This window comes from Phyllobates terribilis, unplaced genomic scaffold (assembly GCF_046119375.1).
Source record: "Phyllobates terribilis strain yellow unplaced genomic scaffold, ASM4611937v1 Scaffold_5__5_contigs__length_657084704, whole genome shotgun sequence".
Classification (NCBI taxonomy): Eukaryota; Metazoa; Chordata; class Amphibia; order Anura; family Dendrobatidae; genus Phyllobates; species Phyllobates terribilis.
This window is the reverse complement of record NW_027362765.1, coordinates 364106462-364250640: the sequence shown is the minus strand read 5'-3', so window position 1 is coordinate 364250640 and position 144179 is coordinate 364106462. Positions and strand designations below refer to the sequence as shown.

At 51.2% G+C, this 144179-nt stretch overlaps 1 protein-coding gene across 6 annotated transcripts; it reads left to right on the top strand.

Annotated features, from left to right (window-relative positions):
* The first annotated feature begins 46478 nt into the window (after positions 1 to 46478).
* On the top strand, positions 46479 to 113753 carry ADD3 (adducin 3). 6 transcript variants are annotated; one of them, XM_073684747.1, is made up of 18 exons: positions 46509 to 46580; positions 50245 to 50304; positions 76596 to 76643; positions 95067 to 95282; positions 102106 to 102244; positions 102443 to 102487; positions 103121 to 103272; positions 103634 to 103714; positions 103807 to 103956; positions 104446 to 104589; positions 105376 to 105474; positions 105914 to 106096; positions 107116 to 107376; positions 107586 to 107705; positions 107940 to 108026; positions 108111 to 108207; positions 109233 to 109316; positions 110685 to 113753. In XM_073684747.1, exons 4-18 carry the CDS (start codon positions 95088 to 95090, stop codon positions 110960 to 110962), a joined length of 2115 nt encoding a protein of 704 aa, XP_073540848.1. In that variant the 5' UTR covers positions 46509 to 46580; positions 50245 to 50304; positions 76596 to 76643; positions 95067 to 95087; the 3' UTR covers positions 110963 to 113753. The 6 variants fall into 6 exon arrangements, with proteins under 6 accessions (XP_073540847.1, XP_073540849.1, XP_073540850.1 ...); XM_073684746.1 differs by lacking the exon at positions 50245 to 50304 and having other exon boundaries at positions 46479 to 46580; XM_073684748.1 differs by lacking the exons at positions 50245 to 50304; positions 102443 to 102487 and having other exon boundaries at positions 46479 to 46580.
* Positions 113754 to 144179: the final 30426 nt, after the last annotated feature.

The window sequence follows — 144179 nt, the reverse complement described above, 5'->3', positions numbered from 1 at the left end:
GGAGAAAAGTATGTGCCCCCCAAATCCACCTCCGGGGGCTTCTCTGTCCTCATCTACATCCATAGATATTAATATGGAGGAAAGTATGTGCCCCCCACATCCACCTCCAGGGGCTTCTCTGTCCTCATCTACATCCACAGACATTAATATGGAGAAAGTATGTGCCCCCAACATCCACCTCCGGGGGCTTCTCTGCTCTCATCTACATCCATAGACATTAATATGGAGAAAAGTATGTGCCCCCCACATCCACCTCCGGGGGCTTCTCTGTCCTCCATCTACATCCATAGACATTAATATGGAGAAAAGTATGTGCCCCCCACATCCACCTCCAGGGGCTTCTCTGTCCTCATCTACATCCATAGACATTAATATGGAGAAAAGTATGTGCCCCCCACATCCACCTCCGGGGGCTTCTCTGTCCTCCATCTACATCCATAGACATTAATATGGAGAAAAGTATGTGCCCCCCACATCCACCTCCGGGGGCTTCTCTGTCCTCCATCTACATCCATAGACATTAATATGGAGAAAAGTATGTGCCCCCCACATCCACCTCCGGGGGCTTCTCTGTCCTCATCTACATCCATGGACATTAATATGGGGAAAAGTATGTGCCCCCCACATCCACCTCCGAGGGCTTCTCTGTCCTCATCTACATCCATAGACATTAATATGGAGAAAAGTATGTGCCCCCCACATCCACCTCCGGGGGCTTCTCTGTCCTCCATCTACATCCATAGACATTAATATGGGGAAAAGTATGTGCCCCCCACATCCACCTCCGGGGGCTTCTCTGTCCTCCATCTACATCCATAGACATTAATATGGGGAAAAGTATGTGCCCCCCACATCCACCTCTGGGGGCTTCTCTGTCCTCATCTACATCCATAGACATTAATATGGGGAAAAGTATGTGCCCCCCACATCCACCTCCGGTGGGCTTCTCTGTTCTCTTCTACATCCATAGACATTAATATGGAGAAAAGTATGTGCCCCCCACATCCACCTCCAGGGGCTTCTCTGTTGTCATCTACATCCATAGACATTAATATGGAGAAAAGTATGTGCCCCCCAAATCCACCTCCGGGGGCTTCTCTGTCCTCATCTACATCCATAGACATTAATATGGAGGAAAGTATGTGCCCCCCACATCCACCTCCAGGGGCTTCTCTGTCCTCATCTACATCCATAGACATTAATATGGGAAAAAGTATGTGCCCCCCACATCCACCTCCGGGGGCTTCTCTGTCCTCATCTACATCCATAGACATTAATATAGAGAAAAGTATGTGCCCCCCACATCCACCTCCAAGGGCGTCTCTGTCCTCATCTACATCCACAGACATTAATATGGAGAAAGTATGTGCCCCCCATATCCACCTCCGGGTGCTTCTCTGTCCTCATCTACATCCATAGACATTAATATGGAGAAAAGTATGTGCCCCCCACATCCACCTCCGGGGGCTTCTCTGTCCTCATCTACATCCATAGACATTAATATGGGAAAAAGTATGTGCCCCCCACATCCACCTCCGGGGGCTTCTCTGTCCTCATCTACATCCATAGACATTAATATAGAGAAAAGTATGTGCCCCCCACATCCACCTCCAAGGGCTTCTCTGTCCTCATCTACATCCATAGACATTAATATGGAGAAAAGTATGTGCCCCCCCCCCCCCTCCCACATCCACCTCCAGGGGCTTCTCTGTCCTCATCTACATCCAGAGACATTAATATGGAGAAAAGTATGTGCCCCCCACATCCACCTCCAAGGGCTTCTCTGTCCTCATCTACATCCAGAGACATTAATATGGAGAAAAGTATGTGCCCCCCACATCCACCTCCGGGGGCTTCTCTGTCCTCATCTACATCCATAGACATTAATATGGAGAAAAGTATGTGCCTCCCACATCCACCTCCGGGGGCTTCTCTGTCCTTATCTACAGCCATAGACATTAATATGGAGGAAAGTATGTGCCCCCCACATCCACCTCCGGGGGCTTCTCTGTCCTCATCTACAGCCATAGACATTAATATGGAGTCGCCCCTCTGCAGATATAACAGCTCTCGCTCTTCTGGGTTTTTTATAAGATTTTGGAGGCGTCTGTGGGAATTTTTGCCTCTTCATCCAGAAGATCATTTGTGGCGTCAGACCGTGATGTTAGGGGGTCCGGGCTCACAATCTCCGTTGTTGGATGGGGTGGAGGTCCGGGCTCTGTGCGGCCGCTCATGTTCTCCCTCCATGTCTGTATGGAGCTTGTGCACTGGGCGCAGTCATGGGGGACAGATAAGGGCAAACCCCAAACTGTTCCCACAAAGCTGAAGCTACAATTGTCCACAATGTCTTGTGCTGAAGATTAGGATTTCCCATCACTGGAACTGAGGGTCCCCGGCCGCCCCCTGATAACAGCCCATAGCATTATCCTCCTCCATCATCTGTACAGCCGCACAATGCAGTCGGGGGTAACGTCCTCCTGGAATCACCAGATAACTCCATCAGATAGAGAAGTGCGATCCGTCACTGCACAGAACACGTCTCCTCCAGAGTCCAGTGATGGCGGCTTTACATCACTTCATCCGACGCTCAGCATTGTGCTTGGTGATGTACGGCTGCAGCAGCGGCTCGACTACGAAGCTCCCGGCGGGGGCGCAGTATTTATACTAGAGGAGGTCTGGACTCTGCAGTTATGAGGTCAACAGAGTGTTGGTGACTTTTCTGTCCTCTGCTCCACCGCACTCGGCCCCCCGCTCTGTAACATTACGGGGTCTCCATTCCGAGGCTGAGTTGCTGCAGTTCCTTTCACCTCAGTAATATCACTCACAGGTGATGGGGAAGATTCAGGAGGGAGAAATGTCATGAACGGACTTGTTACCCCGGTGGCTCCTAGTGCAGAGCCAACTCATCCAAGAGGTCACAAATGACCAACAACAACATCTAAAAACTGCAGGTCTCACTTGCCTCAGTTTTGGTGGAGTCATGAACACTGACCTTAACAAAGAGACTCGGCAAAAATGGCATGCATGGCAGAGTTCCAAGACGAAAACCACTGCTGAGCTAAAAGAACATAAAGGCTCGTCTCAGTTTTGCCAAGAATTTTGAGAGTATACGCTGTGAACTGATGAGACAAAAGTTGAACTTTTTGGAAGGTGTATGTCCCATTGCATCTATCGTAGAAGTATCACAGCATTTCAGAAAACGAACATCATACCAACAGTAAAATATGGTGGTGGTAGTGTGATAGTCTGGGGTTGTTTTGCTGCTTCAGGACTTGGAAGACTTTCTGCGGTAAATGGAAGCATGAATTCTGCTGTTTACCAAAAAATCCTGAAGGAGAATGTCCGGCCATCTGTTTGTGACCTCAAGCTGAAGCGCATTTGGGTTATTCAGCAGGACAATGATCCAAAACACACCAACAAGTCCACCTCTGAATGGCTTAAGGAAAACAAAACTAAGATGTTTGAGTGGCCTTGTCAGAGCCCTGACCTTAGTCCTGAGACGCTGTGGCCGGACCTTAAAAAGGCGGTTCATGCTCGGAAACCCTTCAATGTGGCTGAATTACAACAATTTTGCAAAGATTAGCGGCCAAAATTCCTCCAGAGCATTGTAAAGACTCATCGCCAGTTATCACAAATGCTGGATTGCAGTTGTTGCTACTAAGCACTAACCAGTTATTAGGTTTAGGGGACAGTCACTTTTTCACGCAGGGCCCTATAGGTTTGGATTTCTTTTTCCCTTCATAAAGACCTTCATTTAAAAACTGCGTTTTGTGGTTACTTGTGTTATCTTTATCTAATATTTACATTTGTTTTGTGATCTGAAACATTTAAGTGACAAACATGCAAAAAATAAGAAATCAGGAGAGGGGCCAACACTTTTTTTTTACCACTATATATATATATATATATATATATATATATATATATATATATATGCCCACACACTATGTATAGAAGTCGTATGATGTATTTATGTAGGACGGTCTGTAAATCTCCCAGTTTCCATGGTGAGAATGATTTGCAGCTGTAGAGATGGAAGAATGAGCCAAGAACAACAGTCGATCATCAGCAACAGCGCGAAATTAACACAAATTACATGTCAGACTTCAAAGAGCCGCAACCATCTGCAGCGAAGGCGACTGCGCCCCGACGTGACTGCGCTCCAGACCGGAGCAACCTTCAGTCATCATCTTGTGTGTATCTAATCCCATCATAAGTGATACTGTCTGCTGAGAACGTATCTAATCCCATCATATGTGATACTGTCTGCTTAGCTGTGTATCTAACTCTATAATTTACACTGACCTAATGTATCTAATCTTATCATGTGTGATACTGTCTGATAAGCTGTGTATCTAAGCTAACGATACGTGATACTGAACTGGGTATCTAAGTATATTACTTGTTATTGGGTGGATCTCATGTCCGTCTTGCAGGCAGTAGAGGGTTAAATAGCCCTGTATTAAACGTAGTGGGGGAATCTGTGGCGATCCAGGGGGGTTTCTCCAAGATTGAAGCCAGATTGAGGTGACCACAGGGGATCGGCGGCCTCTCTGTGCTCCTCTCCGTGGTTTGGCCGGTGATGTGCCGAGGTTTCCAGGGCATTTCGGAGAGTGAGCTCAGTATTACCCCCTGTACAAAATCTACAAAATCCAGAATACTGTGTACAGGACACTGCGGAGGAGCGCGGCGCTGTCCCCTTAATAGAGGGGGTCCAGAGTGGGAGACCCTCCTAAATAAAGTGCTTTGGCACATGGACAAGGGTTGTACTCATGAATTACTCACACACAGCGCAGCGCTGATCACCCTAAAAAGGAAAGTGACCCCAAACCCCTCAGTCTGTGAACCCAGGTCTTGTTTTCACCCCATCATCGTATAAAGAATATAGGGGCAAAAAGTCCATGGTGGGGACACCAGCCCTGAGTTACCTCCCAAATCCTGCAGCTTCCTTCTATAAAACCCAGGAGATACATTGTATGGCCACGGCCCCACTATCAGTATTTGGTCAGTATTCGGTCAGTATATTTTCTCAGGAGTGGGTGATAAATGCAGAATTGGTGACTTGTTTCTATTATTCCTTTCTTCTGATTGTTCTTCACCTGGTTTTGGCTCCCAATCCTGACCGAATACTGATAGTGGGGCCGTGGCCTAACCTGTAGGTTCTACACCGAGCAGCATTCACCTGATCCTGCACTGACCGGACTGACCACTAGGTGGCGCTGCTCCATACTCTCATGTCACCTGATCGCCTCCTCTCATTCAGCAATGTGACTTTGTGCTGTGCAGTAAATCAGCATTTATGAGCTCCACTGCCCGGTTTCATGGCGCCTTTATTGGCGTTTGTTTGGCTAAATCCTATTTTACAAGTCACCTTGACAATCCTGCCGCAAACCGAAATGTTCTGATCAGGACTGGCTGCGAGCGAGATCCTCAACGTCAATGCTAACCAGACACCAGATATGGCGGTATTCTACATACTTCATTGCATGACATCACGGATACTACTATGTGCTCTGGTCAGTGGAGTCAGAGGTCTCTGTTGGCCTCATAGCTACATGAGGCTACATTATCATTAGCCTCCCATTCCCAATAGACCCCACAAATCTACATATTTACCAGTGTGACAGTAGAGGAAAGCAAAGTGGAGCAGGGACAGATCAGTATCTATGCTACAGTACAGCCACCACTAGGGGGAGCTCCCTGTATACAGAGATACATGATAAGATCCTGTCTGTAGTCACCACTAGGGGGAGCTCCCTGTATAAAGAGATACATGATAAGATTCTGTCTGCAGTCACCACTAGGGGGAGCTCCCTGTATACAGATATACATGATAAGATTCTGTCTGCAGCCACCACTAGAGGGAGCTCCCTGTATACAGAGATACATGATAATATCCTGTCTGCAGTCACCACTAGGGGGAGCTCCCTGTATAAAGAGATACATGATAAGATTCTGTCTGCAGTCACCACTAGGGGGAGCTCCCTGTATACAGAGATACATGATAAGATTCTATCTGCAGCCACCACTAGGGGGAGGAGGGCCGGCGTCAGCACCCAGCGCACCCAGGCAAGTGCCGGGGCCCTGAGCAGGCGGGTGGGCCCACTTGCGGTCGGGCACCCCACCGGGCTATGGGTGGAGGAGAGCAGTGCCAGAGTCCGCCCTTCTCCCCCGCTTGCTCAGGGCCCCGGCAGCCGGATACTTACCTCTCCCCGTGCCTCCGCAGATCCGCTGTCTTGACGTCTCAGGTCAGAGGGTGCGGTGACGTCTTTCAACCGCGCCCTCCCCTGAGCCATCACAGGCAGCGCAGAGCGTGAAGACACCGGCAACGCTGGAGTGCGGACCTGAGCAGCGGCAGCAGGTGAGGAGGAGTGAGGTATTTGATTTTTTTTTCTTTTTAATGAATGGAGGCATGGGGCATTATATAGGGGGGGTGACATCCTGCATGGGGCATTATATAGGGGGGGTGACATCCTGCATGGGGCATTATATAGGGGGGTGACATCCTGCATGGGGCATTATATAGGGGGGTGACATCCTGCATGGGGCATTATATAGGGGGGGTGACATACTGCATGGGGCATTATATAGGGGGGTGACATCCTGCATGGGGCATTATATGGAGCGTTGACATCCTGCATGGGGCATTATATGGGGGGGTGACATCCTGCATGGGGCATTATATGGGGGGGTGACATCCTTCATGGTGCATTATATGGGGGGTTGACATCCTGCATGGGGTATTATATGGGGAGGTGACATCCTTCATGGTGCATTATATGGGGGGTTGACATCCTGCATGGGGTGTTATATGGGGGGGTGACATCCTTCATGGGGCATTATATGGGGGGTCACATCCTGCATGGGGCATTATATGGGGGGATGACATCCTGCATGGGCCATTATATGGGGGGGTGACATCCTGCATGGGGCATTATATGGGGGGGTGACATCCTGCATTGGGCATTATATGGGGGGTGACATCCTGCATGGGGCATTATAAGGGGTGACATCCTGCATGGGGCATTATATGGGGGGGTGACATCCTGCATGGGGCGTTATAGAGGGGGGGTGACATCCTGCATGGGGCATTATATGGGGCGTTCACATCCTGCATGGGGTATTATATGGGGGTTGACATCCTGCATGGGGCATTATATGGGTGGGATGACATCCTGCATGGGGCATTATATGGGGGGGTGACATCCTTCATGGGGCATTATATGGGGGGTTGACATCCTGCATGGGGTATTATATGGGGGGGTGACATACTTCATGGGGCATTATATGAGGGGTCACATCCTTCATGGGGCATTATATGGGGGCGGTCACATCCTTCATGGGGAATTATATGGGGGGATGACATCCTGCATGGGGTTTATATGGGGGGGTGACATCCTGCTTGGGGCATTATATGGGGGGGTGACATCTTGCATGGGGCATTATATGGGGGGGTGACATCCTGCATTGGGCATTATATGGGGGGGTGACATCCTGCATTGGGCATTATATGGGGGGGTGACATCCTGCTTGGGGCATTATATGGGGGGTGACATCTTGCATGGGGCATTATATGGGTAGTGACATCCCGCATGGGGCATTATATGGGGGGGTGACATCCTGCATTGGGCATTATATGGGGGGGTGACATCCTGCATGGGGCATTATATGGGGGGTGACATCCTGCATGGGGCATTATATGGGGAGTGACATCCTGCATAGGGGATTTTAAAGAGAGGGGGGTGACATCCTGCATGGGGCATTTTAAAGAGAGGGGAGTGATATCCTGCATGGGGCATTATATGGGAGGTGATATCCTGCATGGGGCATTATAAGGGGGGAACAGCCAGCATAGGGCATTATGTGGGTCGAACAGCCTACATGGAGCATTATATGGGGGCCAGTATCCTGTATGGAGTGTTATATGGGGGCCAGTATCCTGTATGGAGTGTTATATGGGGGCCAGTATCCTGTATGGAGCATTTTATGGGGGCCAGTATTCTGTATGGAGCATTTTTGGGGGGCCAGTATTCTGTATGGAGCATTTTATGGGGGCCAGTATTCTGTATGGAGCATTTTATGGGGGCCAGTATACTGTGTGGAGCGATTCGCCGGCTTCTGAGCTATTGTGGAATTTACAATAGATATCTCTCATGTAATGTAAGAAGTGAAATCTTCGGCATTGTACTATATACAGTACAGACCAAAAGTTTGGACACACCTCATTTAAAGATTTTTCTGTATTTTCATGACTATGAAAATTGTACATTCACACTGAAGGCATCAAAACTATGAATTACCACATGTGGAATTATATACTTAACAAAAAAGTGTGAAACAACTGAAAATATGTCTTATATTCTAGGTTCTTCAAAGTAGCCACCTTTTGCTTTGATGACGGCTTTGCACTCTTGGCATTCTCTTGATGAGCTTCAAGATGTAGTCACCGGAAATGGTTTTCACTTCACAGGTGTGCCCTGTCAGGTTTAATAAGTGGGATTTCTTGCTTTATAAATGGGGTTGGGACCATCAGTTGTGTTGTGTCATGAAAATGCAGAAAAATCTTTAAATGAGAAGGTGTGTCCAAACTTTTGGTCTGTACTGTATATATATATTTCTCTGCGGTATCTCTGCATCATGAATCGTGGTTTGTGTTAAAGAGGCCCACTGAAACTCTTTTGCCCGGGGCCCAGAAAAACCTGGAGCCGGCCCTGAGAGGGAGCAACCTGTATACAGTAATACATGATAAGATCCTGTCTGTATCCACCACTAGGGGGAGCTCCCTGTATACAGGGATACATGATAAGATTCTGTCTGCTGTCACCACTAGGGGGAGCTCCCTGTATACAGAGATACATTTATTTCTTTTATTTATCTTACTCACTTATATTGCGCCATTAATTCCACAGCGCTTTACAGTTATTATCATCACTGTCCCCATTGGAGCTCACAATCTAAATTCACTATAAATATGTATTTGGAATGTGGGAGGAAACCGGAGAACCTGGAGGAAACCCACGCAAACATGGGAAGAACATTCAAACTCCTTGCAGATGTTGATAAGCTTTTCTGTCTGCAGCCACCACTAGGGGGAGCTCCCTGTATACAGAGATACATGATAAGATTCTTTGTGCAGCCACCACTAGGGGGAGCTCCCTGTATACAGAGATACATAATAAGATTCTGTCTGCAGCCACCACTAGGGGGAGCTCCCTGTATACAGAGATACATGATAAGATCCTGTCGCAGCCACCACTAGGGGGAGCTCCCTCTATACAGAGATGCATGATAAGATTCTTTGTGCAGCCACCACTAGGGGGAGCTCCCTGTATACAGAGATACATAATAAGATTCTGTCTGCAGCCACCACTAGGGGGAGCTCCCTGTATACAGAGATACATGATAAGATCCTGTCTGCTGTCACCACTATGGGGAGCTCCCTGTATACAGAGATACATGATAAGATTCTGTCTGCAGCCACCACTAGGGGGAGCTCCCTGTATACAGAGATACATGATAAGATTCTGTCTGCAGCCACCACTAGGGGGAGCTCCCTGTAAACAGAGATACATGATAAGACTCTGTCTGCAGCCACCACTAGGGGGAGCTCCCTGTATACAGAGATACATGATAAGATTCTGCCTGCAGCCATCACTAGGGGGAGCTCCCTGTATACAGAGATACATGATAAGATTCTGTCTGCAGCCACCACTAGGGGGAGCTCCCTGCATACAGAGATACATGATAAGATCCTGTCTGCAGCCACCACTAGGGGGAGCTCCCTGTATACAGACATACATGATAAGATTCTGTCTGCTGTCACCACTATGGGGAGCTCCCTGTATACAGAGATACATGATAAGATTCTGTCTGCAGCCACCACTAGGGGGAGCTCCCTGTATACAGAGATACATGATAAGATTCTGTCTGCAGCCACCACTAGGGGGAGCTCCCTGTAAACAGAGATACATGATAAGACTCTGTCTGCAGCCACCACTAGGGGGAGCTCCCTGTATACAGAGATACATGATAAGATTCTGCCTGCAGCCATCACTAGGGGGAGCTCCCTGTATACAGAGATACATGATAAGATTCTGTCTGCAGCCACCACTAGGGGGAGCTCCCTGTATACAGAGATACATGATAAGATCCTGTCTGCAGCCACCACTAGGGGGAGCTCCCTGTATACAGAGATACATGATAAGATTCTGTCTGTAGCCACCACTAGGGGGAGCTCCCTGTATATAGAGATACATGATAAGATTCTGTCTGCAGCCACCACTAGAGGGAGCTCCCTGTATACAGAGAAACATGATAAGATCCTGTCTGCAGCCACCACTAGGGGGAGCTCCCTGTATACAGAGATACATGATAAGATCCTGCCTGCAGCCACCACTAGAGGGAGCTCCCTGTATACAGAGAAACATGATAAGATCCTGTCTGCAGCCACCACTAGGGGGAGCTCCCTGTATACAGAGATACATGATAAGATTCTGTCTGCAGTCACCACTAGGGGGAGCTCCCTGTATACAGAGATACATGATAAGATTGTGTCTGCAGCCACCACTAGGGGGAGCTTCCTGTATACAGAGATACATGATAAGATTCTGTCTGCAGCCACCACTAGGGGGAGCTCCCTGTATACAGAGATACATGATAAGATCCTGTCTGCAGCCACCACTTAGGGAATACTTTATTCACATGAAAATGAGTTCTAACCCCAATAAAGATTAAATTAACCAGCACAGACGTTTGGACCTACTGTATTTAGATATATAATGTATAGGGAGTGGGACATTTTGACCTTCGATTGGCCAAAAACACAGATGAAAATGTCATTAGATTGCAGCCTGAAAAACACTGACATCATTGCTTTAGTGATGATGTCATGGTCTCGGGGGAGTCTCTGGCACAGCAGCAGAGACATCTGTTTAGCATCAAACCAGCACAATTAGTGATGTAATTAGAGTGTAGAAAGTTGCGAGGGACGTAATCACAGAGAAGTATTATTATTGGGTCGTCAGATGAGTTTTTTTCCCAGGGAGTTTTATTCATTGCATTTTAATGTGACAAAAGTCAAAGGGATCTGAGAGTAAACTGTAAAAGACGTAATACTAAGCCGTCCTGTGCAAACATAGCTGAAGCGGGTGAGAGACATAATAACAAACATTACAAATGTCATTCCATTGCTCTGCAACTTTTAGATCTTCAGTTGTTGAACAACTACAACTCTCAGCATGTCCTGATATAGATTAAGGCGTAATCACTGTAAACATAAAAAAGTTGTACAACTTTTGATAAACTTTTTGCATTTTTTTCTAAGTGACTTTTCTGTTTCGTGGTTTGTGTCACTGTATTTTGTGCCAAGTTCTTCAAAATGTCACTTGGGGGGTTGATGAATTTTGCAAACAATCACATCAAGATCTCTGCTTGCTGTCAATAAATATAAACTGCTGTATTTACACCTAAAGGCTGAAAACCCATCCTGACCCAATACTTAGGTGAGGATCTGACACAATGGCCTAGACCACGCCTGGGCGAAGTGGGGACCGGGCAGCCAAAGGGCGGGATACACAGGCGTCCAGCACCATGTGGCGGCCACTTGTCCGGCGTGTCTGTATCTTCAGGATGGAGGACGGCGCTCCGGGCTCCTTGTTCCACCATTAACCCTGTGTATTTGAGTCTCAGCACAGCAGGTCGATGACTTTACGAGACTTTAGGTATTTCTTACAGTTTTCGGTCAGTACTTGTGTGGGTAAATGTAGGGTCCATAATGCTGTGTGAGTAACTGGGTCCATTGTATTGTGTGTGGGGGTCTGTGGGGTCCATTATACTGTGAGGGGGTCTGTAAGGGAATTATACTCTACATGGAGGCTGTGGGGTCTGCTCTACTGTTTGTGGGGAGCTGTGGGGGCATTATACTGTGTGTGCAGGGGTTCACTAAGCTGGATGTGGTGGGCTATGGGGTCTCCATTATACCGTGTGTGTGGTGAGGAGTCTATTATATTGAACTTGGGGGCATTATATTGCGTGTCAAGGGCTGTGAGGCCCATTAAACTGTGTGTGTGGGGGGGAGCTATGGGGGCATTATACTGGATGTGGTGTTTCATTATACTGGATGTGGGGGGCTGTGGGGTCCATTATACTGTATATGTGTGTGGTGAGTTTTGGGGGTATTATACTATGTATGGGGGGTTATGGGGGCATTATATGGTGTGTTGGGGTTGTGAGGTCCATTATACAGTGTGTGGAGGTATTATACTGTGAGGGGGGCTGTAAGGGAATTATACTCCATGTGGAGACTGTGGGGTCTGCTATGCTGTTTGTGGGGAGCTGTGGGGGCATTATACTGTGTGGGGGGGGCATTATACTGTGAGTGGGGGGCTGTGGGGGTCTCCATTATACTGTGGGCTGGGGCGGCTATAAATTCTATAATTCTTTGTGGGGGAAGCTGTTGATCACGGTACATCTATCCTTATTAAATACAGGAGCAGTATGATTTATAAACTTTATAAAAAAGCGGTAAATTCTATGGTTATGATTCCCTGCTACAGGTAGGAATAATGGTTACTATAAACCTTATTATCACAGGTATTAGCAGCAAGTCATAGGACTTAATTCTGCCCAATATTAATTGATAAAAAATAATATATAATAATAAGCAGAATTCAGTTTGGCCTCCACAATAGTCATGGTCTCTTATGTAGCCCCTTGGGAAAATTAATTGCCCACCGCGGTCTAGCCAATCCTCTGTAAACTGTACAGCCTGGACTCCCAACTGATATATTTTAGCTGCACTGATACATTGTAGCAAACAATCAAGCAGGAGAGATTCACACTTGCTTTATTCTGTGCTGGTCACATTTGTGCTGCCGATGTTTTTATCTGTCTGCAGTTTTTACACCCCAAACTAATATCATCTATGGAAAGTCGCTGGAATGTTGATTAATTCCAAACCTTTGTTTTAGAAATCCTTGTTTCCTTTGTTTTAGAAATCCTTGTTTCCTTTTTTTTTTTATAAATCCATTGAAGCCCTTAAAAAGGTATCAACCACTGAGGACTCTCAAATCTAAATATTTTTCTATCTACTGGCTAACACGGTACAAGAATATATATTTTCCCTAAATCCATTGACAAATTTACTTTCAAATGAGCCACAAGCTCAGGGGGGGTGAACCCAGCACTTACAGCTCTCCGGCCTCTCGCCCTACTTCCTCGCCCGCCGCCAATGACTGACGGGTCACTCTTGTCTTCTCCCCCGGAGATTTCATGTAGGCGCCGTCATGATGTATATAATCGAGAGATAATGTATATTATCTAGTAGTTCTGCACATGGAACAATAGAACTCTTCCCGTGCAGATCTATATGGGATCATTTAATCCCTGTGCCATTATTTTTTCCCGAAATCTCTGCCGCCTGTGTCCTGGAAGCGGCTTATCTGGAGGTAATGACATCATGCCATTTATCAGTACATTGGGGGGAGAGGAGAAATAGGAGGCAGATTTCAATAGGAAACATATGTTGTTGCAGTTTGTTTCCATGACGACCAGATGTAGCAACACAGTAAAAGCAGAAGGATACAATGTAACCAGATTAGAGCCCCACCCCAAAGCTGCGCTCCCCCAAACTGTGGCTGTAGTAGAACTACAGCTCCGAACACGATAGAGATCTACTGGGAAACTGGATCGGATCGTTTTCCTTTTTGTAATTTAGTATCATTTTCTTCACGGTATCCAAAACAATCCAGGGATTGAGAAATCGAAACAACTGGACCAAATTCTAACAACTTCCATCATGTAGACGTCAGAGCAACAGTTTTCTGATACATAGTTACACATCTCCTGCATAGTCATGGGGGCATTTTTTTCGTTGGATTTGCCCCCCCAATTTTTTTCTTAGAAATTGCAGCTTTTCCCTGTTGTAAGTGCCTAAGCTAAATGTATCAATTTTTACACCATTTTAGTACCTACACCACTTTAGACAGATCACAGCTGACTTAGAAAAAACGCGGATCCAATATATTTATATTGCAACCATTTTTAATGTAATTTGAGCAAAAACATATTATTAATTATTATTATTAATTATAGCGCCATTTATTCCATGGCGCTTTACATGTGAAAAAGAGGGTATACATAGCAAAAACACTAATAATCTTAACAAAATGAGTCAGTGATTGGTACAGGAGGAGAGAGGACCCCGCCCGCGAGGGCTCACAATCTACATATGACATTTGACACATTGATCTCCCGCTCTTATCTCACAATTGGACGTTCTACCGAGCTTGAAAAGTTATACTGGTGAAATTTCCACTAAATTTATCATTAATACAAGTGTTGGAGTTGTAGTGAGTAAACTAAAGATGGCCCCAAATTACACCAGAGATTCCTAATAAATTTCTTCCAAACTGAATCCACCACTAGGGGGAGCTTAGGAGACTTCTATATCCAATCTATATAGGGGGAGATTTAGGTAATATTCACCTCCTCTTCTTCAGTCCTTTTCTGTCACTTCCCAGGTACCCGCCGGTCTCTCTCTTTTTTTTTTTTTTTTTGCTGTCTGGATTGATACGTGACAGCTGCAGCCAATCACTGGCTGCAGGGGTGACCAATGCATTACTGTTACACACAGTGAGTGGTTACAGTGATGTATGCAATCATAAAAAGCAAAAAAAAAAGTTTTGAATACATAGAAATATTCAAGCTCGCCATAAAGAGCCAACCAGGATGCAAATCAGCAAAGATCTGTGCAGGTGCTGAGCCAGCAGGAGATGCAGGGGGATCTGAGCTCAGGCAACCGCAATATTATGGCTGCAGCTCTGCGTGTATCTGGAGCAGGGACGTAACTACAATAGGTGCAGGGGTTGCTATCGTACCGGGCCCTGGAGCCTAAGGGGCCCAAAAAGTCCCTTTGGTCCATATGAAAAGACCAATTCTATTGAAGACTTGCAATAATTGGGGGGCCCATTGGAGATTTTGCATCGAGGCCCATGAGAGTCACTGATCGGGAGCCATTGTGAAAGAATCCAGAATACAACCAGAGGAGGTAAAAGCTTGAATATTTCTATGTATACAAAACTTTTTTTTTGCTTTTCAGACTTGTTCATGTTTCATTTCAGAAGTTTCCGGTGAAAAGTTCAACAGAAACTTTAGACACTTTTTTGCATATTTTGAGGAGTGACTGGTTCTTGAAGCTGTGTTATTCCTACAAGTACAATGGTGGAGCCGTCATACATGATCTAACCCAGAAATAGATATTTTAGCTGAGATTTAAAGGCATACTAACCCTGATATCATCAGCAGGGGTATTAGTGGAGCAGCGGATATTAAACATATGCATAGAAATGTGGGGTCAGGAGAGAATATTCTGGACTTTATGGCATTCATCCTACTGAAGGACACTATCATCAGCCTGAAATAACTGATAACAGAAAACAATAGAGTCCATCCAGCTGCAAAGCGAATGGAGATAACAAAGGTATTAAAGACACTGTCCCTTTAAATTGAACTGCCTGATATTATCATTGAACACATTTAGTTGAGTAACATTTATAGTTGCTCTGGAGCCAGAGGATATCAGTAGACTACCCGCTTATTTAAAGGGATATGTCAGGTTAACCCCTTTAAGCCTACTGTGCTTTCTTAAGGTCTGGCCTGAATAACATCAATCTGGATGGATCTAGATAGAGAGGAGCCGCTATAGGTGTTACTTTTATGGAAGGGGTATAGCGGCGCCATGAGCTCATGGTGCCGCTTATCTTATGAAACAATAGAATTAGTTTGGGGTCTAATAAAGACGCTCGGCTCCGCTCCGCACACTCAGTGTAATAATCCAGCACAGAGCTGATACATCGATTCCCGGGCACAGAGCTGATACATTGGTGTCACGCAAGGTGTGGGAAAGACTTAGGGCAACACAAAGGGAAGAGGGAAAGGGGAGTCCAGACACTAGGGAAAGGGGGAAGTGGAGACCTCCTAGGATGATATAGTGTCACCCTGTCTCCCCTAAAGTCCCTATATTGGCTCTTCACCAATCGCCGCACGCGTACCTCGCCCTGTCTTTCCCTGACGTTTGACTCAGGATAGGAAAGGGAGGAGATGAGCACTAGTCGATCTCCACTAAACTCTATAGACAACAAGGATGGACAAACAGGGGGAAATAGCTTAGCTTTAGACTACTCCAGACAAATGCGCACACATAGTCAAGCTCCAGAGAGGACAAAGTACTGCTCTTGCTAAAGCCTTCTCAGGCAGTAATGAATATCGCCGGCACCTCCCTCCAGAACACACCAGGTATTTATACACCCAGGCCAAGGAGTTAATTAGCCAGAGGGAGGTAGCCGCTGGATCCTAGAGACAGTCTCTAAGAAGATGTCTGTAATGCCAAACGTAGAGATCTCCTGCAAACACCTGCAGGGCGACTGTCTGTCACTCCTGACACACCCGTGACAATTGGTTCCCCGGGCATAGAGCTGATACATTGGTTCCCTGGTCAGGTTCACTGTGTATTTTCCTGGTGTTCTGATAACTTTGCAGCTGCGCTGAGAACAATGTGGACTTCATGACTCAAGGTGACCTCACAGAGCCTGGCATTCAGCTGTGCCAATGTCTGCCCCGGAGAACCGCACTGTGAGGCTCACAAATCAGTTACTTTATATTTTCCATTCCCCTCGGCTTAAAAAAGGGACAAGGAGGTCGTCAACGTCTAGCAATGACTCCGAAATCATATGACATTATGCTGCAACTGGTCCAAAAAGTCAGTCAGTAGAATGCAGGGGGCGAGCACCATCCGCTGGCACCCAAATAAACCTACCAGGGTCCCTGGGCAAGAACAATACATGGGCCCTTTGCAGTCCAATAACTCATTATAATGCACAATTCCCGCTACGTTGGGGGTAGTAGTGGCCCCCTGACCTCTCGGGCCTCTGTGCGGCTGCAGAGGTTGCCCAATGATCTGTCCGCCCCGGCTCCAAACATACTCCTATATAACGTAGAGGCAGCTCCCCATGTAGCAGAGGTCCCACCGTACATATCCTTACAGCAGTCACAGTTCCCTGATACAGAGCTCCAAATCCTCAGCTTAATCATAGTGCGGTGACAAAATCTGGCATTTTTTAATTTCCGAAATTTGACATTTATTGACGTCACCATTGTAAAGAGCTCTGAATGCTATCAGTGATTGGAAACTTTCTTGTTGACATCTATAGACTATAAATCTCCTCTGACCTTATACTTGTCACAGCTGAGAGTTTGCTGCAGTTGTATCCAATCTAGACCATGTAAACACATCAGCAGCACAAATCTCCTTATTGTCCTGATAGTTTGTTACAATGTATCAGTCTGCAGTGTGGAATGTTTAGTCCAGGTCAGACTGAGGAGATTGGATACATTTGTAACACAGGCTCAGTTGTGGGTATTTAGGATGAGGCTTTAGGGCCCAGTACAGGTTAGACGGGTTCATCCAACAGTCTCATATACATGGACCGGCCGACGGACTGTCAGGAGAGGTGTCAGTCGCGCATGTCCGATTTTGGGCGGCCAATCGCATTGTTCTCTTGGAGATAATCCGCCAGCCGTTGTGTCAGCCGGTGGCTTTCATAGAGGACACAGGAGCCCTCGGCCGAGCCGGCACTCGTGTATGGGAGAGATGGCCGAGACGGCTAATGGGAGAGCGAACGGCCAACAGCCATCAAGTGTATATGGGCAGCCATAGTCTATGGATGGAAACTGTTAAATAGTTCTATATTCCCTTTGGGGCAAATGTAAAAGAAACGGACCCAAACTGATAATCCCTAATTATAAAAGGAAGCGACTGATCCTAAACGTCTGTTGGGTCCGAAGAACGTAACCGGATTATACAGGTCCTGCAGATGTAACCCTGGTGGGATTCGTACCGTGGACCCCCATGTAGTGCGGGCTCTGCTGCGCTCAGCACATCTATGGCTCCAGTTTAGTTTCTCCAGTCTGAACATTGTATTTTTCCAGCACTAATTAACCTTCATTTGTTTATGTCACATGACCGCGCCGCTCATGCAGAAATTAATAACACTCATCAGGCGACGGCGCTAAATGCAGGTAATTGGCAGAACGGAGCATGTGTTCGTAATTTGGGGTCGAGCTGCCTTCACTCAGCCCTTCCCTGCTTAACTCGCACTTTCCAAGGTCACAACGGGGTCAGGAATTGTTTTCACTGAGTTGAGGTGCAGCCCGAAAAATAATCCAGATTACATTTCAGTTCCGTATTCTCAGCTCTGCAAAATACCGAGAAAAATCTCCGAAGATTCAGATCCTTCCTGGATCCATAGATCGGAAATAAAAGTGCAGACACGGAGGGGTCTTTTGTTTTTTTAATCTTTGCAGCAGTATTTATAGATTTTGAGCAGCACGGTGGCTCAGTGGTTAGCACCGTATGGTGGCTCAGTGGTTAACACTGTATGGTGGTTCAGTGGTTAGCAATGTATGGTGGTTCAGTGGTTAACACTGTATGGTGGCTCAGTGGTTAGCACTGTATGGTGGCTCAGTGGTTAACACCGGATGGTGGCTCAGTGGTTAGCACCGGATGGTGGCTCAGTGGTTAGCACTGTATGGTGGCTCAGTGGTTAGCACCGTATGGTGGCTCAGTGGTTAACACCAGATGGTGGCTCAGTGGTTAGCACCAGATGGTGGCTCAGTGGTTAGCACCGTATGGTGGCTCAGTGGTTAGCACTGTATGGTGGCTCAGTGGTTAGCACTGAAGCCTTGCAGCGCTGGGGTCTTGGGTTCAAATCCCAGAACCCCAACATTCAAGGAGTTTGTATGTTCTCCCCGTGTTTGCGTGGGTTTCCTCCGGGTTCTCCAGTTTCTGCCAACACTCCAAAGACTGATAGGGAATGTAGATTGTGAGCCCCAATGGGGACAGTGATGATAATGTCTGCAAATTGTCTGAATTGTAAAGCGCTGCAGAATATGTTGGCGCTATATAAATAAAAAGATTATTATTATTATATCTGATCACAGAGAAAGTGTTACTATGAGGCAACACCCAGCACTTACTCCTAACCACAGGGGGCAGTATTATAGTAGTTATATTCTTGTACATAGGGGCAGTATTATAGTAGTTATATTCTTGTACATAGGAGCAGTATTATAGTAGTTATATTCTTGTACATAGGGGGCAGTATTATAGTAGTTATATTCTTGTACATAGGGGTAGTATTATAGTAGTTATATTCTTGTACATAGGGGGCAGTATTATAGTAGTTATATTCTTGTACATAGGGAGCAGTATTATAGTAGTTATATTCTTGTACATAGGGAGCAGTATTATAGTAGTTATATTCTTGTACATAGGGAGCAGTATTATAGTAGTTATATTCTTGTACATAGGGAGCAGTATTATAGTAGTTATATTCTTGTACATAGGGGGCAGTATTATAGTAGTTATATTCTTGTACATAGGAGCAGTATTATAGTAGTTATATTCTTGTACATAGGGGTAGTATTATAGTAGTTATATTCTTGTACATAGGGGGCAGTATTATAGTAGTTATATTCTTGTACATAGGGAGCAGTATTATAGTAGTTATATTCTTGTACATAGGGGGCAGTATTATAGTAGTTATATTCTTGTACATAGGGGGCATTATTATAGTAGTTATATTCTTGTACATAGCAGCAGTATTATAGTAGTTATATTCTTGTACATAGGGGGCAGTATTATAGTAGTTATATTCTTGTACATAGGGGGCATTATTATAGTAGTTATATTCTTGTACATAGGAGCAGTATTATAGTAGTTATATTCCTGTACATAGGAGCAGTATTATAGTAGTTATATTCTTGTACATAGGAAGCAGTATTATAGCAGTTATATTCTTGTACATAGGAGCAGTATTATAGTAGTTATATTCTTGTACATAGGAGCAGTATTATAGTAGTTATATTCTTGTACATAGGGGACAGTATTATAGTAGTTATATTCTTGTACATAGGAGCAGTATTATAGTAGTTATATTCTTGTACATAGGGGACAGTATTATAGTAGTTATATTCTTGTACATAGGAGCAGTATTATAGTAGTTATATTCTTGTACATAGGGGGCAGTATTATAGTTGTTATATTCTTGTACATAGGAGCAGTATTATAGTAGTTATATTCTTGTACATAGGAGCAGTATTATAGTAGTTATATTCTTGTACATAGGAGCAGTATTATAGTAGTTATATTTTTGTACATAGGGGCAGTATTATAGTAGTTATATTCTTGTACATAGGGGGCAGTATTATAGTAGTTATATTCTTGTGCATAGGGGCAGTATTATAGTAGTTATATTCTTGTACATAGGGGCAGTATTATAGGAGTTATATTCTTATACATAGGGGCAGTATTATAGTAGTTATATTTTTGTACATAGGGGCTGTATTATAGTAGTTATATTCTTGTGCATAGGGTCAGTATTATAGTAGTTATATTCTTGTGCATAGGGGTCAGTATTATAGTAGTTATATTCTTGTACATAGGAGCAGTATTATAGTAGTTATATTCTTGTACATAGGAGCAGTATTATAGTAGTTATATTCTTGTACATAGGAGCAGTATTATAGTAGTTATATTCTTGTACATAGGAGCAGTATTATAGTAGTTATATTTTTGTACATAGGGGCAGTATTATAGTAGTTATATTCTTGTACATAGGGGGCAGTATTATAGTAGTTATATTCTTGTGCATAGGGGCAGTATTATAGTAGTTATATTCTTGTACATAGGGGCAGTATTATAGTAGTTATATTCTTGTACATAGGGGGCAGTATTATAGTAGTTATATTCTTGTGCATAGGGGCAGTATTATAGTAGTTATATTCTTGTACATAGGGGCAGTATTATAGGAGTTATATTCTTATACATAGGGGCAGTATTATAGTAGTTATATTTTTGTACATAGGGGCTGTATTATAGTAGTTATATTCTTGTGCATAGGGTCAGTATTATAGTAGTTATATTCTTGTGCATAGGGGGCAGTATTATAGTAGTTATATTCTTGTACATAGGGGGCAGTATTATAGTGGTTATATTCTTGTACATAGGGGCAGTATTATAGTAGTTATATTCTTGTACATAGGGGCAGTATTATAGTAGTTATATTCTTGTACATAGGAGCAGTATTATAGTAGTTATATTCTTGTACATAGGAGCAGTATTATAGTAGTTATATTCTTGTACATAGGAGCAGTATTATAGTAGTTATATTCTTGTACATAGGAGCAGTATTATAGTAGTTATATTCTTGTATATAGGAGCAGTATTATAGTAGTTATATTCTTGTACATAGGGGTAGTATTATAGTAGTTATATTCTTGTACATAGGGGGCTGTATTATAGTTGATATATTCTTGTACATAGGAGCAGTATTATAGTAGTTATATTCTTGTACATAGGAGCAGTATTATAGTAGTTATATTCTTGCACATAGGGGGCAGTATTATAGTAGTTATATTCTTGTACATAGGAGCAGTATTATAGTAGTTATATTCTTGCACATAGGGGGCAGTATTATAGTAGTTATATTCTTGTACATAGGGGGCAGTATTATAGTAGGTATATTCTTGTACATAGGAGCAGTATTATAGTAGTTATATTCTTGTACATAGGGGGCAGTATTATAGTAGTTATATTCTTGTACATAGATGCAGTATTATAGTAGTTATATTCTTGTACATAGGGGCAGTATTATAGTTTGTCTGACAAATGGTCCCGATTGGTTGCTATAACTATTGTGAGACATATGGAAGTTCATATCAGTACCATACATTTTTGTTTTTTTTCTTGCTTTTTAGGAAGAGATAAGACCTGGGGGTGGGCGGCTTTCTTTTCGGTCAGTCCTGTATGTAGTACGACCTTCTATTTGTGTCACATTTTTGGCAATGATGAAATATTGCGTCCAGCTGAACTTTTCACCCGTTTATAACCCGATGACACGCGACTTTCCGTCTATAGATACGTCTCTTTCTGGGGTGTATCCAATCCTCTTATAATCCAATCCTGAACAAATATTCAGAAAAACATCATACAGCCTGGATATTTCGCTTGTGATTTACAGCTCGGAGGCGTTTGCTCGGTTTTATCTCCGCAGGATAATATTTGGACAAGTTAAGCTGCATTTACTCAGCTGCCGGGGCTGCGTACGTCGTCCTAGGCCGCGGCGCAGTGAACCTGCCCAGGTTATAAAGTCATTAGGCAGGTGACACCTGTCACGACTTCGTTAGGAGAAGTCGGGAATTATTGACCTTGTGTTTACAGATATTTAACACATTGTATCAAGATGAACAATAACGGCTCTTAAAGGGCACTCGTCACCTTTACCCAGCTCAATTTAAAGGGCTCATACCGAATTATTGTATTATGAAAAGTTTTGTAACTTTTAATGCACTTTGTGCTTGTGATTCGTCTCTATTTTCCATAACTTTATGTGCTGTAATGTGCCCGCCCTTGTCAGGTAAACACCATGGACTTCACTGATACATTGTAACAAACTTTAATGCCATCTGCTGCTGATGTGTTTAGATAAAAGACTGTTGTCTAGACTGGATAGGATTGTAACAAACACTCAGCTGTGAGCAGGTCAGGACTCAGGATGGATCATCAAAGATCCATCCTGAGTCGGAAAGACTCAAAAGCGACTCAGAAAGAGAATAGGAGGGATCCAATGGCTGGATGTCCTTAAGGACAAAAATGTCCAGGAAGGATGGGAAATTTTTAAAAATGAGATTCTCAAAGCACAATCGTTAACAATCTCGAAAAGTAGGAAGAATGGGAAGCATTTAAGGAAACCAGGATGGATGAACACAGAACTTAAACACATGCTAAAAAGAAAGAAAAACATGTTTATCAAATGGAAAGAGGGAGGCATATCTAAAGAAGATTATAATGCAGTCTGCAGATCCTGTAGGGCACGTATCAGTTTAGCTAAAGCTGACAATAAATTAAGGCTTGCAAGAGATGTCAAAAGCAATAAAAAAGGATTTTGGGGGTATGTCAAAAGTAAAAGAAAAGTCAAAGATGCTATAGGATTTTTACAGGATGAAAATGGTGAAATGGTAAGAAAGGATGTTGAGAAGGCCGAACTTTTTAATTCCTATTTTCCATCTGTTTTCTCTCAGAAAGAAAATGTAACATCAACTGATCTTCACTGTCCTATTAAAGGAATAGAAGAATCCAGGTTATCTGTAAACAGAGAGATTGTGAGGGAATGTTTAGCTAACATAAATGAGTTCAAGTCTCCAGATCCAGATGAATTACACCCCAGAGTACTGAAGGAGATCGTAGAAGAAATTTTAGAACCACTCTCCATAATCTCCATAATCTTTGAAAATTCTTGGAGAACAGGAGAAGTCCCAGAAGACTCGAGAAGAGCAAATGTTGTTCCTATCTTCAAAAAGGGGAAGAAGGTGGACCCAGGGAACTATAGGCCGGTGAGTCTGACTTCTATACCAGGAAAGATCTTTGAACAAATTATTAAACAACATGTATGTAAGTACATGGATAAGAATGAAGTGATTAACCAGAGTCAGCATGGGTTCGTAACTAACAAGTCATGTCAGACTAACTTAATTTCCTTCTATGACAGAATCACTGACTGGGTGGATCAGGGAAATGCTGTAGATATAGTATATCTTGACTTCAGCAAAGCATTTGACAAAGCATCTCACACCATCCTTATTGAAAAAATTACCAAGTATGGAATGGACAAGGCAACTGTTGGGTGGATTCATAACTGGCTTAGTGATCGGACTCAAAGAGTGGTCGTAAATGGCTTCACATCCAGTTGGATGAATGTCTCAAGTGAGGTACCACAGGGCTCCGTCCTGGGACCTGTATTGTTCAACATCTTTATCAATGATTTAGATGAAGGAATTGAGGGTAAACTGATTAAATTTGCTGATGACACAAAGCTAGGAGGGATAGCTAATACTAGAGAAGAGAGAGAGAGGATTCAAAAAGACCTAAATAAACTGGAGCAGTGGGCAGCAACCAACAGAATGGTTTTTAACAGGAAAAAATGCAAAGTACTATATCTGGGCAATAAAAATGAAAAAAGCATCTACAGAATGGGAGGAATAGAGCTAAGCAACAGTACATGTGAAAAAGACTTAGGTATACTAATAGATCATAGACTGAACATGAGTCAACAGTGTGATGTAGCAGCAAAAAAGGCAAATACAATTCTGGGATGTATTAACAGAAGCATACAGTCTAGATCACGTGAAGTCATTATCGGTCTTTACTCCTCTTTGGTCAGACCTCATCTGGAATACTGTGTACAGTTTTGGGCACCACATTTTAAAAAAGACATAGACAAACTGGAGCAAGTTCAGAGAAGAGCGACCAGAATGGTGACTGGTCTGCAAACCATGTCCTATGAGGAACGGTTGCAGGATTTGGGAATGTTTAGCTTGCAAAAAAGAAGACTGAGAGGAGACTTAATAGCTGTCTACAAATATGTCAAGGGCTGTCACGTTGTAGAAGGATCATCTTTATTCTCATTTGCACAAGGAAAGACTAGAAGCAATGGGATGAAACTAAATGGGAGGAGACACAGATTAGATATTAGAAAAAACTTTTTGACAGTTAGGGTGATTAATGAGTGGAACAGGCTGCCACGAGAGGTGGTGAGTTCCCCTTCAATGGACGTCTTCAAACAGAGGCTGGACAGACATCTGTCTGAGATGATCTAGTGAATCCTGCTTTGAGCAGGGGGTTGGACCAGATGACCCAGGAGGTCCCTTCCAACTCTACCATTCTATGATTCTATGATCTAACCAGGAATGTTTCCACTCATTGCCGGTAAGCAGAGATCTAGAAAATAATGAGATATTTTCTAGATCTAGATGTTCTCACTGCTTGAGATATTAGGTCCCCAAAACAATGTCTCCCCCTTATATAAGGGTATGTGCACACGCTGAGTATTTGCAGCAGAAATTTTCGCACCAAAAACGCGTCTCTAGGCCGGAAAAACGCTGCTGATAATCTGTGCGGTTTTTGACGTGTTTTTCCCCTGTTATTTGATTGAGTGAAAAACGCTGAAAGAATCGACAGACATGAAATGGCTTCAAATATGCACGGAAAAAAAAAACGGCGTGTGAATGAGACTTCAGAAATCTTATTCACTTTGCTGGGACTGTAAAATGGAATGTGTGAACAAGCCTTAAGCCAGGCTTACTTTAGTAGTGGCCGTGCCCAGTAGTACAGCTTAGAATGGGACTCGGCTGCTGTGAGATGTAATACCAGGCAGAGCCACTATCAAATGAGAGGCGCTGTGCTTCACAAAGCGTGAAGGCAAGTACCAAGCCCTGTATATAGGGGTAATCTCACGCTGGTGCTGTGTCAGCGGGATGATGGTACCAAGCCCTGTATATAGGGGTAATCTCACACTGGCGCTGTGTCAGCGGGATGATGGTACCAAGCCCTGTATATAGGGGTAATCTCACACTGGTGCTGTGTCAGCGGGATGATGCTACCAAACCCTGTATATAGGGGTAATCTCACGCTGGTGCTGTGTCAGTGGGATGATGGTACCAAGCCCTGTATATAGGGGTAATCTCACGCTGGCGCTGTGTCAGTGGGATGATGGTACCAAACCCTGTATATAGGGGTAGTCTCACGCTGGTGCTGTGTCAGTGGGATGATGGTACCAAGCCCTGTATATAGGGGTAATCTCACGCTGGCGCTGTGTCAGCGGGATGATGGTACCAAGCCCTGTATATAGGGGTAGTCTCACACTGGCGGTGTGTCAGCGGGATGATGGTACCAAGCCCTGTATATAGGGGTAATCTCACACTGGCGCTGTGTCAGCGGGATGATGGTACCAAGCCCTGTATATAGGGGTAATCTCACACTGGCGCTGTGTCAGCGGGATGATGGTACCAAGCCCTGTATATAGGGGTAATCTCACACTGGCGCTGTGTCAGCGGGATGATGGTACCAAGCCCTGTATATAGGGGTAATCTCACACTGGCGCTGTGTCAGCGGGATGATGGTACCAAGCCCTGTATATAGGGGTAATCTCACGCTGGCGCTGTGTCAGCGGGATGATGGTACCAAGCCCTGTATATAGGGGTAATCTCACGCTGGTGCTGTGTCAGTGGGATGATGGTACCAAGCCCTGTATATAGGGGTAATCTCACACTGGCGCTGTTTCAGTGGGATGATGGTACCAAGCCCTGTATATAGGGGTAATCTCACACTGGCGCTGTGTCAGCGGGATGATGGTACCAAGCCCTGTATATAGGGGTAATCTCACACTGGTGCTGTGTCAGCGGGATGATGCTACCAAACCCTGTATATAGGGGTAATCTCACACTGGCGCAGTTTCAGTGGGATGATGGTACCAAGCCCTGTATATAGGGGTAATCTCACACTGGCGCTGTTTCAGCGGGATGATGGTACCAAGCCCTGTATATAGGGGTAATCTCACGCTGGTGCTGTGTCAGTGGGATGATGGTACCAAGCCCTGTATATAGGGGTAATCTCACCCTGGTGCTGTGTCAGCGGGATGATGCTACCAAACCCTGTATATAGGGGTAATCTCACACTTTTGCTGTGTCAGTGGGATGATGGTACCAAGCCCTGTATATAGGGGTAATCTCACACTTTTGCTGTGTCAGCGGGATGATGGTACCAAGCCCTGTATATAGGGGTAATCTCACGCTGGTGCTGTGTCAGTGGGATGATGGTACCAAACCCTGTATATAGGGGTAATCTCACACTGGCGCTGTGTCAGCGGGATGATGGTACCAAGCCCTGTATATAGGGGTAATCTCACACTGGCGCTGTGTCAGCGGGATGATGGTACCAAGCCCTGTATATAGGGGTAATCTCACACTGGCGCTGTGTCAGCGGGATGATGGTACCAAGCCCTGTATATAGGGGTAATCTCACGCTGGCGCTGTGTCAGTGGGATGATGGTACCAAGCCCTGTATATAGGGATAATCTCACGCTGGTGCTGTGGTCAGTGGGATGATGGTACCAAGCCCTGTATATAGGGGTAATCTCACACTGGCGCTGTGGTCAGTGGGATGATGGTACCAAGCCCTGTATATAGGGGTAATCTCACACTGGCGCTGTGTCAGTGGGATGATGGTACCAAGCCCTGTATATAGGGGTAATCTCACACTGGCGCTGTGTCAGCGGGATGATGGCACCAAGCCCTGTATATAGGGGTAATCTCACACTGGCGCTGTGTCAGTGGGATGATGGCACCAAGCCCTGTATATAGGGGTAATCTCACACTGGTGCTGTGTCAGCGGGATAATGGTACCAAGCCCTGTATATAGGGGTAATCTCACGCTGGTGCTGTGTCAGTGGGATGATGGTACCAAGCCCTGTATATAGGGGTAATCTCACACTGGCGCTGTGTCAGCGGGATGATGGTACCAAGCCCTGTATATAGGGGTAATCTCACACTGGCGCTGTGTCAGCGGGATGATGGTACCAAGCCCTGTATATAGGGGTAATCTCACACTGGCGCTGTGTCAGCGGGATGATGGTACCAAGCCCTGTATATAGGGGTAATCTCACGCTGGTGCTGTGTCAGCGGGATGATGGTACCAAGCCCTGTATATAGGGGTAATCTCACACTGGCGCTGTGTCAGCGGGATGATGGTACCAAGCCCTGTATATAGGGGTAATCTCACACTGGCGCTGTGTCAGCGGGATGATGGTACCAAGCCCTGTATATAGGGGTAATCTCACGCTGGCGCTGTGTCAGTGGGATGATGGTACCAAGCCCTGTATATAGGGGTAATCTCACACTGGTGGTGTGTCAGCGGGATGATGGTACCAAGCCCTGTATATAGGGGTAATCTCACACTGGCGCTGTGTCAGCGGGATGATGGTACCAAGCCCTGTATATAGGGGTAATCTCACACTGGCGCTGTGTCAGCGGGATGATGGTACCAAGCCCTGTATATAGGGGTAATCTCACACTGGCGCTGTGTCAGCGGGATGATGGTACCAAGCCCTGTATATAGGGGTAATCTCACACTGGCGGTGTGTCAGCGGGATGATGGTACCAAGCCCTGTATATAGGGGTAATCTCACACTGGCGCTGTTTCAGTGGGATGATGGTACCAAGCCCTGTATATAGGGGTAATCTCACACTGGTGCTGTGTCAGCGGGATGATGGTACCAAGCCCTGTATATAGGGGTAATCTCACGCTGGTGCGGTGTCAGTGGGATGATGGTACCAAACCCTGTATATAGGGGTAATCTCATGCTGGCGCTGTGTCAGTGGGATGATGGTACCAAGCCCTGTATATAGGGGTAATCTCACACTGGCGCTGTGTCAGTGGGATGATGGTACCAAGCCCTGTATATAGGGGTAATCTCACACTGGCGCTGTGTCAGCGGGATGATGCTACCAAGCCCTGTATATAGGGGTAATCTCACACTGGCGCTGTGTCAGTGGGATGATGGTACCAAGCCCTGTATATAGGGGTAATCTCATGCTGGCGCTGTGTCAGTGGGATGATGGTACCAAGCCCTGTATATAGGGGTAATCTCACACTGGCGCTGTGTCAGTGGGATGATGGTACCAAGCCCTGTATATAGGGGTAATCTCACACTGGCGCTGTTTCAGTGGGATGATGGTACCAAGCCCTGTATATAGGGGTAATCTCACGCTGGTGCTGTGTCAGCGGGATGATGGTACCAGACCCTGTATATAGGGGTAATCTCACACTGGCGCTGTGTCAGCGGGATGATGGTACCAAGCCCTGTATATAGGGGTAATCTCACACTGGCGCTGTGTCAGCGGGATGATGCTACCAAACCCTGTATATAGGGGTAATCTCACGCTGGCGCTGTGTCAGTGGGATGATGGTACCAAGCCCTGTATATAGGGATAATCTCACGCTGGTGCTGTGGTCAGTGGGATGATGGTACCAAGCCCTGTATATAGGGGTAATCTCACACTGGCGCTGTGGTCAGTGGGATGATGGTACCAAGCCCTGTATATAGGGGTAATCTCACACTGGCGCTGTGTCAGTGGGATGATGGTACCAAGCCCTGTATATAGGGGTAATCTCACACTGGCGCTGTGTCAGCGGGATGATGGCACCAAGCCCTGTATATAGGGGTAATCTCACACTGGCGCTGTGTCAGTGGGATGATGGCACCAAGCCCTGTATATAGGGGTAATCTCACACTGGTGCTGTGTCAGCGGGATGATGGTACCAAGCCCTGTATATAGGGGTAATCTCACACTGGCGGTGTGTCAGCGGGATGATGGTACCAAGCCCTGTATATAGGGGTAATCTCACACTGGCGCTGTTTCAGTGGGATGATGGTACCAAGCCCTGTATATAGGGGTAATCTCACACTGGTGCTGTGTCAGCGGGATGATGGTACCAAGCCCTGTATATAGGGGTAATCTCACGCTGGTGCGGTGTCAGTGGGATGATGGTACCAAACCCTGTATATAGGGGTAATCTCATGCTGGCGCTGTGTCAGTGGGATGATGGTACCAAGCCCTGTATATAGGGGTAATCTCACACTGGCGCTGTGTCAGTGGGATGATGGTACCAAGCCCTGTATATAGGGGTAATCTCACACTGGCGCTGTTTCAGTGGGATGATGGTACCAAGCCCTGTATATAGGGGTAATCTCACGCTGGTGCTGTGTCAGCGGGATGATGGTACCAGACCCTGTATATAGGGGTAATCTCACACTGGCGCTGTGTCAGCGGGATGATGGTACCAAGCCCTGTATATAGGGGTAATCTCACACTGGCGCTGTGTCAGCGGGATGATGGTACCAAGCCCTGTATATAGGGGTAATCTCACGCTGGCGCTGTGTCAGTGGGATGATGGTACCAAGCCCTGTATATAGGGATAATCTCACGCTGGTGCTGTGGTCAGTGGGATGATGGTACCAAGCCCTGTATATAGGGGTAATCTCACACTGGCGCTGTGTCAGCGGGATGATGGTACCAAGCCCTGTATATAGGGGTAATCTCACACTGGCGCTGTGTCAGTGGGATGATGGTACCAAGCCCTGTATATAGAGGTAATCTCACACTGGCGCTGTGTCAGCGGGATGATGGTACCAAGCCCTGTATATAGGGGTAATCTCACACTGGCGCTGTGTCAGTGGGATGATGGTACCAAGCCCTGTATATAGGGGTAATCTCACACTGGCGCTGTGTCAGCGGGATGATGGCACCAAGCCCTGTATATAGGGGTAATCTCACACTGGCGCTGTGTCAGTGGGATGATGGCACCAAGCCCTGTATATAGGGGTAATCTCACACTGGTGCTGTGTCAGCGGGATAATGGTACCAAGCCCTGTATATAGGGGTAATCTCACGCTGGTGCTGTGTCAGTGGGATGATGGTACCAAGCCCTGTATATAGGGGTAATCTCACACTGGCGCTGTGTCAGCGGGATGATGGTACCAAGCCCTGTATATAGGGGTAATCTCACACTGGCGCTGTGTCAGCGGGATGATGGTACCAAGCCCTGTATATAGGGGTAATCTCACACTGGCGCTGTGTCAGCGGGATGATGGTACCAAGCCCTGTATATAGGGGTAATCTCACGCTGGTGCTGTGTCAGCGGGATGATGGTACCAAGCCCTGTATATAGGGGTAATCTCACACTGGCGCTGTGTCAGCGGGATGATGGTACCAAGCCCTGTATATAGGGGTAATCTCACACTGGTGCTGTGTCAGCGGGATGATGGTACCAAGCCCTGTATATAGGGGTAATCTCACGCTGGCGCTGTGTCAGTGGGATGATGGTACCAAGCCCTGTATATAGGGGTAATCTCACACTGGTGGTGTGTCAGCGGGATGATGGTACCAAGCCCTGTATATAGGGGTAATCTCACACTGGCGCTGTGTCAGCGGGATGATGGTACCAAGCCCTGTATATAGGGGTAATCTCACACTGGCGCTGTGTCAGCGGGATGATGGTACCAAGCCCTGTATATAGGGGTAATCTCACACTGGCGCTGTGTCAGCGGGATGATGGTACCAAGCCCTGTATATAGGGGTAATCTCACACTGGCGGTGTGTCAGCGGGATGATGGTACCAAGCCCTGTATATAGGGGTAATCTCACACTGGCGCTGTTTCAGTGGGATGATGGTACCAAGCCCTGTATATAGGGGTAATCTCACACTGGTGCTGTGTCAGCGGGATGATGGTACCAAGCCCTGTATATAGGGGTAATCTCACGCTGGTGCGGTGTCAGTGGGATGATGGTACCAAACCCTGTATATAGGGGTAATCTCATGCTGGCGCTGTGTCAGTGGGATGATGGTACCAAGCCCTGTATATAGGGGTAATCTCACACTGGCGCTGTGTCAGTGGGATGATGGTACCAAGCCCTGTATATAGGGGTAATCTCACACTGGCGCTGTTTCAGTGGGATGATGGTACCAAGCCCTGTATATAGGGGTAATCTCACGCTGGTGCTGTGTCAGCGGGATGATGGTACCAGACCCTGTATATAGGGGTAATCTCACACTGGCGCTGTGTCAGCGGGATGATGGTACCAAGCCCTGTAAATAGGGGTAATCTCACACTGGCGCTGTGTCAGCGGGATGATGCTACCAAACCCTGTATATAGGGGTAATCTCACACTGGCGCTGTGTCAGCGGGATGATGGTACCAAGCCCTGTATATAGGGGTAATCTCACACTGGCGCTGTGTCAGCGGGATGATGGTACCAAGCCCTGTATATAGGGGTAATCTCACACTGGCGCTGTGTCAGCGGGATGATGCTACCAAACCCTGTATATAGGGGTAATCTCACGCTGGCGCTGTGTCAGCGGGATGATGGTACCAAGCCCTGTATATAGGGGTAATCTCACACTGGCGCTGTCAGCGGGATGATGATACCAAGCCCTGTATATAGGGGTAATCTCACACTGGCGCTGTGTCAGCGGGATGATGCTACCAAACCCTGTATATAGGGGTAATCTCACGCTGGCGCTGTGTCAGCGGGATGATGGTACCAAGCCCTGTATATAGGGGTAATCTCACGCTGGCGCTGTGTCAGCGGGATGATGGTACCAAGCCCTGTATATAGGGGTAATCTCACACTGGCGCTGTGTCAGCGGGATGATGCTACCAAACCCTGTATATAGGGGTAATCTCACGCTGGCGCTGTGTCAACGAGATGATGGTACCAAGCCCTGTATATAGGGGTAATCTCACGCTGGCGCTGTGTCAGCAGGATGATAGTACCAAGCCCTGTATATAGAGGTAATCTCACACTGGCGCTGTGTCAGCGGGATGATGGTACCAAGCCCTGTATATAGGGGTAATCTCACACTGGCGGTGTGTCAGCGAGATGATGCTACCAAACCCTGTATATAGGGGTAATCTCACGCTGGCGCTGTGTCAACGGGATGATGGTACCAAGCCCTGTATATAGGGGTAATCTCACGCTGGCGCTGTGTCAGCAGGATGATAGTACCAAGCCCTGTATATAGAGGTAATCTCACACTGGCGCTGTGTCAGCGGGATGATGGTACCAAGCCCTGTATATAGGGGTAATCTCACACTGGTGCTGTGTCAGCGGGATGATGCTACCAAACCCTGTATATAGGGGTAATCTCACACTGGCGCTGTGTCAGCGGGATGATGCTACCAAACCCTGTATATAGGAGATCAACAGACAGTATCACATATGAGAGGCTTAGATACAACAGTTAAGCAGACAGGATCAGCCATGATAGAATTGGATGCACAGCTCAGCAGACAGTACGATACAGTGTTAGGATTATATACAGCAACTATCACTCATGATATGATTAGATACAGCAGCTCATCAGACAGTGTCATACATGATAGCCTTAGATACAGCAGACAGTATTATACGTGCCAGGATTAGATACAGCAGTATGGCATACAATGTCCCACATAACAGTGCTTAGTTACACAATCTCAGCAGATAGTAACACACATTCCAGTCTTAAATACACGAGATTAGTTGCACAGTATTAGGCTGGTTTCACACGTCCGGACATTTCCAGTACCGGAGAGATTCGTGTCCGTGTGCATCTATGTGGCATATGTGTACCGCCCGTGTATCGCATCAGAATCACACGTACTGACACTAGGGAATCAACGTATAGTTAGCGCTGTTCCCAAGCGCCGGGTGCTGAAGCGATCACTCATCATTGTCCCCTGCTTGAGCTGTGATCAGCACCAGCAGGGACAATGATGAGAGTAGTATTCTGCTCCCGCTGTGTCCTGGTGTAAAAATAAGAATAAAATAAAAAATCCTTATACTCACCTGTCTGAAGATGTCCCCCGCTGTAATCACGACGAGGAGCCAGGGAGAATGACTCGTTGCAGCCAGCGAGCCCCTGCTCTGTGCGGAGTTCATGAGCGGTGTCCTGTCAGTCACAGAGCTCAGCAGAGGTCCGGGGCTGCTCACTGGAGTGAGTCATTCTCCCCGGTTCCTCTGCATGTGCGGTCGCTTCAAGATAGGTGAGTATAAGGATTTTTTTAATTTTATTTTTATACCAGGACACAGCGGGAACAGCATACTACTCTCATCATTGTCCCTTGCTCGTGATGATCGCAGCGCCGGTAGGGGACAATGATGAGGGTAGTGTTCAGCACCCAGTGATTTGGAACGCTAACTGTACGCTGATTCCCAGGTACTCATACGTATCACACTGATGTCATCCGTGTGTCATCAGTGTGGGACGTTTTGTGGCCTGTGCAGTGTGAAAAAAAACGGACATGTCAGCGTGTTTTTCTCAAGGACACACGGTCTGTGGAAACACACTGACATGTGCACAGACCCATAGATTTGAATGTATCTACGTGTGTCAGTGTCTCCAGTAGGTGTGAAATTGGCCTTACACATAATAAGAGTGGGACAATTTCAGATGATGTATTGATAAATTGGGCAGAGCAAGTTCACAAGTTGCAGCTGTGACTGGTGGCTCCTTGTGCTCGTTCACACTGTACATATTGCCGGCATCGTTCTAGTCCATAAAGCAGAGCACAATCGCACCCGCTGAGACGAACACATAGCGGAGCAGACGAGCGCGCGCTGCGGCCATTAGCGCTGGTACACTGGCAGCAATGTGTCCGTGCGCTCGTCTGTGTTACACATGAACTGATCTGACACTGTAGCTCACAAGACAGTATCACACCTGATAGACTTAGATACACAACTCTGCAGACAGTATCACACCTGATAGACTTAGATACACAATTCTGCAGACAGTATCACACCTGATAGACTTAGAGACCCAGCTCTGCAGACAGTATCACACCTGATAGACTTAGATACACAACTTAGCTGCACAGAATCCTGTTTTATTAGGTATCTCTGATAAGGGTTTGGATGCTTGAAGCTGGGGTAGTAGACCCGGCCCAGGTGACAGTCGGTGATGTATACGGAACGGACCTTCCTACCCAGGGGTGGACATGGCATTGGTGCAGCCTGAGCAGCCGCATCGGGGCCCAGGAAGTCGGGGGCCACTATCACCTCCAAAGCAGGTGGAATTGTGCATTATGAGGAGCTGTGGGGCCACAAAGGGCCCATATACTGATCTCGCACAGGGGCCTCTCCTGTGTCCGGCAGTTTTCCTACATTTGTGCATATTTGCATGGCAAACGCTGCAGCCACTCACAATCACTCTGTGCCGTCAGCTCTGGACACGAGGAGGTTAACGACATTGGCAGACGGTGATGCCGGTTGCCACGTTATGTGCAGGGGCGTCCACTGCTTCCCATAAAAGCTTTCTATTTATTAACCAGTTGTAAAGTGGATGGAATTCTACTGCTGGGAAAAGAATGTGCTGTCCCTTTAAATGAAATGGTCCCAATTTCCTGGTGAATATAATTCCATTGTCAGTATATATGCTCGATCTCCAGAGAAGCCGGGTGACAACTATGCTGGTGGCCATTATTGCACAGGGGGTTGTCGCCAAACCTGAATGCAAATAAACCCGGGGGTCGAAATATCATTGGTGCAAATGCACAGGGGCCCGATAAGTAAGGGGGCCACATCCACCTCCAAGTCAGCTTCTGTCACAGACACAGAGGGGTCCATATACTGCTCTTGCCCAGGGGTCTCTTCCATCTGTGCATAAACCTACGGCCCAGAACAGCAGGAAGTCGCCGTTTCGGTGCCAGTCTAGAAGATACCTGGTGTAGGCACCACTGCAGGCCACAAGGGGCAAATATTCCACTCTTGGTCCCATCTGTTACATTTGCCCCAAACTCTTTAATGCCATCAGTGTCAGGGAGAAAGACAGGGTATAACATGGGTAAAGCTCATGTTCTTCCATATTACATAGAATCAAGAATTACAGAGCAACATTCACAAACCTGCTTGTAGTACTGGAAACAGTCAGTATGAAGGGAGACAGACAGGAAGGCTATGTGCCCACAATGCAGAATTGAAGCAGAAAATTTCTGCAGCGTTTCTGCATGTTCTTGGCAGTCAAAAACGCTTGCGGATTTTGCATGCGTTTTTGCATGCGGATTTGACTTGCGTTTTTACATGCAGATTTGACTTGCGTTTTTCAAATGCATTAAGGCTATGTGCCCACGTTGCGGACCTGAAGCATATTTTTTACGCTTCTCCCTGGCGGGAAAATCGCATGCGGATATTACATGCGGTTTTCCCGGCAGGTAGAAGCGTTTGTGAGGCGTCTTTGCATGCATTTCCGCATGCGGGTTATCAAGCACTTCTCCAAGCATCACTTGGAAAAGTGCTTGACAACTTGTTCAGAATGGTAAAAATTAAAAAAATAAACTTTATACTCACCTTCTGATGCATTCTCTGCCCCGTCCGGAGGCTTGAGCGGCTCACGCTGTTGTGTGCAGGACCTGCGGTGACGTCATTGAGTCATGTGGTGGGTCACATGACTCAATGACGTGGCAGGTCCTTCAGACAACAGCGCGACGGAGGGAAAACATCGCAAGATAAGTATAAACTTTATTTTATTCTTTTTTTTACAGGTTCTTTGGTACCCAGGTCTGGATGAGAGTCTCCTCTCATCCAGACTTGGGTACCATCCGCACATTGATTCCGCTGCGCTTCCGCAAAATTAATGAACATGCTGCGGATTTTTGACCGCAGCATATATGCTGCGGAAAAATCCGCAGCATGGGCATTGACATTGCGGAATGCCATTGGGGACCATGGGGTGCGGATCTACATGCGTTTTTCAAGCGTTTACGCTGCGGAAATTCCGCAGCATATACGCTTGAAAAACGCTACGTGGGCACACAGCCTATGACCTCAAATCCGCATGCAGAAACGCACAAATAATGGACATGCTGCGGATTTTTCCGCAGCGGAAAATTCCGCAGCATGGACACAGAACATGCAGATTTTCATTGGGGATCATGGGGCACGGATTACCAAGCGTTTTTAAAGCGTTTCTGCTGCTTAAATTCCGCATCAAAAACGCTTGAAAAATGCATAGTGGGCACATAGCCGAAATAATGCATTCCCTCTGCTGAGACAGTACAGAACAATCAGTGCAGAATGGAGAGCACCTTAACTCTCCATCATAAGAGGAGATCTGCCCCACAATCTGCATCCAAACCATGGAAAAGGTCACAATGCGGACAGCAGAGAGTCAGAGATGCAGGAACACGGCAGCCTAATAGTTCTACCTACATCCAATGACTGTACAGTCAGGTGTAAGAAGCACACAGAAAGCAAATCAGCGGTGACTGGTGGGAGATTTCAGCTCTGAATCTGCAATTTTAAGAAAGTTCTGCAGTGTAATACAAAATAAGGAATGTCTGTACACAGTGACTTCACCAGTGAGCGCAGCTCTGAAGTACTGTATAATACAGGATGTAACTCAGTATTAGTACAGGATCAGTACTGTATGTACACAGTGACTGCACCAGCAGAGTAGTGAGTGCAGCTCTGGGGTATAATACAGGATGTAACTCAGGATCAGTAATGTAATGTATGTACACAGTGACTGCACCAGCAGAATAGTGAGTGCAGCTCTGGAGTATAATGCAGGATGTAACTCAGGATCAGTAATGTATGTACACAGTGACTGCACCAGCAGAGTAGTGAGTGCAGCTCTGGAGTATAATGCAGGATGTAACTCAGGATCAGTAATGTATGTACACAGTGACTGCACCAGCAGAATAGTGAGTGCAGCTCTGGGGTATAATACAGGATGTAACTCAGGATCAGTAATGTAATGTATGTACACAGTGACTGCACCAGCAGAATAGTGAGTGCAGCTCTGGAGTATAATACAGGATGTAACTCAGGATTAGTACAGGATCAGTAATGTAATGTATGTACACAGTGACTGCACCAGTAGAATAGTGAGTGCAGCTCTGGAGTATAATACAGGATGTAACTCAGGATCAGTAATGTAATGTATGTACACAGTGAATGCACCAGCAGAATAGTGAGTGCAGCTCTGGAGTATAATACAGGATGTAACTCAGAATCAGTAATGTAATGCATGTACACAGTGACTGCACCAGCAGAATAGTGAGTGCAGCTCTGGAGTATAATACAGGATGTAACTCAGGATGAGTACAGGATCAGTAATGTAATGTATGTACACAGTGACTGCACCAGCAGAATAGTGAGTGCTGCTCTGGAGTATAATACAGGATGTAACTCAGGATCAGTAATGTAATGCATGTACATAGTGACTGCACCAGCAGAATAGTGAGCGCAGCTCTGGAGTATAATACAGGATGTAACTCAGGATCAGTACAGGATCAGTAATGTAATGTATGTACACATTGACTGCACCAGCAGAATAGTGGGTGCAGCTCTGGAGTATAATACAGGATGTAACTCAGGAACAGTAATATAATATACAGAATGCACACAATGACTTTGCTGTTTAAGTAGTTTAAGGCTGTGTACCCACGTAGCATTTTTCAAGCGTATATGCTGCGGAATTTCCGCAGCGTAAACGCTTGAAAAACGCATGTATATCCGCACCCCATGGTCCCCAATGGGATTCCGCAAGTTCTATGCACATGCTGAGGATTTTTCCGCAGCGTTTATGCCGTGTTCAAAAATCCGCAGCATGTCATTGCCTTTGTCCAATGCATAAAAAACGCAAGGCAATTCCGCATGTGGAAAACGCGTGATAAACGCGCGAAAAATGCGCGATAAACGCGTGCGGAATTCCGCATGCGTTTTTCCGGGAGAGGACTTGCATTTATGCAGCAGAAATTTTCTGCTTCATAAATGCAACGTGGGCACATAGCCTTATTCTATATGTACTTACCCTGCAAAATTGTGCTTTATGAGTAGCTGTGGTAATGTGAGGGGCTGAGGGTGCTCGGAGTAATCTGCCCGGTTCAGGGCCATCACAAGTCTCCATGAAAGATGCAAATCGTGGACACCCCCAAGGGAGACACCAAGTCACCGCCTCTGTTAAAACTAAAAACTATGAGCTTGATTCATTTGTGATTTATTGAAGTCACTTTTCTTTTTTTATCTTGTGGTATTCGCTGATGATGTGCACAATGTTTATGAATTTGCTGCAAAATCAGAATTGCTCTTTTTAGCTTCAAAAGTTGCAAATTCATTAAAAAGTTGCATTATTGTGTCAAATTGAGAACTCCTTGAGAAACTTTACTCCAGGCCCATAAAGGGGCAACTCGGGAAGAAACAAAGGGAAAGCACAAAAGGGACACATGCAGCCGTCTAAACTATAGGGGTATCTGGGGCAGACAATAAAGGGGAAACCTGATGCTTCTTGGGCAGATATGGAGGGGGGCTGTCTGGGTCGGAAATTAAAGGGACAGCTTGGGTTGGCATACACAGGTATAGGGGGTTCTGTGTTATAAATGCCAGCTTTAGGGCCAATTCAGAGACTATGACCTGAACACTGCAAAAAGCGAGTGCTATAGTTATTTGCACTACATTCCTCCCACCTTTGGGGGCGCTGCATGTAATTCATAAAAGTAATTTTCACCAGTAAACAATGCCGGAATTGATATGAATGAGTTATGTTGAAGACTTCAGTTTGAGGGTCACACCCTGTCTGTGCCTGAAGATAGGAACATCTACATATTGAACCTGAAAAGTTGCTACAATGTTGCACTTACTGTTCTTAAAGTGACACGACCCATTTAGGATCCCTTTTCATTAGAAACATTTTCCATACTAATGACATGACAGTTGTGGATTTTTATTTCTAGAACTTTCTTAATAATGATCTACTCCAGACTGGAACATTTTCGTCTTTTTTTCTGGCTCTGGACAATATTATATAACACATGGAATCCCAGTAAATTCTGCAACGTTTCCCAGTTGGGGCTGAGCTTGGCTCTGGTTACCGCACCGGTCATTGTGTTCGGAGGGGAAATCACAGGCCGCATGATCTGCGATGTCGCAATCGCCATTAGCTTCTTACAACAGAAAGAGCCTGCGCCCAAACAGGTGACATCGGCCAACGGATCTCTCAGAGAAAGGGAAATGGATGTTTTCACAACAACCGGTCAAGAAGAACCAGAGATCTCGTCGCTAGTCCACATCAGGTCATTATTTATCTAGGAAAGCTGGGCGACAACTAAAATCGTCACTGCAACAGCTACCCAGCTTTCCCTTTACCCTGCATGGCAAGACTGCCTTGACATTATATTGTAGCAGGGATGTATCACTCATAACAGCAGGGCAGATGCCATTCAGGATTCTACAAGACATGGGCGACAACCTGTATAATTGCGATAGAGGTCAAACATCTTTAGGGCATGTTCATACTGCATCTTTTTCCACTGATATTTGAGCGAAATACGGCACAAGAAAACATTAGAAAGCGCTCAAATAACACCGGCGTCAAAAAAATGGTCAGGAGACGACCAAAAGAAAGGAGAATAATACACTTCAGCTTTACAAAAAACTTTCCTGAAGTGTCTTCTGCTTGAAAAAGTGTTGTTTTAATGTCAGAACAATAGGGATTATATGATCCAGGAACAAATAAAGCCTGGAGATCTGGGACTAGAAAGGTGGTCTCCACACTTCACATAGTGGAATTATTTCCCGGCTTTATGTTTGGATGTGTCTTTCTACCCACAATCTACGACATTATAGGTTATTAAATATTTTATATGAATTATCATTAGGTAGGTTTTTATCCCACCGGAGTCACAATTCAGTTCAGTCACTTATTATTGGGGTCTACATATGTGGATTTATTAGATTTCTTATTAATGTTTCAGCCTTTGACTGTATTGGTATAAGCACTATTCATGACTCGTGCGCTCTTCTTTTGATGTGTATTGGTGATGCCATGTCCTCGATTATTTGTGGGTAGTGATCGCTTGCTCCGATCTCCTGGGTAATGTGTCCCTACAGTGTCGCGGATGCTGATCCCTCCAACACGCCGGGGAGTGACATGATGATATAACTCCAGAAGTCCCCACCATCAGGGCAAGATCCAAACACAGCCGCTCCATAAAGGGTAAGCGTCTCATAGGAAAACATCACTATTTAATACACTTGTTCGACACCCTTTGAAGAAGCCAAATGCGAAACGCGCATAGGGATGGTCGGGCTGCGCACCTTATTATGTGATTCGATTGGTCTTTTGTGGTGATTTTCAGTGTTTGCCTCTGAAACTTACCTGGATCCATGTGACTATATTTATTTCACTCACTTATATAGCGCAATTAATTCCACAGCTTTACAGACATTATGTGCACCGTCCCCATTGGGGCTCACAATCGACATATCTTATCAATCTTTGGAGTGTGGGCGGAAACTGGAGAACCCGGAGGAAACCCACGCAAACACGGGGAGAACATACAATGATGTTGTCCTTGGTGGGAGTTAAACCCAGGACTCCAGCGTTGCAAGGCTACAGTGCTAACCACTGAGCCGCCGTACAGCGCTAACCACTGAGCCGCCGTACAGCGCTAACTAGAGCCACGGAACACTCCTAACTACTGAGCCATCGTACTTTCCTAACCAGAGCCATGGTGCAGTGCTAACCACTGAGCCACGGTGTGGTTGACTATTTTTAGTCACCTGTAGTATTGTCTTTCTATTCAATGAGCAGATTTGCTTTTGATCCTACATTCGGGCTGCTCGTGCACTAGCACCTCGATCTCCAGGCTTTATTCATTCCTGGGTCATATAATCATATTTTGGGTTTTATGGGGATTTATGTAGATCATATAATAATGTTTATCTAATATTTTACTGAGGATCGTCTCCTGGATATTGTATATGGACCTAAGGCTTTGTGCACTTGGGACTTGTTTTTGCAGCAGATCCTTTCCAATATCCTCCTTAAAAACTCTTGGGAGAACTCTCCCTGTTCATTTCTATGGAAAATTCACTTTGCTGTTTGTTTTCGTGAAAAAGGTTTTGAAAAACGTCTTGTGAAAAAAAAAGAAAGTGCAAGTCACTCATCTGAAGAGGGTCCTGAAGGAAATCATCAAAACTAGGCAGCGGCCAATCAAAAGTCTGGAAACGAACAGGTAAGGAAAAAACCCTCCAAACTTCCAAAACTCTTCAAAATTGCTGAAGGAAAAGAAAAACTCCACCGAAAAGGAGCGTTTCCTGTTTTTCCTCAAAAAAAAAAAAACATCAGTGTGCACATAGCCTAAGACGGCGGGGCACGACGGGAGCGTATGTCTGTCAGGCTCGGCCCAGTGAGGGGCCACATGAGGCAGGACACAATGTATCAGTTTTACCCAGAATGTTTCTTTAAACAGTTTTTCACTTAAAAATGGCAAAAAAAAGTCAATACTGTGATAAAATCAGTTATAGCCGATTCTGAGAAGCGGTGCGACAACCGACAACCATGGGTTATCGCTCAACTTTCCAAAAACTAAGATAGTGATATGGGATCTGCAACAAAAGCGTTCCAGAGCCAGGGAGCCGCAGCTCTTATGGCGGCCATATTATCTGTACCCAGCTTTCCTGGAAAGAGATGTAACCAAGATGCCCCCAGGGCTGACGATAACCAGGGGGAGAGGAGCTGCTGCATCGGGGAGTGGAGAGAGCTGCTGTTATCTGTCCTGCCACATTCCCAGCATATTTCCTCCTCCAGCAGCGGCAGGGGAGGGGTTAACTGCGAGCTGCTGCCTGAATGTGACCTGAGATTTCAGCATTTTTTCACTACAAACCAGGAAAGTTTTCACCCTGCAAGAGGTCAAACGTGAAAGCACCAGAGCGGCGACTTTCAGCGTCATTTTTATTTTTTTGTCTTTGGTGCGGAAAGTGACCGCAGCTACGAGAGGAGTGCTGACCGGTGTCACGAGATCTGACACGTGGCGGTGGCACAATGACCACGGTGAAGGCATCATGGGAAGATTTCACCAGATGGGAATTACAAGGAGGAATATGTACACAATGCAGAGGCAAAAATATGTGACCCCCTCACTGCAACATCTCTAGACTCTGCCTTTCATTTCTCCTTACTTTCTCTGCTTGCTGTGAAGACCCTGATTACATCCAGAGGCTGAACTCCTGCACAGATCTATCCCACAGCAGAGGGTTTGTTACAATTGTATCGTGTGAACAATCCTCCAGGAGCTGAACATCAGCAGCACATCCCCCTGGGCTGACGGTTTGTTACAATGTATCAGTGTGGAGTCCAGGTGGAGGATCCTGGAGTCTGGGTACATTGTAACAGACCCTCAGCTGTCTGTAGGTTTGAACCCTCCTGTTGCCGCAGATTTTCTACAGACCTCGATGTTGTCTCTGTGCCCCCCACAGAGTCCATTGTTGGCATAACCCCAGAAGTTGTGCTGCAGGTGCACAAGTCTTCACACCCCCACTTTGCCTAACGCCCTCCATGCTGCTGTCTGATGGCAGCCGGTTACAGCCGACCCGGGGTGACTTTGGCCGCCGCTGTTGTTCCGGGACACGTGAGGGCATTTTCTGTGAACATATCGACAAGGGTGAGTGATCGAAGGATTTGTGTAAATATTCACACCCCCATTATCCATCTCACGTCACACACTGATCAGCCATAGCATTAAACCACTCGCCTAATAATGTGCGGCTTCAACTGTCTGGAATCATCAATTCCCCTGAAGGCGTCTTGTGGGGTGAAACGTCCTGCAAGTCCCACCGTATACCGGGAACACCCCACAAGACCTGCCGTATACCGGGAACATCCCATAAGACCCGCCGTATACCGGGAACGCCCCGCAAGAACCGCCGTATACCGGGAACAGCCCACAAGACCCGCTGTATACCGCAGAACACCCCGCAAGACCAGCCGTATACCGGGAACCCCCCATAAGACCCGCCGTATACCGGGAACGCCCCGCAAGACCTGCCGTATACCGGGAACAGCCCACAAGACCTGCCGTATACCGGGAACAGCCCACAAGACCTGCCGTATACCGGGAACAGCCCACAAGACCTGCCGTATACCGGGAACAGCCCACAAGACCCGACGTATACCGGGAACCCCCCCCCCCAAGACCCGCCGTATACCGGGAACCCCCCGCAAGACCCGCCGTATACCGGGAACCCCCCGCAAGACCCGCCGTATACCGGGAACCCCCCGCAAGACCCGCCGTATACCGGGAACCCCCCGCAAGACCCGCCGTATACCGGGAACCCCCCATAAGACCCGCCGTATACCGGGAACGCCCCGCAAGACCTGCCGTATACCGGGAACGCCCCACAAGACCTGCCGTATACCGGGAACAGCCCACAAGACCTGCCGTATACCGGGAACAGCCCACAAGACCTGCCGTATACCGGGAACAGCCCACAAGACCTGCCGTATACCGGGAACAGCCCACAAGACCTGCCGTATACCGGGAACAGCCCACAAGACCTGCCGTATACCGGGAACAGCCCACAAGACCTGCCGTATACCGGGAACAGCCCACAAGACCTGCCGTATACCGGGAACAGCCCACAAGACCTGCCGTATACCGGGAACAGCCCACAAGACCTGCCGTATACCGGGAACAGCCCACAAGACCTGCCGTATACCGGGAACAGCCCACAAGACCTGCCGTATACCGGGAACAGCCCACAAGACCTGCCGTATACCGGGAACAGCCCCCAAGACCTGCCGTATACCGGGAACCCCCCCCCCCCCCCCAAGACCCGCCGTATACCGGGAACCCCCCGCAAGACCCGCCGTATACCGGGAACCCCCCGCAAGACCCGCCGTATACCGGGAACCCCCCGCAAGACCCGCTGTATACCGGGAACCCCCCGCAAGACCCGCCGTATACCGGGAACCCCCCGCAAGACCCGCCGTATACCGGGAACACCCCGCAAGACCCGCCGTATACCGGGAACACCCCGCAAGACCCGCCGTATACCGGGAACACCCCGCAAGACCCGCCGTATACCGGGAACACCCCGCAAGACCCGCCGTATACCGGGAACACCCCGCAAGACCCGCCGTATACCGGGAACAGCCCCCAAGACCCGCCGTATACCGGGAACACCCCCCCAAGCCCCGCCGTATACCGGGAACACCCCCCCAAGCCCCGCCGTATACCGGGAACACCCCCCCCCCCCAAGACCCGCCGTATACCGGGAACACCCCCCCCCCCAAGACCCGCCGTATACCGGGAACACCCCCCCCCCCCAAGACCCGCCGTATACCGGGAACACCCCCCCCCCCAAGACCCGCCGTATACCGGGAACACCCCCCCCCCCCCCCCCCAAGACCCGCCGTATACCGGGAACACCCCATAAGACCCGCCGTATACCGGGAACGCCCCATAAGACCCGCCGCAAGACCCGCTGTATACCGGGAACACCCCCCCAAGACCCGCCGTATACCGAGAACACCCAGCAAGACCCGCCGTATACCGGGAACGCCCTGCAAGACCCGCCGTATACCGGGAACGCCCCATAAGACCCCCCCCAAGACCCGCCGTATACCGGGAACACCCCCCCAAGACCCGCCGTATACCGGGAACACCCCCCCAAGACCCGCCGTATACCGGGAACAGCCCACAAGACCTGCCGTATACCGGGAACACCCCCCCAAGACCCGCCGTATACCGGGAACACCCCCCCAAGACCCGCCGTATACCGGGAACACCCCCCCAAGCCCCGCCGTATACCGGGAACACCCCCCCCCCCCCCAAGACCCGCCGTATACCGGGAACACCCCCCCCCCCCCAAGACCCGCCGTATACCGGGAACACCCCCCCCCCCCCCAAGACCCGCCGTATACCGGGAACACCCCCCCCCCAAGACCCGCCGTATACCGGGAACACCCCATAAGACCCGCCGTATACCGGGAACGCCCCATAAGACCCGCCGCAAGACCCGCTGTATACCGGGAACACCCCCCCAAGACCCGCCGTATACCGAGAACACCCAGCAAGACCCGCCGTATACCGGGAACACCCCCCCCCCCCCCCCCCCAAGACCCGCCGTATACTGGGAACACCCCATAAGACCCGCCGTATACCGGGAACGCCCCATAAGACCCCCCCCAAGACCCGCCGTATACCGGGAACACCCCCCAAAGACCCGCCGTATACCGGGAACGCCCTGCAAGACCCGCCGTATACCGGGAACACCCCCCCCCCAAGACCCGCCGTATACCGGGAACGCCCTGCAAGACCCGCCGTATACCGGGAACACCCCCCCCCCAAGACCCACCGTATACCGGGAACCCCCCACAAGACCCGCCGTATACCGGGAACGCCCTGCAAGACCCGCCGTATACCGGGAACCCCCCACAAGACCCGCCGTATACCGGGAACGCCCCGCAAGACCCGCCGTATACCGGGAACACCCCATAAGACCCGCCGTATACCGGGAACGCCCCATAAGACCCGCCGCAAGACCCGCTGTATACCGGGAACACCCCCCCAAGACCCGCCGTATACCGAGAACACCCAGCAAGACCCGCCGTATACCGGGAACACCCCCCCCCCCAAGACCCGCCGTATACTGGGAACACCCCATAAGACCCGCCGTATACCGGGAACGCCCCATAAGACCCCCCCCAAGACCCGCCGTATACCGGGAACACCCCCCCCCCAAGACCCGCCGTATACCGGGAACGCCCTGCAAGACCCGCCGTATACCGGGAACACCCCCCCCCCAAGACCCACCGTATACCGGGAACCCCCCACAAGACCCGCCGTATACCGGGAACGCCCTGCAAGACCCGCCGTATACCGGGAACCCCCCACAAGACCCGCCGTATACCGGGAACGCCCTGCAAGACCTGCGGTATGTAATTCTACCATTCCTCAGTGAGGTGACACTTCGCTGCTCGGTTCTGTCCCGATGGTTCGTTACAATGTGTCAGCGCGGGCTGTGCGGTCAGGTGACTGCTTTAAGATCTGTATAGTCAGAGTTCCCGGCAAGGACGAGGCTGAGGCTGAGGCTGAGGCTGAGTCTTCTCCCGGGAGGCTCCGGCACGGAGGGGGTTACAGGACAGCCCGGGACTTTCCGGTCACCGCGACCTCTTCATCCGTCGCGCAGGATTCTGGGTATTGTAGTCCCGTTAATGCCGGCTCGGGATTGGTCAGGACGCGACCAATGGGTGACGAGCTGTTCAGGTCCCGGCACTGCCCGCGGTGTGACGTCAGAGGGGGCGTGTGCCGTTGGCTCAGTGAGAGCAGTGCAGCTGTGGAGAGCGGAGCTCCGGATCATCCATGGTGAGCGCAGCCCGGGGGTATCGGAGGGAACGGGGACAACGTGGGGAGAGGACGAGGGCGGGACCGGGCGCTATACCGGGGGTGCGGTCTGGGGGCCGAGCGGTGTCTGCAGCCCCGCACTGCGCTGAGGTGAAAGGATGCGCTGCCGGTATCTGAGGGGAGAGCGGGGTGTCCGGGAGCTGCCGCAGAGCCGGGGGGAGCAGGAGGGCAGAGGGGCCGTATGCACCCCCCGAGCACTGCAGCACTGACACTGGGGCACAGGGGAAATGTGACTGCGGAACTGTGCAGGGAGGACAGAGGTGACTGGGACTGTGCAGAGGGGGGACAGAGGTGACCGGGACTGTGCAGGAGGGGGGACAGAGGTGACCGAGACTGTGCAGGAGGGGGGGACGGAGGTGACCGGGACTGTGCAGGGGGGAGGGGGGGGCAGAGGTGATGGGGACTGTGCAGGGGGGAGGGGGGGACAGAGGTGACGGGGACTGTGCAGGGGGGGACAGAGGTGACGGGGACTGTGCAGGGGGGAGGGGGGGACAGAGGTGACGGGGACTGTGCAGGAGGGGACGGACGGAGGTGACTGGGACTGTGCAGGGGGGGGGGGACGGAGGTGACGGGGACTGTGCAGGAGGGGGGGACGGAGGTGACCGGGACTGTGCAGGGGGGAGGGGGGGACAGAGGTGACTGGGACTGTGCAGGAGGGGGGGGACGGAGGTGACGGGGACTGTGCAGGAGGGGGGGGACGGAGGTGACGGGGACTGTGCAGGGGTGGGACGGGACAGAGGTGCTGCTAAGCAGGTTATGTGGGCATCCTGCACTTTGTGGAGGGTGACGCGGATGCTGCGGGCTCCGGCTCCTGGGTGCGGGGTGACGCGGATGCTGCGGGCTCCGGCTCCTGGGTGCGGGGTGACGCGGATGCTGCAGTGACACCACGGTGTGCTGTGGGTGTTCCAGTGATAGGTGCAGTGCTGGTAGCATTTTGGGTGGAGAAAGTGCCCTCACATGTCGGGTATTTGATCAGCGGATATGCTCCTGCTCCTCTGGTAGTTCCAGTCCTATCCCTGGCTTGCAGTGTCTCAGCAGTACCCATGTGTACCCTAGACCTGTACCAGTCACATGTTTCTCAAAGTTAGACTGGCATGTGTTAAATTAAATTGGCATTAAATTAAATGCACTGTGATACTGACACATCAGGACTCTGGGCATATTTCAGACCGGGAAATTTGGCAAAGGCATGCACTGTGTGGGCAGGGGGGGGGGGGGGTCTGTGGCTGGACATGCTCTGTTTGGCTGTGGTAGAGCGGGTCTGATGCCAGACGTGCACTGTGTGGCTTGGCAAGAGGGCACTGGGGTTGAAGATGCACTGGATGACCAGGTGCCCACTACTGGGCCTGCGCTGTGTGGCCGGGGGTCTGGCATTGGGCCTGCGCTGTGTGGCCGGGGGTCTGGCATTGGGCCTGCGCTGTGTGGCCGGGGGTCTGGCATTGGGCCTGCGCTGTGTGGCCGGGGGTCTGGCATTGGGCATGCGCTGTGTGGCCGGGGGATCTGTGGAGATCATAGTCGGGGCACTGTGGGTGATCAACCTGGTGTCCTGACACGTGGTATTTTGGGCGTTTCTTACAGGTGGTGTGATAGTTGCAGTACGTTACGGGACGTGGAGCTTCTCAGGAAGGGTGGAGGGGCTTCCTGCTCTCACTATTATGTATATGTCAGTTTATGTTCCCCTATATACAGATGTAGCAGAACTGAGGTTGCATCTTCAGTAGGTTTTATCTGCAGTCCTATGTAAAATCATGTGCCCAATAACTGTCTGGACTCTGCTACAACTGCACCTGTCAGGTTTGTCACATTCCTCCACTGCTTGGAGTCCAGCGTTCTCTGTGTAACCTGAGTGCAGGCGCTTTGTGGGTATCTGTTACCTTCCCTCACACAGGGCGGGTTATCTTCAAACCCATCAGTAAGACGACCCTCTGCTGCTGCGCCTCCTCTTGTGCAGGGGGAAGGGGTCTGTGACCCACCCAGGGTGATGTCATCATTTGGACCTGTCATCTTCAGTCTGTGGGGGAACAGGGTAATTCTTGGATGGAAAGTCTCCGGGAGGGGTCAGTCCACGGGATGGGAAGTGTTTTCAATTATTCCAATAACTGAGTGAGCCAGGAATGTATAAATTACATCAGCCTGTGTTTCCGATGTCCGCGCAGAGGTGCCCAGGGCCCCCGAAAGCCCATTGGGTTTTTACCCAGAATTCAACCGAAGTCCGGTAATAGTCCTATTGCTGTTCATAAAAGAAAGAAATGTTCCATACAGGTGGCAGAGAAAAAAGGTTGAATATGTCACTGGCACCCAATTTTTGGGTTTGTTTTCTGGCGTAGCATTGACCTGGCGTAGATAGTGCTGGCTCCTATGGTACACCAAGAAGATGCATAAGGGCTGTCTGTGTGCCTGTGGCTCCTGCCCCTGGTGGTCCCGAAGACCTGGGTATGCAACGCCCCTGCCCCTGGTGCCCAATGACTGTGTGCCTATTGACCCCTGCCACCTAAAGCCTGGGGATGCAGTTTATTTATTAATTTATTTTACTCACTTGTATAGCGCCATTAATTCCACAGCGCTTTACATACATTATGGGCACTGTCCCCATTGGGGCTTACAATCTACATTCCCTATCAGTCTTTGGCATATGGGAGAACCCAGAGGAAGCCCATGCAAACACTGGGAGAACATGCAAACTCCTTGCAGATGTTGTCCTTGGTGGGATTTGAACCCAGGACCCCAGCGCTGCAATGCTAACCACTGAGCCACAGTCCTCCTGCTTCTGATTCCCGGCTACTGGGCACTCCCTTCTTCTGCCCTGGTTCCTATCGTCTGTGTACCCAGTAATCATTCCACAGGTGCCTAACTTCTTGGATTATTCTCTTTTGCTGCCTTTAAACGTTCCCATTTTTGGGCCCTTGGAGTGGTCCTATTGACCTCTGTTGTGTGTGGCCACTTCGGTGAGATTTCTTGGGGGGTTCTGGTTAATGCTGGACCCTCGTCTCTTGAGTCAGTGGATCATGGAGTGATCTGTTCTAGGTTTCTCAGGACAGCCCGGTCATTTCTTGAATAGTCCTCCCTCCTCCCCAAAGGTTCTACTGAACCAGAAAGTGATCACTATAGTCGGGGAAACTTATTATGATACATTATTACTTAATTATATCATTTTCAGAAAAATTATGATTTTATATAATTATTTTATTGTTATAGTTTCTTGTCTTTACTCAGCTCTTTTTTTTTTCTTCTTTTCCTTTTGAAGTTGAAGGATAAAACAAGTCTTTTTTCCCTCCTCCGTCCAGCTGCGGCGCCTCATGCTGCTTCACTTCTAAAGGCCCCGTCACACATAACGAGATCGCTAGCGAGATCGCTAATGAGTCACAGTTTTGGCGACGCAACAGCGATCTCGCTAGCGATCTCGTTATGTGTGACAGGTAGCAACGATCAGGCCCCTGCTTTGAGATCGCTGATCGTTACAAAGCTTCCTGGACCATTGCGCTCCCGCTGGGCAGTGTGCATCGCTGTATTTGACACCTTATCAATGACCTCGTTAGCGATTCAGAACTGAGACATGTATAAATTGGACTTTTCTGCGCTCCTCGTCCCCCGATTGGTGGTCACTACTGCGTCCTTGTTTTTTCAGATCCCACCAGCGTTCCCCGGCTGTGACTCCACTTTGAAGAAATCCAACATCTTTAGCGAGGTAGGTATTGCTTGGGGTCTCAAATGAGTTTCCATTTTTAATGGAGACGCAGTAGAGATCTCATCTGACCGGAGTCAAAGTGTTAAAACAAGGCCACCCAATCAGAACGCAGTAGCGTCCACCAGCTGGAGATGAGGGGGGCGCGGAAAAGCAATTTTATGCACGCCTTTCTGACACAGTACAGCCCTTATCAAGGTGTGGATCGTTGAAATAGCTACTGTGTGAAAGTGTCCCAACGACCACCGAGATCGTTGGTTAGATCGCTGGGGCGGCCGAGATCGTTGGAAAGTTCTGCATGTTTGACATCTCCCCAGCGATCCCAAAACCATGATGCAATAACGATCTCGCTAGCGATCTCGTTATGTGTGACAGGGCCTTAAGTCAACAAGGGTGAACAGTTTTTAATGGGGATCCTGCCATCCTCTGTTCTCAGGCCCCTCCAACCCCAGGTGACTGATACTTTTCCTCCAAGTGGGTTTTTGTGTGCAGAACGGGTGAAAGTAAACGCCATTGTTTGTGATAAAGAGTGCGGATTCTTTTAATCAAGTGACTGAAATATTTAAGAGCAAGTGAAAAGATAAAGGATGAAAAAAAATTTAAAATAAGAAATTAAATTTATGAATTCTTTCTTGTTGCAGAAAGGACTTACTAGCAGCCCAGCACTGCCGCATCCCTATGCCCCCCGGGGTAGAATTTGAGTTTGTTACCCATTTATAATGGAAAGAGGGGGAAAAAAACTCGTTAACTTTCCAGTGTTGATCATGGCTGCTGGTGGGTGGTGAGCCTCTTGATGGTCTCAGCTGGGGACCTTTTGATGTATACAATGTCTGATAACAGATTATAGTTCGCAGGTAATGAGGCAAATAAATTCTGTAACCAAGTGGAAAGTTAGATGAGCTGATAAATGAATTGCTTTAGAAGAACATGCATAGAAATTGTATTTAAGGGTTGCTAAATATGCTCAAAATTATTATTATACAGTAAAACTACTATAATACTGCCCCCTATGTACAAGAATATTACTACTATAATACTGCTCCTATATACAAGAATATAACTACTATAATACTGCCCCTATGTACAAGAATATAACTACTATAATACTGCCCCTATGTAGAAGAATGTAACTAGTATAATACTGCCCTATGTACAAGAATATAACTACTATAATACTGCTCCTATATACAAAAATATAACTACTATAATACTGCTCCTATGTACAAAAATATAACTACTATAATACTGCTCCTATGTACAAGAATATAACTACTATAATACTGCTCCTATATACAAGAATATAACTACTATAATACTGCTCCTATATACAAGAATATAACTACTATATTACTGCTCCTATATACAAGAATATAGCTACTATAATACTGCCCCTATGTACAAGAATATAACTACTATAATACTGCCCCTATGTACAAGAATATAACTACTATAATACTGCTCCTATATACAAGAATATAACTACTATAATACTGCTCCTATGTACAAGAATATAACTACTATAATACTGCCCCCTATGTACATGAATATAGCTACTATAATACTGCCCCTATGTACAAGAATATAACTACTATAATACTGCTCCTATGTACAAGAATATTACTACTATAATACTGCCCCCATGTACAAGAATATAACTACTATAATACTGCCCCCATGTACAAGAATATAACTACTATAATACTGCCCCTATGTACAAGAATATAACTACTATAATACTGCCCCTATGTACAAGAATATAACTACTATAATACTGCCCCTATGTACAAGAATATAACTACTATAATACTGCCCCTATGTTCAGAAATATAACTACTATAATACTGCTCCTATGTACAGGAATATAACTACTATAATACTGCTCCTATGTACAAGAATATAACTACTATAATACTGCTCCTATGTACAAGAATATAACTACTATAATACTGCCCCTATGTACAAGAATATAACTACTATAATACTGCCCCTATGTTCAGAAATATAACTACTATAATACTGCTCCTATGTACAGGAATATAACTACTATAATACTGCTCCTATGTACAAGAATATAACTACTATAATACTGCTCCTATGTACAAGAATATAACTACTATAATACTGCCCCTATGTTCAGAAATATAACTACTATAATACTGCTCCTATGTACAGGAATATAACTACTATAATACTGTCCCCTATGTACAAGAATATAACTACTATAATACTGTCCCCTATGTACAAGAATATAACTACTATAATACTGCCCCTATGTTCAGAAATATAACTACTATAATACTGCTCCTATGTACAGGAATATAGCTACTATAATACTGCTCCTATGTACAAGAATATAACTACTATAATACTGCTCCTATGTACAAGAATATAACTACTATAATACTGCCCCCTATGTACAAGAATATTACTACTATAATACTGCTCCTATGTACAAGAATATAACTACTATAATACTGCTCCTATGTACAAGAATATAACTACTATAATACTGCTCCTATGTACAAGAATATAACTACTATAATACTGCCCCCTATGTACAAGAATATAACTACTATAATACTGCTCCTATGTACAAGAATATAACTACTATAATACTGCCCCTATGTACAAGAATATAACTACTATAATACTGCCCCCATGTACCCCTTAGGTGTATATCTACCATACTACTGCCCGCTATGTGGATTTGTACACTCTAGTTTGTGTTGGATGGCTCATACAAAGTTACATTTCAGGCCTTTTCTCCCTTTTACAGAGTTCCTTTATCATTCAAAAGTCGGGCTCTTAGTTGTAGATTTGTCCAGCAGTGAAGGGGTGTGCCATATACATTATGAGTTGCAGGAGCCGTCTGTAGATGATTGGGGTACAAGGTTCATCATCACTGGATTAGGAAGAGTCTTCAATTTAATAAAATATAATTGGACCTGATGACTTCACTTTGCTCAGTCCGTGGCCCCCAGAGCTTGCAATTATCCTAATTGTTATAATAACTAATGGGGGCTGCACATTCCTGTTGGTATTGATCGCCGCTCCCTCTGGTTGCATTGTAGCAGTGAGGGTGCGCCCCGGACCCCGATGAGAGCAGTACTCCACAATGTGCCTGTCATTAGCCTCTCTGGCGTATAACAAGCCCCGTTCTGTCATTGTCCCTTTCATCTGCGGATTTGGCAGGAGTCTTCGTCTCACGAATGATGGAGACTATGTAATTCTCTGTGCGTCGTGTCACTGAGCGCTGACACTCGCCCCGAGCCAACCTCCTCTGACAGATTTCTTGCGCACATTTTCTTTTTTATATTGAGGCCTGTTAAAGGGTAAAGAGAATAGATATATTGTTAAAAATCTCTATCCCATGCCTACAGCATTTACTAGGCTGGAGACGGTGCTCATCCTGAGCCTCCGGGTTCGTATGTACAACGCTACGAAATGGTTTTGACCTGACAGTTGCACAAGCAAAACTATAGGACATTTGATGCTGGAGGGTTTGTGGTAGATTAAAGCTTTAGTGCCTTTCAGATGTTATGGAAAGCTGGGTGGCCGCGGTGCCATGTACACTGTGCTATATAAGTGAATAAAATAAATAATACGGTCGCCCTTCTCAATAACAGTCAGAAGCTCCATCCATGGTGTCCGTCAGTTTTTTAATCTGTTGATCAACTTTTAGGCAGCACCAACCACAGCCCGAGACACTGATCAGAGAGGCGACCGTTCTCCTTCACTGTATATCTCACATGTAAGAAGACCACAAGTTCTCACTAGGGTTCAGGTCCGGTGAGGACGAGGCCGGTCATTATTCTCCACCTTTACGGCCTTTCCTGGCCCGAGCAGTGGAGACGTCGATGCTGTGATGGAGACCTGCAGAACAATCCTGGTTTTCTGGAGAGACGCAGACTTGTTCCTGCTCCTCTGCTAATGTCTTTTAATCACCGGCAGGAGGTTTGGGAGGTGATTCTGATCCTTCTTCAAGCTGAGAAGGTCTAACAAGCTCCTCTGTAGTAATCCCACCCATAGCAGTGCTCACCTCCACCTCGCTGGGGTCTGAGGGAAAGTGGAGGTCTGTGCCCGGTACTGATCCGGCCCGTCCATCTGCTCCATCCAGAGACGTGTCGTCTCATCTCATCAGTCCATAAAACCTGGTAAGAATCTGTATCAGACATTTCTTGGCCCAGTCCTCACATTTCTCTTCAGTCTCTTTCTCAGTGGTGGTCGGGCTCAGCCTCCTCACCTCGGCCATGTCTCTGAGCACTGAGCACCTTGTACTTTTGTGTCTTGCTCAGTGGTGGTCGGGCTCAGCCTCCTCACCTCGGCCGTGCCTCTGAGCATTGAACACCTTGTACTTCTGTGTCTTTCTCAATGGTGGTCGGGCTCGGCCTCCTCACCTCGGCCGTGCCTCTGAGCACTGAACACCTTGTACTTCTGTGTCTTTCGCAATGGTGGTCGGGCTCGGCCTCCTCACCTCGGCCGTGCCTCTGAGCACTGAACACCTTGTACGTCTGTGTCTTGCTCAGTGGTGGTCGGGCTCAGCCTCCTCACCTCAGCCGTGTCTCTGAGCACCTTGTACTTTTGTGTCTTGCTCAGTGGTGGTCGGGCTCAGCCTGCTCACCTCGGCCGTGTCTCTGAGCACCTTGTACTTTTGTGTCTTGCTCAGTGGTGGACGGGCTCAGCCTCCTCACCTCGGCCGTGTCTCTGAGCACCTTGTACTTTTGTGTCTTGCTCAGTGGTGGTCGGGCTCAGCCTCCTCACCTCGGCTGTGTCTCTGAGCACTGAACACCTTGTACTTCTGTGTCTTGCTCAGTGGTGGACGGGCTCAGCCTCCTCACCTCAGCCATGTCTCTGAGCACCTTGTACTTTTGTGTCTTGCTCAGTGGTGGTCGGGCTCAGCCTCCTCACCTCGGCCATGTCTCTGAGCACTGAACACCTTGTACGTCTGTGTCTTGCTCAGTGGTGGTCGGGCTCAGCCTCCTCACCTCGGCCGTGTCTCTGAGCACTGAACACCTTGTACGTCTGTGTCTTGCTCAGTGGTGGTCGGGCTCAGCCTCCTCACCTCGGCCGTGTCTCTGAGCACCTTGTACTTATGTATCTTGCTCAGTGGTGGTCGGGCTCGACCTCCTCACCTTGGCCGTGTCTCTGGTGCGTCCTCTGTAGACTGGGAACAGTCTGGAACGTATCAGTTGTGGGTTCTCTTTTTTGGCCCATTTCCCCCAAGGAGAACAAGCTGTTAATTATTCAGTACACCCTGATAAAGGGCGGGGCATCCTGAGGCCACGCCCTCATCACCCAGACACACATCACCTGATCTGCTTCATCCAATCCGCATTAAAGATTTTATAGGTGGAGGTGGGAAATCTGCAGAGAATGATCTGGTGAGGTCCGCACAGCTGAGGATTCTGCACAGTGTATACAGGGAGGCCGTATAGTAGCGATACACACAGCGTAGTGCTCAAAATAGCCATTTTACCAGAGCTTTGGGTCATGATGTGACTGAGGTGGGCCTGAAAGTGAATCCCCCTGCACAGAGCCCCATCCCCCAATGAATGTGCGGGATTCCTGTCTGCGCTGGATTAGGTGCTGTCATTGCTCCCTGTCACCCTGAAGTGATGAGCTCCCCGCAGCCATCGCGGCATCTGTCATATGGTGTCATGTAAATCTCCACAAAATGCCAATCATTCCCCTCCCCTAATAGACTGATCCTAGTGACCTCGCAGGGCCATCCCTGGTGTGGCCTTAACATGCTGGTGCTTGTAGTTCTACTGCAGCTTCTAATCCCGAACTGCGCTGAAAGGTTTATAGAAAATCCCATGAGATTGAAGTTTCAGCATTTCTGTGACTTTCTAATTTACTTTGTTTCAAATGTTCAAGATCTCTGCTGGCTGTCAGTGTCCACAGTCAGCGGACAGATCCCCAGGGATCGGTGCAAGGTGTCGCCATCCGCCCAGGGCAGGCGATATTGCTTTCCCCATACTAGAGTTGCCATTTATTATATTGATACATTGTATCACATTTGTTTGTTTTGTCCAGGTGAAATTGTAACACAGTTTCTCTGAAAGATGGAGATTATTCCAGAGCTAATCATGAAGAACCATGTGATTGCTACTCCATTGTTACTCCGTCTTGTTAGTGATTGGTCACAGGACGGCTCTCCAAACTTTTCTAGACCCCTGACCGGCAGATGTGGCTGCTTTCGTAGGAATTGAGGATGTATAGTTTGTAAGGGAAGCTGGGAAAGCTGAGTGACTCCACTGGTGATGTGAGGGTTAAGTCGAGCTGTTCTGCTTTATCAGGAATACTTGTACAGCTTATCTCCATCCCACCATTTGTGTATGAGAAAGACCAGGTCCTCTGGTGTGAGGTGGATGTATGGCCAGCAGTGGGATATATGATCTGTGCTCATTCTTTAGGTGTGTGTGTTTTTCTTCTATTTTGTTTGTTTTCAGATCCTCGTTCATTTTAGGTTATTCTTTACAGTCCTTTGCATTTGTATTTTTCTTGCTTGTGTAGCGCCTTTAATTCCCCAGCCTTACAGATCTCATCACTGTCCCCATTGGGTTCACAATCTGTATTCCCTATCAGTGTACCTTTGGACATGTCAATCACTGGTGTCTGAAGACTTTACAATCTCCTGTCTCCACCAGTGTTTGTATATGAGTGGTTAGATAAGGGGTGGTAGATATTAGATGACAGGAGGATGTTGCTTAGATAATCTCTAAGTGGCCGTGGGTGGCCTGATGGCCATATTGTATTGTTCTGTGTCAGATTTGGTCCTGGTTCCTCTTACATCTTGGATAAGATCTTGTCTCCGGTTTCTCTTCTGCACCTTGGTGCCTGATCTTGCCCCTGGTTCTCTCTCATTGTTGTCCTATGTATGATTTCCTTCCAGGTTCCTTTGTGTTCTGTCGTATTTGTGATGGTAGCTCCAGGTTAATCTCAGCATTTTGTGCCCTGTAGAGACTCTGACCCCTTTGCACTTTTTTGTCCAGGATATATTTTTTGTTCCTAGGTCTCCTGTGCATCCTTGTCTTTTAAATTGGCTTTTTCCTTGGTGCCACTTTGTGAGCTTATGTTCTGTAGATGTTTTTGCCCCTGGTTACATTCGACAGCCGATTTTGTGGGTTTATGATTTGGCATCAGGTTCTCCAATGCACCCATGTCCTGTGTATAATTTTTGACCTGCTCACCCCCCTCCATACACTCTTGTGTCCTGTACATTTATTTCTTGGCTGTGGTTTCTGTCTCCATTCATGTGCCTTGTATATAATCTTTATTCCTAGTTACCATGTACAACCCTCTGTCTTTTAAATGATTTAGCCTTTGATTCCCCTTTGTCACCTTGTATCCTATAGATGATTTGGTCCCTGGTTTCCCCCGGCAGCCTGTTTTGTATTTCTTTAGGTACTTGGTTCTCCCCTGCACTCTCCTGGTGTCCTTCATATAATTCTGACCTCTGGTTCCCCTTTGCGACCTTGTGTCCTATAGATGATTTAGCCTTTGGTTCCCCTTTTTGACCTTGTGTTCTATAGATCATTTGGTCCCTGGTTTCCTTCGGCAGCTTGTTTTGTATTTCGTTAGGCTCCTGGTTATCCCCTGCATGCTCGTCCTATCCTTTATATAATTTTGACCCTTCTTTCCTCTTTATGACCTTGTGACCTATGGATGATTTAGCCTTTGGTTCCCCTTTTCGACCTTGTGTCCTGTAAAAGATTTGGACCCTGGTTACCCTCGGCAGCCTGTTTTGTGATTTTGTTAGGCCCTTGTTTCTCCCCTCTACTATAATTTTGTCCTGTATATAATTTAGCCCTTGGTTTCGCTACATAGCCTTGTATCCTGTAGATGATTTGGTCCCTGGTCCCCACCCCTTCCCCCCACCCGCAGTCTGTTTTTTGTATATCATTAGGTCCCACGTTCTCCCCTCTGCCCCCTAGTGTCTGATATTGGTCACTAGTTTCCTGCTGCTCCTTGCCGTCCGGTATGTGATCTTTACCCCTGGTTCCCATACATAGCGTTGTGTCCTGTACCTGATTTGGTCCCTGGTTTCCCCCGGCAGTGTGTTTTGTATATCATTAGGTCCCACGTTCTCCCCTCTGCCCCCTAGTGTCTGATATTGGCCGCTAGTTTCCTTCTGCTCCTTGCCGTCCTGTGTGTGATCTTTGCCCCTGGGTCCCCGGTGGTCTGGTCACTGGTGTCTGCTTTTCCTTTTGCCGTTAATCTGATGGAAACCTGAATGGGTTGGAGCGGTTTGCAGGCCACGATATCCCTTATCACAGGGGACGCACGTGCCCTCCACAAACCGTGCCAGAGCCAGTCACTAGCAGCTTGTGCTGGGTATTGGCAGGGGACACTCAGTCCTGCTCCCACTCCTGTAGTTTTTGGCAGATTTACATTGTAGCAATGTGCAGATTCTCAGACCTGAGTGTCACTAATGCATCTGGATGAAGACAAACTAGTGGCTTCCATGTGCACTCATTGTGCTGTCACATGCTCCGTGCTCTGACACTACAGCCCCGTCACATGCTCCGTGCTCTGACACTACAGCCCCGTCACATGCTCCGTGCTCTGACACTACAGCCCCGTCACATGCTCCGTGCTCTGACACTACAGCCCCGTCACATGCTCCGTGCTCTGACACTACAGCCCCGTCACATGCTCCGTGCTCTGACACTACAGCCCCGTCACATGCTCCGTGCTCTGACACTACAGCCCCGTCACATGCTCCGTGCTCTGACACTACAGCCCCGTCACATGCTCCGTGCTCTGACACTACAGCCCCGTCACATGCTCCGTGCTCTGACACTACAGCCCCGTCACATGCTCCGTGCTCTGACACTACAGCCCCGTCACATGCTCCGTGCTCTGACACTACAGCCCCGTCACATGCTCCGTGCTCTGACACTACAGCCCCGTCACATGCTCCGTGCTCTGACACTACAGCCCCGTCACATGCTCCGTGCTCTGACACTACAGCCCCGTCACATGCTCCGTGCTCTGACACTACAGCCCCGTCACATGCTCCGTGCTCTGACACTACAGCCCCGTCTGGGGCCTTTTTTGCCCTTTGATGCATCAGCGACTACACCTGCTAAATAAGCCATTCTGCCAAACTGAGAAATACAGGAGCGCAAATTGCACTCCCTGGAAGCAATCAGGTATTGCACTGTCGCATTTTGATGAGTGTATAGTGTGGTTAAACCCAATACCATCCTCTAATATGGGGGTCTTCATCATGGGCTCTTTGCATGCCAGGTTCCTGGTGCCTCTCGCCCCCTTAGTCAGTGGCTGTAGTGATTTCTAAGTCTACATCAGTTTGTTGATTTTTGCCCCACTTTTCCCCCTGCTTTACTGCCCGTGTCCAGCCGCCTCCTGCCTGGCGATGTTTACCCAGGCTTCGCCCGCTCTTTTGATCGCAGTGGGCTGCGGGTCTGTTTTGTGTTTTGTACTTGGTAACCAGATAGTACAAACATCCAGAGAGCGATTGTTTCCCATCACGGAGAATACATTATTTGTAAATAGAAACCAAACACTGAGCCGCCCGCTCCTCCTGTCCTGTGAACGCTGCAGGGATCTGAAACGCGTGGGCGATGGGCTGGGGGGGGGGGGGGGATCCTCTCGACTTCATTCAGGCATTAGATTTTTTTCCTGTTTGTGTAGATGGTTGAGTATTTTACCATGAGACGTTACCTGCCTTAGTTTCTAAATTATTTTATTCTTTGCTCCGGTAAAACTTTGGTGCATGTGAATGAGCCCCACTTTCAGGACCCGAGAGCGGCCGCTGAGTCACTTGATTTGGAGGCCCCAGAATATCTGTGCATTATATAGACAGCTTGTCAGCTGTAATTGAATACTGTGTAATACTTTATTTCCCCTCTAGGGGTGCTACAAGGAAATTAAAGACTTGCTGCTGTAAGGCTTCTTCACTGATTACAGCAAATCTGCTGTTTAGGGAGACCTCTCCCTGGGGGGTTGCTGTTCTGTGGAATCTGAAATCTAAGCCCCTCAGGGGATCTTCATGATCAGATAATCTCAGTATCAGTTTGGTTTTTCTCCAAATTTAAAGGTCTCTCACTTTAATCTGTATTTGTGTGAAGGTTTCTTTATGGTAAGTCTTTTCTTTCCTCAGTCTTTTACAGATCTAATACTCACAGCTGAGGGGAAAGGGTGGACACTGCTTTGACTACTGGGGTGTGGAGGGTAGAGACTCTGCTGTGACTGCTGGGGGTGGGAGACTCTCTGCTGTGACTGCTGTGGGGGACAGAGACGGAGACTATCTGCTGAGAGGAGTGGTGACATTGCTGTGGCTGCCGCCGGGGAGAGCTCTGGCGACTCTCTGCCGTGGCTGCCGCCGGGGAGAGACCTCTGGCGACTCTTTGCCGTGGCTGCCACCGGGGAGAGACCTCTGGCGACTCTCTGCCGTGGCTGCCGCCGGGGAGAGACCTCTGGCGACTCTCTGCCGTGGCTGCCGCCGGGGAGAGACCGCTGGCGACTCTCTGCCGTGGCTGCCGCCGGGGAGAGACCGCTGGCGACTCTCTGCCGTGGCTGCCGCCGGGGAGAGACCGCTGGCGACTCTCTGCCGTGGCTGCCGCCGGGGAGAGACCGCTGGCGACTCTCTGCCGTGGCTGCCGCCGGGGAGAGACCGCTGGCGACTCTCTGCCGTGGCTGCCGCCGGGGAGAGACCGCTGGCGACTCTCTGCCGTGGCTGCCGCCGGGGAGAGACCGCTGGCGACTCTCTGCCGTGGCTGCCGCCGGGGAGAGACCGCTGGCGACTCTCTGCCGTGGCTGCCGCCGGGGAGAGACCGCTGGCGACTCTCTGCCGTGGCTGCCGCCGGGGAGAGACCGCTGGCGACTCTCTGCCGTGGCTGCCGCCGGGGAGAGACCGCTGGCGACTCTCTGCCGTGGCTGCCGCCGGGGAGAGACCGCTGGCGACTCTCTGCCGTGGCTGCCGCCGGGGAGAGACCGCTGGCGACTCTCTGCCGTGGCTGCCGCCGGGGAGAGACCGCTGGCGCCTCTCTGCCGTGGCTGCCGCCGGGGAGAGACCGCTGGCGCCTCTCTGCCGTGGCTGCCGCCGGGGAGAGGCCGCTGGCGCCTCTCTGCCGTGGCTGCCGCCGGGGAGAGGCCGCTGGCGACTCTCTGCCGTGGCTGCCGCCGGGGAGAGGCCGCTGGCGACTCTCTGCCGTGGCTGCCGCCGGGGAGAGGCCGCTGGCGCCTCTCTGCCGTGGCTGCCGCCGGGGAGAGGCCGCTGGCGACTACTGGGCCCAGTGCTCGTGTGATTTCAGTATTGCAGAGGATTCATCTAATAGTTTTTTTTCCTCTTTTGGACAATCTTTTTTTCCTTCCCGTTCCCTTTGCCGTCGTCTTCTGTATGAGGAGTGATTGTTGGGGGAGGGGTATGGACAGCTGTGTATGGAGTCTCCGCACTTGTGATCGGTACATGTCCGCTCCTGTCATCGCTCCGCGCCCCTGTGATCTGTGTGTGGGGTGTATGGAGGATATTTTAGCTGTTTACTTTGTGCGCTAACGTGTTTACCTTGGGATTGAGAGCGCTGTGAGACTAGATGCCGGATGGTAACAGACGGAGCGACCTGACAGGTGTCACCGGCTGAGCGATGGCTCCACACCTCCAATACTACTGGCTGCAGACAGGGACGATACATGGCAGCAGGTTTACTATCCTCCTGCAGTCATAGGTCCGGCAGGTGTCCCGTACGTACTGATCGTAGGTCCCTACGAAGCCGGACACATCCAATGAGGCTCGTTTCCCCCTTGTAGTTACAGCAGAGCCCACCTTCTGCAGCAGTCACAGGGAACCCCCTTCTGTTTAGTAGTTATTTACAGCCGCCCCTTCATTTTGTTATACTGCCCATTCTCCTCAAAGTCCCAGCGGACCCCTGTGCTTAGTAATCACAGCAGCAGGGCTGAATCCTGTCCTCCCTTCCCAATATACAGTCACTGAAAACCCAACTCCCATCAGGGTATTAACATGGTAGGGTTACCTCATTCCGTGGCGGGGCGTAGGGGGCTCTTGCTTTCCCCCGTGGCGGGGTGTAGGGGGCTCTTGCGTTCCCCCGTGGCGGGGCGGAGGGGGCTCTTGCGTTCCCCCGTGGCGGGGCGATGGGGGCTCTTGCGTTCCCCCGGGGCAGAGGGGGCTTGCATGTGTGCCACTTGAGATGGGAGTCTCTCCCAGAGGTTTGGGTTTTGGACACCACAGGACTGCGCTCGTTACTGCTCACTTTCTCTTTTACTTATTGTGGTCTTAAGAGCAAGTTAGGTCACCATCCCTGTAGTCTGCAGAGCTTGCAATCAAGGAAGTGTTAAAGTAACCGAGGCTGGAACCAGTCCGTCCTGTTCCCGGAGTGGAGGGTGTCAGTACGTCACATCTGCCCGGGGCTCAGAACTGGTTTCCCCGCTTCAAAGGCCAAATTTCTGCATCTGTGGCCCCTCACTCATCTGACACCAGTAAGGGTTAATGCCAGGATGGGATGCGTAAGGGTTAATGCCAGGATGGGACGTGTAAGGGTTAATGCCAGGATGGGACAGGGTCACCTTGTCCCTCTGTGCCTGAGTTTCATTGATGTGTTTTTGCATTTAACCATTTGGTGCCTGAGGCTAGTCTGTCAGCTGTGATTCGCACCCTGGGCTCCTGGATTGGAGCAGATGCAAAGCACAGATTTTGGGTCTGCTGCCATGATGGCCATGGAGGTGAGCGGCCTCTTGCCACACTTTGCTATTCCAGCACTATCATTATTATTATTATTATTATTTATTATTATAGCGCCATTTATTCCATGGCGCTTTACATGTGATAGGGATATACATAACAAAAGCATTTACATAATCTTAACAAAACGAGTCAGCGACTGGTACAGGAGGAGCGAGGACCCTGCCCGCGAGGGCTCACAGTCTATCATTTTACTGATCCATATTCTGCACGGGGGATTTTTAATTGTTCATCCTGGTCCTCCTGGATCATGAATAGATCGGCAAAGACTGACACTGGAAACAGAGGGGGCAGCAGGAGGGAACAGAATGGGGCACAGAAGGCTGATTTCTCGATGCCTTTGGATACGGTCTTGGTGGCCATTTAGGGATCCAAGATGATGTAAAAGGCGTAGAAGGAAGTGAAGTGGTCATCTCAAGGTCATCCTTCGTCCCTGTGACTTTTATTTTACAAAATAAAGAAATAATTTAAAAAAACATTTGTGTGAAGAAGGGAAAGCTTGAAGCTCCGTAATGGCCGTAGTATAGGTTTCAGCTGATGGGAGTGTGGCTCGGGGCGCGGCGTGCACCAGGTCATCATAGTGGGGCTCGGGGCGCGGCGTGCACCAGGTCATCATAGTGGGGCTCGGGGCGCGGCGTGCACCAGGTCATCATAGTGGGGCTCGGGGCGTGGCGTGCACCAGGTCATCATAGTGGGGCTCGGGGCGCGGCGTGCACCAGGTCATCATAGTGGGGCTCGGGGCGCGGCGTGCACCAGGTCATCATAGTGGGGCTCGGGGCGCGGCGTGCACCAGGTCATCCATAGTGGGGCTCGGGGCGCGGCGTGCACCAGGTCATCATAGTGGGGCGCGGCGTGCACCAGGTCATCATAGTGGGGCGCGGCGTGCACCAGGTCATCATAGTGGGGCGCGGCGTGCACCAGGTCATCATAGTGGGGCGCGGCGTGCACCAGGTCATCATAGTGGGGCTCGGGGCGCGGCGTGCACCAGGTCATCATAGTGGGGCTCGGGGCGCGGCGTGCACCAGGTCATCATAGTGGGGCTCGGGGCGCACCAGGTCATCATAGTGGGGCTTGGGGCGTGCACCAGGTCATCATAGTGGGGCTCGGGGTGCGGCGTGCACCAGGTCACCGCCTCTCCCTTAATGCAGCGCTCCAAGTTCCTGTTTTTAATGTTTCCACTTCACATTCTGCTCACGGAGTTCTCGACCCCTCGGAGAGCTCGGCTTTCATGGGATCTGCTTATTGAAGGTTAGATGTAAAACAAAGGTCGCGGATTCTTTCCAGCATGGTCCCATACCAGCCGTATTCGTGTCCCGTCTCCGGCGCTCTTGTAGGGATGGTCTCGCACGTTCCGTGGGATTACTCTGTCATGTTTGTAGGATTATTCGCCTCTTTAGCTTTTGGTTTTATACTTTTAAAACTTTGTGGCAAATGTGGATTTTTTTCTGCATTTATTTAGGTATTTAGAGGCTGAGACTGTGATTTTGTGGCTATAGTTTAGTCATTTTAAGATTTTGAGGTCCCGGGGTGATAGTAAATCTCTGTATCTTCCATCCTTGTGTATACGCTCTCCCCTCGCACATTCACAACAATCATTAGTTTGTATTTGGCCTTTCTAAGAAGTCGCCCGCAGGAAGCGAATCAGGAAGAGTTTAAGAAGGGAAACCAGGTGTCCATGGGAGAAGGGCCGGCCGTCCCAACAAATGCCCATTCTGCTCTCGCCAGCTGGCTCTCACAGCACTTTACTGTCATCTGCCTCCTTCCAACCAAACCGGGACTCGGAAACATCAATGTCACAGGTCACTGTGTTAAAAACAAGACGTTTCCTCTATGGCCTGATGTTCGGGACTTCAGTAACACAACTTAAAGGGGAACTCCTCAGCTTTATATATTGGGCAGAACTTGTTATTTGTTTTCTAGAAAAGGTCGATGCAGAGAAAAGCGAGAGGACCAGAGGGATACAAGGCGGGTACGCCCAACCAACTGGTCACCAATATGGAAACTAAATTTGAGGAGACGCCTGTAAAACACCATGGAACATGAGCTAGAAGACCACATGCTGGGACCAAATAGATTGAAAGGTGACCCTGGACTTGGAGGAAAATCATTAGAACCCTGCAATTTCTATGGGATCAGACGACTACTGTCTATGAGAGAGTCCTGGATGGCAGTAATGCTGGAGAAGGATTGGGCATGTTGGATTTCAGTATGAACCATCCTTTGATTTTATGGAGGATTGGGCATGTTGGATTGCAGAATGACCCATCCTTTGATTTTATGGTGGATTGGGCGTGTTGGATTTCAGTATGACCCATCCTTTTGGTTTTATGGAGGATTGGGCATGTTGGATTGCAGAATGACCCATCCTTTGTTTTTATGGAGGATTGGGCGTGTTGGATTTCAGTATGACCCATCCTTTGATTTTATGGTGGATTGGGCGTGTTGGATTTCAGTATGACCCATCCTTTTGGTTTTATGTAGGATTGGGCATGTTGGATTTCAGTATGACCCATCCTTTGGTTTTATGGAGGATTGGTCATGTTGGATTTCAATATGACCCATTCTTTGTTTTTAGGGGGGATTGGGCATGTTGGATTGCAGTATGACCCATCCTTTGGTTTTATGGAGGATTGGGCATGTTGGATTGCAGTATGACCCATCCTTTGGTTTTATGGGAGATTGGCCAGATATCTCCTGACAGCAGTTTATTCCCCTCTCCCCATTGAGAACATGTGTTCTGCTGAGCCCGCCGTGCATGTATATGGGGGCGTTGGGAGGAATCGCTGCTGATCCGCCAACAGCTATGGAAGGATTTCTCAGAGCTGAAACGTCTGATAGATGATTGACCGGTTGCTTTATTTGATGTGCGGACTTCCTTTCCCATGTTTTTTGTATGTACTGAATTGGCTGCCGTTGTCTGCCATACATGAGACTGTCCCTCAAGGCTGCACACACTTGTGCTTACTCCCTTCTACTCATGGAAACCTGATGAGGCTGCACAGAGATGTCCCACACCTTCAGGATGTAAAGCCAGGCAGAGTATTATGTTCTGAGAGGGTGACGTGGGACGCCAAGACATAAAACAAGAGCTTGCTTGGAGCGAGGTGAAGTCCATTGACCCTCGTAGGGTTTTCTTTCCATTGACTTTCATCCTTGCGGGGAGAACATGCCTCATTTACTTACAGCATAACACAAGGCGAGGTCCCAGCTGTATGATCTGCGGCAGTGTCCAAGAGGACAGGAAACTCCTGCTCCGTCCATCCCTGATCTGTGCAGCCCCTCCGCTCATTGTTGTGCGGATCAGCAGGTTACATGTCTGTGTTTGATGGCTTTTATGGTTGACAGAGGCTGGATCTGCCGGAAACTTGTGTTGTAAATCATTCAAGAGGCAAACAATGCAGTTCTGCAAGGGAAATCTGTCCGTGACTGAGATATGGGGTTATATTGGGGTAGAACACCCAAACAGCTTATTACTTTCTGCCATCAGATAAAGGGGGCAGTAATGGGGTTCATGCTCAGTGCAGTGGTGGCATGATTGGGGCACCCTGCAGAACCAGTCAGTTGAGCCTGTTGCATCCAGGTTCAGGATTGGATGTGGCTCTTGTGTTTTACCGGGGTCCCGAGTAACTATTATATCTTATAATCGGTGGTGCCCTTTGTTTGCATTGAGGGTCTTGAGTTCTTTTCATTGATGCAGGAATGGATGCGCCTCTGGGGTTAAGTTGGTACCTGAGCACCCACTGAAACCTATGAATGGGTGGTCCCTTCTGTTCGGTGTCCTTGGCTTCTCCTGTGTTGCAGGTTCAGACCTGATTGCTCCTACTTTGTTGGAAGGGTAAAGCATCTCATGGACACCTGTGGTTACAGCAGTCACTTGGAACCGCAGAACCAAGAGTCACCCAGTTCTGCCGAACTAGAGGGTGCGATAGACGCTAAATTAGTTCAGTATCCCGATGCCTTCCAGTGCTTCAGGATTATGAGGGTCCTGGTGGGGTGAACAATGAATGAGGGGTGCCCATGGTGCCATTTTTTCATTAGGTGTTCAGTTTGTTTCTTGCGTGCCCCCAGTACATTGAGTAAATAATTGGTTTATGGTGCCACTTGAGAACCCACCAAGGTCATGAGTCCCATCCAGTATTGGAGGATACTATGGGCTTCACCAATTAATGAGGGTCTTGATCTCTTTCATCAAAAATTGAGAGACCCGTCATGGTCCACAAATCAGCTTGTCCATGGCTAAAGGGAGCCATGTTGCCTGGAAAGCCCTGTAGTACTGCAAGGTTTCACCCCGAAAAAATGTATGAAATCCAGCAAAGGGTCCTGTTAAAAATTCTTCTTTATTTAAGGTCGATTTAAAATCCACAAAGCTTAGTTTGGATTCTACACAGGCGCTGACGCGTTTCTGACAGATGTCCTTATTCATTGCATGCCATTGATTGCATATTCATTGATCTCCTTGGTTGCTGTAGAATTGGATGGGGATCTTGGCTTTATTGGGGTCTTGAGCAACTTCTGAAATTAATTGGTGGTGGTCTTGGTGGTGAAGGATTCAATGGGGGTCTTGGGTATACTTGTGTCTGGATTACTTAGTTATGCAGAGGGGGCCCCAATAAAGCAGGCGCTGGGCGTCTGAGGAATTGTCCTTCTGGTAATTTCTGTAGTAAATAGAGATTGTGGATCCTACCCCAGGAAGCCTCGCAATGACCAGTGACTATTCCCGGCTGCAGAGCGGGTGGCTCTGTAGTCCCAGAATCCTTTGCACCACATTCCAGATTTAAATGCCAGCCGGAATTCCTGGCATAAGTTGCCCGTTTAACCCTGGCATAAATAGGGTGTGAATTCTTGCGGTGTCTCTTAGGTATAAGTAGTGTAATGTAATATTCCGCTCAGAATCCCACTCTATATTTAATGGCCCTGACCCTCTTTCTGTTTTGTGGGCTCTGCCCCATGCCCGCTCTCTGTGCCAGGCTCTGCTCCGCGCCCTGTGCCTGGCTCTGCCCCATGCCCGCTCTGTGCCTGGCTCTGCCCCGTGCCCGCTCTGTGCCTGGCTCTGCCCCGTGCCCGCTCTGTGCCTGGCTCTGCCCCGTGCCCGCTCTGTGCCTGGCTCTGCCCCGTGCCCGCTCTGTGCCTGGCTCTGCCCCGTGCCCGCTCTGTGCCTGGCTCTGCCCCGTGCCCGCTCTGTGCCTGGCTCTGCCCCGTGCCCGCTCTGTGCCTGGCTCTGCCCCGTGCCCGCTCTGTGCCTGGCTCTGCCCCGTGCCCGCTCTGTGCCTGGCTCTGCCCCGCGCCCGCTCTGTGCCTGGCTCTGCCCCGCGCCCGCTCTGTGCCTGGCTCTGCCCCGCGCCCGCGCTCTGTGCCTGGCTCTGCCCCGCGCCCGCGCTCTGTGCCTGGCTCTGCCCCGCGCCCGCGCTCTGTGCCTGGCTCTGCCCCGCGCCCGCGCTCTGTGCCGGGCTCTGCCCCGCGCCCGCGCTCTGTGCCGGGCTCTGCCCCGCGCCCGCGCTCTGTGCCGGGCTCTGCCCCGCGCCCGCGCTCTGTGCCGGGCTCTGCCCCGCGCCCGCGCTCTGTGCCGGGCTCTGCCCCGCGCCCGCGCTCTGTGCCGGGCTCTGCCCCGCGCCCGCGCTCTGTGCCGGGCTCTGCCCCGCGCCCGCGCTCTGTGCCGGGCTCTGCCCCGCGCCCGCGCTCTGTGCCGGGCTCTGCCCGCGCTCTGTGCCGGGCTCTGCCCCGCGCCCGCGCTCTGTGCCGGGCTCTGCCCGCGCTCTGTGCCGGGCTCTGCCCCGCGCCCGCGCTCTGTGCCGGGCTCTGCCCCGCGCCCGCGCTCTGTGCCGGGCTCTGCCCCGCGCCCGCGCTCTGTGCCGGGCTCTGCCCCGCGCCCGCGCTCTGTGCCGGGCTCTGCCCCGCGCCCGCGCTCTGTGCCGGGCTCTGCCCCGCGCCCGCGCTCTGTGCCGGGCTCTGGCCCGCGCCCGCGCTCTGTGCCGGGCTCTGGCCCGCGCCCGCGCTCTGTGCCGGGCTCTGGCCCGCGCCCGCGCTCTGTGCCGGGCTCTGGCCCGCGCCCGCGCTCTGTGCCGGGCTCTGGCCCGCGCCCGCGCTCTGTGCCGGGCTCTGGCCCGCGCCCGCGCTCTGTGCCGGGCTCTGGCCCGCGCCCGCGCTCTGTGCCGGGCTCTGGCCCGCGCCCGCGCTCTGTGCCGGGCTCTGGCCCGCGCCCGCGCTCTGTGCCGGGCTCTGGCCCGCGCCCGCGCTCTGTGCCGGGCTCTGGCCCGCGCCCGCGCTCTGTGCCGGGCTCTGGCCCGCGCCCGCGCTCTGTGCCGGGCTCTGGCCCGCGCCCGCGCTCTGTGCCGGGCTCTGGCCCGCGCCCGCGCTCTGTGCCGGGCTCTGGCCCGCGCCCGCGCTCTGTGCCGGGCTCTGGCCCGCGCCCGCGCTCTGTGCCGGGCTCTGGCCCGCGCCCGCGCTCTGTGCCGGGCTCTGGCCCGCGCCCGCGCTCTGTGCCGGGCTCTGGCCCGCGCCCGCGCTCTGTGCCGGGCTCTGGCCCGCGCCCGCTGTCTGTGACGGGCTCTGGCCCGCGCCCGCTGTCTGTGACGGGCTCTGCTCCGCGCTCTGTGCCGGGCTCTGGCCCGCGCCCTGTGCCAGGCTCTGCCCCATGCCCGCTCTCTGTGCCGGGCTCTGCCCCGCGCCCTGTGCCAGGCTCTGCCCCATGCCCGCTCTCTGTGCCGGGCTCTGCCCCGCGCCCTGTGCCAGGCTCTGCCCCATGCCCGCTCTCTGTGCCGGGCTCTGCCCCGCGCCCTGTGTCAGGCTCTGCCCCATGCCCGCTCTCTGTGCCGGGCTCTGCTCCGCACCCTGTGCCGGGTGCTGCGATATTTGGCATAGTGTGGCCCATTTCTCTTTCTTTATTAGCCTTACAGGAGCTCTCCTATGATTGTTGGCGCGGTGGACATGGGCTGTGGGGTTGGCAGTGCTCCTGGCCTTGAGCACCCCTTTGTGCCTTATCACCGAAATGTGGCCCCCTTCATTCTGAGCATTTGTGGTGGTCTGGCTGTTGCTTCAGCCCCAATAAAGAATTTGTCCCTTTTTAAGACTTTTTGTTTTACCCTGTTCAAGCTCTTCGCTTGCTGTCATTCATCAGGAGGCGTCATTGTTTTCTGTCCTGGTCGTATGGTTGGCGCCCATGATGAGTGTAATGTTACGAGCCAGGCACCTGTGTGTTCTTCACGTGGATGGGACAGATCGAAAGCAAATCACGATGCTTCTTACTGAGTGACAGCAAGCAGAGGTCTGAAGCCGGGAGGAACTGATACAGAACTTGGACAACTTTTCATCATGAAATGATGCAACTTTGTATCCGTTATCTCATGTGGTCGGAGATATTTAGGATTCCTGTCTCTGTGTTATGAAATCTGTCCAGTTCTGGCCGCTATCATACTGGGATCTAATGGTTTCTCCGTCTCTGGAAATCGATCATCCTCTAGCAGTAAGTTTTTATTGTCCCCTGGGCCCCGTGTCCAGTGCTCAGCACTTCATCCCGCCTGTAATAATAACGCTTGTGGGGCTCCTCCGGGAGCGGTTTTTACAAAGAGGAAACTCCATTGAAAAGGGAAAATATTTCCATCTTCCAGCCTCGTCCTGCCGCCTTCCCGGGAGTCGGGATCGATTTCACAGACTCGTCCTCTGATTTTTTTTTTTTTTTTTTCAGACTTGCTGGATTTTTCAGCGTTTAAAGTTTTTCCTTTTTGAGCTCTGATGGGCTAAAAAGGAGCAGAATATGCTCAACCAGTAACGGCAGCCATTGTGGTACTTTGTGGTTGTCATTTAACTTTCCATATAGTATACCATGAAAGAAAAGTTGATTTCTTGTCTTATACTCTGGTCACAGCCAGAGCTGCATTCATAGTTCTGCTTGTATGTAAACGCCACGCTGAGAGCTGAAATTATAATTGCACAGCTACAGCCAAGAAAGACGTATAGCTAAGTGCTCAGAGTAGTAAATGTAGCTTTGGCTGTGACTAGAGTAGAAGATATGATCTCTGGTACTTTTTATAATGGTTGACTAGGGGAGCAGGGCTTCTTTTCGCTTCGAGGGTCCCTTGTTTCTCCCTCCTGGTAATCTCCAGCACAAGCGGCCATCGCAGTGTTGTAGTCATTTCCACTAATCTGTAAAGCCTCATGTAAGTCCTTAATGATGTGGAGAAATTACGTGAGATCGGCCCACGCTCACATCTGAAGATTACTATTTAGTAAGCCGGGAATAAATTTGTCAAAACTTGTTCAGCCGCAGCGCAGTAGTTGGCGATATGGCGGCAGATACAGAAATATTAACCGGATATTCACTTCATTAGTTTTACGTTTTTCAGTCGGGTAAAAAATATTGATTAAATTAAAAATATATAAAGAGACAGAGAAATATGTAACTAAATAAAAATCTGCATATCCTGAAATTTGTGGGTGGCAGCTGCACGTGTGACCACGTACGCAGGACGTCATGTGTCTGGTGGTAGTGACCGGCCGAGGTCGCCGCTGTGTGTGTGCACAGTGTCCAAGGTGCAGCGAATGGACAGAGTCGTCCATAGAGCGGTGCAATCTGCAGGTGATGGAGCGCAGCCTCTCGTCCTGTGATCCTGGCGTGATGGGGAGCTGTGCAGGCTGCAGTGTTAGTGGGCTGCCTTATCCAGGCCTCTAGCAGTGCAACACAGAAACCTCTAATAGGTAGGGTGGGATGAACAGTGACTCCACCCTCTAATGGGGGGGGTGACTGATGACCCTGCTTTCTAATGATGAGATGACTGCTGACCCCACCCTCTAGTGGGGGTGTGTGACTGCTGACACCACCCTCTAGTAGGGGTGTGTGACTGCTGATCCCACCCTCTAGTGGGGGTGTGTGACTGCTGACCCCACCCTCTAGTGGGGGGGTGTGACTGCTGACCCCACCCTCTAGTGGGGGGGTGTGACTGCTGACCCCACCCTCTAGTGGGGGGGTGTGACTGCTGACCCCACCCTCTAGTGGGGGGTGTGTGACTGCTGACCCCACCCTCTAGTGGGGGGTGTGTGACTGCTGACCCCACCCTCTAGTGGGGGGGGGGTGTGACTGCTGATCCCACCCTCTAGTGGGGGGGGTGTGACTGCTGATCCCACCCTCTAGTGGGGGGGGGTGTGACTGCTGATCCCACCCTCTAGTGGGGGGGGGTGTGACTGCTGATCCCACCCTCTAGTGGGGGGGGTGTGACTGCTGATCCCACCCTCTAGTGGGGGGGGGTGTGACTGCTGATCCCACCCTCTAGTGGGGGGGGGGTGACTGCTGATCCCACCCTCTAGTGGGGGGGGGTGACTGCTGATCCCACCCTCTAGTGGGGGGGGGTGACTGCTGATCCCACCCTCTAGTGGGGGGGGGTGACTGCTGATCCCACCCTCTAGTGGGGGGGGGTGACTGCTGATCCCACCCTCTAGTGGGGGGGGGTGACTGCTGATCCCACCCTCTAGTGGGGGGGGGTGACTGCTGATCCCACCCTCTAGTGGGGGGGGGTGACTGCTGATCCCACCCTCTAGTGGGGGTGGGTGACTGCTGATCCCACCCTCTAGTGGGGGTGGGTGACTGCTGATCCCACCCTCTAGTGGGGGTGGGTGACTGCTGATCCCACCCTCTAGTGGGGGTGGGTGACTGCTGATCCCACCCTCTAGTGGGGGTGGGTGACTGCTGATCCCACCCTCTAGTGGGGGTGGGTGACTGCTGATCCCACCCTCTAGTGGGGGTGGGTGACTGCTGATCCCACCCTCTAGTGGGGGTGGGTGACTGCTGATCCCACCCTCTAGTGGGGGTGGGTGACTGCTGATCCCACCCTCTAGTGGGGGTGGGTGACTGCTGATCCCACCCTCTAGTGGGGGTGGGTGACTGCTGATCCCACCCTCTAGTGGGGGTGGGTGACTGCTGATCCCGCCCTCTAGTGGGGGTGGGTGACTGCTGATCCCGCCCTCTAGTGGGGGTGGGTGACTGCTGATCCCGCCCTCTAGTGGGGGTGGGTGACTGCTGATCCCGCCCTCTAGTGGGGGTGGGTGACTGCTGGCCCCGCCCTCTAGTGGGGGTGGGTGACTGCTGGCCCCGCCCTCTAGTGGGGGTGGGTGACTGCTGGCCCCGCCCTCTAGTGGGGGTGGGTGACTGCTGGCCCCGCCCTCTAGTGGGGGTGGGTGACTGCTGGCCCCGCCCTCTAGTGGGGGTGGGTGACTGCTGGCCCCGCCCTCTAGTGGGGGTGGGTGACTGCTGGCCCCGCCCTCTAGTGGGGGTGGGTGACTGCTGGCCCCGCCCTCTAGTGGGGGGGTGGGTGACTGCTGGCCCCGCCCTCTAGTGGGGGGGTGACTGCTGGCCCCGCCCTCTAGTGGGGGGGGTGGGTGACTGCTGGCCCCGCCCTCTAGTGGGGGGGTGGGTGACTGCTGGCCCCGCCCTCTAGTGGGGGGGTGGGTGACTGCTGGCCCCGCCCTCTAGTGGGGGGGGGTGACTGCTGGCCCCGCCCTCTAGTGGGGGGGGGTGACTGCTGGCCCCGCCCTCTAGTGGGGGGGGGGAGACTGCTGGCCCCGCCCTCTGGTGGGGTGTGTGACTGCTGACCCCGCCCTCTGGTGGGGTGTGTGACTGCTGGCCCCGCCCTCTGGTGGGGTGTGTGACTGCTGGCCCCGCCCTCTAGTGTGTGTGTGGGGGGTGACTGCTGGCCCCGCCCTCTAGTGTGTGTGGGGTGTGTGACTGCTGACCCCGCCCTCTGGTGGGGTGTGTGACTGCTGGCCCCGCCCTCTAGTGGGGGGGGTGACTGCTGGCCCTGCCCTCTAGTGGGGGTGTGACTGCAGTCACACACCCCACCAGAGAGCGGGGTCAGCAGTCACACACCCCACCAGAGGGCGGGGTCAGCAGTCACCCCCCCCCACACACACACACACTAGAGGGCGGGGTCAGCAGTCACCCCCCCCACACACACACACTAGAGGGCGGGGTCAGCAGTCACCCCCCCACACACACACACTAGAGGGCGGGGTCAGCAGTCACCCCCCCACACACACACAGTAGAGGGCGGGGCCAGCAGTCACCCCCCTCTAGTGGGGGGGTGACTGCTGGCCCCGCCCTCTACTGTGTGTGGGGGGTGACTGCTGGCCCCGCCCTCTACTGTGTGTGGGGGGTGACTGCTGGCCCCGCCCTCTACTGTGTGTGGGGGGTGACTGCTGGCCCCGCCCTCTACTGTGTGTGGGGGGTGACTGCTGGCCCCGCCCTCTACTGTGTGTGGGGGGTGACTGCTGACCCCACCCTCTAGTGGGGGGGGTGACTGCTGACCCCGCCCTCTACGGTGTGTGTGGGGGGTGACTGCTGACCCCACCCTCTAGTGGGGGGGGTGACTGCTGACCCCACCCTCTGATGAGATGACTGCTGACCCTGCTTTGTAATAATGAGATGACGGCTGACCCCACACTCTAGTGGGGGTGTGACTGCTGACCCCACCCTCTAGTGTGTGTGGGGGTGACTGCTGGCCCCGCCCTCTAGTGTGTGTGGGGGTGACTGCTGGCCCCGCCCTCTAGTGTGTGTGGGGGGTGACTGCTGGCCCCGCCCTCTAGTGTGTGTAGGGGGTGACTGCTGGCCCCGCCCTCTAGTGTGTGTGGGGGGTGACTGCTGGCCCCGCCCTCTAGTGGGTGTGGGGGGTGACTGCTGGCCCCGCCCTCTAGTGGGTGTGTGTGACTGCTGGCCCCGCCCTCTAGTGGGTGTGTGTGACTGTTGGCCCCGCCCTCTAGTGGGGGGGGGGGTGACTGTTGGCCCCGCCCTCTAGTGGGGGGGTGACTGTTGGCACCGCCCTCTAGTGGGGGGGTGACTGCTGGCCCTGCCCTCTAGTGTGTGTGTGGGGGGTGACTGCTGGCCCCGCCCTCTAGTGGGGGGGTGACTGCTGGCCCCGCCCTCTAGTGGGGGGGTGACTGCTGGCCCCGCCCTCTAGTGGGGGGGGGGTGACTGCTGGCCCCGCCCTCTAGTGGGGGGGTGACTGCTGGCCCCGCCCTCTAGTGGGGGGGTGACTGCTGGCCCCGCCCTCTAGTGGGGGGTGACTGCTGGCCCCGCCCTCTAGTGGGGGGGGTGACTGCTGGCCCCGCCCTCTAGTGGGGGGGTGACTGCTGGCCCCGCCCTCTAGTGTGGGGGGGTGACTGCTGGCCCCGCCCTCTACTGTGTGTGGGGGGTGACTGCTGGCCCCGCCCTCTACTGTGTGTGGGGGGTGACTGCTGGCCCCGCCCTCTACTGTGTGTGGGGGGTGACTGCTGGCCCCGCCCTCTACTGTGTGTGGGGGGTGACTGCTGACCCCGCCCTCTAGTGTGTGTGTGGGGGGGTGACTGCTGACCCCGCCCTCTAGTGTGTGTGTGTGTGTGGGGGGGTGACTGCTGACCCCGCCCTCTAGTGTGTGTGGGGGGGGGTGACTGCTGACCCCGCCCTCTAGTGTGTGTGTGGGGGGGGTGACTGCTGACCCCGCCCTCTAGTGTGTGTGGGGTGTGTGACTGCTGACCCCGCCCTCTGGTGGGGTGTGTGACTGCTGACCCCGCCCTCTGGTGGGGTGTGTGACTGCTGACCCCGCCCTCAAGTGTGTGTGGGGTGTGACTGCTGACCCCACCCTCTAGTGGGGGTGTGTGACTGCTGACCCCACCCTCTAGTGGGGGTGTGTGACTGCTGACCCCACCCTCTAGTGGGGGTGTGTGACTGCTGACCCCACCCTCTAGTGGGGGGGGTGACTGCTGATCCCACCCTCTGATGAGATGACTGCTGACCCTGCTTTGTAATAATGAGATGACTGCTGACCCCGCCCTCTGAGATGACTGCTGACCCCGCCCTCTGAGATGACTGCTGACCCTGCTTTGTAATAATGAGATGACTGCTGACCCCGCCCTCTGAGATGACTGCTGACCCCGCCCTCTGAGATGACTGCTGACCCTGCTTTCTAATGATGAGATGACGGCTGACCCCACACTCTAGTGGGGGTGTGACTGCTGACCCCACCCTCTAGTGGGGGCGTGACTGCTGGCCCCGCCCTCTGGTGGGGTGTGTGACTGCTGACCCCGCCCTCTGGTGGGGGGTGTGACTGCTGGCCCTGCCCTCTGGTGTGGGGGGGGTGACTGCTGGCCCCGCCCTCTGGTGTGGGGGGGTGACTGCTGGCCCCGCCCTCTGGTGTGGGGGGGTGACTGCTGGCCCCGCCCTCTGGTGGGGGGGGTGACTGCTGGCCCCGCCCTCTGGTGGGGGGGGGGGTGACTGCTGGCCCCGCCCTCTGGTGGGGGGGGGGGTGACTGCTGGCCCCGCCCTCTGGTGGGGGGGGGGGTGACTGCTGGCCCTGCCCTCTGGTGGGGGGTGTGACTGCTGGCCCCGCCCTCTGGTGGGGGGTGTGACTGCTGGCCCCGCCCTCTGGTGGGGGGTGTGACTGCTGATTCTGTCCCAGTCTACATGACGCGGTGATCTGTAGAGATGTCACTGTATTCTTTCTCCAGCTGATACCTGCGATATTTCAGCAATGTTATATGTACTGTCACACGATTACAATGTGTCGTCCTCAGATAATTGCCGGACTGTAATAAGATTTCTTCTCTCTTGTAGGTGAAGAGGAGCTGAGCTCTTTCCTCCTGGGTTTGGGAACGTATTTGGGTAAGTGGTCGGATGTTATACATTTTGTGGGGTGCTGGGTGCACAATATATTGAGGGGTTTAGTTTCTCCCGTGGTCTTGGAGGTGATGACCCTGCACAGCGGCGTTGGTCCTATGTCTTCCGCATGACTGACGACGTGGTCTACACTCGCTGTACATGTCGGCAGCCGCGGCTCGTCAGTCCAGTTATTAGATCTGTGCCTTGTGATAGAGGCGGCGCAGGAGCCGAGATCCACCGCTGTATATGCGGCAGAATGGGCGCAGGAGTTTGCAGGTGACATCTCCCAAGTTGAACACCTGCATCCAATGCACGACTGACGACTGTGTCCACCGAAAGTAAAGCTCCCCATTACATGGCAGCAAGCAGAGAGCGGGAAAGCTGCAAGCCTCTGATACAGGATGGATATGCGGGGTCTCATACTGTATCCCGGTTATATGAAAGCATCGGAGGGCGACATCCACTCCACTCACATCCAAAGCACAAGTGAACATGCAGATAATCATTATATCACAGCTACACATAGATGTAACCTAAAGAGTACAGATGCAGCGTTACCGTCCGGAGCTGAGATCTCCCTGCATTCCCTGCACAGAACAGAAGTGACAGCCTTGCACCTGCCATTGTACGTTCATCTGATATAGAAAAAAACTGTAAAAGTAGTGATGGAGATGGTAGACAGCCAACTCGCTGACTGTTTCCAATTACAAACAATGCTGTTCATGTAGATCAGTTTATCATACACACTATGGGGATTTATTACACACTTTACACTGGAAAACTATTGCATTTTTTTGTCAACATTTTTTTCCGCAGTTTTTAAAGGTGTTGTGGTAAGTGGGGCGAGTTTAGCGGGAGGGTCCGACCTAATCCAACCCCACAAATTAACTGATTTTATAGCAGAAAATGGCATTTTTCTGCAGCTCATGACTGGAGGACATTATCAGACAAACTCCAGCAGTCAGAGCTACGGCCGCATGTGGCCAATTCCCACGTGTGGTGTCGGCCTCATCGTCAGATAAATGCACTATATGTGATGTCACGTTGTGCTCTCTCTCTCTCTCGGGCTCGCGCTCTCTCTCTCTCTCGGGCTCGCGCTCTCTCTCTCGGGCTCGCGCTCTCTCTCTCGGGCTCGCGCTCTCTCTCTCTCTCGGGCTCGGGCTCGCGCGCCCTCTCTCTCTCTCGGGCTCGCGCGCTCTCTCTCTCTCTCGGGCTCGCGCGCCCTCTCTCTCTCTCTCGGGCTCGCGCGCCCTCTCTCTCTCTCTCTCGGGCGCCCTCTCTCTCTCTCTCTCGGGCTCGCGCGCCCTCTCTCTCTCGGGCTCGCGCGCCCTCTCTCTCTCTCTCTCGGGCTCGCGCGCCCTCTCTCTCTCTCTCTCGGGCTCGCGCGCCCTCTCTCTCTCTCGGGCTCGCGCGCCCTCTCTCTCTCTCGGGCTCGCGCGCCCTCTCTCTCTCGGGCTCGCGCGCCCTCTCTCTCTCTCTCGGGCTCGCGCGCCCTCTCTCTCTCTCGGGCTCGCGCGCCCTCTCTCTCGCTCTCGCTCTCGCTCTCGCTCTCGCTCTCGCTCTCGCTCTCGCTCTCGCTCTCGCTCTCTCTCTCTCTCTCTCGGGCTCGCTCTCTCTCTCTCTCGGGCTCGCTCTCTCTCTCTCTCTCTCGGGCTCGCTCTCCCTCTCTCTCTCTCGGGCTCGCCCTCCCTCTCTCTCTCTCGGGCTCGCGCTCGCCCTCCCTCTCTCTCTCTCGCTCGCTCGCCCTCCCTCTCTCTCTCTCTCGGGCTCGCTCGCCCTCTCTCTCTCGGGCTCGGCTCTGAGGTCACATGTGGGACGTCTCGGTCGTCTTGTGGTTTTTGGGTGCGGCACAGCAAGTGTTTTTAAATCTCAAGTCAGGCTTCCTCTGTAGAGTTCTGCAGCCGCAGCCCCCACCCTCGGCATGGCCGGGGTTAATCACAGGGTTCGGCATCTGAACTTAGATTAATAGAGTTTGTGGGTTATATAAAGTAATTGTGGATTACTGTGGTTTATTCCCCGGGGCCGCACAGTTCCCGCTCACAGATGCAGCGTGATGATGCTTTTAAAGCCTTTTTTTTTTTTTTGCTCATGAATAGTATGCAAGGACTAAAGTGTGCACATCCAGAGTGGCGGGACAAAAAAGGAGGACAGTAAGGACTGGCTATAAAGGGGAGGTAACATATTTCTGCCATTGACATAAAGCGGTCACCGGCCCTCGGAAGTGGGAACCTCTTCTAGGACGACTCGGGTTCTTCCTGACTGTTTAATGGAGAATGACTTTTGCAATTTCTCAACAGACTGTTGTTTTGTTTTACTATTAGATTTTTGTATTTTTGCTTTCAATGAATAGAAACTTTGATGTTTCCATCTGGAGGCTGAACTCCCTCCCTGACCCTGATATGTTTTACAGCTGACACTGTTGTTTTGGCAAATCTTAGACTGTTAATTGTAACAACCGAGGTCCGAGCTGCTGATGTCTGGGCCTGGGCCGCGGTCACGGTGGAGATAATAATGGTGTAATGGGTAATTTTTTGTGGTGTCTGCCGTCAACTGGGGTCGCCGCCCCTCCGTCCTCGGTGTCTGCCCGCCCTCGCGGTCTGCCGGCCCCTCCGCCCTCGCGGTCTGCCGGCCCCTCCGCCCTCGCGGTCTGCCGGCCCCTCCGCCCTCGCGGTCTGCCGGCCCCTCCGCCCTCGCGGTCTGCCGGCCCCTCCGCCCTCGCGGTCTGCCGGCCCCTCCGCCCTCGCGGTCTGCCGGCCCCTCCGCCCTCGCGGTCTGCCGGCCCCTCCGCCCTCGCGGTCTGCCGGCCCCTCCGCCCTCGCGGTCTGCCGGCCCCTCCGCCCTCGCGGTCTGCCGGCCCCTCCGTCCCCGGGGCCTGCCGTCCTCGGGGTCGCCGTCCCTCCGTTCCCCATGTCACCCCATCCGCCGGCCCCCTGCTGTATCCCGCCTGTTATCAGCAGGAGCTGCTGTAGAATCTGCTCTATATATTATCACTATTGTTTCCTGCCTGAATGGGAAACTTTAGCATTCCTGTTCATGATGGGGGAGGGCAGATTAACCCTATGTGTTCACACTCATTCAGAAGTTTTTCTGTGCTCTGCAACAGATCAGTTCATCCTGAGCTCCTTGGTTCATGTATACAATGCCATCCTGCAGTGAGGACTGACACTTCCACAGGAATGACAATCTGAGGGAGGAGCAGCTGAGGACTCTTGATCAGGGAGCGGTGCCCTCTTACTGACTGATAAGCGTCTGGTATTCCAGGATGCCGGGTCCTTCCTCTCCTGTAACCCCCATCATCCTCACCCTGCCTAGTACTGGATAAGCTTCCATATCGCGTTCCCAGTAGATTCCTGGAGGATGAGCTCTGGCTGAGGGGCTTATCAGAGGGTCTTCCTGATATCCTCTGTGTAAATGAATAGTACTTTTTAACCAGATGCTGCTCGGGGCCCCAAGGAGCCCGGATCATCTATAGACCCTATGCTTGCGGTCAGTGAATGGAAACCACCTTGTTCACATTCCCTCAGGATAGGTTTCCATTTCCAGGCAGCAAGCAGCGATCTTATAAATGGTGAGAGTCCATGTCCTTGTATTATCATAGCTCTGCCTATAGACCTTAATGGCTTCAGATTAGTTTCCCTTTAATCCGGAGCCCCCCACCCCCTCCCTATACCCATCAGCTTTCCCAGCTACTAATTAGCCCAGTAATTAGCACATTTAACTCCTTCCTTGTCTGCAGGGCGTTCCTGGGGCAGCGGGGAAATGGTTAATTAAGTCCGGGCCGTTATCATTTTTCCATCTATTGTAATCAGAAACATCTGGCCGCCCCAAAACTGGGGGCTAAGGCCCCCTGGCACCGGTCCAGCCGCCTGCGGAGGGCGTAGTACTGCGCTACATACGATGGATACAAGAACGCTACACTCCTCCTGCAGCTTGTCATTAAATCCTGCCTTTAGATTGGGTGTTAGAACTTCATCTTCTGCCAGTGGCGCCGCCCTGCTGGACATGTGCTACAGGTGTCAGGGCACCAATTTGTGTCTGCATTATTTTATCATTTCACACTTCACCTTCCATCCCGTCTGTCGGTCTTCACTGTGAGGCTGGTATTCTATTCATGAATCAGGAGGCTCAGGATGAGCAGTCATGTATCTCCAGGACAGTGTGATGAGTCTTGGAGGGACGGAGAGAAATAGTTGTTTAATTTCTGCAGGGCCGGACCCTCTGCGCTTTTATTATCCATAGATGATCCTCGTCTTTTTCAGTTTCTTTGCTCTTTCCACATCGTCCCCGGATGTTAAATGTCAGGATCTAAACTCAGCCGCGTCTCTCACCCCCTCTAACATCCCAATAATAAAGCCCCTGTGAGGTCTGCTGGCACTCAGTACACGCCGTTCCTCGGTGTGGTCCTGGTGGAGCTGGCACTCGGTACACGCCGTTCCTCGGTGCGGTCCTGGTGGAGCTGGCACTCGGTACACGCCGTTCCTCGGTGCGGTCCTGGTGGAGCTGGCACTCGGTACACGCCGTTCCTCGGTGCGGTCCTGGTGGAGCTGGCGCTCAGTACACGCCGTTCCTCGGTGCGGTCCTGTTAGAGCTGACACTTGGTACACGCCGTTCCTCGGTGCGGTCCTGGTGGTGCTGGCACTCAGTACATGCTGTTCCTCGGTGCGGTCCTGGTGTAGCTGGCGCTCAGTACACGCCGTTCCTCAGTGCGGCGCTGGCGCTCGGTACACTCCGTTCCTCGGTGCAGTCCTGTTGGAGCTGGCACTCGGTACACACCTTTCCTCGGTGTGGTCCTGTTGGAGCTGGCACTCTGTACATGCCGTTCCTCGGTGCGGTCCTGGTGGAGCTGGCACTCGGTACATGCCGTTCCTCGGTGCGGTCCTGGTGGAGCTGGCACTCGGTACATGCCGTTCCTCGGTGCGGTCCTGGTGGAGCTGGCACTCGGTACATGCCGTTCCTCGGTGCGGTCCTGGTGGAGCTGGCACTCGGTACATGCCGTTCCTCGGTGCGGTCCTGGTGGAGCTGGCACTCGGTACATGCCGTTCCTCGGTGCGGTCCTGGTGGAGCTGGCACTCGGTACATGCCGTTCCTCGGTGCGGTCCTGGTGGAGCTGGCACTCGGTACACGCCGTTCCTCGGTGCGGTCCTGGTGGAGCTGGCACTCGGTACATGCCGTTCCTCGGTGCGGTCCTGGTGGAGCTGGCACTCGGTACACGCCGTTCCTCGGTGCGGTCCTGGTGGAGCTGGCACTCGGTACACGCCGTTCCTCGGTGCGGTCCTGGTGTAGCTGGCACTCGGTACACGCCGTTCCTCGGTGCGGTCCTGGTGTAGCTGGCACTCGGTACACGCCGTTCCTCGGTGCGGTCCTGGTGTAGCTGGCACTCGGTACACGCCGTTCCTCGGTGCGGTCCTGTTGGAGCTGGCACTCGGTACACGCCGTTCCTCGGTGCGGTCCTGTTGGAGCTGGCACTCTGTACACGCCGTTCCTCGGTGCGGTCCTGTTGGAGCTGGCACTCTGTACACGCCGTTCCTCGGTGCGGTCCTGGTGGAGCTGGCACTCTGTACACGCCGTTCCTCGGTGCGGTCCTGGTGGAGCTGGCACTCGGTACACGCCGTTCCTCGGTGCGGTCCTGGTGTAGCTGGCACTCGGTACACGCTGTTCCTCGGTGCGGTCCTGGTGTAGCTGGCACTCGGTACACGCCGTTCCTCGGTGCGGTCCTGTTGGAGCTGGCGCTCGGTACATGCCGTTCCTCGGTGCGGTCCTGTTGGAGCTGGCGCTCGGTACACGCCGTTCCTCGTTGCGGTCCTGTTGGAGCTGGCGCTCGGTACATGCCGTTCCTCGGTGCGGTCCTGTTGGAGCTGGCACTCGGTACACGCCGTTCCTCGGCGCGGTCCTGTTGGAGCTGGCACTCGGTGCGGTCCTGTTGGAGCTGGCACTCGGTACCCGCCGTTCCTCGGTGCGGTCCTGTTGGAGCTGGCACTCGGTACACGCCGTTCCTCGGTGCGGTCCTGTTGGAGCTGGCACTCTGTGCGGTCCTGTTGGAGCTGGCACTCTGTGCGGTCCTGGTGGAGCTGGCACTCTGTGCGGTCCTGGTGGAGCTGGCACTCTGTGCGGTCCTGGTGGAGCTGGCACTCTGTGCGGTCCTGGTGGAGCTGGCACTCGGTACACGCCGTTCCTCTGTGCGGTCCTGGTGGAGCTGGCACTCGGTACACGCCGTTCCTCGGTGCAGTCCTGTTGGAGCTGGCACTCGGTACACGCCGTTCCTCGGTGCGGTCCTGTTGGAGCTGGCGCTCAGTAGACGCCGTTCCTCTTCGCTGTCCTGCATTTCTCTCCTGTCTGTGTGTTCATGAAGCAGGAGGCTCAGGATGAACATGGTCCATTATTACTGCTAAGTGAGCGATGCCAAATCCATAGGGGCCTCTTGTGTTTTGGGACCCTCTCCACCCCGTATATTCACCTCTGTAGTGACTCCCTGCGATATGAGCCCCCCTTGGTTGTTGGCCGGGTGCCTGGTAAATCCCCTCTTTTGGCCGGACGGTCTACTAGAGAGGAGGTGTGAGCCGGGGTGTACATGGGATCTGATGTGCGGTGCTGGCCCTCGGCCATGGTTTCTCCGCTGCATCGAGCCTTCAGCATTTTAGATGTGTGCCGCCCTGATACATTCCTCAGTCCTCGCACGCTGCGACAGGATCACTTACAGGGTCCGCGACTGGGATGGTAACATGCGGGCAGTGTGGCGTCTGTGATTTGCACATACCCCCCTGATTATCTGCTATTCCTATCTGGGTTGTAAGGGGGTCAGATCCTGACAGATAAGGGCCCATGTCTTATTACTATGTGTCAGTCTGCACGGAGGTCCTAGAATTGTATTCAGGACCCACTATGACAATAGCACTGGCGGGGTCGGTGCTGATTCGTGAATCCAACCCCAGTGCTGAATGTAAATGCACTAATAAGCACCCTGTTCATGTAACCAGCCGGTGGCCACCACTATTCCTCAGCCCCGTGGGCTATGAGGCAAGTAATCCATTGTTTGTTGGCACAGTATCCGCTGCATTATTATTCGTCCGGGGGTGTTCTTCGGTGCGGCGGCTCTTATTCCCCCGGGGTGTTCTTCGGTGCGGCGGCTCTTATTCCCCCGGGGTGTTCTTCGGTGCAGCGGCTCTTATTCCCCCGGGGTGTTCTTCGGTGCGGCGGCTCTTATTCCCCCGGGGTGTTCTTCGGTGCGGCGGCTCTTATTCCCCCGGGGTGTTCTTCGGTGCGGCGGCTCTTATTCTCCCGGGGTGCTCTTCGGTGTGGCGGCTCTTATTCCCCCGGGGTGCTCTTCGGTGCGGCGGCTCTTGTTCCCCCGGGGTGCTCTTCGGTGCGGCGGCTCTTGTTCCCCTGGGGTGCTCTTCGGTGCGGCGGCTCTTGTTCCCCCGGGGTGCTCTTCGGTGCGGCGGCTCTTGTTCCCCCGGGGTGCTCTTCGGTGCGGCGGCTCTTGTTCCCCCGGGGTGCTCTTCGGTGCGGCGGCTCTTGTTCCCCCGGGGTGCTCTTCGGTGCGGCGGCTCTTGTTCCCCCGGGGTGCTCTTCGGTGCGGCGGCTCTTGTTCCCCCGGGGTGCTCTTCGGTGCGGCGGCTCTTGTTCCCCCGGGGTGCTCTTCGGTGCGGCGGCTCTTGTTCCCCCGGGGTGCTCTTCGGTGCGGCGGCTCTTGTTCCCCCGGGGTGCTCTTCGGTGCGGCGGCTCTTGTTCCCCCGGGGTGCTCTTCGGTGCGGCGGCTCTTGTTCCCCCGGGGTGCTCTTCGGTGCGGCGGCTCTTGTTCCCCCGGGGTGCTCTTCGGTGCGGCGGCTCTTGTTCCCCCGGGGTGCTCTTCGGTGCGGCGGCTCTTGTTCCCCCGGGGTGCTCTTCGGTGCGGCGGCTCTTGTTCCCCCGGGGTGCTCTTTGGTGCGGCGGCTCTTGTTCCCCCGGGGTGCTCTTTGGTGCGGCGGCTCTTGTTCCCCCGGGGTGCTCTTTGGTGCGGCGGCTCTTGTTCCCCCGGGGTGCTCTTCGGTGCGGCGGCTCTTGTTCCCCCGGGGTGCTCTTCGGTGCGGCGGCTCTTGTTCCCCCGGGGCGCTCTTCGGTGCGGCGGCTCTTGTTCCCCCGGGGCGCTCTTCGGTGCGGCGGCTCTTGTTCCCCCGGGGCGCTCTTCGGTGCGGCGGCTCTTGTTCCCCCGGGGCGCTCTTCGGTGCGGCGGCTCTTGTTCCCCCGGGGCGCTCTTCGGTGCGGCGGCTCTTGTTCCCCCGGGGCGCTCTTCGGTGCGGCGGCTCTTGTTCCCCCGGGGCGCTCTTCGGTGCGGCGGCTCTTGTTCCCCCGGGGCGCTCTTCGGTGCGGCGGCTCTTGTTCCCCCGGGGCGCTCTTCGGTGCGGCGGCTCTTGTTCCCCGGGGGTGTTCTTCGGTGAGGCATTCTTACAGATAATTTCAGAGAGAGACTACACCCTTGGGAAGAAAAAAATGAATTAGTAGAAGTGTCACTTACTCCTCTGACTCCAGGAGCAACATTTCTGCACTAGATGCCCATAGGGCGGAGATTTACCCCCTCATCAGAGGGTCAGCCGTACCGTGGCCCAGGACACTCACATTAGTACACCTGTCGGTCTAAACTGAAGTCCTGGGATTCCATTCATGAACCAGGTGGCTCAGGATGTGCAGCGCTTTATCTCCTCTCCGCTTAGTGGCGCACCGTGCTCTTTATCTCTCTCGCCGCCCGCTGTGCTGTTTTTTCCGAATGTCTGATCCATTTCCTCTTTTCCATGCTCTTGTTTTTCGTCCTTGCCCCTGGAATGTGACCTGCGACCCGTCACCCTCCAGATACGCAGCCACGTGTGGTTATCATAGTCCTCGCAGTACGGCGGTGCAGGGGAGGGCGCCATTAATTATGGAGGAATAATAATAATGAGACTGAATATTCCGACCATTGTGACCTGCGCAGCTCTCCTGGCTGCCCCCTCTTTTATAGGCCGCAGGTTCCTCAAACCCCCCCCCCCTTTTTTGGCAATTTATTTCTGGTTTATTATTTATATTCTTGCTGTAATGAGTATAGCTTCCATGTGTCTGGACATCTTAGCAAGTAGAGCTGCAGTGTAAAGCATGAGGGAGTAACAGAGCCTGTCTGTAATAACTGGAGATGCATTTCACTCTTCAATAGATAATGTAGCAAAGCCACCATGATTTATTATTTGTAGTAGAGCATAGCTGCAGTGTAAAGTACGAAGCATAGGAGGTAGAAAGAACAGCTGAGCTGGAATGGCTGATAACAGCGGTGAGGTGGCACTAGCAGCCGTATAGAGCATTGATCATCTGCTGACATAAGGTTAGAGCTAAAGGCGAGTGCGCAGACCGCCACCGGGGGCAGCACTGGTCACCGGTGTATAGGACACAGCAATCTGATACTTCAGAGATGGATCTGCTCGTCCTCCTCCGGTCACAGGACCAGCCCCAGCTCACAACTCGCCATACATGGCCAAACTACTGGTCTTGTCAGTGGTTGTCGGGCAGCTCACCCATAACTGACAGCAGAATTCTCACCAAATTGGACCCACAGCGTGTAAGAGATTGGCACTTATTGCCATATTAATCAGATTTCTGCCCTGCTTGGCATCCATCTGGAAAGGACAGAGAAGGTGGTTTCTGTAGGAGGGAGACTGAGAAGGTGCAGAGGAGAGAGATGGGGGAGGGTAGAGGCCCGGAGGGGGGGTCGGGAGGGTAGAGGCCCGGAGGCGGGGTCGGGAGGGTAGAGGCCCGGAGGGGGAGGGTAGAGGCCCGGAGGGGGAGGGTCGGGAGGGTAGAGGCCCAGAGGGGGAGGGTCGGGAGGGCAGAGGCCCAGAGGGGGAGGGTCGGGAGGGTAGAGGCCCGGAGGGGGAGGGTCGGGAGGGTAGAGGCCCGGAGGGGGAGGGTCGGGAGGGTAGAGGCCCGGAGGCGGGGTCGGGAGGGTAGAGGCCCGGAGGCGGGGTCGGGAGGGTAGAGGCCCGGAGGGGGGGTCGGGAGGGTAGAGGCCCGGAGGGGGGGTTGGGAGGGTAGAGGCCCGGAGGGGGGGTCGGGAGGGTAGAGGCCCGGAGGCGGGGTCGGGAGGGTAGAGGCCCGGAGGGGGGGTCGGGAGGGTAGAGGCCCGGAGGGGGGGTCGGGAGGGTAGAGGCGGGCAAGAGGAGGGGGGGGGGGTCCCACACAGGGAGGGTTTCCTTGTTTATCCACGGTGTATTTGTGCAGGAACCCTGTTCAGTCTTCACTATAGTTGTAGCTTTCTGTGCATGAACCAGGAGGTTCAGGATGAGCAGCGGTGAAGGGTTGGCGTTTGGAATTGCAGACGTTTAGATCCTTCCTTGTCATCGTTGTGGCGACTCCATGAAGCGATCGTTTCCTCCCAGGAAGAAGCTCCATTACTGGGGAAGCCGCAGCCACTTACTGGGCGACTACCAGGCGTCTGTCACTGAGAGTCCTGTAGGGGCCGATGCTTCGGCTTCCTGATGGCGGGGAGGGGGCTCTACATTGTTCTGGAGAATAGACCCCGCACACTGCGCCAGCTTTGTCCTCTGTATATAGTAATTTATGGTTTTCTTGGTTTTGCAGCCAGAAATTATCCATATTATAATTTGCATCTCGCCGGCATATTGATGTGCACTGCTGTTATTACGCTGATGCTCCTGACCGCAGGTTTTTATACATCGGATTAGTCTGTTATTTCACCACCGCACTCCGAACCGTAATTATTCCCTGGCCTCGTCGTTCCAAGTGAGCAGCCGAGTGCCAGATCCCCCTCCGCTGCCAAGATCCCCGAGCGCTCAGATGGAGACGGGAGATGAATCCCAGTGTGGATCCCTGCTGAGGACACCGCGTGGCCGCAGCACTGTCATGTCCTCCTGTAATCCAGGGTTTTGAAGGATCTGGCCAGATTATCAGATCTTCTGGATTATTGGATGCTCACATAAAATTATATATATGTACTTCATCTGTAAGGTTCTCTGCTTGGTCCTCAGAGGCTGTTTTTGTAGATTACGTTGTAGCTCTACAATGGAAGACCGTGCCAGATTAAAATGTCTGGATTACTGGATGCCAGATTAAAGAACTTTTGTTTTTGCTCTGTGTGTGCGCACGCACCCAGAGTGCTTCCAGAGCTGCACTCACTATTCTGCTGGTGCAGTCACTGTGTACATACATTACATTACTGATCCTGTACTGATCCTGAGTTACATCCTGTATTATACTCCTGAGCTGCACTCACTATTCTGCTGGTGCAGTCACTGTGTACATACATTACATTACTGATCCTGAGTTACATCCTGTATTATACTCCAGAACTGCACTCGCTATTCTGCTGGTGCAGTCACTGTGTACATACATTACATTACTGATCCTGAGTTACCTCCTGTATTGTACTCCAGAGCTGCACTCACTATTCTGCTGGTGCAGTCACTGTGTACATACATTACATTACTGATCCTGTACTGATCCTGAGTTACATCCTGTATTATACTCCTGAGCTGCACTCACTATTCTGCTGGTGCAGTCACTGTGTACATACATTACATTACTGATCCTGAGTTACATCCTGTATTATACTCCAGAGCTGCACTCACTATTCTGCTGGTGCAGTCACTGTGTACATACATTACACTACTGATCCTGAGTTACCTCCTGTATTGTACTCCAGAGCTGCACTCACTATTCTGCTGGTGCAGTCGCTGTGTACATACATTACATTACTGATCCTGAATTACATCCTGTATAATACTCCAGAGCTGCACTCACTATTCTGCTGGTGCAGTCACTGTGTACATACATTACATTACTGATCCTGAGTTACCTCCTGTATTATACTCCAGAGCTGCACTCACTATTCTGCTGGTGCAGTCACTGTGTATATACATTACATTACTGATCCTGAATTACATCCTGTATTATACTCCAGAGCTGCACTCACTATTCTGCTGGTGCAGTCACTGTGTACATACATTACATTACTGATCCTGAGTTACATCCTGTATTATACTCCAGAGCTGCACTCACTATTCTGCTGGTGCAGTCACTGTGTACATACATTACATTACTGATCCTGAGTTACCTCCTGTATTATACTCCAGAGCTGCACTCACTATTCTGCTGGTGCAGTCACTGTGTACATACATTACTGATCCTGAGTTACATCCTGTATTATACTCCAGAGCTGCACTCACTATTCTGCTGGTGCAGTCACTATGTACATACATTACATTACTGATCCTGAGTTACCTCCTGTATTATACTCCAGAGCTGCACTCACTATTCTGCTGGTGCAGTCACTGTGTACATACATTACATTACTGATCCTGAGTTACCTCCTGTATTATACTCCAGAGCTGCACTCACTATTCTGCTGGTGCAGTCACTGTGTACATACATTACTGATCCTGAGTTACCTCCTGTATTATACTCCAGAGCTGCACTCACTATTCTGCTGGTGCAGTAACTGTGTACATACATTACATTACTGACCCTGAGTTACCTCCTGTACTATACTCCAGAGCTGCACTCACTATTCTGCTGGTGCAGTCACTGTGTACATACATTACATTACTGATCCTGAGTTACATCCTGTATTATACTCCAGAGCTGCACTCACTATTCTGCTGGTGCAGTCACTGTGTACATACATTACTGATCCTGAGTTACATCCTGTATTATACTCCAGAGTTGCACTCACTATTCTGCTGGTGCAGTCACTGTGTACATACATTACATTACTGATCCTGAGTTACCTCCTGTATTATACTCCAGAGCTGCACTCACTATTCTGCTGGTGCAGTCACTGTGTACATACATTACATTACTGATCCTGAATTACATCCTGTATTATACTCCAGAGCTGCACTCACTATTCTGCTGGTGCAGTCACTGTGTACATACATTACATTACTGATCCTGAGTTACATCCTGTATTATACTCCAGAGCTGCACTCGCTATTCTGCTGGTGCAGTCACTGTGTACATACATTACATTACTGATCCTGAGTTACCTCCTGTATTATACTCCAGAGCTGCACTCACTATTCTGCTGGTGCAGTCACTGTGTACATACATTACATTACTGATCCTGAGTTACCTCCTGTATTGTACTCCAGAGCTGCACTCACTATTCTGCTGGTGCAGTCACTGTGTACATACATTACATTACTGATCCTGAATTACATCCTGTATTATACTCCAGAGCTGCACTCACTATTCTGCTGGTGCAGTCACTGTGTACATACATTACATTACTGATCCTGAGTTACATCCTGTATTATACTCCAGAGCTGCACTCACTATTCTGCTGGTGCAGTCACTGTGTACATACATTACATTACTGATCCTGAGTTACCTCCTGTATTATACTCCAGAGCTGCACTCACTATTCTGCTGGTGCAGTCACTATGTACATACATTACATTACTGATCCTGAATTACATCCTGTATTATACTCCAGAGCTGCACTCACTATTCTGCTGGTGCAGTCACTGTGTACATACATTACTGATCCTGAGTTACATCCTGTATTATACTCCAGAGCTGCACTCACTATTCTGCTGGTGCAGTCACTGTGTACATACATTACATTACTGATCCTGAGTTACCTCCTGTATTATACTCCAGAGCTGCACTCACTATTCTGCTGGTGCAGTCACTATGTACATACATTACATTACTGATCCTGAGTTACATCCTGTATTATACTCCAGAGCTGCACTCACTATTCTGCTGGTGCAGTCACTGTGTACATACATTACATTACTGATCCTGAGTTACATCCTGTATTATACTCCAGAGCTGCACTCACTATTCTGCTGGTGCAGTCACTGTGTACATACATTACTGATCCTGAGTTACATCCTGTATTATACTCCAGAGCTGCACTCACTATTCTGCTGGTGCAGTCACTGTGTACATACATTACTGATCCTGAGTTACCTCCTGTATTATACTCCAGAGCTGCACTCACTATTCTGCTGGTGCAGTCACTGTGTACATACATTACATTACTGATCCTGAGTTACCTCCTGTACTATACTCCAGAGCTGCACTCACTATTCTGCTGGTGCAGTCACTGTGTATATACATTACTGATCCTGAGTTACCTCCTGTATTATACTCCAGAGCTGCACTCACTATTCTGCTGGTGCAGTCACTGTGTACATACATTACTGATCCTGAGTTACATCCTGTATTATACTCCAGAGCTGCACTCACTATTTTGCTGGTGCAGTCACTGTGTACATACATTACTGATCCTGAGTTACATCCTGTATTATACTCCAGAGCTGCACTCACTATTCTGCTGGTGCAGTCACTGTGTACATACATTACTGATCCTGAGTTACATCCTGTATTATACTCCAGAGCTGCACTCACTATTCTGCTGGTGCAGTCACTGTGTACATACATTACATTACTGATCCTGAGTTACCTCCTGTATTATACTCCAGAGCTGCACTCACTATTCTGCTGGTGCAGTCACTGTGTACATACATTACATTAGACACTGAACAAGTAGTAAATGCTGGGTGATTTGAGCTCTGCTTTGGCTGTAAGCATTAATAATGGAGAGCCCCTTTAAACCCGTCTTGCGTGCCTGCGCTGGGCTCTGGTGAGGAGCCGCTCACACAGATCTTTCCTGTTATAAGACACATTTGTGATTCTCCAGCTGCTTATAATAACGGAAAAACATTGCGACCTTCCTCTCGGTCCCCACGATGGACGCGGTCTGCCTGCCAAGTGGGTTCGCAGTGTCCTTTCCGTAACCCTTCCCTCGTAACTCTCCAGCGGACGAGTCTGCGGCTGGAACCACAGGGCGGGAGGGGGAAGGGGGATATGGCGGATTGTGGATACCCTCACTGTGCGCCATATTGTACCTGGTCATCTTGGGCGGAAAGCTCAGTGACCACCACTGTGACCATTGTTATCCTGAGCTGTTGATTGGAGCTTTATATGTTACTAGAGTAAAAAAATGTGGTAGTAAATGATAACGCAATTCTGCACAGAGTGGCGGGGCATGCAGTATTAATCCACTGAACCAGCAGGGGGCAGCAGTGAGAACTAAACTTTCTGCTTTGGATGTGATTAGAGCAGGGTCCGTCGCCTGTTACTATGTGATGTTAGTATGTGTGTGATACATTTAGACCCCACGATCGCTGCTCGGAAGCCCCTGATGTTTAGTAGACGCGGCCCCGCTCATCCGAGGGCCGCCCCATGGTGTCACATTGGGGATGATCGGCGCAGCCTTACTCCGTCTGACTCTTCCTCCAGGTTATATAATCTTATGAGGATGATGTCAGACTCCCAAATCCCCGTAAGGACTTTGTCATGTTAACCACCGCCAGCTGCCGGAGCTGCGATCTCATGTAACTGTTTCACCACGCGTTTCCAGCCTTATTAACCGCTCACTAGGGGTCTCTTAAAGGGCTTTAACCATCTGGGAAACCCGTTATCAAAAATTAGGGTAGCACAGGGACACATCTGTATAATTTTATATGTTGCTCACATTTAACCAGTTTTTTTTTTCTTTTTTTTCCAACGTTCAAAAAAAAGGAAAAGCTTTAGCTACAAATGTGGCAAGTTTTAGCCCCGCCCCCTGTAACGCTGTAAGAGCCTTTAATCGCCAGGCCGTGAGCGAGGCTCGGTGGGCAAGGAACGACTAGCATCACGTATCGTGTTAAACCGCCACACAGCAAAAACATGCGATGCGTGAGACCGCTGACGCGTTTCACCACTTCCCATACACAGTTGGGTTTTGGCTCTCATCAGATGTGAGGTGCCGATTAATATTAGTTGATATTATCCTTATAGAAACCACACCGTTCATATGTGACACTCGCTGACGCATTTTACAACTTCTTTACACTGTTTGGTCCTTGTCCCCCTTGGGATGTAGTAGGTGGCTGCGTGATAGTAGGTTTCCTGGTGATACCCCGTGTTTGTGTCAGTCAGCGATAATGCACCCCTTTGGGGTTAATGAGGCCCGGCATGGCTGATGCATGACTTCATGGCTCCTCCAGTGACTGGCACGGGCGCCCGTTCCTGCTTTTTCTCCCTTTCCTTCCCCACAATGAGACGCCTGTGTCTTTAGAATCTGATTGTCTGCAGCTTTCCATAGACGCAGCACCAAGCGCACTACAAGCTCCTGTCATCTGCCAGGAAGGTCATGTGACCCCGGCTACGTGACGTGTGCCTGTCCCAGATAATTGGAGCGCCTTTTTTTTTTTTTCACTCTCCTAATTAAAATCTGAAAGGCGAGCGAGGTGACCCTGCCATCCAAGCACGTAGCAAGCACATGGGCCTGAACGAAGCACCGCTCTCAGAATTTACTGGGGTGTTACATCTCTTTTTTTAATACTCTTAAAGGGACCATACACCTAAAATCCACTTTCTCACTATTTTGTCTCTGTTGCTCCCTTTTGTCAGCCAGGGCTGGTCTGAGGCTGCCTGCAGTTTACGTCAGTGAGATGAGTTGATGTCCAGAAATATCTTCTCTTCTGTGATTTTTAGGTTAAACCCCATTATTTCCATGCACTTCGGCCCGACACTATCTGGGGGGCATCAAGTGAATGAGTAAAATTACGTAATGTAAGTTGAGACGGACTCTGGCAGTGCGAAGAGGCTCCAGATATAAAGCACTGCAGCACTTCTATATAGGATCTGGTGTAAGCGCTCCACTGCACAGAACCAGCAGGGGGCACCAGTGAGAAAGTTGCTGAGTTTTGAATGCAGCTTTGGCTGTGATTGGAGCACACAATATTGAAGCACAGCATCTTGCAAGTGATCTTCATGGCACCATCTTGTGTACAGCTCACAGAGGAACAACAGCGGCGCATCATATTGCCGGTATACGCGTCGCCATCCTCTGCCGCAATGATTTGTCGCTATAAATTACCGTTTTAGTCACCGATATTACAAATAAGGGGGAAAATCCAGATTCTGGCTGCAGCCGCGCTCCTCTAACTCCGATGGGGAAGTTGTTTGTTCCTGCGGAATGATATAATGGATACATTGTAACTGATTGTATCACAACTCCGGTTGCCGGGGGCAACAGTTACATCTTTGATTACAAAGTTTAATCATCATGTGATGTCGTCATGACCGCAGGATGACCGTCCATATGTCCCAAAACCGTCTGCAGGCAGAGGAGGCGGCACAGTCTGTAACCGTACCGCCACGTGACGCCAAACAAGCGCGGTTTTATTTATGTTCTGGGCTGACATCATCATGTTTATCCGGCATCAATGAGATGTCGCATGGTCACAACAAAGAGCTGAGCCGTCACTAAATGGGAACATCATCTAGGCATAAACCTATCCTGACCTAGCGTGTCACAGCTGAGGGTCTGTTACAGCTGCAGCAGTGGTGTAATACCTGACCCGGCGGAGGACGATGTGCATTTCTGTACGGGGAGAAGATGATCTGTCAGCGTCTAAAGGGTTAACAGCGAGGACAGGAAAGCCGCTGTCATGTGCAGATGGTGTCAGAACAATGAATAGGAAACGGACTAGAAAAATACACAAACACCCCCCCGAGATGGGTCCATGGGAGTAGGGAGGGTCCGTAGGGGGGGGGACGCGGAGATTCTAGTGAAAAAGTTCATAACGTCCAGATGTCAGGAAAAGTTAATGATAGGAGTGTTTAGGTCATGTGACCCTGGCTCTAGTGATGTCACCATGTCGGCACGATGACATCACTGATACTCTGTCCTGCAGGTTTCTGATGTATTTTTTACTCTGGCCTTCGATTTCTCACCATTTTTTGTTCTCTGCTCGGTGTCAATCAATTCTTTCCTATTTACATCCTGGAGGAGAAATACCCCGAACTAACACTTCACACTGCTGAGGGTTTGTCACCATGTCCCCCAGTCCTGGTTGTTACAATGTATCGGTGTGGAGTTTAGGTTGGATACTATTATAGGATCGGGTTAGTTCTTGGAAATAAACTTTTCTGGCAGCAAACAGAGATCTTGAAGGTTCGATGTGTAACCTGCGGTAGATTAGAGAGCAGCCGCGCTCCTCCCTGCGCTGCGCAGATGTTGTGGAGGATTAGCGGGGGCTTTCTTCGGAGGGGTCTGTGCATCTCTGCTCTCCGGCCGGGGATTGTGGAGTTGCGGACGTGGTCGCTGTTGTGTTTTCTACGCTCCTTGTCAGATAATCCCTCGTCTTCGCTCCGTCATGTGATGACCCTCTCAGGTTTCACAACAAATCTGGGGCGCAGTCTGGACGCGGGAGGGATAAGGCCATCTGTCTGCCGGGATCTGCAGCATTTATGTCACGGCCATGTTCACACCGGGTGACCTTGTGCCACCTAAGAAAACCCAAACATCGCCCTATATGGGGGGGGCTATCGCTCCTGATTTATAAGGTGGGTAAAGTAAAGCACTCTGGGTAATGACCTGCGTATGTAATCACCCCCTTTCTCTTTCAGGTGAGACCCTGCGACTGCGCCATGAGTGCCGGATCCAGCCAGGGGGTGATCACCTCCCCGCCCCCTCCCAGCATGCCTCACAAAGAGCGCTACTTCGACCGCATCAATGAGAATGACCCCAACTACATCCGGGAGAGAAACATGTCCCCCGATCTCCGCCAGGACTTCAACATGATGGAGCAGAAGAAGAGGGTCACGCAGATCCTCAAGAGCCCGGTGAGTGGCTCCGACCCGGCGCCTGTGGATTCTGTGCTGGAAGTTTAGCCTTCGTGTGTGGAAGCGGTTAAACTTTGGCCTAGGACGGAATAGTCTCAGTAACATTGGTATAGCGAGGGGCAGCGGAGGCGAGGGAGCGAGGCTCTTCAGAGGCACAGTGAGGGTGCGAGGCAAAGTAAGGATGCGAGGTGCGGCGAGGGTGCGAGGCGCTGTGAGTGTGCGACGCAAAGCAGGGGCAGGGTTGCAAGGCGCAGCAGAGGCGAGGGTGTCATCTGTGACAAGTGATGATCCCACCTGGTATGTTTCATTTCTCACCCAAGTCAAACACTACAGTCCTAAAAAGTAGAAGACAAACTCTGCTCTGCTACATCTGTTCTGCCGCAGCTGGCGGATCCTGAATTTCCAGCTTTGGGCCTCAGATAATCCTGTCTGCTCTCTATTCAGAGTCAGCACCCCTGTGGGGTCCTCTTCCCGACAGACCCCAGTGTTGGCCTCCACTTGCCCGGCCAGGGCTGCGGGGCTTTGAAATTCTTCCGTCGCTCGTCTCGGTGCCCTTCGCTTCATTGCACAATCACATGAGTGTCCCGGCTCTCAATGGGGGGCAGCGGGGGGGGCGGAGGACTGGGGGGAACTGGATCAGGGCTGCATCCCTCGTTAACCCTTTAAGAGGCAAGGAATCAGATTGTGGTGGGGGTTACAGGTGTGGTCAGGATTAGGGTGCAGCTTCCACCCTTACTGGGATGTTGGCATCGGTGCCCTTGTGCCCCATTTGTGCCAACTCTGCAATATATCTGTTGTAATCGAACATGAAGGTTGCTCTGCAGCAGTTGGAGGAGCCTGCATTGTAGCAGCGAAGTCCCCTCAACCTGTTGCGTTTCCCATCTGATAGCTTTCTAGTAGAATGAGAGCGCCGCCTGCTGGAGATGGGTACATACGCAACCTTTAAACGTATGCATAGTCAATCAAAGATGTCATCGGTGAATTCCTAAATCGTCGCCGTCACTGCTTCCTTCATCACAGTTGGGTCGTTTCCGGATACACTAATGACTGCAGCCTTGTGTTGGGTTATCGGACCTTCTTGCAAAAATGAGTTCAAGCTGCAATCATCTTAATTGCTGTGGAGCCTCTGAAGGACAGGCAGGTTGAAGCGAGTCCCAGAAAACAGGTGCAGCGCGAGAGAAGTGCTAAAAATGGGTCTAATAAGGTCAGGGAACCGAGAGCTGACGGGGGTCCAGTAAGCAGGAGAACGGAGGGCTTTGGATGAGATTTCATCTGCCTCTACTTTGTCCTGGGATTATGTATTGAAGGCAGCGAGTACCACCCAGTTTGCATGCGGTTTATGATCTGCCTTTTACTTTCGGTTTTCTACATAGATTTTGTTTAGTGCCAAATTGTTGTACCAAATCCTATGAGATGTAGGTGAGAACAGAGATCAGCGAACGGGTGCAGCGCGGGAGAAGACTTGGGAGGGAAGGATTGTTTGCAGATCCTGGAAAAGTGACCAATGGGAAGAAGAAACGAGCGGATTCTGGGCTTGATCCGGACAATTGCACTTTGTGGAAACGTTCTGCAACTACAAGTTTTATTGATGATCTATTTCTAGTTGGAGAACTATTCCGGGGCGTCGGTGCAGCACGAGAGAAGACCTAAAAAGTCCCAGGATATTGTGGGATAGTGGGTGCAGACCCTGCAGATGTGGGGAGGGGGGATTGTACGGCGGAGATTCCAGCTTGAACTCGACGACCTGTGATTAGTTGGCCGAGATTCTGCAGATTTCTTCATGTGGATTCGCTTTTCCTTTCCTTGGTTTTGGCATAAATGGACGAGATAAAGTTTCCAAACTTTTATCAACTTTTAAAAGGAAACCTGTCAGCAACTTTTTCAGTAGGTAATCGGAGGAAGAATATGAACGACTATTTCATTGCAAAATTTGTCTTTTTATCATGCAAATTATGCTGTGTGTGTCTAGGGGGCCTCGTCTGCGCCCTTGTAGCCCCTGGTGCCTCTTCGCTGCTCCCTGACCCTAGTGAAGATGACGGCGTCTCTGCTGCGTGACGTCACCTCTGTCTCTGGCCGTCTCATTATGTGATGTCCAAATCCTCATACTTCGTTCGCCAAAAGGAGGTGGTGCAAGCGCACGGTCCGGACAATCGCAGGGGGGACGGCCTGCAGCAGAAACTCATCTCTACTGTCACTCATGCAGTGTAGGGCCATTGCGGACAGCAAGGGGACCTGTGGACGCCGGTGACCCGTCCAGCGCCTCCTTGTATCCATGTCGCCGCCAGTGACCCGTCCAGCGCCTCCTTGTATCCATGTCGCCGCCAGTGACCCGTCCAGCGCCTCCTTGTATCCATGTCATCGCCAGTGACCCGTCCACCGCCTCCTTGTATCCATGTCGCCGCCAGTGACCCGTCCACCGCCTCCTTGTATCCATGTCGCCGCCAGTGTCCCGTCCATTTCCTCCTTGTATCCATGTCGCCGCCAGTGACCCGTCCACCGCCTCCTTATATCTATGTCACCACCAGTGACCCATCCACCGCCTCTTTGTATCCATGTCGCCGCTAGTGACCCGTCCACCGCCTCCTTGTATCCATGTCGCCGCTAGTGACCCGTCCACCGCCTCCTTGTATCCATGTCGCCGCCAGTGACCCGTCCAGCGCCTCCTTGCATCCATGTCGCCGCCAGTGACCCGTCCACCGCCTCCTTGCATCCATGTCGCCGCCAGTGACCCGTCCACCGCCTCCTTGCATCCATGTCGCCGCCAGTGACCCGTCCACCGCCTCCTTGCATCCATGTCGCCGCCAGTGTCCCGTCCACCGCCTCCTTGTATCCATGTCGCCGCCAGTGACCCGTCCACCGCCTCCTTATATCTATGTCACCACCAGTGACCCATCCACCGCCTCTTTGTATCCATGTCGCCGCTAGTGACCCGTCCACCGCCTCCTTGTATCCATGTCGCCGCTAGTGACCCGTCCACCGCCTCCTTGCATCCATGTCGCCGCCAGTGACCCGTCCAGCGCCTCCTTGCATCCATGTCGCCGCCAGTGACCCGTCCACCGCCTCCTTGCATCCATGTCGCCGCCAGTGACCCGTCCACCGCCTCCTTGCATCCATGTCGCCGCCAGTGACCCGTCCACCGCCTCCTTGCATCCATGTCGCCGCCAGTGTCCCGTCCACCGCCTCCTTGCATCCATGTCGCCGCCAGTGACCCGTCCACCGCCTCCTTGTATCCATGTCGCCGCCAGTGACCCGTCCACCGCCTCCTTATATCTATGTCACCACCAGTGACCCATCCACCGCCTCTTTGTATCCATGTCGCCGCTAGTGACCCGTCCACCGCCTCCTTGTATCCATGTCGCCGCCAGTGACCCGTCCAGCGCCTCCTTGCATCCATGTCGCCGCAAGTGACCCGTCCACCGCCTCCTTGCATCCATGTCGCCGCCAGTGACCCGTCCACCGCCTCCTTGCATCCATGTCGCCGCCAGTGACCCGTCCACCGCCTCCTTGTATCCATGTCGCCGCCAGTGACCCGTCCACCGCCTCCTTGTATCCATGTCGCCGCCAGTGACCCGTCCACCGCCTCCTTATATCTATGTCACCACCAGTGACCCATCCACCGCCTCTTTGTATCCATGTCGCCGCTAGTGACCCGTCCACCGCCTCCTTGTATCCATGTCGCCGCCAGTGACCCGTCCAGCGCCTCCTTGCATCCATGTCGCCGCCAGTGACCCGTCCACCGCCTCCTTGCATCCATGTCGCCGCCAGTGACCCGTCCACCGCCTCCTTGCATCCATGTCGCCGCCAGTGACCCGTCCACCGCCTCCTTGCATCCATGTCGCCGCCAGTGACCCGTCCAGCGCCTCCTTGCATCCATGTCGCCGCCAGTGACCCGTCCACCGCCTCCTTGCATCCATGTCGCCGCCAGTGACCCGTCCACCGCCTCCTTGCATCCATGTCGCCGCCAGTGTCCCGTCCACCGCCTCCTTGTATCCATGTCGCCGCCAGTGACCCGTCCACCGCCTCCTTGTATCCATGTCGCCGCCAGTGACCCGTCCACCGCCTCCTTATATCTGTCACCACCAGTGACCCATCCACCGCCTCTTTGTATCCATGTCGCCGCTAGTGACCCGTCCACCGCCTCCTTGTATCCATGTCGCCGCCAGTGACCCGTCCAGCGCCTCCTTGCATCCATGTCGCCGCCAGTGACCCGTCCAGCGCCTCCTTGCATCCATGTCGCCGCCAGTGACCCGTCCAGCGCCTCCTTGCATCCATGTCGCCGCCAGTGACCCGTCCAGCGCCTCCTTGCATCCATGTCGCCGCCAGTGACCCGTCCACCGCCTCCTTGCATCCATGTCGCCGCCAGTGACCCGTCCACCGCCTCCTTGCATCCATGTCGCCGCCAGTGACCCGTCCACCGCCTCCTTGCATCCATGTCGCCGCCAGTGACCCGTCCACCGCCTCCTTGCATCCATGTCGCCGCCAGTGACCCGTCCACCGCCTCCTTGTATCCATGTCGCCGCCAGTGACCCGTCCACCGCCTCTCTGTATCCATGTCGCCGCTAGTGACCCGTCCACCACCTCCTTGTATCCATGTCGCCGCCAGTGACCCGTCCACCGCCTCCTTGCATCCATGTCGCCGCCAGTGGGGATCTGACCGCCCGCTCCTGGTTTCTTTGCCAACAATGCTGCGGACAGTTTCCCTTTAAGTAGAAAACTTCTGTCTGCCGGTGGATTCATGATCTAAAGCATTGGTGCAGCATGTGAGAAGACCTGAGCGTCCTAAAAGACCACAGAAAGGATTTTATATCAGTGCTTGAAAGTAACCGGTGGCCACGCTGTCCCTGAAGGATGCTGTGCCGGACGTCTGCGGCCGCCATCATTGATGTAGGATGTGTTTTTTTTTATTTTCTAGCACCGATGGCGAAGCGCTGAAATGCTTTACAAACTCCTTGGTATAAAGTGCTGGCGTCTGAGTGTGTGGCAGGTGTGAGAGCGTCCCGGAGCGTAGGGGCAGCACGGGAGAAGATCTTTTAGGACTGGACCCACGTTCTCCTGCTTTTGGGCACATTTCTCCAGCGCTCTGAGTCGCTGCTGGGATTCGGAGTCGCTGCTGGGATTTTTTTCGGCGTTTGCACAGATGGATGAGCTGCTGACGGGAGTTTCCAGCCTCTTGTGTAGGAGGAATCGCTGAAGTGCGGAGGGTCGTCCTTCTACACGATCTGACCCATCCTGATAATTAGCGGCTCCTACGCCCCCGGCACTAAATTAATTAACGTCAGAAAGCCATTGAGCGTCTGTGATTCTCGCCAACACACGTCCTGCCGGCTGTGACGGGATCTGGATTGTTCCTCTGCAGAACTTGCTGATACACTGAAACGAGGCGGAGGTGATAACGCAGAGTCTAATGCCTCGGATGGGTGCAGCCCCCCCATTACCGTTGTCACTGGTCAGAACCTTGAAGATGAGCGGTGACAGATGTCCTTGTGACGCTGATCCCTCCGCTCGCTTATCATAGAATCATAGAATGGTAGAGTTGGAAGGGACCTCCTGGGTCATCTGGTCCATCCCCCTGCTCAAAGCAGGATTCACTAGATCATCTCAGACAGATGTCTGTCCAGCCTCTGTTTGAAGACGTCCATTGAAGGGGAACTCACCACCTCTCGTGGCAGCCTGTTCCACTCATTAATCACCCTAACTGTCAAAAAGTTTTTTCTAATATCTAATCTGTGTCTCCTCCCATTTAGTTTCATCCCATTGCTTCTAGTCTTTCCTTGTGCAAATGAGAATAAAGATGATCCTTCTACAATGTGACAGCCCTTGACATATTTGTAGACAGCTATTAAGTCTCCTCTCGGTCTTCTTTTTTGCAAGCTAAACATTCCCAAATCCTGCAACCGTTCCTCATAGGACATGGTTTGCAGACCAGTCACCATTCTGGTCGCTCTTCTCTGAACTTGCTCCAGTTTGTCTATGTCTTTTTTAAAATGTGGTGCCCAAAACTGTACACAGTATTCCAGATGAGGTGTGACCAAAGAGGAGTAAAGACCGATAATGACTTCACGTGATCTAGACTGTATGCTTCTGTTAATACATCCCAGAATTGTATTTGCCTTTTTTGCTGCTGCATCACACTGTTGACTCATGTTCAGTCTATGATCTATTAGTATACCTAAGTCTTTTTCACATGTGCTGTTGCTTAGCTCTATTCCTCCCATTCTGTATATGCTTTTTTCATTTTTATTGCCCAGATGTAGTACTTTGCATTTTTCCCTGTTAAAAACCATTCTGTTGGTTGCTGCCCACTGCTCCAGTTTATTTAGGTCTTTTTGAATCCTCTCTCTCTCTTCTCTAGTATTAGCTATCCCTCCTAGCTTTGTGTCATCAGCAAATTTAATCAGTTTACCCTCAATTCCTTCATCTAAATCATTGATAAAGATGTTGAACAATACAGGTCCCAGGACGGAGCCCTGTGGTACCCCACTTGAGACATTCATCCAGCTGGATGTGAAGCCATTTACAACCACCCTTTGAGTCCGATCACTAAGCCAGTTATGAATCCACCTTATCAGTCGGACCAGAATGTGCTGTAACTACCTTTATAAGTGGCCGTCATTGCACGTGTGGGCGTCTGCTCCATTCACCTCCAGAGCTGCGTTCACCATCCGGATGCTTTTCTGTCTGCTCCGGAGCTGTGGGACTTTTCCTCAGCAGCATTGTGAATGCAGCTCTGAAGGTGTGAAAGAAGAAAATGTCACAATGTACCGCAGCGTGAGATAAAGCACAGATATTTCATTGTTTTTTGGGGGTTTTGTTTTTTTTTCAGGCTTTTCGTGAGGATCTGGAAAGTCTCATTCAGGATCAGAGGCAGAAAGGAAACAACCCGACGGGGCTGCTGGCGCTGCAGCAGATCGCGGACTACGTGATGGCCAGCTCCTTCGCCGGCTTCTCCTCCTCTCCGCTCAGTAAGTTTTCGGTTGTAGAGGATGAGACGTTATTCCCGGTCCGTGCTGTCCGCCATACTTTCCTCCTTCATTAAAGGGGTGTTACATCCAAGCCCACTTTTATAATATGTCTGGGGGGGGGGGGGGGGGGGCATTTACTTCTAGCCGCTCCATTAACCCTATGCAGTTCACTCGTCTAATGCAATGTTTTGTTTGAAGATGGCCGGCCGTTCCGTCCGACGAGCCCGAAACTTCCGGAAGGGGGTGAATACTTCTTCTTCTTGTCGCTCTGTGTTCGCTTCTGCCTGTAGATAAGCCACCAGCTTTAAAGAAAAAAGGAAACGCCCCAGGGCGTGAATACTTTTGAAGTCACATTTTTTTGCATATAGATTTTCAGCTGAGGACTTTTCCTCGTGTGCAGGATTTATGCTCCATGGATATTTTTGCAGCCGCTCCAATAATAAGTGGAATGATTGTGGTTATGGCCGGCGTCGCCCATGTTTCCTGGCCCGCGTCCTGCGTCGGCACGCCCATCTATAAATGTGTCCTGAGGGCGACTGATAGGCAGGTACAAAGGTTTGTCAGCTGTAAACAAGCTGCAGGGCTCGGCTGCACCTTCATAGTCACCGCGGGGAGAGCGGCAGCGGCCGGGGGGGACGGGATCCTTCACGTCTACCGGATCTCTCACCCCCTGAACGTCTGATGGTCGTGGTGCTGGTTTACTAGGTGTCATTGCGCCCCCTACTGATCACATGGGCAAGGGTAGGCGCTTTTGGCTTTTCTCGATCATTTGGGAACTTTTATATGATTACGTCTGCGGCTTGTGTCCGTCCTGCCTTACGGGGGGCTTTTATTGGAGGGGGCGGGAGTGATTTAATGTCCGCTCTTCCCTTCCAGGTCTGGGGATGGTGACTCCGGTGAACGACATCCACCCGGCCGTCGAGGGCTTGTTGGTGAAGGGCGAGAAGCTGACTCGCTGCAAGCTGGCGTCCATGTACCGGCTGGCCGACCTCTTCGGGTGGGCGCACCTGTCCAACGCCTACATCACGGTACGGAGAAAACAACCTCAGGATGTCTCTTTTCTTTTTGACTTTCAATTTATCACCTTTTTTTTTTTTTTCCAAGATCTCTGGAATTTTTCCATTCATTTGACAGCAAGTAGAGATTTTGTCAGTGGTGTCACAATGAAACACAAAGGGGGAGAGTTAGCGGCTGCCTCAAAAAGTTGCAGAAGTTTTACAACTTTTTGTGCAAAGTTTAGTAACTCCCATAACAGTTGAAGTTTAGTGTTTGCAGGTCGGTGCAGTGACACATGATGGCCATCAGGGGGCACTGCAGGTGGGATTATTATTCACTCTTGGGATTCAGCCTCGATAAATTGTAATTTTTTACTTTTATTTTTTTTTGCAGGTGCGGGTCAGCAAAGAGCAGGACCACATCCTGATCATTCCCCGCGGCCTCTCCTTCTCTGAAGCGTCGGCTTCTAACCTGGTGAGCGCGGCGCCCTCCAGATCAGCCGCTGCCGCGGTTTTCTTCTGGTTTCCTAAAACAATGTATTTATGTATTTATTCTGTAATTTCCAGGTGAAACTGAACATCGTTGGTGAAGTGGTGGATCAGGGCACAACCAACCTGCGTGTCGACCCGTCCGGGTTCAGCCCCCACGCCGCCATTTACTCCACCCGCCCCGACGTGCGATGTGTGATCCATGTGCACACCCCCGCCACCGCTGCTGTGAGTAACACACGGACACAGACTCTCAGCTAGCGCCGGGACCCCACGGCAGATGACACGCATATCTCACAGGGGTCTTCTCCGCTCAGAAGCCGCCATTGTGAAGGAAAAGCTTCTCAACACCTCTGCTTGCTGTCATCCAATAACTGTCACTGTGCGATCGGTGGATGATCCTTCCTGATGATGTGATGGAGTCGGGGGAACGCGGCTCATTACATGACGGCTCCGGAAAGACGGCCATGACGGCACAATCCCGCGATTATTGGCCCGGCCGTACCCCAACAAGCCGCGTACCTTTGTCCATCGCACGACCAGGACTGTTTATCACCCACCAGATCTACACAATGAACGCTCGCATCAGATGACGGCAAGCAGAGGTATTGGAATAACCGCAGCTGAACTCTCGATGGCCGCTCTCCCGGCGCACAGGACAATCTTCATCCGGCGTCGGCCATCTTGTTCTCAGTCTCCTCTTCGTCTCCTCGTCAGGTCTCATCCATGAAGTGTGGCATCCTACCCATCTCCCAGGAAGCCTTGCTGCTCGGCGACGTGGCGTACTACAACTACCAGGGGTCTCTGGATGAGCAGCAGGAGAGGATCCAACTGCAGAAAGTTCTGGGGCCTCGTTCTAAGGTAACGCTCATAAGTCACGAGGAGCTCGCCCTTACTCAGTGTTCAACATCTGCGCTGACAGTGTACGGAGCGGAGCAGAGAGCCCCGCTGTAGTGTCCTCGCCCCGCTGTAGTGTCCTCGCCCCGCCGTAGCGTCCTCGCCCCGCCGTAGCGTCCTCGCCCCGCCGCAGCGTCCTCGCCCCGCCGCAGCGTCCTCGCCCCGCCGCAGCGTCCTCGCCCCGCCGCAGCGTCCTCGCCCCGCTGCAGCGTCCTCGCCCCGCCGCAGCGTCCTCGCCCGCAGGGGGCCGCCCCGCTGTAGTGTCCTCTTCCGCAGGGGGACGGCCCCGCTGTAGTGTCCACGCCCGCAGGGGGACGGCCCCGCTGTAGTGTCCACGCCCGCAGGGGGACGGCCCCGCTGTAGTGTCCACGCCCGCAGGGGGACGGCCCCGCTGTAGTGTCCACGCCCGCAGGGGGACGGCCCCGCTGTAGTGTCCACGCCCGCAGGGGGACGGCCCCGCTGTAGTGTCCACGCCCGCAGGGGGACGGCCCCGCTGTAGTGTCCTCGCCCCGCAGGGGGGACCCCGCTGTAGTGTCCTCGCCCCGCATGGGGGGGGGGGGCCCGCTGTAGTGTCCTCGCCCCGCATGGGGGGGGGGGGCCCGCTGTAGTGTCCTCGCCCCGCAGGAGGGCCTCGCTGTAGTGTCCTCGTCTGCAGGGGGCCGCCCCGCCGCAGTGTCCTCGTCTGCAGGGGGCCGTCCCGCTGCAGTGTCCTCGCCCGCTTTTGTTCTATTGAGGCTTTTCTCGCCGCAGGTTTTGGTGCTGAGGAATCACGGGGTGATGGCTCTCGGGGAGACGGTGGAGGAAGCCTTTCATTACATCTTCAATGTGCAGCTGGCCTGCGAGGTCCAGGTAACGGCCGCAGACTATTACTCCAGTCACATGCAGAGCTGCATTCTGCTGCCTTCCAGTCGGATCTCAGGCTGCAGAACGTCACAACCCTCGTTGTTTTCTACTTGCTCGTCTCATACAGCCCCTGTTATGGGGTGTAAACACTTTTGCACTCTGATATCTGTGTGATGTGTAACCTTAAAGGGGTCCCCAGCTGAAACAGTAGTGTTCCCTCTGCTGGAGTGGCCACTTAATATGGGGGGTTACATCCATCTACTGAGTCTGTAGACTCGGGGGACCCCTCTAAGGCTCCACACTGCTATACAGGGGAATAGCCGGAGATTCCAGTTCCTTTTCTGCTGTTTTCAGATTCTTTGATTTTTATAATGGCCAATAATCCGGACGGCCGGGCGATTCTCGGGAGCGTCCTGTCCTCCATTCATGCTGTCGCTTCTCGCAGGTACATGCCTTGGCCGGGTCAGGGGGCATAAACAACCTTCTGCTGTTGGATTTGGAGAAGTATAAGCCCCTCACACATGCCTTGGCCGCAGGAGGCGGGGGAGGGGTGAACATGGAGGGGCAGCACAAGTGGAAAGTCGGGGAACTGGAATTCGAATCTCTCATGCGAATGCTGGACAATCTGGTAAGTGGGCGACACAATCTCCCCTGCAGCTTTAAGGGGGGGGGGGGGGGCGATGATCAATTCCGGCCCCTGAAGAACTGAGGAGCCACCGAACTATTGACTATTCGATCACATGCCTTCATAATTCACCACCATCTAGTGGCTGTTTTCCGGTACTGCGCCTCTCCCTGCAACCAGAACTCATGGGTTCCAACCTCACATTTTAACTTTTTTTTTTCGTTTTTAAATTGTAGTTTTTATGAAAACATTTTATTTAATAAGAGTACCATCTAGTGGTTGTTCTTTGGTACTGCGCCACTCCCTGCACCCACATGATGGGTTTGTTTTGCATTTACGAGTATTCGGCACATTTCTTTTTCTTTTTAGATTGTAGGATTTACAAATTTAATACCATGGCATAGTCTGACTTTTACAATAATGCACCTCTCTCTGCGACATCTAATAGGTGTATGTTTGCATATTTTAATATTCTTTAATACTCTTTATTTTTTAAATTGCAGTTAAAATTAAATGGAATTTTTTTTTTTAAGTAAATAACACCAATTATCACCTTTTTCAGCTGTTTTCTCTCACTACATCCACAACTATTACCTTTGTTTTAGAGTGGGGGGGTGTTTTTTTTTTGTTTTGTTTTTTTAGTTGTTTTTTTTGCATTTTTGAGCATTTCTATATTTTTTTATATAGTGGTTTTTTTTTCCAATGTACTTAGTAACACAGCACCCTCAAGTGGCTGTTTTTAGTACTGCGCCTAGTCCTACAACTAATGGCCTCATTTTATTTATTTATACTATAGTATTCTATTATATTGGCATAATTTTGACATTTTTGATTACTTATTTTTTTGCATTATTACATATTTTTGTTTTTACTTTTTATTTTTCAGTTTTTTACAATGTATTAACATAGCACCATCTAGTGGCTATCTTGGGGTACTGCACCTTTCCAATGTCTTGTAATACTTCTACTTGTTAATATTGCTCTAGCTCCAGAAATAATCGGTCCTCGCCTCTACCCTGCAGGGTTACAGGACGGGGTACGCCTACAGGCAGCCGCTGACACGAGAGAAGCCGCGTCACAAGAGCGATGTTGAAATCCCCGCCACGGTCACAGCCTTCTCCTTCGAGGACGACCAGGGAATGGCGCGATCTCCGCTGAAGTTCCTGGTTCAGAAGCAGCAGAGGGAGAAGACGCGATGGCTGAACTCTCCAAACACCTACTTAAGAGTCCACGTCCCGGAGGAGTCCATGAATGGGGAGATGAGTCCGAGGACGAAGATCATGGTGAGATGGGGACCGCTGCTCTTATATAATGGGTGGGGGGGGTTCCTGTGTCGCTCATTTCTGCTGCTGAACCAGTAAGATTAGGATGAGCAGAGCTGCAGGACATTAAAAAAGACGACTCGAGGACGTGTTTTTTTTTGTTTGTTTTTTTTAGGGGATTCTTGAATTCATTCCCCCTTCTCTGAACCAGTTTCCTCTTTTCTTTGCAGTGGATGAAAGCCGAAGAGCTGAACAAGTCCTCCGGAGGGTATCCCATCAAAATCGAAGACCCCAACCAGTTTGTTCCATTAAACACCAACCCGACAGACGTCCTAGAGAAGAGAAACAAGGTGAGCGCTGGGCTTGCTGGGAGTTGTAGTTCTGCAGGTTGGGGGTCCCTGACCCTCCTGCAGCTGCGATGACTGAATAGTTATGGGGGAATTCGCGGGAGGGACCGGTCTCTGACAACCTCTGGTCGTTATCCGGAGCAGGGGGGGGGGGGGATGGTTGTCACAGCAGATATAAGACCTGCAGACGTCTCACCACGATGTGAGGGTAACCGGAGGATTGGTAACTTCCTGCAGATCCGGGAGCAGAACCGCTACGACCTGAAGACGGCCGGGCCGCAGTCACAAGTCCTGGCGGGGATCGTGGTGGAGAAGCCGGCGCCTGTGAGTGTCTCCGTCCCGTCGTCTCTCGGTTTGGGTGGGATCGGGGGGATTTGCTCTTCATCACTTGTTCTGTTCCCCCGGCAGATGATGCAGTTTGAAGAGGACGAGAACGCGCCCCCTCCCCCTCCGAATCCTTTCAGCCAGTTCTTAGAGGTGGAGAAAGGCGAGAACGGTACACAAGGTGAGTGGATCCCGGGGAGATCTGGTCGGGATCCACTGCCCCCTAATTCTGCATGAATTAACCCTTACACCGTGACATAACTCGGACCATTTTCCATGGATAACCTGCATGACCTCACAGCGACTCTGTACTGACAGCCCTCAGAATAGTGGAGGCGACAGGAGGGTAATGCTATACAAGAGCTGAAGGGGGCGCTATACTGGGGCATTAGGAGGTGACAGGAGGGTAATGCAATGCAAGAGCTGAAGGGGGCGCTATACTGGGGCATTAGGAGGCGACAGGAGGGTAATACAATAAAAGCTGAAGGGGGCGCTATACTGGGGCACGAGGAGGCGACAGGAGGGTAATACACGAGCTGAAGGGGGCGCTATACTGGGGCACGAGGAGGCGACAGGAGGGTAATACACGAGCTGAAGGGGGCGCTATACTGGGGCACGAGGAGGCGACAGGAGGGTAATACACGAGCTGAAGGGGGCGCTATACTGGGGCACGAGGAGGCGACAGGAGGGTAATACACGAGCTGAAGGGGGCGCTATACTGGGGCACGAGGAGGCGACAGGAGGGTAATACACGAGCTGAAGGGGGCGCTATACTGGGGCATTAGGAGGCAACAGGAGGGTAATACACGAGCTGAAGGGGGCGCTATACTGGGGCATTAGGAGGTGACAGGAGGGTAATGCAATGCAAGAGCTGAAGGGGGCGCTCTGGTGTTAATGCAGCGATTGTAGAGGTGGGGGGCTGACACCAGGCAGTAACGTGGTGGGATAACCATTCCCTCAATGCAAACGATGAATTAACTGGAGGGTCCAGCAGAGGCCGGGGGTCTGCACGTCACTTGTCCTAATAGGACACTAGTTATCCTGGAGTGGCTGATAACAGCGAGTAAAAGATCATACTAACCCGTCTCCCCTCCCCCAGTAATGGCTGATAACAGATAGTAGTAGATTGTATGTGGAGGCTCCTCCTGCTTTCTTATTATTAACTCCTCTTTCTTCGCATGTGAATTAACCCCGTATAACCCGCAGATGCTGAGCATGATCTAATCTCAGAAGACGACTCTTCTGCCCCCGTAACTCAGTCCCCGCCCCCGACGCCAGTGAGCACCGCAGGTATTTACCCTGAATCAGATCTAACGGGCGGGGAAGTGAGTGGGGGGATCGGAGCCACTGACAAGGGGGTAATAGTGCTGACCGGAAGACTGGGCCGCGTCTTGCAGGGTGTTCCCGGTATACGGCGGGTCTTGTGGGGGTTTCCCGGTATACGGCGGGTCTTGTGGGGGTTTCCCGGTATACGGCGGGTCTTGTGGGGGTTTCCCGGTATACGGCGGGTCTTGTGGGGGTTTCCCGGTATACGGCGGGTCTTGTGGGGGTTTCCCGGTATACGGCGGGTCTTGTGGGGGTTTCCCGGTATACGGCGGGTCTTGTGGGGGTTTCCCGGTATACGGCGGGTCTTGTGGGGGTTTCCTAGTATACGGCGGGTCTTGTGGGGGGTTCCCGGTATACGGCGGGTCTTGTGGGGGGTTCCCGGTATACGGCGGGTCTTGTGGGGGGTTCCCGGTATACGGCGGGTCTTGTGGGGGGTTCCCGGTATACGGCGGGTCTTGTGGGGGGTTCCCGGTATACGGCGGGTCTTGTGGGGGGTTCCCGGTATACGGCGGGTCTTGTGGGGGGTTCCCGGTATACGGCGGGTCTTGTGGGGGGTTCCCGGTATACGGCGGGTCTTGTGGGGGGTTCCCGGTATACGGCGGGTCTTGTGGGGGGTTCCCGGTATACGGCGGGTCTTGTGGGGTGGGGTGTTTCCTGGGATACGGCGGGTCTTGTGGGGTGGAGTGTTTCCGGGGATACGGCGGGTCTTGTGGGGTGGGGTGTTTCCGGGGATACGCCGGGTCTTGTGGGGTGGGGTGTTTCCGGGGATACGCCGGGTCTTGTGGGGTGGGGTGTTCCCGGGGATACGCCGGGTCTTGTGGGGTGGGGTGTTTCCGGGGATACGCCGGGTCTTGTGGGGTGGGGTGTTTCCGGGGATACGCCGGGTCTTGTGGGGTGGGGTGGGGTGTTTCCGGGGATACGCCGGGTCTTGTGGGGTGGGGTGTTTCCGGGGATACGCCGGGTCTTGTGGGGTGGGGTGTTTCCGGGGATACGCCGGGTCTTGTGGGGTGGGGTGTTTCCGGGGATACGCCGGGTCGGGTGGGGTGGAGTGTGGTGTTTCCGGGGATACGCCGGGTCTTGTGGGGTGGGGTGTTTCTGGGGATACGCCGGGTCTTGTGGGGTGGGGTGTTTCCGGGGATACGCCGGGTCTTGTGGGGTGGGGTGTTTCCGGGGATACGCCGGGTCGGGTGGGGTGGGGTGGGGTGTTTCCGGGGATACGCCGGGTCTTGCAGGGAAATTCGCAGAGCATCGCAGCTATGAGTGATGGGGGTCAGGGTGCGCAGAGCTTTGTTTGTCAGGTCTTTCTCTGACATTACTTTTTCCTCCCCTCAGAGCCCCTCGATGACTCTGTATTCCAGAAAGACTCCCCCATTGTAGTAAACGGCAAAGATGGCGGCAAACATAAGGCGGAGGAGGACCTGACCATGCGGGTCAGTCAGCTGAACATGGGGGACAACATCGAGATCACGCTCCGGAGCACCGAGAAGTTCATCGAAGGCGAGCTGACCCCCGAAGGTTCCCCTTCCAAGTCCCCCAACAAGAAAAAGAAGAAATTCCGCACACCATCCTTCCTGAAAAAGAACAAAAAGAAGGAGAAGCTGGAGGCGTAACTGCTGGTCTCTGGGATCGAGGGGGGGGGAACCTATTACGGGGGGCTTATAGTTGAAGCCCCTTGTCTTGCTGGAAGGGGGCGCTCCTCCGTTCTGGGGTCCCCAGGACGCACTGTTCCTCTGCTTTTACTCCAGCGTTATCTGCACAAAGCCCTCGCCTCCAGTAGCCGCCATGAGCTTCTAAGACCCCCCACCTTGCCGGGACGCCGGACACTCAGCGCCGCAGCCCCCCACCTCATCCTCCTGGACTATCACAGAGTCAGGGCCGGATTTTTGTGCAGTTATTTTAAGAGAATTTTTTTTTTCACCTAATTTGAGTTCTTTTTTCGCCATCATTCAGCGCCGGATATAAGCACCCCGAGAAGGGGGTTATATTTTTTTGGGGATTTTTTTTTTTTTTACACAGCTGGAAAAGTTAAAACTGGAATCTAAAATCCCCCCATAAATGATTGTATTATCTGAGCACAGGCCCGACCCCGGGGGGAGGGGAGCCATAACGCCGCAGACCCCCCCACATTTACCTCGTTCATCTCTGAGGAGCGATGCTGCCGCACCGTATAATCCTGCCGGGTACAACCGCGCCGTCAGCTGGATCCTCCCCATCACACATGTGTTGATCGTTTTAGATGCTGCCTACATAAAAATAAAAAAAAAAAGCAGATTGTAAATTTCAGGAGAAAATATCCGGATGGTGTAGAAGTGAAACTTAACAATTTTTAAGTTTCCAAAAAAGTTTTGTTAACTTTTTTTTTTTTTTTTTTTTTAATTGCCAAATAACAAGTTACTGATACGCTGCCAAAGGGCTTCTTATAAAAAGAAAAATCACACAAGCAGAAAAAGCGGGAATAATACTGATTTATATGCTGGCGGAAAATTATTTTTTACGTTTTCAGGAGCGATGTGAACTATTAATTTTTTTTATTTTTTTTTTAATAAAAACCCTTCACATTTTATCTGTAAAAAAATCAATTTGGAAATAACCACTCAGGCCTTATATATAAAAAATAATAAATATGATCTCTATCCCCCCGCCCACCACCTAAAACTCTATTTTATTAGATCTTACAGCTTGAAACCAAACACTTAAAAAATCTATATTTTTATAATTATTTGCACACGTCTCTCTGGGAAAATGCGGAATTTTAATTGGTTTTAGAAATGGGGGGAGAAAAAAAATCTATTTTTTATTTATTTTTTTTTCTCCATAGATTATATTCCTTCCTATTTTAAAATATATTAAAAAAATAAATAAATAAAACTACACACTCTAAAGATAAAAAAAAATTAAAATCTATTTTCTGTATAGGCGGTGACTTGTGGTGTACGAGGGGTTCGGAAGGTGGTCGACGCGGAGATGGTTCTGTATGTACAGTGTAGATATGTATGATATTGTAGAAAGTGGAGGAAGACCGTGGGGCACAAAGGCGCCTTTTTTTTTTCTTTTTTTTTTGTGGGTAACTAAACTTTTTGACTTGACCGCGGAAGTCTCAGCAGCCGGACCCCCACTGATGAAAGCACTGCGTCCAGTCCGGACATCACGGTTCATATCCACCCCGTGAATATCGGACATGTGTAACCCGCCTGACCGACACAAAAAAAAAACATTTTCGTCATCTTTTGTGTTCAAAAACTTTTTTTTTTTTTAAGAACTTTAAGTTCCTTTGTGACTTAATTTTATATTTGTTACATTTAACAGCCTGTTACTTCCCAAGATTCTGCAAATCCAATAAAAAGAACCCAAAATATCGCATCAAATTCCCGTGAATGTCGCCCTCTAGAAGTAGCGTAGCCCACCCCACCCCCAATGTAAAACCAGAATGATAGAATAATAAAAAAATATATATATATATTTTTAAAAAAATAATCCCACACTACTGACGATAAAACACTTGTAGCCCATTGAGCGCTGAGGTTTTTATTTCTCACTTTTTATTAATCGCACAAGTCGATACAAATCTCAACAAATCTCATCTGCCTTATTTTAAAAAAACTTCACCTTCGTCACCACGGTGCTTCTGTTATGGGAGAATTTTAATTTGCATTTTCCTTTTATCAATTTTATTTTTTTTAAATATTATCTTTAATAAAAATGTCAATTCTTTTGTATAGATCAGCCGGGACGGCGCGCTTCTTGCACGGCCGCACTGAGACGTAGGAGAAGTTTATTTTAAAGCGATATTGAAAAAAATATTGCAAAAAAAAAGTTTTTTTTCTCCCTTGTAGTTTTCTCTACTTTTCTTCTAGCAGTGATCTTGGACGTGTACTGGACAAGCTGATATTTCTTGTAAAGTTTCAAAGTTTTTCATAGTTGCAATTGGTTGTGACTTTTTTTCCGTCAGATGCCTTTTCACGTTGCTTTATCTCAATTGTTTTTTTTTTTTGTGCATTATTTTTTTTTTTTTTTTTCGTTGTTTTACAACAGTAGGAACGAGAGTCTGTGAACGATGCTACACGTAACGTTTTTCTAAATGATAAAATGTATACAGAAATGTCTATATAAAGTATATCTATATGTATGCAATGTGCAGAAATATTTTTTAAGAAGCGGTCTCCTGCTACACGCACCTTTAACCCCTTCCCCTCCTCCACGCCGACGCCTCTTATATACTTGCTTCAGCATAAACAATGAGCCATTTTGAGAATCTGTCCTGTGGAAATATCTATACGTTACCCTGGAAATTGCTGATAGTTGTATTGCTAATTCATGTCCGATCGCAAATAAAACAGTATTTTAAGTAGATAAAATTTTTTTGTAATTTCACCTTTTTAATAAAGAGGAGTTAATCTTGGACTTTTCAGAGTTTTTTGCTTTCTTAATTGAATGATAATGAATCCCCCCCCCCCCATTATTAATCTATTGGACTCTTGCCCCACCCCTTGTCCGTTAAGTCATGACCCTTTCCCACCAAGTCACACCCCCTTTTCTGCTAGACCAAGCCCATTTTCTCTCCTAGCCACACCCCACTTCCCATAGACCAAGCCCCCTTGAGTAATGCCATATTACATAAAGTGCCATATAGACCCCCGATCTCCCAAACCCCATAATGGCTTTAGTTAGAAATCTCTCCAATGAAAACTTCAACCTTTTAGTTCTACAACTTTATAATTGAGTTTTCTTTATCTCTTCATTGGGGGACGCAGGACCATGGGGGTGTATGCTGCTGTTGTGTTTTATTAATGTTTGTTCTTTATTTTTTCATATACAGCTCTTCAGGGTTAATAGGTAACACTGCGTCCCCCTGTTATCCCCATTTCACAAGCAACCGAGAGAGCAGTGTGGCTACCCCCACATCGCCCACTCTCGGACCCGCTGGGCAGGACCTATCGCCTGTCACCTCTCGGTGTCTCAGGGTGACTCTTGATGGCCAGTCCTTGCCCATTCCCCACCCCAGCCCCCTCCTCGGAGCGGCCTGGGAGAGAGACGGTGGTCCCTGAGGTTACCTTCCCCCAGATCTGGGGTCGACACCATCTCCTGCACTGTCCAGTACCGGTCAGTGCTGGGAAGGAGGGAAAGCCAGAATTCCCCCCGACCCCCTCCTCTCCACGGAGGACCTCCTGGGACCATCCTCAGAAGGGGAGAAAAAAGTAAGAGGTATCGGGACCCTAAAAAAGGACAGAAAGGTACATCTCCTGCTGTCTCACAACTGCAGGTCCCAGGCCCCCAGCGCTGCCTGCCATGCCCCCTGCTCTCCCCCTCCCCCCCACCACCTCCTCTCATCAAACATGGCGCTTACTTCAGCAGCGCCTCCCGGGCCACGCCCCCTCTCCTCGCATCTTCAGTGTCGTCCCCCCCCCGTCCCCCCACACACTCACCTCCTTCCTCATTATGCGCGGCAAAACTGCCCGCGTTTTCTCTGTCGGGGGGCGTCTCTGGTGGGCCGTTCCTCTTACCGGCGGGTATACTCCCCCTCTGGCAATCAATCAGGGCCGAGGAGCATTGTAACACTTCCGCCACGCCCACAAGCCCTCCCGCGGACCTATCAGCAGCCGGGTCCCTTAAGCCAGCCCCCTTTCCTTCTGCCTATCAGAGTCCCGGTGCCCCTGGTCATCAGGGCAGCTGACCCTCTACGCCGACGCCATCACTCTGCCCGGCTGCTTCATCACCGCAGCTCTGCTTCTGACTCCCGCTCCGGAGTTACGACGGGGGACACGGGACCGTGGTTACTTCAGGACCGGGTAGGCTCTGCCCTGGCACCGACCCACACCCTTTCCTGCCCACAGGCTCCCTCCTCTGCAGTATCCCTAGTCAGGCACATATGCCCAAACCCAGGGATCTCTCTGTCCGTCCTTCTCACATAGTCATATACTACGCCTGTGCTCTTTGCGGTACTAGGTGGCCCGGGGGTCTCACAACAGCTTTCTGCTCGACCTGCAAACCTCCTGCCATGCTGGCACCCCAAGATCCCCCCGCCACCCAGGACAAAGGAACTCCCTCTCCTTGAGTGGGCTGTTGCTATGTCACAGTCTGTCTCTGACCTCACCAAGGTATGTCAATCTCTGGTGCAGGTCCTAGAACGCTTGCCTTTATCCACGGCCACCAGTGCTCCGAACGTTCCCACGGATGATTCGCAGGCACCCCTGCCCCCTCCTCCTAAGGGCAGACCGAGGGCACGTTCTCAGAAACGGACTCACACAAGCTCATCCTCCAGACTCCAAGATGCTCCCTGCATCTCACACTTCTTCCCCAGAGGTCGCCCTGGGATCTAACTCTGCATCAGATTCAGACTCTAGATCTGACACGGACCAATATTCCAAGATCCAGGACATGATTGACAGCCTTATATCGGCAGTCAATCAGACTCTGCACGTTAAAGAGGACGAGAGCCCTTTTCAGGACTTCCAGATGGGTCCTCCCTTAAGGACACTACGGATAGACAGGTTGAGACCTTGGCTAAGTCAGCCTTCGAGGCCCTTTGTCCTTCCTTTGCCTCAATTTGGGTATCAAAAGAGTGTCTGCATGGGCCAAACAACTTAGGCAGGGAATTTTAACGGTCTGGCTGACCTAGCGGATCAGATCGCCCACGCAGGGAAATATCTGCTCACAGCGTCCCTCGACGCCGCTGCCTGCTCAGCCCGTGTCTCTAGCAATCTTATTGCCTTACGTAGGATTCTTTGGCTGAAGGCTTGGAACGCCGACCCGGCTTCCAAAAAATCTCTAACAAATCTTGCTTTTCAAGGCTGTTTGGGTCTAAGTTAGACCAAATCATTTCTGATGCCACTGGGGGCAAGAGCACCTCCCTTCCCCAGCCCAGACCTAGACGTCCTTTTCCTAGGAGACGTTCCCTTCAGTTCCGGTCCTTTCGTCAGTTCGCTCAACCGGGCCCCTCCTCTCAACAGGACCGTACCCCAGCACAGCGAGAGAGACGTAAGCCTTCCTTTAGGCCCACTCCCAACTGGCGCGCAAAGGGTCGTTCCTCCAAGTCCTCTGGATCCCGATCACAATGTTAACAGATTTTCCTCAGCATGACGGGTCACTCCCACCTGGGACTTCTCCCAGGGTGGGCGGCCGTCTGCTTCTGTTCCGAGACTCTTGGGTCTCGGCAATAGAAGACGCCTGGGTCAAGGAGATTGTGAGCGTCGGCTACAAAATCGAATTAAACGCCAGGCCAGGAACACTATTTCTCAGGTCCTGCCCCCCGCATCCATCTCTGCTCCCCGGTTTCCTTCAGGCCATTGCCTCCCTTCTGCGCTCAGGAGTCATAGTTCCTGTCCCCTTTCAGGAAAGGTTTTCCTGTTTTTACTCCAATCTTTTCGTTGTTCCAAAAAAAAGACTGCTCACTACCTCCGATCCTGGATCTGAAACAACTAAACCGACAAGTACGCACCCGGCACTTCAGAATGGAGTCCCTCAGGTCGGTAATCGCCTCGATGGAAGCCGAGGAATATGTATGTTCAGTGGACATTCAGGACACGTATCTTCACATCCCAATCTGCGCATCACATCAGTTCTTTCACTTTTCTTTCCAGAATGCGCATTACCAGTTCACTTCTCTCCCCTTCGGCCTCGCCTCCGCCCCAAGGGTTTTCACGAAGGTAATGGCGACGGCCATGGCCATTCTACGAGCCAGGGGGATTGTAATTATCCCTTACCTCGACGACCTATTAATCAAAGGCCCTACATTCAGGGACTGTCTCCACAGCCTCCAGATCACCTTGAACACACACTCCCGGTTAGGCTGGCTGATCAACACAGACAAATCCTCCCTGGTCCCATCTCAACGTGTAACCTTTCTAGGGATGCAGTTCAACACGACCCGGGCCCTTCTTCCGAGGGAAAAGATAAACACTCTCTGTCGGGGGATCCACCTTCTCTCCGACCCAAGTCCACACTCCTTTCGCCTATGCATGAGTGTCCTAGGAAAAATGGTGGCAGTCATGGAAACAGTGCTGTTTGTCCAGTTCCATACCCGGCCTCTTAAACTGGCCCTTCTGTCGGCTTGGGACAAAATCCCCGTCGTCTCTAGATCGACGCATCAGGTTACCTCTTCAAGTGAGAAGGTCACTAACGTGGTGGACCCGCCCCTCTTCCTTCAGACTCGGGAGGTCATTCCTACCGCTTCGCTGGCAGGTGGTCACGACCGATGCCAGCCTCATCGGTTGGGGGGCAGTCTTCCTCAACTACACAGCGCAGGGCCGGTGGAGTCCCCACGAAGTCTCCCTACTAATCAACATCTTGGAGATTAGGGCAATTTACCTGGCATTGCGTCACTGGCGGGAGATCCTAGCAGGGTTCCCAGTCCGCGTACAAACGGACAATGCCACGGCCGTGGCATACATAAACCATCAGGGAGGAACATGCAGCAAGCCGGTCTTGAAAGAGGTGACAAGAGTGCTAGTTTGGGCCGAGAACACTGTTCCGGCAATCTCAGCAGTCCACATTTCGGGGGTCGACAATTGGGCGGCCGACTTCCTCAGTCGGCAGGGCCTTGCCTCAGGAGAATGGTCTCTCCATCCCGAGGTGTTTCGTAAGATATGCTTACGCTGGTGCACGCCAGACGTCGACCTCATGGCGATCGCTCAAGACGCGCTAGCCATATCATGGTCTCAGTTCCAGCTGCCCTATCTCTTTCCCCCTCTACCTTTTGATACCTCGAGTCGTCAAAAAGATCAAGACAGGAGGAGTATCGGTAATTCTAGTAGCCCCGGATTGGCCCAGACGTCTCTGGTACACAGATCTAGTAAACCTGCTTGTCGACTCCTCCTGGAGACTACCAGACCGTCCGGACCTCCTCTCTCAAGGACCTATTCTTCATCAGAGTTCTCGTTCTCTGAATTTAATGGCATGGCCGTTGAGGCCACAGTGTTGAGGAAGGCGGGTTTTGCTGACAACGTCATTCAGACCCTAATTAACGGCAGAAAACCCGCTACCTTGCGCATATACCACAGAACCTGGAGAGCCTTTTTTCGTCACTGCGAGCAAGATCAGCTAGCTCCCATATCTTTTTCGTTACCGGTCATTTTGGCCTTTCTTCAGTCTCTAAGCACTCTCAAAGGCCAAGTTTCGGCCTTGTCCATTCTATTCCAACGTAACTTGGCTGGCCGTCCTCAGGTCAAGACGTTTCTACAAGTGGTGGCTCACCTAGCGCTGCCTTATCGCCCTCCAGTGGACCCATGGGACCTTAATATGGTCCTAAGCGTTCTCCCAACAGCCCCCGTTTGAACCCATTCAGGACATCTCAGCCTTTCTTCTCTCCTGGAAGGTGGCTTTTTTGGTGGCTGTTACCTCAATTAGGAGGGTTGCAGAGCTCGCAGCCCTCATGTAGGCCGCCCTTTCTGGTCTTCCATCAAGATAAGGTAGTGCTCAGGCCGGTGCCTTCCTTTTTGCCGAAAGTAGTCTCCTCTTTCCACATCAATGAGGACATTGTTTTGCCTTCCTTCTGCCCGGCTCCAGTGCATCCACGGGAGCAATCCCTGCATAAACTGGACCTGGTCAGAGCTCTACTTGTGTACCTTTCTAGAACGGCTTCCCTTCGGCATTCGGACGCCCTGTTTGTCATCCCTGAGGGGCGTCGCAAGGGTCTTCCTGCTTCCAAGTCAACCATTGCCCGTTGGATACGTTCGACCATTTTGGAGGCATATCGTGTCTCAGACAAACTTCCCCCTCCGGAGGCAAGGGCTCGCTCCACCCGGGCAGTTCGCCATCAGGCTTCGGCTTCTCAAATCTGTAAAGCTGCAACGTGGTCTTCACTCCACACCTTTTCAAGGTTTTACAAGGTCCACACTTATTCTTCGGCTGATGCCAGTCTTTGACGGAAGGTCCTGCAGGCGGCAGTTGCCGAAGTCGGACCTAGTCTGTGACTATCTTCTGTTCTCCTACCCTAGGGACTGCTTTAGGATGTCCCATGGTCCTGTGTCCCCCAATGAAGCGATAAAGAAAGAGGGATTTTTGGTACTCACTGTAAAATCTCTTTCTTGGAGCCTTTATTGGGGGACACAGCACCCTCCCTGATTTTGGGCATCTCATCTAGTTTTCATAGTTGGTTATTTTATGTTCCTCCTACTGCTTTAGCCACTCACTGGTCAGCTTGGTGCCTGTAGGCGGGTGTATACTGTGGAGGAGGAGCTATTTCTTTTTTTTTGCCTAGTGTCAACCCCCTAGCGGCAGCAGCATACACCCATGGTCCTGTGTCCCCCAATGAAAGCTCCAAGAAAGATTTTATGGTGAGTACCAAAAATTCCTCTTTTTTTAATGCTCCCAACATTTTCAAGATCTCTGCTTGGTGTCAGTCTTGTCCCTTTTATGACACATTGGGTCGGGTTGAGGGCATTGGATTGGTGCCGAAGACAAGACGAGCGCTGCCCATGTCCATCTGCAAAGGTCCCATAGGAATGAATGGAGTGGCAGCATTTAGGATCAACCACCGCTACATTCACACGGGGATCTTCTGAGCCCTAATTCTCAGGACCCCGTGAGGGCCTCAGGGGTCAGATCTTCCCAGCGATCGAGGAGTTATCCCCTCTCCAATGAATAAAAGAACTTTCGAACTTGAGAATACCCCTTTCATAAATTTGGAACAAATTTTGGCTGATAATTTGAGCTGATACATCAGCGTTGCACCTGAATAGTCGCAAAACTTTTACACAATTCTGAAGTTCCGCAAAGTTTTTATAACTTTCATACCAGTTTCTAGCAGCTCTGCCAAAACGGTGGGGGGAGATGGGGTGGTATGTGACGTGGCTACATCCGCCTGTCAGTCATGGAAAGTGGCGACGTTACTCATACCAGAAATGTTTCTTCAGTCACTAATTTAGAGTGGCGCACGAGCCACCGGTCCTAATGAATCGAGGCCTGTAACTCAGATTTGCGCCAGTTGCTGATTAAGTGAAGGTAAAGCTCTTCAGCAGCTGGAAAGCTCCAAAAAAAAAAGTTTTGAAACGTCACAAAATATGAAGCCGGTATGAGGGGCGTCAGCGGCTACCAACGTGTGGTGCAGCAAAGTAGCAGAACGCCTTTGATACGACCCCCAAAGTCTGTTAGGAAGTTATGAAACTTCTCATTTCCACCCCACGCTCCTCTATTATCTTCTCACAGATGATCGAAACATACAAAGCAGGGAAGAAAAAACTGATGGTTAAATAAATATATAATATTATGACCACCAGTGCAGTAATCGTACATGGACTGACATTTCCAGACTCGCATACAATCAACGCTTCACATGTAGAGCAACAATTCTGCATCTGCTGATTTATATATATTTTTTGTGAAGTTTTGATTGGTAACGAGCGATTTTTCTATAGCTGACTCGCATAGACCAGGCAATAAACGCTCCCTGCCCCATCCTCACTCATGATGGAGACTGGCAGCAAATCTCAAGATCGATTTATAAACCACACTTTATATGTTCTTTACCTTTAAGAAGACTTTAAATATAACCCCACCCCCTATATATCACTGTCAAATCTAAATATTTTTCTATACACATTTAGCATTTCTTTTAAACTGTTAACATATTACCACTAGGTGGCGCTTTTGCAATTTACCCATGAATATCTGCAAATTGCCCATGAATATATACGGTAACTTTTCCTTGTGTGAACAGACAGGAGATGAGAGATCACTCAGGAAAAAAACTTTTGCTGCCGTTTATTACCAGAGCATTAAGAAGGCCATGTTCACATTCCATGTGCAAAAAAACTGCAGGTGTCAGAACCAAAAAGGCGCAGTCACAATCTACTAAAATTATTGCATATATTTGTTGTGGGGTCTTTTTACGTTTTTTTTTTCCATTTTCTTTGATCTCTTTAGTGCAGATATGAGGAAGTGTTATCAATTTTTTTTTTTCATTCCAAAAATGCAGAATTCTGCACAACAAAGTGCAACGATACCGACAAGAAATCAAGCGTCAAAGCGGGTGCCCAAACTTTGCCCTTTTATCTGTAGACTTTGTGTCTCCGTATCAGATACATTGTTACATAGGTGACCGGGCGGCTGCAAACACCGAGCATTAATCACAATAGAAGGGAAACGAACTTCTGTTGTTATAGATGTAAATTGCAAGTTTTATTACCCAATAACAATGAGACGATCTGCAAAGTTCAAGGCAAGGTCAGATCAGGATTATTACATCAATACAGGCAAAAAAAAACAACTAATGAAAGCGCAAAATATACCTGATAATGGTCTGTGACGCCTCGCTCCCGCACGCTGGCCCTACCCTGAGAGATGGGGGTACTCGGAACTGGGCCTCCTGGTGTACGGTGGATGCAGTCGTGGCCTAGGCCCGGCCCGTGCCCAGGATCGTCACAGTAAAAATAAGGGCCAGGAGGGACGGTGGTAATCGAGTGGATGTAATGACTACGCCACCTGTGGAGTCTGGTGATTTGCCACCAGCGCTGCGGCAGTCCTCTGAGGCGGGATGTCGTGGCAGCAGAGGATGGTACTACTCCCCACAGGTGGAGCAGGGCCTCAGGGCAGAGAAGACAGATCAGGGGGGACGTAGTGGGTGGTGCGGTGTGGTGTCGCGCTGAAATGAGGGACCGGAGGCAATGGATGCAGTCTTCCAAGCTTTACTCACGTTGTTAGGTGTCAGCTGCAAGGCTTCTCCTTGCTCCTCACGGCGCGCTGCGGCCACCAGGAAGGGGTTCAGCATACTCCGGGAAGTTCAGGTGCATCAATCAGGACCCCCCCGCACCAGAGTGTTCCTAGACTTTCCCACTAGGTCCTCTCCTGTCCGTATGTGGTGCGTGTTACAAGGCTGGGTCTCCCTCTGGCTATACACAGAACAAGGGTACGGGTGGCGACTCCGCTCTGTCCGTTACTCGGTGGGATCCTCTAAGCCTCTGAGCTTTTCTGACTGGGACATGAAGTAGCAAAGTCAGTAGCCGGTACCCCTCTTGCAGCAGGAGTCCCTCTGACTAGGCCAGAATAGTGAGGACAGGTGGCGTATACCGCTCCATCTGCATCCCCCTGGGATCCGTTTGCCTGTGGAGCTTGTCTCCTCTGCTCCCCTCCAGGCCTTCTTAGCTAGGGCCCTTGACTGAGTAGAGACAGCCGTTAACTCTAGCCCGCTCCTCGCCTCAAGGCCAGAGAACGATGACCGTGTATCCTCAATCAGCTGCAGGTTCCACCGGAAAGCCACGTTCAGTGATGAAGACCACAATCAAAGGACCTTGAACCTAAGATGGCCATTGATTAAATATGATTGAATGAGTTTAACCTAAAGTGCGTCCTCCACCCTCACCCACTACATGGTTCCCCCTATCTTTTGGTTCCCCCCATCTCCTCTATCCCGGCTGGGGCAGCACTATGGTGCCTTAAAGCCCCCCCCTCAGGACAGGAGTGATGTAGTGTTGAATGGATGGCTGAGTCCTGAGAGGTGCTCCACCCTTACCTCGGACAGGAGATACCACACCTCAGTCTGAGGTGCAGTACCCCTGTGGCGACTGAACCCTCAGGGGCGCCACATTCCCCCTTGGTGAAACACAGCACGTCCGCGGGCTGAAAAGAGAGCAAAGCATTGGTACAGACTTTTTAAATTTTTGCATAACAGTAAAACCATCTTCCCTTTATGGGAGGCTCAATTCTTGAACGTTGCAATAATATATATACAATATAAATATAGAAAAACATTAAGTGACATTATGCACACATGGGAGACATTCAAGAGACATTATGCAAGTAGACAGTTCTGTAGAAAATATTGTAGAAAAGAGTCAGTTCAGCAGCATGAGGGACCTGTCCCAAACCCTCAGCGTAGGCCCTGGGGTGGCTGCAGGGCATGGAGATTCGGGGTTTGACCTCCAGGAGAGCCACCCTGACAGGTTTTTCTTCTGAGGTCTGAGGTAGTAGAGCGGTTTTGCATAAAACCAATAGGGAGCACCTAAAGAGATGCAGAGCTATTTACAAAGTGAGTCTGTCTACTGCTTAGCGTCCGTAGGGACAAATGTCTCTTTAAACTGGGAGGAAAAACAACATAACAACTTAAAAAGGTAACTTAGTCAACAGGGAAGTACATCCTCCGGGGCTGCTCAGAAACAGTATCCCCACTTAGGAAAAGGCTCATTCTTGCCAACTGAGCCTGACCGGTCCTCTGTGTGCAGGGGAGTGGGGGCATCCCCTTTGAACACCCTGTGGACGGCCAGGGCGTACCACCCACGCTCCCCGTGGTGGCGGGTGTAGGACACCAAGTCGCCCGGGTAGAGGTTCCGGTCAGGGTGGCCTTGCTCCAGTTGCGGCTCGACGTCCCGCCGATTCACGAAAATGTCCCAGTGGAACTGGGGGCTGCGAATGAAGCCCCATCCGGCCTCCTGGTGGAATCTGACTATCAGGCCTTCCTCCCGGGGGCTTGGACGGACGGCCTCTGCCTGGCGGGCCCGTGACTTTGCGGCCTTGGTCCGCACCTCCAGACGCTCACAGCGGACCTCCGTTTGGCGTCGCTCTTTATCAAATTGGAGGAGCTGCCTTCTGCATATCTCCTCCCTCCTCCGCGCTGCAGCCCGGGTCTCCTGGGGGAAGCCCATCAGGTCCCCCCCCTGGTTGTCCCAGTCCACCTCTTCCGCCGCCGGGCAGGCGACCGGGGGTGCGGGTAGCGGCGTCAGCAGGGGTTGCTGCTGGTCCTCGACCAGTACGGACCAGCTCCGGGTTGGAGCTGGGAGTCTCCTCAGTAAGTGCAGGAGGTTGGCCGGGAGTCGGGAATCACAGCAGGCCTCCGGTGGTGGCGGTAACTTGGGCCTCCAGCTCCGGAGCTAGAAGCTGCTCCTACTGGATGGCGCCCGGGGCCAGGGGTGCCGGCAGGATACTCAGGAGAGGTACAGTACGCCCTGTGCCTGGGACAGGGATTTCTTGCTTACCCGCTCCTGGGATGCATAAGGCCTCCTGGGTTTCCTCTGTCTGGGCTACGGTTCCGCTGGACAGGCTTGCAGAGCTCTGGCAGCGGGCCCGAATCTTGTGGAGCACCTCCTCTCGCCACTCTCCAGAGACCAATCGTTGCGCCTCCGCGATCCTCCTGGTGAGGTCCTGCGCTTCCCCGCGGAGGAACTCTGCTTCCTCCGGGGTCAAGTGGATTCCTCCCATGCCACGGAAGGTAGCAGCTTGTGGGCCAGCGCTGGAGGATTCGGGAGAACTCTCCTCGGCGGCGTCCATCACTGCTGCAGTGTGCGGCGAGTCTGGGATTGTTGCGGCCACACCTCGTTGTTGCCTTCGTCTCCTCTTTTCGGGGCGGCTCCAGGGCGGCTGGCTGACGGGCACTCCCAGGGACATCCCATCCTCTTTGACGGACACTACCTTGTGGAGTGTCTCCACTGCAGGGGGTGGTCTGCACTTTTGGCGCCATAAGGGAGCCAGGCCCTCGATGGGAGGTGCTGGGTTGCTGTCCTTTCTGCACATAATGGCGTCCGTTCTTCTTGGGCAGACGCCACATGGAATGTGAAACGACAGTCTTTCTGTAAAAGCGCGCAGTACCCGGTAGCAATGGGGACAACTTCTTCCGTTGCTGTGGGCACGCAATCCTGCCGACTACGCCACGTCTGTGATGCCTCGCTACCGCTCGCTGGCCCTACCCTGAGAGATGGGGGTACTCGGAACCGGGCCTCTTGGTGTACGGTGGATGCAGTCATGGCCTAGGCCCGGCCCGTGCCCAGGGTTGTTACAGTAAAAATAAGGGCCAGGAGGGACGGTGGTAATCGAGTGGATGTAATGACTACGCCACCTGTGGTGCCTGGTGATTCGCCACCAGCGCTGCGGCAGTCCTCTGAGGCGGGATGTCGTGGATGGTACTACTCCCCACAGGTGGAGCAGGGCCTCAGGGCAGAGAAGACGGAACAGGGGGGTCGTAGTAGGTGGTGCGGTGTGGAGTCACGCTGAAATAAGGGACCAGAGGCAATGGATGCAGTCTTCCAAGCTTTACTCACGTTGTTAGGTGTCAGCTGCAAGGCTTCTCCTTGCTCCTCACGGCGCGCTGCGGCCACCAGGAAGGGGTTCAGCACACTCCAGGTAGTTCAGGTGCATCAATCAGGACTCCCTGCACCAGAGTGTTCCTAGACTTTCCCACTAGGTCCTCTCCTGTCCGTATGTGGTGCGTGTTACAAGGCTGGGTCTCCCTCTGGCTATACACAGAACAAGGGTATGGGTGGCGACTCCGCTCCGTCCGTCACCCGGTGGGATCCTCTAAGCCTCCGGGCTTTTCTGACTAGGACATGAAGTAGCAAAGCCAGATATCGGGGGCCGGTACCCCTTTTGCAGCAGGAGTCCCTCTAACTAGGCCAGAATAGTGAGGACAGGTGGAGTATGCCGCTCCGTCTGTATTCCCCTGGGATCCCTTCGCCTGTGGAGCTTGTCTCCTCTGCTCCCCTCCTGGCTTTCTTAGGTAAGGACCTTGACTGGGTAGAGACAGCCGTTAACTCTAGCCCGCTCCTCGCCTCAAGGCCAGAGCACGATGACCGTGTATCCTCAATCAGCTGCAGGTTCCACCGGAAAGCCATGTTCAGTGATGAAGATCACAATCAAAGGACCTTGAACCTACGATGGCCGTTGATTAAATATGATTGAATGAGTGTAACCTAAAGTGCGTCCTCCACCCTCACCCACTACATGGTTCCCCCTATCTCCTCTATCCCGGCTGGGGCAGCACTATGGTGCCTTAAAGCCCCCCCCTCAGGACAGGAGTGATGTAGTGTTGAATGGATGGCTGAGTCCTGAGAGGTGCTCCACCCTTACCTCGGACAGGAGATACCACACCTCAGTCTGAGGTGCAGTACCCCTGTGGCGACTGAACCCTCAGGGGCGCCACATTTCTACACTATCAGTCACATGACTGTCCACGTATAGAAGCAAATAAATTATATGGGAACTACAGTTGTATAGAACACAGGAAAGTGATTGTTATATCATAAATAATCCTATATAATGTGTATCTACTATACTACTGCCCCCTATGTACAAGAATATAACTACTAGCTGGGCAAGCTGAAGATATGGATGAACTCTTTATATATCAAATGACCAAGTTCTCCAAAAAATATGACGTAGTGGTCATGGGAGATTTCAACTATCCAGACATTTGTTGGGAATCTCTCTCAAGTAAAACTAACAGGTCAAGCAAATTCTTATCCTCTCTTGCTGACAACTTTATCTTCCAAAAGGTAGGGGAGAAAACAAGGGGATCTGCTACTTTGGATCTAATCCTTATAAACAGGGAGGAAATGGTTGAGGAGGTAAAGGTGGCTGGGACCCTAGGAGGCAGCGATCATGCTATTATAGAATTTTGGATAACTAGAGGAGGAAGACATGTGAAGACTCAAACTTCAAGGTTAGATTTTAGAAAGGCAGATTTTAAGAGACTCAGAAAGAGAATAGGAGGGATCCAATGGCTGGATGTCCTTAAGGACAAAAATGTCCAGGAAGGATGGGAAATTTTTAAAAATGAGATTCTCAAAGCACAATCGTTAACAATCCCGAAAAGTAGGAAGAATGGGAAGCATTTAAGGAAACCAGGATGGATGAACACAGAACTTAAACACATGCTAAAAAGAAAGAAAGAAATGTTTATTAAATGGAAAGAGGGAGGCATATCTAAAGAAGATTATAATGCAGTCTGCAGATCCTGCAGGGCACGTATCAGGTTAGCTAAAGCTGACAATGAATTAAGGCTTGCAAGAGATGTCAAAAGCAATAAAAAAGGATTTTGGGGGTATGTCAAAAGTAAAAGAAAAGTCAAAGATGCTATAGGATTTTTACAGGATGAAAATGGAGAAATGGTAAGAGAGGATGTTGAGAAGGCCGAACTTTTTAATTCCTATTTTGCATCTGTTTTCTCTCAGAAAGAAAATGTAACATCAACTGATTTTCACTGTCCTTTTAAAGGAATAGAAGAATCCAAGTTATCTGTAAACAGAAAGATTGTGAGGGAATATTTAGCTAACATAAATGAGTTCAAGTCTCCAGGTCCAGATGAATTACACCCCAGAGTACTGAAGGAGATCGTAGAAGAAATTTTAGAACCACTCTCCATAATCTTTGAAAATTCTTGGAGAACAGGAGAAGTCCCAGAAGACTGGAGAAGAGCAAATGTTGTTCCTATCTTCAAAAAGGGGAAGAAGGTGGACCCAGGGAACTATAGGCCGGTGAGTCTGACTTCTATACCAGGAAAGATCTTTGAACAAATTATTAAACATCATGTATGTAAGTACCTGGATAAGAATGAAGTGATTAACCAGAGTCAGCATGGGTTTGTAACTAACAAGTCATGTCAGACTAACTTAATTTCCTTCTATGACAGAATCACTGACTGGGTGGATCAGGGAAATGCTGTAGATATAGTATATCTTGACTTCAGCAAAGCATTTGACAAAGTATCTCACACCATCCTTATTGAAAAAATGACCAAGTATGCAATGGACCAGGCAACTGTTAGGTGGATTCATAACTGGCTTAGTGATCGGACTCAAAGGGTGGTTGTAAATGGCTTCACATCCAGCTGGATGAATGTCTCAAGTGGGATACCACAGGGCTCTGTCCTGGGACCTGTATTGTTCAACATCTTCATCAATGATTTAGATGAAGGAATTGAGGGTAAACTGATTAAATTTGCTGATGACACAAAGCTAGGAGGGATAGCTAATACTAGAGAAGAGAGAGAGAGGATTCAAAAAGACCTAAATAAACTGGAGCAGTGGGCAGCAACCAACAGAATGGTTTTTAACAGGGAAAAATGCAAAGTACTACATCTGGGCAATAAAAATGAAAAAAGCATATACAGAATGGGAGGAATAGAGCTAAGCAACAGTACATGTGAAAAAGACTTAGGTATACTAATAGATCATAGACTGAACATGAGTCAACAGTGTGATGCAGCAGCAATAAAGGCAAATATAATTCTGGGATGTATTAACAGAAGCATACAGTCTAGATCACGTGAAGTCATTATCGGTCTTTACTCCTCTTTGGTCAGACCTCATCTGGAATACTGTGTACAGTTTTGGGCACCACATTTTAAAAAAGACATAGACAAACTGGAGCAAGTTCAGAGAAGAGCGACCAGAATGGTGACTGGTCTGCAAACCATGTCCTATGAGGAACGGTTGCAGGATTTGGGAATGTTTAGCTTGCAAAAAAGAAGACTGAGAGGAGACTTAATAGCTGTCTACAAATATGTCAAGGGCTGTCACATTGTAGAAGGATCATCTTTATTCTCATTTGCACAGGGAAAGACTAGAAGCAATGGGATGAAACTAAATGGGAGGAGACACAGATTAGATATTAGAAAAAACCTTTTTGACAGTTAGGGTGATTAATGAGTGGAACAGGCTGCCACGAGAGGTGGTGAGTTCCCCTTCAATGGACGTCTTCAAACAGAGGCTGGACAGACATCTGTCTGAGATGATTTAGTGAATCCTGCTTTGAGCAGGGGGTTGGACCAGATGACCCAGGAGGTCCCTTCCAACTCTACCATTCTATGATTCTATACTATAATACTGCCCCTATGTACAAGAATATAACTACTATAATACTGCCCCATATGTACAAGAATATAACTACTATAATACTGCCCCTTATGTACAAGAATATAACTACTATAATACTGCTCCTATGTACAAGAATATAACTACTATAATACTGCCCCCTATGTACAAGAATATAACTACTATAATACTGCCCCCTATGTACAAGAATATAACTACTATAATACTGCCCCCTATGTACAAGAATATAACTACTATAATACTGCCCCCTATGTACAAGAATATAACTACTATAATACTGCTCCTATGTACAAGAATATAACTACTATAATACTGCCCCTATGTACAAGAATATAACTACTATAATACTGCCCCCTATGTACAAGAATATAACTACTATAATACTGCCCCTATGTACAAGAATATAACTACTATAATACTGCCCCTTATGTACAAGAATATAACTACTATAATACTGCCCCCTATGTACAAGAATATAACTTCTATAATACTGCTCCCTATGTACAAGAATATAACTAGTATAATACTGCCCCCTATGTACAAGAATATAACTACTATAATACTGCTCCCTATGTACAAGAATATAACTAGTATAATACTGCCCCCTATGTACAAGAATATAACTACTATAATACTGCCCCCTATGTACAAGAATATAACTACTATAACACTGCCCCCTATGTACAAGAATATAACTTCTGTAATACTGCTCCTATGTACAAGAATATAACTAGTATAATACTGCCCCCTATGTACAAGAATATAACTACTATAATACTGCTCCCTATGTACAAGAATATAACTAGTATAATACTGCTCCTATGTACAAGAATATAACTAGTATAATACTGCCCCCTATGTACAAGAATATAACTACTATAATACTGCTCCTATGTACAAGAATATAACTACTATAATACTGCCCCCTATGTACAAGAATACCACTACTATAATACTGCCCCCTATGTACAAGAATATAACTACTATAACACTGCCCCTATGTACAAGAATATCACTACTATAATACTGCCCCTTTGTCTGTAATATTACGCGTGATGTTCCTGGTTCTCCGTGTTGATCTGTGTTATCCCCCTTTCCCCCTTTAGGTATATATACCGTGCATTGCAAAAGTATTTGGCCCCCTTGAACTTTTCTACCTTTTGCCACATTTCTGGCTTCAAACATAAAGATATAAAATTCTAATTTTTGGGAAGAATCAACAACAAGTGGGACACAATCGTGAAGTGGAACGAAATTTATTGGATATTTTAAACTTTTTTCACAAATTAGAAACTGAAAAGTGGGGCGTGCAATATTATTCGACCCCCTTGAGTTAATACTTTGTAGCGCCACCTTTTGCTGCGATTACAGCTGCAAGTCGCTTGGGGTATGTCTCTATCAGTTTTGCACATCGAGAGGCTGAAATTCTTGCCCATTCTTCCTTGCAAAACAGCTCGAGCTCATTGAGGTTGGATGGAGGGCGTTTGTGAACAGCAGTTTTCAGCTGTTTCCACAGATTCTCGATTGGATTCAGGTCTAGACTTTGACTTGGCCATTCTAACACCTGGATACGTTTATTTTTGAACCATTCCATTGTAGATTTTGCTTTATGTTTGGGATCATTGACTTGTTGGAAGATAAATCTCCATCCCAGGCTCAGGTCTTTTGCAGACTTCAACAGGTTTTCTTCTAGAATGGTCCTGTATTTGGCTCCGTCCATCTTCCCATCAATTTTAACCATCTTCCCTGTCCCTGCTGAAGAAAAGCAGGCCCAAACCATGATGCTGCCACCACCATGTTTGACAGTGGGGATGGTGTTTTGAGGGTGATGAGCTGTGTAGCTTTTACGCCAAACATATCATTTTGCATTGTGGCCAAAAAGTTTGATTTTGGTTTCATCTGACCAGAGCCCCTTATTCCACATGTCTGCTGTGTCTCCCAGGTGGCTTGTGACAAACTTCAAACGAGACTTTTTATGGATATCTTTGAGAAATGACTTCTTGCCACTCTTCCATAAAGGACAGATTTGTGCAGTGTACAACTGATTGTTGTCCTATGGACAGACTCTCCCACCTCAGCTGTAGATCTCTGCAGTTCATCCAGAGTGATCATGGGCCTTTTGGCTGCATCTCTGATCAGTCTTCTCCTTGTTCGAGATGAAAGTTTAGAGGGACGGCCGGGTCTTGGTAGATTTGCAGTGGTCTGATACTCCTTTCATTTCAATATGATCGCTTGCACAGTGCTCCTTGAGATGTTTAAAACTTGGGAAATCTTTTTGTATCCAAATCCGGCTTTAAACTTCGCCACAACAGAATCTCGGACCTGCCTGGTGTGTTCCTTGGTCTCCATGATGCTCTCTGCACTTGAAACAGAACCCTGAGACTATCACAGAGCAGGTGCATTTATACGGAGACTTGATTACACACAGGTGGATCCTAGTTATCATTACCAGTCATTTAGGACAACATTGGATCCTTCAGAGATCCTCACTGAACTTCTGCACTGAAAGTAAAGGGGCCGAATAATATTGCACGCCCCACTTTTCAGTTTTTAATTTGTTAAAAAAGTTTAAAATATGCAATAAATTTCGTTCCACTTCACGACTGTGTCCCACTTGTTGTTGATTCTTCCCAAAAAAAATAGAATTTTATATCTTTATGTTTGAAGCCAGAAATGTGGCAAAAGGTAGAAAAGTTCAAGGGGGCCAAATACTTTCACAATGCACTGTATATATGTATACACACACTTATTAGTGTCCATTTCTTGCAGTTTTCAGCCTATACCGATGTGTTTGGGGAGTTGGGGTTGAGGACGGCTCCGTCACATGTGGGACTGACAGTTGACCAGTTCATACAGAGACAGAGACAAGGACGACCCTCATCATCACTGCGACTGGTGGGGGAGGACTACACATAAAGCAGATGGCTCCACCATTCTCTGGGACCTAACGTTCCGCCTTTGTGCTCAGACAATGCTGAGTATTAGGACTCCCCCCATTCATCGCTCGCTGCAGGTGAGGGCAGATGTTTCTCCTCCTAATTAGTAAAGGTTGGGAACTCATTAACCCAAGTGCTGCAGCAGAAAAATAGTCACAATTATAATAATTAACATTTATCTCATCCCCATCCATAGGAACAAGGACGTGATTCCAGCAATCGGGGGAAACAGAATGATGAAGCGGCCCCTTTACGTCTCTATGGGCCGCGCTCGGCCGTACGTGGGGAGTGCGGCTTAATATGACAGAGAGGAAGACGTGATGATTCTTTTCTGCACTTGACTTTCCAATTCCTAAAGGAATCTAATAGAAACAAAGAAATCCGCGGAGCCACCTGATATAATGCACTGGGACAGTGATCAACCTGTGGCTCCCGGCAGGGCTGCGCTCATCATAGCTTAGATGTACAGAAATTAACCACATATATGATTTATTAATGGGAACAGCAAATACATAGAACAGATTATTGCAGTGGGGGAGTAAAGAAATGAAACCACTAAAACAAGGCCTAGTTTACAAGCCCAAGCTGGATATAGGGAGATTTCAGCTCTGAAGCCTGAAAATTACTTTGTGTCCTCTTTGCTTGCCAATACAGGATAGGAAATGTAATGTATGTACACAGTGACTGCACCAGCAGAATAGTGAGTGCAGCTCTGGAGTATAATACAGGATGTAACTCAGGATCAGTAATGTAATGTGTAGTGCCGGCGTCCCTGCCCTCTGCTAGGCAGGGACGCTGTTCCCCTCACCGCTCTGCTCCGTGCCCGGCGTCCCTCTCCCGCTCTGCTGGCAGCGCGCGCTCCTTCCCGGCCACTGTGCTTAGGGCGCGCGCGCGCCCTCCCTCCCTCTTAAAGGGGCCGCGCGCGCCGTCCTAAGGAGTCCCCGGCCAATGGCCGGAGGACTTTACCGTATATAAGGCACCTCCTCCAAAATGGAGGTGCCCGAGCAATGTTGTTTGCACCTGTGTCTCACCTGTGCTTCAGCCCTCAGGTCCCGTTGCCAGTTACCTGCCAGTTACCTGCCAGATTCCTGCCTGATTACTTGCTACCTGCCTGCTAGTCTGAGGTCCGACGGTCTGCCTTACTAATCCTGTCAGTCTGTCTAAGGACCAGCCTGCCCGCTCACCTGGGAGCGCACATCAGATACCTGCCTGCCTGCCTGAGGTCCGACGGTCTGCCTTCCAACTCCTGTCAGTCTGTCTATGGACCCGCTTGCCCGCTCACCTGGGAGCGCACATCTGCTATCTGCCTGCTAGCCTACCTGGAGGCTCCGCCGTCACGTGCTGTGACCACCTGCCTGTCCAGTGACTCCTGCCCGCTCACCTGGGAGCGCTCTTCTGCTACCTGTCTGTTTGCCTACCCGGAGGCTCTGCCGTCACGTGCTGTGACCACCCGCCTGTCCAGAGACTTCTGCCCGCTCACCTGGGAGCGCTCATCTGTCGCCTGTCCGCTGGTCTTCCTGGAGGCTCCGCCGTCACTTGCTGTGACCACCCGTTCATCCAGAGACTCTCGCCTGCTCACCTGGGAGCTCACGTCTATCTTCAGCCGCCACAGGTCGTACCAACCCTATACCCAGAGACTGTCCCGTTCACTCAGAGACTGTCCCGTTCACCTGCTGAGTCTTCCAGCCCGTCTTCCCTGGTCGCCACCCGCTCCCTTACAAGGACCGCCTCCTTGTATAGTAGCTCTGAGGTTCCGCCTCCCAGACCCGTTACAGTTTGCTCGGGCCATGGAACCCGGTGGCACCCAAGCTCCCTCGCTCTCGGACCTGTGTCATGAACTGTCCCGTCAAAGGTCCCAACAGGAGTCCATCCTGGGTCACCTGCGGAATGTCAATACTCGCCTGGACACTCTGACTGCTCCACCAGCAACCTCCGCCAGTGCCATGTCTCGCAATCCGGCAGCTCCGCTGCCCACTAATACCATGGTATCCTACCCTGGACCCCGGCTTTCTGCACCTCCTCGCTTCGGAGGCGACTCCGCCCAGGCTCGGGGCTTCATAAATCAGTGCACCCTGCACTTTGAACTTTTGTCCCACCAGTTTAACTCCGACCGAGCCAAAATTGCATTCATCATGTCCCATCTCACCGGGGAGGCCCTGGCCTGGCTAAATCCTCTATGGGAGAGAGGAGACCCCCTGGTGTCCAACTTGCCTGCTTTTCTCACGGCTTTCCGGAAAGTCTTCGACGAACCCGGACAGAAGACCTCATCCGCATCATCGCTGCTACGCCTCCATCAGGAGAGTCTCACCGTGGGCCAATATGCCATACGGTTCCGTACCCTTGCCTCGGAGCTGGCCTGGGATAACGACGCTCTGGTTTCCGTCTTCTGGGAGGGTCTGTCCGGCCGTATTAAAGATGAACTTGCCGGTCGGGACATTCCTACCACTCTCGATGACTTAATAACTCTTGCCACCCGGATTGACCTACGGTTCCAGGAGCGTGCCAGAGAGGTCACCCGTGAGAGGAGGTTACCACGTCTAGCTCCTACTTTTCAGAAACCCGTCACTCCTTCTGTCTCTAACCAGGTACACCCTCCTGAGCCTATGCAGGTCGACCAGACCAAGATGGTCAAGACCCGTCAGGACTTACGTCGTGCCGAGGGGACCTGCTTCTACTGTGGCAGTAAGGAGCACCGGATCCGTGCCTGCCCGGAGAGATCGGGAAACGCCTGTGTCTAGGTTCGCTCAGAGAGGTCCACCTAGACAAGAATAAATCCTCTCCATCCCTGCTGTTGTCAGTTTCAATCGTCTACGGGGAGAACCGTTATTTCGAACTAGCCCAACTGGACTCTGGAGCAGCCGGGAATCTTATTTCACAGTCCCTGGTAGAGAAATACCGCATCCCCACCAAACCTCTGGCTGTACCCTTGTCTGTTGCTGCCGTGGATGGGGGGCTCTTACCACGCCCCATCCAACTCATCACCGAATCCATTACTCTGCAGGTGGGAATGCTGCATTCTGAAAGTATCTCCTTCCATGTTCTGCCTGGACTCTCTCTCGCCCTCTTGCTAGGCCTACCTTGGCTCCAGAGACATGCACCCGTTCTTGACTGGCAGACTGGAGAAGTCCTTCGCTGGGGACAGGGCTGCCATAAGACCTGTTTGGTTCCCGTTCATCCCGTCCGTCCTTCTCCTACCCCAGCTAATCTACCTGGACTTCCGATTCCTTATTGGTCTTATGCTGATGTCTTTAATAAAAAGGAGGCAGAGACACTACCCCCTCATAGACCATACGACTGTCCTATCGACCTGTTACCTGGTACTTCTCCTCCCCGTGGGCGTATTTATCCATTATCCGCTGCTGAGACCCGGTCGATGTCCGAATATATTGAGGAAAATCTGGCCAGGGGATTCATTCGGAAATCTACCTCCCCGGCGGGAGCAGGCTTCTTTTTCGTCAAAAAGAAGGACGGCTCTCTCCGTCCCTGTATAGACTATAGAGGCCTTAACCAGATCACGGTGAAGAATAAGTACCCCCTTCCGCTCATTCCGGAGTTATTTGATCGTCTGAGGGGGGCTAGAATCTTCACCAAACTGGACCTCCGTGGGGCGTACAACCTGGTTCGTATCCGTCAGGGGGATGAATGGAAGACGGCATTCAACACCCGGGACGGCCACTATGAATATCTGGTAATGCCCTTTGGTCTCTGTAACACTCCTGCCGTCTTTCAAGAGTTGGTCAATGACATCTTCCGGGACTTTCTCTACTCCTGCGTAGTGGTGTACCTGGACGACATCTTGGTCTTCTCTCCGGATCTCCAGACTCACCGGAGGGACGTTCGTCAGGTCCTGCTCAGGCTCAGGCAGAACCATCTCTACGCTAAATATGAGAAGTGCCTCTTTGAGCAGACCTCGCTTCCGTTTCTGGGCTACATTATCTCTCAGACCGGCCTACAAATGGATCCTGAGAAACTGTCTGCCATCGAGAAATGGCCCCGACCAGAGGGGTTGAAGGCTATTCAACGGTTCCTGGGCTTCGCCAACTATTACCGCCTCTTCATCCCGCACTTCTCTTCCCGGACTGCCCCAATTTCCGCACTCACCCGTAAGGGTACTAATCCCAAAGAGTGGCCGCCCGAAGCAGAGGAGGCCTTTCTTTCCCTAAAACAGGCCTTCTCTTCCGCCCCGGTGCTGCATCGCCCGGACGGCAACAAGCAGTTCTTCCTGGAAGTTGACGCCTCCTCCTCTGGAGCCGGAGCGGTACTTACTCAAAAATCATCTTCCGGGAGAATGGTAACTTGTGGCTTCTTCTCCAAACTCTTCTCCTCTTCTGAGCGCAACTATTCCATAGGAGACCGAGAGTTATTGGCCATCAAACTGGCGTTGGAGGAGTGGCGTTACCTACTCGAGGGGGCTCTTCATCCGGTAATAATTTACACTGACCACAAGAACTTGGCTTACCTCCAGCATGCCCAGAGACTTAACCCGCGCCAAGCCCGGTGGTCCTTGTTTTTTGCTCGTTTTGATTTTGTTCTTCATTTTCGCCCGGCTGACAAAAACGTCAAAGCAGACGCCTTGTCCCGATCCTTTCTGGTGTCCGATCTCGAGGAAGATCCGAAACACATCATCGATCCCGCCAGAGTAATGCAGGTGGCTCCCGTGAGTCTAAATCGTCTCCCTCCCGGTAAGACGTTTGTTTCAGTACCTGATCGGGAGAAGATCCTACACTGGGGCCATTCGTCTAAACTAGCTGGCCACGCCGGTCAGAAAAAGACCCTCCAGCTTATTGCCCGGCACTATTGGTGACCTACCCTGCACAAGGACATAATAGACTTTGTTTCTGCCTGTGTGTCCTGCGCCCGCAACAAAGTCCCGAGACATCTGCCAGCCGGACGCCTCCTTCCGCTTCCTGTACCTGCTGCCCCCTGGCAGCATATAGCAATGGACTTTATAACTGATCTCCCCGTCTCTGCCGGTTGTACGGTCATTTGGGTGGTCGCTGACCGCTTTTCCAAGATGGCTCACTTTATTCCCCTGCCAGGCCTTCCGTCTGCACCCGAGCTGGCTAAAGACTTTATCCGCCACATCTTCCGTCTTCATGGCCTGCCCCTCCACATCGTGTCGGATCGTGGGGTAAGGTTCACCTCACGTTTCTGGAGAGCCACTTGTAAACTACTAGACGTCACCCTGGACTTCTCTTCCGCTTACCACCCACAGTCCAATGGTCAAGTGGAGCGGATCAATCAGAACCTGACCAGTTACCTCCGGCACTTCGTTAATGCCCACCATTCTGACTGGGTGGATCTCCTACCATGGGCCGAGTTCTCTTATAATAATCACGAGAGCGAATCCTCCTCCAAATCCCCGTTTTTTGTAGTCTTTGGTCAGCATCCTCGGATTCCTTTTCCTGTCTCCACCTCTGTGGACAACCCGGCTGCGGAATCTCTCGTTAGCAAATTTTCCTCCATATGGGAAAGTACCCGGTCCGCACTCCTTCTGTCATCCGAGCGTATGAAAAGACACGCTGACAAAAAACGCCTGGATCCTCCACAATTTCGTCCAGGAGATAAAGTCTGGCTCTCATCTAAATATGTTCGACTCAAGATACCTTCTTACAAGTTAGGGCCTCGGTTCATCGGCCCTCTGGAGGTCATCAGTCAGATCAACCCGGTGGCCTATAAATTGAAACTCCCGGCCAACTTGCGGATCCCCAACTCCTTCCATGTATCTCTCCTCAAACCCGTGGTGCTTAACTCTTTTTCCAAGTCTACAGGTACGCCTCCTGCTCCGGTTTCTGCTGAGGACGAGTTTGAGGTAGAGAACATTCTTGCCACCAAAAGGGTAAGAGGAAAGACCTTTTTTCTGGTAGATTGGAAGGGGTTTGGTCCTGAGGAGAGAACGTGGGAGCCCCGGGAGAACATCCATGCCCCTCTAATCCTAGCTAAATTTCTATCTGGCCTAAAAAAGGGGGGGCCTAAAGGGGGGGGTACTGTAGTGCCGGCGTCCCTGCCCTCTGCTAGGCAGGGACGCTGTTCCCCTCACCGCTCTGCTCCGTGCCCGGCGTCCCTCTCCCGCTCTGCTGGCAGCGCGCGCTCCTTCCCGGCCACTGTGCTTAGGGCGCGCGCGCGCGCCCTCCCTCCCTCTTAAAGGGGCCGCGCGCGCCGTCCTAAGGAGTCCCCGGCCAATGGCCGGAGGACTTTACCGTATATAAGGCACCTCCTCCAAAATGGAGCTGCCCGAGCAATGTTGTTTGCACCTGTGTCTCACCTGTGCTTCAGCCCTCAGGTCCCGTTGCCAGTTACCTGCCAGTTACCTGCCAGATTCCTGCCTGATTACTTGCTACCTGCCTGCTAGTCTGAGGTCCGACGGTCTGCCTTACTAATCCTGTCAGTCTGTCTAAGGACCAGCCTGCCCGCTCACCTGGGAGCGCACATCAGATACCTGCCAGCTTGTCTGAGGTCCGACGGTCTGCCTTACTAATCCTGTCAGTCTGTCTAAGGACCAGCCTGCCCGCTCACCTGGGAGCGCACATCAGATACCTGCCTGCCTGCCTGAGATCGGACGGTCTGCCTTCCAACTCCTGTCAGTCTGTCTATGGACCCGCTTGCCCGCTCACCTGGGAGCGCACATCTGCTATCTGCCTGCTAGCCTACCTGGAGGCTCCGCCGTCACGTGCTGTGACCACCTGCCTGTCCAGTGACTCCTGCCCGCTCACCTGGGAGCGCTCTTCTGCTACCTGTCTGTTTGCCTACCCGGAGGCTCTGCCGTCACGTGCTGTGACCACCCGCCTGTCCAGAGACTTCTGCCCGCTCACCTGGGAGCGCTCATCTGTCGCCTGTCCGCTGGTCTTCCTGGAGGCTCCGCCGTCACTTGCTGTGACCACACGTTCATCCAGAGACTCTCGCCTGCTCACCTGGGAGCTCACGTCTATCTTCAGCCGCCACAGGTCGTACCAACCCTATACCCAGAGACTGTCCCGTTCACTCAGAGACTGTCCCGTTCACCTGCTGAGACTTCCAGCCCGTCTTCCCTGGTCGCCACCCGCTCCCTTACAAGGACCGCCTCCTTGTATAGTAGCTCTGAGGTTCCGCCTCCCAGACCCGTTACATAATGTATGTACACAGTGACTGCACCAGCAGAATAGTGAGTGCAGCCCTGGAATATAATACAGGATGTAACTCAGGATCAATACAGGATCAGTAATGTAATGTATGTACATGTAGCACCCTGAGGATTCGGCTGCTACAGGGGTATTGCACCTCAACCCAGAGGTGTGATATTCCACTCCCGGATAGGGAAGGAGTGTGGAACTGAGCTCGGTAGGCTGCATGCACTACATACATCCCATTTCCGAGGAACAGACCAACGGTACTCCCACTTAGAAATGTGCAGGTACGACCGAGCCTGTTCCTGGCTGGAGTGGGAGGGGGGTGGAACATCCCAAGTAGTGTAGGGGCAGATAGGGGGAGCAGTCTGGGTAGTGATAGGAGCTCATTGGGTGCTGGTCACCTGAGCTCACACATAGAGGGATATATAAGGTGGGCACCAACTAGAATCAGGGTCAGTTGTAGAGAACAAGTCAGTTGGAGAGGAGCCTGTCTGATGCAGAGAACAAATCAGCAGAGAGAAGGAAACAGCAGCCCTGGAGAGAGAGAGAGTGGAGCAGAGAAAGACCCAGAGGGGGAAGACTGAAGGGACCCAAGAACCCAAATTAGAGCACCGGGTGAGGAGTCAGCAAAAGGGTACCGGAACCCAAACTGGTGGGGGTAAAAACAATCCCCAGCCAGAGACCGGAGGCCGTGGGCAGCATCTGCCACGGCCACCCACCACATTCACCCCGAAGGCACACCACATGAAGGGTCAGGGAACCCAAGGCCAAGGGTGTCCCAACAGAAGGCCCGAGGGAGCTGGACCTAGGTGGATCACTGGTGGGGACGGCTGAAGAAAGGACAGAGGGAGAGCTCAGGGCCACGCTCCGGACTTGTTTGGGGGTTGGCTGGATCCAGGACCTGGTGGACGCAGCACGGCTCGGGTGGTCACTAGCAGCTGGAGTGACCAGTACAACATCTGCAGTAAGTAAACACCCTTAACTGCACTACCCGACTCTGTCTTCATTGCCGTCTGCACTGCACCACCACAACCCCCATCCTCTGCACCTGTCCCCCCTGAGGCTATACCCCTCCCGTTGGGGGTTATCTCATCAAGCTGCGCACCCACCATCAGCCTCAGCGGACCCTGCTGCAGCGGCGGCCACAGTGACCGCATCACAACGGGTGGCGTAGTCGACACAAAAGAACTTTAGTAACATCTGTAGAACTGCCACATCACACTGAGCTTGACGCCCTGGGCACGGGACTGGGTCACAGCCGCTCGGAGACTACAACCCCCCCCATCTGATCCGGTGCCGGGTATTCCCCTCAAAAAGGAATATGTCCCAGGGGGCGCGTCAACTTTGGCGTAGTCGGCGGGATTACGTGCCCGCAACAACCGGGTACTGCGTGCCTGAAGAAAAGTGCAAGTTTACCTCAGAAAGAAGTCTCCTGCCGGTTCCGGAGGGTCCACGCCATCGGACTCCATCACCAGTCGTTTCCCGCCGATTGTCCGCCATTTCCAACTTGTTCCCGCCATCTGCAGAGTTTCCCGCCACTGGGCGACGCTTCCCGCCAAAACCGCAGATTTCCCGCCTTGGAAGAGCAGCGGACGCCATTATGGGCGTGCCAAAGGAGGGCAGGAGGCCGCCTCCCATCGTGGGCCGGGACAGAAAATGGCGCCAAAAGTGGAAACCGCCCCCACCAACAGAGACTGTGATGCTGGAGGTGTCTGTCAGCGTGAAAGAACTACCCCTGGAGCTGACAGTCACCGAGTTGCCCCGGGACCGCCCTCGAAGTGGGAGGAGACGAAAGAAAAGAGCAAAGATGGGTGCCGCCTGGAGAAGTGTGGAGCGAGCGGACCCGGAGGCAAGAGGTCTAACGAGGAGTAGCGGAGGAGCTCACCCGGAGATGGAGAGAAAGCAGAACAGCACCGGCCCGCTGGCCAGGAGTCTGCTAGAGACCGAGGAAGGAGGGCAGAGCAGCACCGGCCCGCTGGCCAGGAGCCTGCCGGAAGAGGAGCAGAGCAGCACCGACCCGATGGTCAGGAGCCTGCTAGAGTCCACAACCCCGCTAGGTCTAGCGGAGATCTTAGCGCAGCTTCCCCGAGACCGGGAGTGTGCACAAACTGCCCTGGAGGGCCTCGCAAGGAGGATGGCCCGGGTACAGCGTGAGATACTGGCGGAGTGGAGCCGGGAGATGACCCAGCAAGCTGAGACCAGTCAACGGAGCACGCTACCCTGGAAGAGGAAGCAGACCGCCTCTGAGGATGGCGCGGGAGGACCCAAGGCCGGAGACGGCGCCGAGAAGGGAGCCGAACGCATGGAGGCAGGTAAAGGGGACGCCTATACCCCAAGCCGAGAAACCGCCCACCTGCCCCAGCTCCCCGTCGCAGAGCCCGAAAGTCCCCCTGCTGTGCCCGTAGCCGCCATGTCACCGCTATGGACTAGGCCCCGACCGGAAGCCGCCGCAGCGACCCCTGTGACGTCACGCGCCTCGACCCGGAGCGTGACAAAGCAGGAAATACCACCAGCCTGGTCGCAAGGCCTAGTACCCCCGGGCGCCGCATCACCAACAGCGCCCCCTACCTCCGCGGAGCCTCCGGCCTGGCCGCAAGGCCAGGTAGCCCAGGGTGCCGCCGTCCTAACGGTGCCCTTCACCTTCCAGGTGCCCCAGGCCTGGCCGCAAGGCCTGGGCAATCCGGGCGCCACCACCACCGCGCCCGCGCCCGTAAAACCAAGGGTGCCACACCTGGGGGAGGACTTGTTCAGCCAGCTCACATGGCCGGACGGGCGGCCCTTCATCTGGCCCGAAGGATACCATGAGCTGGAACGGCAGCAGAAACTAGGGCCCTTGTGTGAGCCCCTGATTCCGGCTCCGAAGCCCGTGACTCGGGTCTCGCCTCCTTTAGAAGAAGCCCAATTCGTGTGGGACCCCACGGGAGAAGATTTGATGGGGTTCACCGGAGAAACTCGGGCAGTCGCCGCTGAGCGTACTGAGTGTTGTCGTCAGCAGCTAGCAGAGTTTGCGAGAGAACGGGAGGAGAGGCGGGTCAGAGAACAACAGGCCCAAATCCGGAGCGCGGAGCAGAAGAGCCGGACTAGGAGGAACCCCCGTGCAGCGCACTGTCCCCGCACCATCGGGACGGTGATAAAGTTCAACCCGCAGCATGGGTGGGGCTTTATTCGGGACCGTAACAACCGCGGTGACGTTTTTGTGACCCGCAGAGACGTCGAGTCCCACCTGCCGGAAGGTCACAAAGGCCGTGACCTCTACGTCGGAGACGAGGTCACTTTCACCCGGCACAAGTGTGCCAAAGGACCTTACGCCCTCCACGTACACCGCTTGACGGAGGAGGAGTTGCGGTACGGGGAGGAGGAGCCAGAGGATCCGGACGGGTCTGAAGCAACACCCTATCACCAAGAAAAAGCAGGAGGGAGCCGTCGTTGAGGACGGGAGTAGAGACTGTATATAGTTGCCCGTCGGGGCACAGTGAACCGTTGCTGCTAAAATAGTCCCCGTTGGGACCAGTGAACTGTTTACCCGTTAACCCCTTAATCCCACAGGCTGAGGACTGTGAGCAGCCATTCCCTTTCCCTCCTTACCTGGCCGAGGACTGAGAGCGGCCATATTCCCCTGTATATAGTTGCGCGTCCTAAAGCGCCCCCTACCGGTTTTATAGAAAACCAGTTTTTCAAAGAGACTGTCGCACTTTTCCCGGACACACGTTGCACAGTGTCCGGAGGAGGAACCTGAAACAAGAGACGACGAGAATGTTATATGAAAAGTTTTATATATATAATGTTTTATATGTTTTATTATGTTTATATGAAAAATTTTGTATGTTTTGGTGTTTTTGTCTTTACAGCCCGAGGACGTGCTGTGATTTACCAGGGGGGAATGTAGCACCCTGAGGATTCGGCTGCTACAGGGGTATTGCACCTCAACCCAGAGGTGTGATATTCCACTCCCGGATAGGGAAGGAGTGTGGAACTGAGCTCGGTAGGCTGCATGCACTACATACATCCCATTTCCGAGGAACAGACCAACGGTACTCCCACTTAGAAATGTGCAGGTACGACCGAGTCTGTTCCTGGCTGGAGTGGGAGGGGGGTGGAACATCCCATGTAGTGTAGGGGCAGATAGGGGGAGCAGTCTGGGTAGTGATAGGAGCTCATTGGGTGCTGGTCACCTGAGCTCACACATAGAGGGATATATAAGGTGGGCACCAACTAGAATCAGGGTCAGTTGTAGAGAACAAGTCAGTTGGAGAGGAGCCTGTCTGATGCAGAGAACAAATCAGCAGAGAGAAGGAAACAGCAGCCCTGGAGAGAGAGAGAGTGGAGCAGAGAAAGACCCAGAGGGGGAAGACTGAAGGGACCCAAGAACCCAAATTAGAGCACCGGGTGAGGAGTCAGCAAAAGGGTACCGGAACCCAAACTGGTGGGGGTAAAAACAATCCCCAGCCAGAGACCGGAGGCCGTGGGCAGCATCTGCCACGGCCACCCACCACATTCACCCCGAAGGCACACCACATGAAGGGTCAGGGAACCCAAGGCCAAGGGTGTCCCAACAGAAGGCCCGAGGGAGCTGGACCTAGGTGGATCACTGGTGGGGACGGCTGAAGAAAGGACAGAGGGAGAGCTCAGGGCCACGCTCCGGACTTGTTTGGGGGTTGGCTGGATCCAGGACCTGGTGGACGCAGCACGGCTCGGGTGGTCACTAGCAGCTGGAGTGACCAGTACAACATCTGCAGTAAGTAAACACCCTTAACTGCACTACCCGACTCTGTCTTCATTGCCGTCTGCACTGCACCACCACAACCCCCATCCTCTGCACCTGTCCCCCCTGAGGCTATACCCCTCCCGTTGGGGGTTATCTCATCAAGCTGCGCACCCACCATCAGCCTCAGCGGACCCTGCTGCAGCGGCGGCCACAGTGACCGCATCACAACGGGTGGCGTAGTCGACACAAAAGAACTTTAGTAACATCTGTAGAACTGCCACATCACACTGAGCTTGACGCCCTTGGCACGGGACTGGGTCACAGCCGCTCGGAGACTACAACCCCCCCCATCTGATCCGGTGCCGGGTATTCCCCTCAAAAAGGAATATGTCCCAGGGGGCGCGTCAACTTTGGCGTAGTCGGCGGGATTACGTGCCCGCAACAACCGGGTACTGCGTGCCTGAAGAAAAGTGCAAGTTTACCTCAGAAAGAAGTCTCCTGCCGGTTCCGGAGGGTCCACGCCATCGGACTCCATCACCAGTCGTTTC

Coding starts and splice junctions, on each gene's coding strand:
- ADD3 (XM_073684746.1), top strand. CDS start 95,088: ATGAGTGCCGGATCCAGCCAGGGGGTGATCACCTCCCCGCCCCCTCCC. Junction 102,488..103,120: donor CCCGAAACTTCCGGAAGGGG/GTGAATACTTCT, acceptor CTTCCCTTCCAG/GTCTGGGGATGGTGACTCCG. Junction 103,957..104,445: donor ACACCCCCGCCACCGCTGCT/GTGAGTAACACA, acceptor TCTCCTCGTCAG/GTCTCATCCATGAAGTGTGG.